This window comes from Diadema antillarum, unplaced genomic scaffold, assembly GCF_040938485.1.
Source record: "Diadema antillarum isolate AM-2024a unplaced genomic scaffold, OU_Dant_1.0 seq00000672_RagTag, whole genome shotgun sequence".
In the NCBI taxonomy this organism is placed as follows: Eukaryota; Metazoa; Echinodermata; class Echinoidea; order Diadematoida; family Diadematidae; genus Diadema; species Diadema antillarum.
In genome coordinates, this window is record NW_027271579.1 from 473,074 (window position 1) to 617,252 (window position 144,179).

At 38.9% G+C, this 144,179-nt stretch overlaps 6 protein-coding genes and 1 long non-coding RNA gene across 8 annotated transcripts; 4 read left to right on the plus strand and 3 right to left on the minus strand.

The window, feature by feature from the left end:
• Positions 1-217: 217 nt before the first annotated feature.
• Positions 218-68,230, minus strand: LOC139736869 (Y+L amino acid transporter 2-like). 2 transcript variants are annotated; one of them, XM_071647531.1, is made up of 10 exons: positions 67,401-68,230; positions 21,596-21,721; positions 16,367-16,463; positions 15,333-15,377; positions 14,348-14,471; positions 13,878-13,981; positions 13,230-13,326; positions 4,150-4,299; positions 2,560-2,737; positions 218-1,605 (listed from the first exon to the last, which is right to left on the minus strand). In XM_071647531.1, exons 1-10 carry the CDS (start codon positions 67,975-67,977, stop codon positions 1,544-1,546), a joined length of 1,560 nt encoding a protein of 519 aa, XP_071503632.1. In that variant the 5' UTR covers positions 67,978-68,230; the 3' UTR covers positions 218-1,543. The 2 variants fall into 2 exon arrangements, with proteins under 2 accessions (XP_071503632.1, XP_071503633.1); XM_071647532.1 differs by lacking the exon at positions 67,401-68,230 and adding an exon at positions 34,005-34,633.
• A 6,842-nt stretch (positions 68,231-75,072) lies between these two features.
• Positions 75,073-87,570, plus strand: LOC139736888 (nuclear envelope phosphatase-regulatory subunit 1-like). The gene is given in 7 exon segments (XM_071647547.1): positions 75,073-75,199; positions 76,572-76,612; positions 76,614-76,651; positions 78,348-78,423; positions 84,919-85,028; positions 86,271-86,325; positions 86,819-87,570. Coding segments are annotated over 7 exon segments (486 nt in total). The 5' UTR covers positions 75,073-75,159; the 3' UTR covers positions 86,945-87,570.
• A 6,480-nt stretch (positions 87,571-94,050) lies between these two features.
• Positions 94,051-97,128, minus strand: LOC139736889 (uncharacterized). Its single transcript, XM_071647548.1, has 3 exons — positions 97,042-97,128; positions 94,950-95,390; positions 94,051-94,256 (listed from the first exon to the last, which is right to left on the minus strand). The coding sequence occupies exons 1-3, from the start codon at positions 97,057-97,059 to the stop codon at positions 94,134-94,136; spliced, it is 582 nt and encodes a 193-aa protein (XP_071503649.1). The 5' UTR covers positions 97,060-97,128; the 3' UTR covers positions 94,051-94,133.
• Positions 97,129-102,030: 4,902 nt separating this feature from the next.
• LOC139736891 (uncharacterized) lies at positions 102,031-106,349 on the plus strand. Its single transcript, XR_011711353.1, has 4 exons — positions 102,031-102,107; positions 103,415-103,502; positions 104,522-104,579; positions 106,300-106,349. It is a non-coding gene; the product is annotated as an uncharacterized lncRNA (long non-coding RNA).
• Positions 106,350-108,585: 2,236 nt separating this feature from the next.
• LOC139736877 (meckelin-like) lies at positions 108,586-110,893 on the plus strand. Its single transcript, XM_071647537.1, has 4 exons — positions 108,586-108,723; positions 109,406-109,508; positions 110,209-110,295; positions 110,885-110,893. Exons 1-4 carry the CDS (start codon positions 108,614-108,616, stop codon positions 110,891-110,893), a joined length of 309 nt encoding a protein of 102 aa, XP_071503638.1. The 5' UTR covers positions 108,586-108,613.
• A 354-nt stretch (positions 110,894-111,247) lies between these two features.
• LOC139736878 (meckelin-like) lies at positions 111,248-133,435 on the plus strand. The gene is made up of 19 exons (XM_071647538.1): positions 111,248-111,277; positions 112,235-112,292; positions 113,003-113,083; positions 113,581-113,701; positions 114,163-114,268; positions 115,396-115,551; positions 116,381-116,479; positions 117,312-117,398; positions 117,977-118,156; positions 118,569-118,625; positions 119,475-119,615; positions 120,881-120,961; positions 121,952-122,068; positions 123,105-123,215; positions 123,649-123,670; positions 124,490-124,572; positions 125,258-125,360; positions 132,431-132,573; positions 133,321-133,435. The coding sequence occupies exons 1-19, from the start codon at positions 111,248-111,250 to the stop codon at positions 133,399-133,401; spliced, it is 1,857 nt and encodes a 618-aa protein (XP_071503639.1). The 3' UTR covers positions 133,402-133,435.
• On the minus strand, positions 129,635-130,705 carry LOC139736890 (uncharacterized). Its single transcript, XM_071647549.1, has 2 exons — positions 130,497-130,705; positions 129,635-130,189 (listed from the first exon to the last, which is right to left on the minus strand). The coding sequence occupies exons 1-2, from the start codon at positions 130,631-130,633 to the stop codon at positions 129,949-129,951; spliced, it is 378 nt and encodes a 125-aa protein (XP_071503650.1). The 5' UTR covers positions 130,634-130,705; the 3' UTR covers positions 129,635-129,948.
• Positions 133,436-144,179: the final 10,744 nt, after the last annotated feature.

The window sequence follows — 144,179 nt, forward strand, 5'->3', positions numbered from 1 at the left end:
CATCCATTATCATAGACATACTGTTTGGAAGACCTGTGACTGAAAAATGCAGTGTAGCTTTCATCTTTAAATTGCTGTCAGTCAATACCCACTCTTCCCTTTAAAAAATGGTGAGTTCAATCCATACGAACAATGAGGCACATTTGAGTTCAAAATATCACTACAATATTTCAGACCAATATATCCATAATAATCATGTTTCCCAATAGACAAAAAAAAAAAGACAAAAAGAGAGAGCAACTTTGAAATTTTAATTTCCAGATTATTTACCTATCTACATACTCTTATTAACCAGTGCATCGAGTCAATGTACTGGATAAACCAAACAGCTGAACTTTAATGTTTACCAGTTTTTAAAAAGCTGTGACATTTCACACGAAACTCAGTTGAGAGAGGTTTAATGTCTCTAAGTGGAGATCTTAAACACTGTGACACAAGCTGCTGTCTTTGTAACAACAGTCAAAGGGCATACAGGCCACACTGCCCACTTGCCATTATGTGCACCAGAGTTAACCAAACTTCAGCCAAGATACCAACATATACACATTTGAAACTGGCAACTCCATCAGCTGTTTCTAATAACCCTAGACCAGTCCTTGGTTTCATCTAAGACCATCTCTCAACTCTGGGTTTCTTTGAGTGGTTTCCTAGCAGAGTGTATCTTTCTCAACATGAAAGATTGTCACAAAATACTTGTCACACATCACAAATACATTCCACGACCTCGCCCTCACACACATCTAAGTTGCCAGACACCTTTTATTGGATCTGCATTGTACGTTAAAGTTGTATCTGTTGAGTGGCGAGTACTATGCATTAAAAAAAACTCACTAGTGGATATCCTGGTACTAACCAAGAGAATCACTCGAATCGAAGCTCCATTCTCAAAGTCAATCCTTTTGTACCACATCTTCTTCTATTTTTGGTTTTTTTTTGACAGAATTCAAGTTCCAATTATTGCCAAAATTGTCATATTTCAAAGTTCAATTGCTCTTACCCATCTCCATACATTTCCTACACTGGAAAACCAACAAGTAAGTTGCTCTGTCACAGCTTAAATTGATCAGACCTAGATTTTCAATCATGGCAAAAAGTTTTTACAATTGAAATTGTAATTTAAAATTTGAACAGAAATAGGACAAGAACTGCTGAACCATTGTCTTTCATAGTACAATGCAGAATTTCAGGGAATATTTTGAATAATGACTAGAATAATGACCAGTTCCTGGTGACTTTGTTCTAATAGATCTCAGTTTACCTTTGTATTGTTCTTTGCTCTGAGACCAAGTTTGGCTATGACAGCTCATGCTGGTCTAAGGTTTTCATGGTAATGAGAAGTTATTACCAAAAAAAAGATAGATGGACAGAAGATTGGGCAAAAAGTGCCTCTAGAACCCCTTTGTGGCACAGATGAAGGAGCTGGTTGAAAAAATCCACACTTGAAAAATCCACACTCGATGAACATGTGTCCTTGTGTAATGACTAGAACAGAAGAGTCGAAGAGACAGAGATGTTTGAGCCGCGTCCATCAAAAGAAGATGACTTACTCTTCCTTCTCTTCTCCGACTACGATCAGCAGCTTCTGAACAATGCGGGTGATTGCTCCTACAGATAGAAAAACAAGATTGGAATAGCTTGATGAAGTAGTGGGTTGGGGAGGGGGGGGGGGGGGTAAGAGGTGTCAATATCTGGTTGTTCATGGTCCTCAACTCTCTACACAATACCTTCATAGTCCTTGACCCTTTAGGAACGACAAACCCCTACATGAGGTAAGTAACTTGTACTTTCAACAACAATGGGCTGAGTTTTCTGCCTGCTTTTCTAACTTGTATCATATTGATTTAGATCTACCTAATGAAAAATTAAGAAAAAACAGCGACTACAATACCTAACATCTGTATCAAAATAATCTCGTGAAGCCTTAAACTTGTGTTAGTATGGCTTTTAGACGAATAAGACACTTATCTCATATCATTCAGTCAATTATGAAGTGTCTCTGTCTTCTGTATCATAATATCGGACTTCTTCACAAGTTTAAATGTCCTTAGACAGATGAAGGGCTTGACGGCTGACACATATACTTATCATTAGTTCAATATAACCTTGTGGGTGTGTGTAGTCATTTAGTGGCCAAAACAGCAAAAGCACTTGTAAATTTGTATTAAAGTTTACTTTAGTAAGCCTGAATGACAGATCTACATTTTTCCTCAGTCACTGACTAAGCTGAGCTTTTAAGAAGTGAAGGAGTTCGATTTGCGGGGGAGACAGTTCATTACCACTATCATCACCAAGGCTGTAATGATCAATTTTACTCTTTTGTCAATACCCTCAGTGCTAATATATTTACTCAAATGTTTTGATATCAAACCACTTTTAGACTCTCTTAAATCCTGTTAAATGGGTTAACATGACAACTTGTGCGGGCAAGTCTGATTATCAGGTGTAACCATAATGAATCATACAAAATGGTATAGCACAGTCATAAACTGTTCTATTGATTTCAAATTCAATATGAAGATGAGCTATTATCGTCATCATTCATGATGTATTTGCACTTACGATTAAATTTCAGGACAACAGCTGGTTTGTTCTCCCACCAGATACAGAGGAAGTAGACTGGAAAGCCTGTCAGTGTGATGGCCAGACCAATAAGAGTGTCTTGGGGTGCAGCCACTGTACCCATGATGACCAGAAACACACAGGCCAGGACAAAGGTGATTGGAAGCAGGATGTGGTACTGTAGGTAGAAAACACACAGGCAAGCAACCAAGACTTAAATATGAACTTTTCATCATCTAATCAGCATCAGAACTCATCAAGTCACACAAAACACAGTACTTGCATTAGGTGCTGTTTCTTGGCATCATAACATCTTGTGTTCTTTGTCAGTGTTTTATGTGTTGACAAAAAGAATGTAGTATCATTTGATTGTTTTTTCACAGAATATTGTTTGATCATAATTAACATTTGAGCTTTTTCCTCTTTTCCTCCATAAAGTGAGCTTCAAAACACAAACATGTTTCGTATTATTTCCTCTACCCCCCTGAAAGAACACATACAAAAAAACCTGTGTAAGTTTATCTATCTGTAAATGACATAAAATATTTTGTTTCTGACTTTCTCTACAGTCTATATCACATCAAATTAGTTCCTGCTCTCTATTACTTCACAAATACTGTAGTTAAACGAGATGGGTGAAATCAATACTCATGGCAAAGCAAACAAAACTGTTCAGCTGAAGGTCAATCTAATTACCGAGAGAGCACAGCATTAATTCCAACCAAAAAGTATGTTTTAAAATGAAAATGATAAAATGAAATCATCTTAACAATAAAAGGGCGGGGGTTGAATCTCCCCCCTTTTTCTGCGACCATTTTCAACATTTTCTGTGACCATTCTACTGGCGAATTTTTTCGACCGTGTCGCTCGCTGACTTTTTACTTTCAAGTCTTGCACATCTGATGACATCATTTTCGCAAAAATCGGACATACCGTTACGACGCTGCACGACCTTTTATACATGCTTGTCAGACCAAAAATGGCTCCAAAACGTGATTTTGTGCACAAAGTATATGCAAATAGAGTTTTCTCACCTTCAAAAAAAGATATGATGATTTTCACTTTCAATGGCTGAAATCAATTAATTTTAGCATAATTATGCTTAAAATAGGTTCTGTAATAAATTTTGAGGAAAAAAACGAAAAAACCCCAAAAGGTCGAAAAACAAAGAAATACATAAGAAATTCAAAAAACAATAGAATACATAAGAAATTAACTTTGATACCAGATTTTTTATCAAGACCATTGTTAGGAATGCTACAAGGAATAATGCACCAAAAATGAGGATGCCATTAGCTCTATTTTCTGAATTAAGCAAAATTTATGATTTCAAGCATATTAATTAATATAAAATATAAAGAATGAAAAATCAAATTTTTTCTTTTATAGTTTGGTAGATTACGCAACAAGTAATGTATGTGCCAATTTTCAAGGTGATTGAACTATCAATGACTGAGATCTCAGGGGGGAGTCGAATCAACCCTTTCCCGGTCACAGAACAGGCCAAAAAGCCCGGCCTGGTTAGGGTTAACAGAACATTTGAACTATAGAGGTAATAATGACATTAATAAAGGAGATGGAATAGATTACTTTTATCGGTCTCTCCATGTCGGGGCGGGTGAATCTGAGGTAAATTTGTCCGCAGACAGCAGCACCGATGGACAGCCAAGTCATGAAGCTGAAGTAGTTTAACAGGGAGTCGATGGTAGGCACGAACACATACATCACCGACAGCAAACACTATAATTTGAGACGAAGAAGAGAGAGAGAATTATCAAGGAATATTCATCTTGCAAATGGGACTCAGTTCATTGACATCTGAAGCACACCTTACACACTGGAAGTGAATCTTACGATGACGATGATGAATGGAAAACTGTAGTGCTTGACAAGACGGTAGCCAGTTACTGTTCTACACACACCCTCTTATACCGTATTTCCCCCAAAAAATTACAACGGTACCTCCGCTACGATACCTTTAAAAATAGTGAATCAATCCAAATACAATTTCAGGGTATGAAACTATAACTCATTGCAAAACCCCATTCAATTTGCTTCAGTGGTCAAAGAGAAATGAGGAATTTTGTAGAGCATGTCATAAATCTCTTCCCTCCAAGTTCTGTCAATTTATTGTGTTCACACATTAATTTGCATTTCCAAGAGCATGGCTATCCAAGTGCTAAACTTGGAAGAATCAGACTCATGACATGCTTTACATCAATCCACATTTCTCTGTGACCACTTAACCAATTTGTGAACAGGGTTTTCTGCAAATAAAGCTAAGATGTTATATTCTAAGACCCTGAAGTAACATTCAGACGATTTAATCATACATATTGGGTGTTATCAATACGAAAAGTGGATAGCATTTTTTTTTTGACATACTGTATACACGATGGACGGAACCTTCCCTTACAGCGACATCAAAGTGGATTGCAAAGAATGACAACCAGATGCTAACAAGATATGAGATCTAGGCCTTGGCTGTATGGGCGTCATTCAAAGGAAATCAATGCAAGAAGAGAGGTGCAAGCCAACAGAAACACAATAACAAAGACAGAAATAATAATTTTCCTGTCTTTAGATAAAAGCATTTCAGCTTCTCACTGCCAGTACATCAAATGTAATGACATGAAAGGGCTGGGTTAAAAGACAACAATGATCTGGCAAATTCTACGCTAAAAGGAAGCATTTACTCTTTGGCAATAAAGAGGAAAATGTTCATGGGTTTGAAGGGAAAAAAGACTGGGTAACAAGACTAACTATCCTTCTGAGGTCACAGGGTCAGAGAAAAGGGCGTTGAGTTCAAGTTTGAAGGGGGCATAAAATATTCAAACACAGGGGATATGATTTAACAAGACTAAAACATAACTGCAACTTAGCAGTCATAAAGACAGAGGTTAATATACAAGGAATATACCGCGAGCTTTTAGTCGCAGCTATATATATATATATGACAAAGTGTTTCTCACCATTATCATTTCTACAGGAAACATCTACTAAATTAAGGCACAGTCACGATTCAAAAGGTTAGGCAAATAATTATGTCTCAAATCTAAATTTGGAACTCAAAACAGAAAATCATATCCCATTTCTCCTTGCCAGGTTGTCGGAGATTTAATCAATATTGTCAATGACGAACATCAATACGAAGGCGTGAAAGGGCATTCGGGCAAAAGACCAAAGTTTGGAATGCGTGTTTGGGAAAGACAATTGATCTCCGACATTCGAAAGCAATCGAGACTACATTAACCCGCTTTTCAACCCGATGAGCCGCCAGATATAATCGATGTCCCACCATTTCAAATAAAATCCCGACAAAAGGACGCTATTTAACACGGACTTCGGCTACTTATGGCAGAAGTACTTTCTCTGGAAAACTTTGCACTCCTAGACTGCGAAACGGAAAATACTGGGGAAAAGTTAGCGTGCCTGTCATCTAAACAACAAGAATTTTATCTCTTAATGAGCAACGGTACGCCGGACACTATCTTGTCGTGTCTAATCTATCCTACGAATTCACAAAAGGATGCCCACTGTGTGAAAATAAGAAAGACAAAACATACAGCTAATGGAGTCTGGGAGTAAAATCATTAGCCAGACGACAGCTCTATTGCTTCTGACACGTTATGAAAAACATTGCAGCTCGTGTCAGTTTCAAAGCGCAGCCTCTGAGGCGATTTTTTTTTTCTTCCTGCGGTTAATGAATATTCATACATGGTGCTAAGCAGGCAAGTGGCTTTGAAACACTGTAAAATTGTACGTCATAACCCTTTTCCAAGCTAAATGAGGGAAATTACTGTTATAAGTATTTTCCACGCACAGTTCACTCGTCTCAGTTCTCGAAGGGAGAAAAACCAAAGCCAGCCACCTATCGTATATCTTACGGCTAGACGATCCGATTTCTGTGAAATGCTTTGCTAGAAACTTAACACAATGATTGAAGGTTGAGGGTTGGTATAGTTTCAGCTTTGCTCAGGAATCACGTGATAGTCGCGTGTTTTGTTGTTTATTTTTGCTATTGATTTATTTTGTAATCCCCCATCCCCACCCGTGAAAGTGCATCAACAAGGTTTTCCCTTTTAGAAGAAGAACTTGTCGGCATTTAGAGTTTGAAATACACATATACATGCCAGAAATACTGTACCACCTATTTCTCAGGATTACAGTATATATAATCATATAAATATAATATATAAATACATGTGTGTGTGGGCGTGTGTATGTTCTATGAGCTTAGAAAAAGAATTGATTTGGTGTAATATTGGCATCAAAATCAACCTTCCACAGCCGTCCATGCAGTAGCCCGGTCACGCACTGTTCGTCCGCCTGCTCCAGGATGTGTTATGAGAGCAAATTTAGAAGCGGGCGTGTATTACCATGCATGTCATTAACGTGACTTTCACAACACGTGCCGCCGGCATCCAGCTCTCAGCTATAAAAACCATCGATACCATAAACATCAGATAGGTCAGTGCTCCATCAGCAATCGAAGATGGTGTTTGTGTTTGTGTGTGTGTGTGTGTGTGTGTGTGTGTGTGTGTTTTGATTTGCTTTTTTTCCCCTTTTGTCGCATCTCCACGAAATATTTCAAAAAGTCCTTCGTGCTGGTTTCTGGCTTCTAAATGTAAAATGCTCATTCTTACAATGTTACCACTTTTGTTTTTAATGTGCAAGTTTGGACTCATTATAAAAAACAGACGTGAGGAAAACGCTTAGTGGTTAAATGGTGTTTTTCAATGTTTTTCCCCAAACCTGCATTCTGATCGAGTCTACATGAGGCCAACATATGTGTGAAACAGTGAAAATGGTGAAGCTTTTTTCTCTCTTTTTTTTTTTTTGTGGGGGTGGGAGGAGTAGCGGAAGGGGAACAAAAAAGCCGCAGACATACGGGTACACTCGCCCAAGGATCACACGCGACCCCTCACTTACAGGGAGGTCTTCTCACGTGCGTCTTTAGACAACATATTGAAAGATATTTTAATATGTCAGGACGGGACAGCGCGTCAAAAAAAAAAAACGAGAAATAGAACAAAACAAAAACTAAGACGCACACCGAAAGATAAAACGACCACAAAAGGGACTACAAATACAAACTTCTCGAAAAGGGGGGAAAAGGCCATAAACCAACTTAACAGACACATAGCTATACGAGCGATGTGCGTATATTATTTACCTTTACAGAATTGCACGGAAAACACACGTTATCGCGGGAAGAACAGACCAGTGATTAGCAAGTGAATGGGGTACATCGCCCGTTTTAGGATCCCCACTTTAACTCAGGTAACTACCACTTTCGCCATCTGCCACTTCCCCTTTTTCATGTCCTTGTCCTGGACAATGGTCAGCTAATTGTTACTGTGCTCCCAACTTTTTTTTCTTTTTTAGAAGGATTAACCCTTCGACAAACTCGTTATCAACTAGACTGTCACAAAACCTCCACAGGAGAATGTCGATAAAAACGTTACAGTATAATCTGTACTGGCACACACAAATATAAATTTCTCTTCCACAGCAAATGGCTATCTGCTTCGTTTGATACCTGCAAAATTTGTGATAGAATGAAATATATATATTCAATCACACTGGTAAAGCCAAAACAATCAGTCAGACGGCTCGAAATGTTTTTGCCTGTCATATCCTGTACAACACACACATACACGCACCCGCAATCCTCTACCGCATCTCTCTCCTTTGCCGCAGTACAAGATGCCCAGGAAAATCGAACGTGTATGTTGAACCCTACCACACTATTTCAACGACATTACTAGCGAGCTTTAGATCTGCGACGAGAACGCTAAGACAACGCTAATATGCAAAAACAAAATGGTAATCTGCACATGCGCGAGACAGCTGTTTCCATTATTTAAAAGCTGGGAGACTGCGTCGTCTTAGCGTTCGCGTCGCAGGTCTAAAGCTCGCTGTTATTAACGAGCTGTCATCAAGGCGCGGTCAGCCTGGCAAAAGATCGAGAAGTTTAAGATCGCGATCTTTAAGATCTCGAAGTTTTGCCAGTGTGACCGCAAACTTCCCGCGAAACTTCTCGCGAAACTTCTCGATCTGTTGCGGGCGGTGCCTCCGGAGCGCGAGGCCATTGTCATGTACAGATATATGTGCATTGTTACGTCACAATCACTAGCCATCGGACGGCGCACTCTTGCTTGCGCGCGGCCCAAACTTCTCGATCTTTTGCCGGTCTGACCGCGCCTATGACGCGCCTCCTTCCGATCCCGGGTTGGACAATGGGCGCGGTCAGACTGGCAAAAGATCGCGAAGATTAAGATCGGGAAGTCTTCCCAATCTTTTGTCGTGCGATCACACCGGCATTGGTGCGCGCGCGCAAGAAAGAAGAAAGAGCGCGCAGACCGATGGCTCGTGATTGTGACGAAACAATGTACACCTGTACATGACAATGGTCTCGCGCTTCGGAGACACTACCCGCAAGCAGGTGGTGGACTGGTCACGTGACAAAGATCGCAAAGTTTCAGTTTCTCGCGTTCACACTGGCAAAAGATCGAGAAGTTTGGAGGGGGAGGGGGAAAAATCCCGAGTTGATGTGGGAAGTTTCGCGAGAAGTTTTGGGGAAAGTTTCACGGGAAGTTTGCGGTCACACTGGCAAAACTTCGAGATCTTGCAGATCGCGATCTTAAATTTCTCGATCTTTTGCCAGTCTGACCGCGCCTATTGTGAACCGTCTCGCGCATGCGCAGAGCATCCCCCCATTGCCGCGTCGTCGAATTACTGTAAGTGAACGATTTCTCCTCAAAATTTTGAGCTTAAAACTTCTTCGGTAAAATTAAGGTGGATTGACATATACAATAGGCCGAATTTGCATCATTTCTCTTGCATCACCTCCACCAATCTCACAAAAACTTTGCCAAAAAAACTTTTGAGCATCGTATGATACAGTTGACCCTCCGAGTACAGGAGGAACGGAAACGGCGCTTTAGATGACAAGAAAAAAGATTGGAAGATGCATCAAATCAAACGACAGACGAAAATAGCACATGAACTGACCGTGTTGCACTTACTTAGTAGTTGGCAATTTAAAGAAATTGAAATAAATCGACTACAAAATTACACGAAAATGCTACCAAAAAACAAAAACAAAAAACAGATCGTTTCCAGATTTTCACGATGGAACAGTAAAATCGGTCAAAATGACACTGACCAGTTAGATAAGGTCATGGGGTCATCGCCCAAGAAGTCCTCCAAATGCCCGTATACGAATATTTCCAAAATAAACAGAATTAAACCATTTAGTTTTCACAGTATGTCGAACTTTCAGATTACATAATTATCTAAACTTAAGTCCGACTTTGATGAATTTCATACTACCGTCTCATTTCGCTTCCACTTTTGATAAAGTCAATTTACACAAGGAGTGAACATGTTGTTTAAGATTGATCTATCCACTCCGTGTTTGAAGGTCATGTTGAACAAGGTAACCATAGCTTGGCGCGCTGTTCCCAATATTCTACGTGCAGAAAGCCACCAAACAATCGATTTCTCGCACGTTGGTATTTTGTGATAAGGACCAGCTGTGACAAAACAAAGTATCGTTTCCTATCGCCTCACCTCTCTGATCAAGCTGCTAACACGTGCAACGACTTCCGGGGCGATCGTTTGCCATTTCCACCCAATAATGTAGCTGGTGTTATCACGAAGCATAAAATGGTTCCGCTGAACTGTGAATGGTTCAGCAAAGACTAAGGTTCCGTCGGCATGGAACCGCAGAATCGGTTTCTAAAGTTACATCAATTATTTGACAATCAAGGTGCGTTACCACGTTACTTGAAGACGCGCACACTTCATTGGGCAGAATCACATATTATGTGGAGGGCTATAGTGTGCCAAAACATGCAATCAACACAATACTAAGTATCTTTGTCATTCTCAAAGACTGACAGAAATCTTCCCTAAATTGAGGAGACGTTATTCTACACAGTGCATACATGAGTGTGTCGGTCTACCGTTATTTGACAATTGCAGATTTTGTGTTTGATCGATAAAATCTCGTTCTCCTGTAACACGTACCAGCCCTCTTTTACGAGGCTGTCTACACTCCTGCATGCAGACAATAATGAATGTAACTTTTATGACAATGAGACACGATTAGTGTTTCACGAATGTCCTTTTTATTCTTCAAAGGTAATTGACCTGTTTTCCAGACGGCATAACACTGAAGGTTACTTTTCCTGCCCTTCCCGGACTGAACGTTGCGATGTGAAAACTTGTCTGGTCACTATATGAAATTCGAGTGGACCTATCATGTGTCCAAAACACCACGTGTCTTCTAAAGTAATTCCTCCTTTTTCCGAATGAGAGCTTTCATCACTCAGCCAGACAGAACAGTGCGTCCATTAAGAACTAAGGTCGGCTACCGGCATATGGCATAATGCCTGTTCCGCTGGACGAAAAGCAGTCACCTACTGTCACGTGGGGACAGGTGACTACCTGCCCGCTTCATGCTGGGGCGACTCACCTCGAACTGACAAATGCGAGACTAATCCGAAGAAGTATGCGTGTGGTTTGCACACACATACAAACATACATACACACAAACGCACACACACACGCACACACACACACATACAAGAAGGTTAAGAACCCTAAGCGTGGAGCTGATTGTCCCCCTATATGCCGTTCCAGGCATCGCCAAACGTTTGTCCTACCTTACACCACTGAATTTGATTGAGGGATTATACCGTGGTGTGGGTGTGGGCACCCAGACAAGAGCAAAATTGACAATAATCAAAGGCAGTTTTAGAGAAATCTCAAGTCTGCTATGCTTCATCACAAGATCCAAAATATACGTGCACACTTACACAATCTAAAATTAAAAACGGAAAAAAAAAAAAACCCAGATATATCGCTACGGCGACTGATATGCCTCCGCAATAACGCATGGTTCTCCTAATAGGTCTATAGTACAATGTCTTGACAATGTGTGATGACAGTTTCACACAATTGGCAAAATATTAAAATGACAGGTTTGACACAAATGTGCTGAATGTTCACTTTCCTAGAACTAGGTTCAATTGGATGAATGAATAAAATGTCAGAGTGCAGGTATTTGGGGAACTGATGATTTTTACTTGACTTTTGACCCTTTTATAAGTTTATGCATTGAGTAATTTTCAAGGTATTGAGAAAAAGTATAATTTCAGTATCAAATGGGAAAATAGCATTATCTAAACCCTGCCTTTGACCTTTGACCTCACAGTTCCAAAGAGAATCACTGTTAGGTTGAACATGCATAAATATGTAAGTTTCATGATGATACCTTGAGTTACTTTTGAGATATGGAGGAAAAAGTGCAATTCAGCACTTTCACTTCACCTTTGACCTTTTGGCAAGAAACTTCCCACAGAATATATATTGGGTAATACATGTATACATCAAGTTAAAAAAAAAAACCTTCAGGCATAGCATAAATATAAGGAAAGTAGTGACATTTTGAGGAGTTGACCTTGACCTTTGACCCCCTGACCTTTGAACCATGACCCCCAACTTCCCTAGATAATCACTGTCCATTGGAACAAGCATATATACTAAGTTCCATGAAGATACCTTGAACCATTTGCAAGATATGGAGAAAAACATGAATTTTCAACCTTTTTTTTCCACAAAATAACCCGTGACCGTTGACCCCGTGACCCTAAAATCCAAACAAAGTATTATCCCCCAGGATATACCCTCATACCAAGTTTGATGTAAAACCACTTCACGGTTCTTGAGATATCGACAAAAACAAAACGGGACGGACGTACGTACGGACGGACGACCCGAAAACATAATGCCTCCGGCCACTTCGTTGGGCAAGGCATAAAAATGGGCAACAAATATCATGAAAATACGTAAACAAGCTCACGCACCACAGCCACAATAACATTGCTTTCCTAAGACGAGTGAAATACAATTCCACGTAAGAAAATCGTAACAGTTCTATAGGTTTATTTCGCTTATGGCGGTTGCACAAATGCATATCCTTGTAACCGAGTTACAAAAATTTCAGATGGGTACAAATCAGGATGAATGATGTTGCTCCTCATCTGTCCATGGTCCATCTTCTCCTACGACAGAAACTAATCCTTTCTGTCACGACTCACTTATTGTGGCCGCTGTGGTATACTGGCAAAGGCTCTGCACATACTGATACGAGATACAAGGTTTGAATCGTTTTCCATGCGTGTATCCCTGCAACGAAATGTTTAGGCCACTATGCCCCTCCAGACACAGAGTTATAAATTGATACAGAGCAAGGCTGGGGCGATATCATGGACATGCAGGGTCTTCTGAATGAATGGTACTAACACATTGAATATGATATCTGGGTAAATAACATATTCTCCTACTACATCTACAGTACTACTACTACTGCTACTACATCTTCTACTACTACAACTTCTACCACAACTACTACTACTACTACCACCACTACTACACGCAAAACTATTAATACTGCAACTATTACAATCACAGTAATACCATAACAGTAATAGATGATATAACAAAGAAAACCGATAATGAGAATAAGAAAAGCAATATAACCATCATCATAATCTATTCTGTTCTTCTTGCAATGAATGACTGGAGTCTACCTTCACCGATTAATGTAGATAAGTTATCCCCGTTCGGCAAAAATGAACTGTGAACAGAATTATTACCGTGAAGACTAGTGAAGGCATGGGCGTCTTGCGGCTGACTTGAATCATTGCCAGCCATTCCGGTAGCTGGCCCTCTCGAGCTCCCACAAAGAACAACCTGCGGTTTGAGAATGGGAAAGGAGAGAGAGAGAGAGAGATGGGGGAGGGGGGGGGGGGGGGAGGAGCAGAGAGCGTGAGCTTGGCACCGAAGAGTGGTAGATAGTTTAATGAGTCATAATACATTACCTAGCTGGCTTATCTCTCTTCACAAGGGTTTCTTAATCACAGAACAAGCTCAGACCAGGTTCATTATACACCATCTGGCTCGCTTATCTCTCTATAATTAATCATAGAACAAGCTCTGGTCAGGTTGTTTAAACAATCTTAATGATGGTCACGTATTCTATTCACTTACACACGTCGAACTTGGTAGAGTTCTCATGGTAATAATATACATGTAGTCGGGAAAGAAATGGGCAAGTTTTCAAACGAGAAATACCTTTTGGTATTGTCGTATAAGAAACGTTCATGTGCACAACTAAGTTGAAAGAAGATATTCTTTATCAGGACACTGCATAAAAGCCGACAATGATGAGCATTTTTCACAACGGCCGTGTAAAAAGAGGTATCAGAGATGGCAGAATGTTTGAAAAGGCGGATGATACTCACCTGGAGAGAGACAGGAATCCACCATTTACACCACCAAACGTTGACATGGCAACGGACACTGGCATTATCCACGCCATTGGGCCGAACACTTTCCGGCCAAACGACTGCCAAAATGAACAACGCAGAAGAAACGAAACGATTAGCAAACTACACCTCACATACCTTTCTTATTACTCTTCAAAGTGCGTCAATGCATGCACAGCATACATATCTTTTCTTCCAAGAAGACTGAAAAGATGATAAACTAAGAAATCCTGCATCCTCCTTTTTAATAATTAATGAGATACATTTAAGCCTTGCAAGATCTTTGTGTTAAGGGGTGAAATTTTTTTCATTGAATACGCGCTGGAGGTACAGGATATCGCTTTTCTAGATAGGTGAGGTAAGGACAAACTGTAACATACAACAGGCAAAAGAGGGTCAAAAGACGACGGGCTAAAAAGCGCGAGAATGGCGAGGGAGAAACTCACCACAGCGACGGCGTTGGAAGCCGCCAGCTCATCGGGCGAGAGTACCGCGAAATAGGCCACGTTTGCCAGGACGTAGATAATCGTTACCATGGGCAACGAAATCATGATACCTCGTGGCAGATTTCTAAGCAAGACAGCAAAAGGGGGAAAATGAGAGTATTAATTCTAACAATCACTGTGAACATCTCAATTTCAACACTTCGATGAGAACACAGGATATTTTTTTTTCCAGTGCTTCAAACGGCAGGTGTGCTATAGTGGGTGCCTATTTCTGAAGACCTTGTTCATGGGAGGTAATAAAGAGGGGCTGACTTTCAGACATACAAATGTTCACAACTTTGGCTGAAATTTGTTCTTCATGTTCTGAGTTCGTTCAAGTTTTCCTCTTCAAGATGATTCACTTGAATCTTGACTGACAAGTTTCAAGAATACTAAATTGGAAGTAGTAGTAGTAGTATAGTTTATTCTTTATTAAAAATCACACCCGTCACACGGACGGCCGGCCTAAAAAGGCCTATGAGTGATACATATATATCAAACATCATAAGTAATACAAAATATATCAATGTATCATGTAAGACATACAGACAATAATGTACATCCCAAAACTGGCGAAACAAAAAACCAAACACGATACTTCAATGCCTTTCATTAACACGTGAACCTCGTTTATCTCTATGAAAAAGATTTCGTTCTAAACGAGGTTAAATAAACTTAAATACGAGAAGAATATTCCTTCAGTATGACACGCTATGAAATCAACATCCACACATTAATCATAACATAACTGCAGTATACATAAGGTAAGAAACGTGTGAACCAAATGAAAATTTGTAAAATGCACATCTGATTAGCGTGACCGATATCACGAAGTTGAATGTGTGTCATATTTCCTTTACCCCCCCCCCCCCCTCCCCCCTCCCACTCCCTAGTAAACTTGCAGGAAGAAATATGAAACAAAAAAAGGAGTACAATAAAGTCTTACTTCGTGGGCTCCTTGATTTCTTCAGTCAGGTAGTTCAGGTAATTCCTGTGAGGTCATTGAAGAAAAAAAAAAAACACGTCCACTTCACTACTTTCAAAAAACTTCACTACCTTCATATGAACTTCAATACAGTCAAATTGTACAAACCTCAATACCTTCAAATCTGGACTGAAGACTTATCTTTTCCAGCAACTTTGTAAGTGATGCGTAACACATTATGGGAGCCGGGCGACTTCGAATGTTTCGACAGATAAACGGCGCTATATAAATGCTATTTCATCACCATCATCATCATCATCATCATCATCATCATCATAACAGACAGCGGGAAATCAGAACTTAGACCAGTTGGTCATGGTATGATTCACAGGAATCATTGCTTTCTATATGATATATGTATGAAGATCACCAATATGAGGAAATGTGATCACCTTTAACCAGGATTCCGCTCAGCAAATCACTATTATGACGGTACACTTTTTTATTTCACTGCGGGTTCAAAAATATTCTTGGTCTTGGAATTGAACATTTTAACTTCATGCTGCAGTTATATCGCTCGTACGACGTTAGCGTACTTGAGGTATATAACAACGCAACACGAGGTCGAACCTGCGGTTCAGCCTGCATAAAAACGCCGGACAGAAAGACCTCCACAAAATACCCTGGGAAATTCTTCGATAAGACCTTATCACGCTCGTTTCTTTATCAACTATAGCTGACCGCTACGGGAAAAAAAAAAAATGGACCTATAGGGTAATGCTCTCTCTCTCTGTCAATCAATATCGTTCCATATTCTTGATTACTTACAATGAATGATAATGCTAACAAAAGAGATCACGTGCGGATTGGGTAGAGAAAACACGAAGGCGATGTGCATTCGTTTTTTGGTCCGATTTCACAGCAGCCAGTTCTTATAATGAACGACATTTCCAAATATGACCTTACAATATGATCAAACAAACAACAAGCAAACAAACAAACAAAAAGAGCGACAGTTATTGAAAAGCTACCAAGCTTACATCCCTCCGGCTTACCAAGCTGCATAGGCGAACAGGCCTCCGTAAAACGCCAGGGCTATACTCTGTCCGTTGGCACTGCCCTTAAAAGGTTCTTGGAAATTTTCGGTATGACCTGTGAAAAGATGAGTATGGAAAAATATAAAGCAGAGACTGAAGAATACATGTACAGTGTAGAGTATCAGAATAGTACCGGTACACCACTGCAAGATTCGAACAAGCCACAAGCATTAGCAAATACGGCTATGTGACACATTACCACTGGCGAATAAAATTGCGATAAATTTTTGCAGTGCAATTCCGTTCCACGTTTGAATTGTCCTGAAAACCGGGGCAAATTCAATCAGACTGGTCCATAGGACGAATTAGAAAATTATATAGCTATCATGATCATGTAAGAGCGATTTTCGTCACAGCCATCTGCTATGAGATGAGGTGATCATAATAATTATCATCATGGATCATTACTCCTGTGTATGCGGTGGTTTATAATCAAATGTATCAGAAAACAGCGTCTGTGGTCCGATAATTTCTATTATCATATTACTACTACTACTACTACTACTGCTACTACTACTACTACTTCTACTACTACTACTTCTGGTTCTAGAGAAGAAGATTTTTTTAAGATTCCTTAATTTTTTTTTTTTTTTTGGGGGGGGGGGGGGGGGGGGTTGGGCCCCTCTGCCCCCCCCCCCACCCCCAGGTGGGGTATGGTGCCCACTTGAACAAATTGAGATCCTATCCCCCTAGGGATGCTACCTGCCAAGTTTGTGAAAATCGGTCAAGGGGTTCTCAAGAAGAAAATGAACATGTAAAAGTTTACGCACGACGGACGACGGACGCCGGACGAAGAGCGATCGCAATAGCTCACTTGAGCCTTCGGCACAGGTGAGCTAAAAATCCTAAAGGTCTTTCATATTCGGGAGAGTTTATTTTTCATTTTCGTTGTTCTCTGCAAGATTTCAAGCCATCATTTGAAATGTATAACATGTGGGACTGGAGACAATTAAATTCATTTCAATGCAAATTACAATGGGTGCCTCTGATATTGCTGAAGTGAAAAAGATTAAAACATTTTACATTCCAGAGGTCATGTGATATTTTATCACGTACAATACGGCGAAATGCCCTGCGGAGTTACTCTGGAAAAATTACCAATGACCGTAACGTTACTAACCACGCTTTTGGGAGTCTAGCTAAAATAGAAATTTTATCTGTCGAAATGCTAAACATATTTGCTGGAACATTATTTTGTTATGATTCTCAAATTGAAATTAGTGCGAAACTTTGTTGTTACTTTCAATTTTGCAAACTTTTTTCATAAGATATTATTTTCTTTTTCCCATGTCCTTTTTTGTAACGTTAATAACCAGATGACCGTTAAAGTTACCATGGCAACTCTATTGTTTAATTGTACTCATTCGTTTCTATATCATAATCCCCCGAAAGATGAACATGATGTTAACAAGATTTTGACTTAGACTTTCAGTTGTAACAGCAAATAAGTAAATTTGCTTAAATGTAACGTTAGTAACCGCGAAATTGCCGAATTCGATCACCCTAGCAATGATAATTGCCCCCCCCCCCCCAATCGTGGTGGCCCTTTGATCAAACCGAGATCCTTTCACTACAGGGATATCACCTGCCAAGTTTGGTAAAAAAAGTCATTTCACGGGATTTTTAAGGAGTTGAAAATGTTAAAAAGGTTATACATACGACGCAACGCACGACGGACAATGAATGATCGCAATACCTTCATTGCGCCTTTGGCTCAGGTGAGCTAAAAATCTGTGATTTTCAGCATTTTAGGTGACCGTTTTGTGAACCCTGCTGTTGGGGTGATCTAAATTCATGGGTTAATCTCTTTATTGCTCTGTAATGTCACAGCGATAAACTAGTCATTGCTTCTTGAATGGGACAAAAACCCATTGAGCATAAACGGAAGGACGTATAGCACAGTCTTGCCAACTTAAATGGGCACACGCTGCGTACAGATAGGACACTCTTTCCGGTTTGGAGTCGATACTAAAAACAAGATCGATTCACAAGGCAAAGCGCGCATGTGGTACACAGAGTGAAAAAAAGGGGGAGGTGAAACTGAAAAAAGGGAAAGATGCAAATAAAGTCCTGTCAAGGAGAAACAGATTGGAGACTGCCTTAATCATAGAAATCTCTGCTTAACATAAATTACAAATTGCAAGTTCGGTTAACAACAGATTTTACTCAATCACGCAGTGTGCCCAGTGATATATTCTACCACAATTTTGAAAAGTGCAGCGCAGCATAATGCCCTACCAAATTTACTTATAAACATCAACTGGTTCCTCACTATGTTCTACTGTATCACGGCGATATTTTTTTTATCACACACACACACACACACACACACACACACACACACACACACACAATAAAAATACTCACATCGCAATAATAATGATGACAAAACGCAACATCTGCAATGCCAATCATTCAGAATTAAAAAGAACAGATTATCTTTGTGATATACATCTTACTTCTGATCATAATCATGGCAGGACTCTCTAGAAGAGCAGCGCCAACACTGAAGAGATTACCCTAGATAAATACGACCATCGTCAACTGGAATTTCGATAGAGCTCTTCCAAACGATTACAAGTTGCGATAATTAGTTTTTACGTCAGCAGCCATGCGACCTATCAGATGCGTGTATTTGAGTCATTTACTGTATAGTACAATGTATATAACTACACTGAGCCGATTGATACCGTTAATCATTTCCAAATGTAAAAGCAATAATCTGTTATTCATTTTAGCATCGTACGGAGCAGAATACTACCGTTATTCATTTTAAAACTAAAAAAGCAAACATCCAACATTTGTTTTATTATCGTACGGAGCCGAATGTTACTGCTGTCCACTTCCGAAAGTGAAATGAATTATCGGACAATTTAGCATTGTACGGAGCCGAATTTTACTGTTTTTCATTTTTGAACGTCAAGGCAGACATCAGACATAAGATATTTTACCATCAAACGCAGCTGAAAGTTACTGTTATTCATTTCGAAATGTAATAGCAAATATCCGACATTCATTTTAGCACCGTATGGAGCAGAATATTATACTGCTATTCACTTCCGAACGTAAAAGCAATCATCTGACATTTATTTTAGCATCTTCCTTAGCCGAATGTTATTGCTATTTACTTTCGAAAGTAAAAGCAAACATCCGACATTTATTTAATCATCATTCGGGGTTGAATATCATTGTTATTCATTTCCGAACGTCAAAGGGCAAGGGATCATTCGACATTTATTTTAGCATCTTCCGCAGCTGATCTGTTATTGCTATTTACTTCAAACCTGAACGTGAACATTCGGTATTTATTTTACCATATGGAGTTGAATATTATTGTTGTTCATTTCAGAACGTCAGAGCAAAATTAATATCCGACATCTATTTTAGCATCTTCCGCAGCTGATCTGTTATTGCTATTTACTTCAAACCTGAACGTGAACATCCGGTATTTATTTTACCATATGGAGTTGAATATTACTGTTGTTCATTTCCGAACGTCAGAGCAAAATTAATATCCGACATCTATTTTAGCATTTTCCGGAGCTGAATGTTGTTGCTATATACATTCGAACATAAAAGCAAACATGAGACATTATTCTTATCATTCACCTGAACGTGAACATCCAGTATTTATTTTACTATCTATATTGAGTTGAATATCATGTTTATTCATTTCCGAACGTCAAAGGGATCATTCGACACTTACTTTGGCATCTTCTGGAGCTGAATGTTGTTGTTATTTACTTTCCAACTTAAAAGCAAACATCCGGCATTTATTTTCTCATCGTACGGAGTTGAATATTATTAGTATTCATTTCCGAACGTCAAAGCTAACATTCCACATTTATTTCAGCATCTTCTTGAGCCGAATGTTATCTTTATTCATTTCCGAACGCATAACCAAACATCCGACACTTCTTTTAGTATCATACGGAGCCGAATATTACCGCTATTCATTTCCAAAATAAAAAGCAAACATCCGGCATTTATTTTCTCATCGTATACGGAGTTGAATGTTATTAGTATTCATTTCCGAACGTCAAAGCTAACATTCCACATTTATTTTATCATCTTCTGGAGCTGAATGTTATCCTTATTCATTTCTGAACGTAGTATAAAATCAAACATCCGACATTTATTTTAGTATTATACGGAGTCGAATATTACCGTTATTCATTTCCAAAATAAAAAGCAAACATCCGGCATTTATTTTCTCATCGTACGGAGTTGAATGTTATTAGTATTCATTTCCGAACGTCAAAGCTAACATTCCACATTTATTTCATCATCTTCTGGAGTCAAATATTACCGTTATTCATTTCCAAAATAAAAAGCAAACATCTGACATTTATTTTAGCATCTTACGGAGCCGATTGTTACCGCTGTCCATCTACAAAAGTAAAGGCAATTATCCGACTTTTTGGTGGCCCGATTGGGCCACCAAAATCTTCATTTCTGAAATTTGGGTGGCCCGACGCGCGTTTTTGGTGGCCCCGGGCCACCGTTAGTGTCGAGCCCTGTTATAGCAACTTTCACAATTATCTAACATAGAGTGAGAGCGAGTCCTAGAATGTTGAGAGTCCTCGCCGGTTGCCATGGTATCGCTTCCTCCAATGTGATCCCTCATCCGCTGCGACCCTTCTCCGCTGCATCTCTCGTCTGTTGTTATCCCGTCTCAATGCTTTTTATCTCCTACCACTAAACCACTTACCGACCCCTTCCCTCCCCCCCCCCCCCCTGCGCTGCTGCGACCCTCCCTCCGCAATCCTCACATTAATAGCTGCACTCATCAAAATATCATTTTCTATTACGACAAATAGGTGACATCGGTTTTCATGGCAACAATGATCCCTGCCAATGAATTCCCTATTTCATTATCTAAACTTGTCTAAACTTCTTGGGTGATGCATGACGTATGTCAAACATGAAACGAAGATACCAGCAGCAACACTGAAGGAGATGATGATGAAGAAAAAGAGGAAGAAGAAGATAGAGGAGGAGGAGGAGGAAAAGAAGAAGACATGACGAAGACGAGGAAGACGATGAAGAAGACACCAAAAATGAAGACAAAGTCAGAAGAAGTGCAGGAAGAACATAAATCTCAAAGACAGTGATCTCTAACTACACAGATAGTGATAACATTTTTCCCAGCATCGGTGGTCCCGATCCACTGCGACCTATGCCTACCCATTGCGATCCTGACCAGGCCGGTGCCGATAATGACCAGGAGAGCGATAATCTTGGCCACCGTGAATACATCCTGGACCCGCGTCGCCCACGGCACACTCCACGAGTTCACGAAAGTTAGGAGTGCTGGAGAAAAGAAAAACAAAATCAGACAATTATACTCACAGTACAGTTGATGTTACTCAGTACTACACAGTATACTATCAAGAAGACTGGCAATACCTGTCATTGTCGTCCATTCCGCCCCTTTCCTCAAATTTTCTTCCCTTACGCAATTTAACGACAGCAGTATTATTAATTATTCAACCATTTTTTTTTTTTTTCGATCTTCGGCAGGATGTGAAGGTACAAGGTATCGTAAGCATCCTAATGATGTACACTTGTGAAGATCATGACAAGTTTAACAGCACGTGGATATACATTGTACATTCGCTTTGCTGTTTTAAGCTATTCGTAATTTGTTTTGACACTACAGTATCACTTCCCAAATCACTTATGCCAACACAGACAATTCAATATCAAACACTCGACTCACAAACACAACCCAGACCATCAAATCTATGGATCAATCAATCTTTAGTTGTGAAATCCTGGGCAAAAATCTTATTCATGGCATGCATTTCTACACTTTCGGCACCCTTGTTATTCATTAAGAGCGCCTCTTCGAATGGGCAGAAAGAATCACAGATTAACATCTCGCTTGTAAGCTGCTAACACCGAAAAAGGGAAAGACAATTAGTATGAGGGAAGAAGATAACACGCTGACAAAGTATTGTCGCCTACGGCATAGCGGGAGTCTTCGTGTACATCGGACATTGACATCACCAGCCAAATTACCCTGAGGGAAGAGATACATTCATGACGTCCTAGAGATAATGACACATTATTACTGTCATCATGTCAACACTACCAATGATACTACAAGCAAGTGGATCCGTGAAGAGCGAAACATTGATGCAAATGGTAGATATCAAGCCTTACGCTATCTCGCAGAACAAACGGATGATGGCTGTAAAATATAGACCTACTTTTGTATGTTACTACCAGTACATGTACTCCTTTCAACAGCAGTAGAACTCTTACGTCACGATAATAAAGTGAATTGAACGGCATGAAATACATGACGTATGATGGCTATGCTAGTCTGAGACCATGACGAGCGCGTGATATTATTAATAGGTTGGTGCAATGTGTCTGCGGACGCACCGTGTCGGTCAAGTGATCACGACAGCGTAGGCCTGAGAACATCCACAAAATTAATTAAAAAGTCAGTGACGTAATAAAAAACACTAAAAACATTGACCTCCATTACAAAGCTCTTCATTCTACGCCCCCATATGTGTAATATTATGACATTGAGTTGTTGTTTGGGTTTTTTTTTATCTGAAATGAACGCAAATCTTTGTGGTCCTATAGTAATTTCGAAAATAACCCTAAAATTCATAATTCTTGGCTCTTTTTTTCTTCTTTTTTCTTCTTTTTTCTTTAATATAATGGAGAAAAGAACGGCGGGTAAAAAAGTGCGGCCCCTTTTGGGAACAAAATCGTTCGCTGTGATTCAACGAGAAATGACGGTCTCGCACAATCAATCAGAAAGAACGTTCAATCAACGAAAATTGGATTTTAAAAAGAAATTCATGCACATCCGAAAAACGACTAAAAGCTGAATAAACGAGGTTATAATAACGTGATAGAACAGCAGCTAAATAGTCTCTTCAGCCTTCCATCAAACGCACAAGAATTTAATGTTGGAAAGATGAACTAATAAAAAATGCCACGGGCATACATCGCAGGTATACATAAAGGAAAGCTTTTGCTTCTGCGTTCCACCTTTCCATCGTTTATGGTATAAAAAAAAATATACTGATGCCTCTTAATTTCATCTACCACCTGCAGACTATACCCTAAAGGGCCCCTGAAATTAAAATGCATGTTGATTTGTGTTGATTTATGATACCCTCAACATCAATTTTGCGGTGAAACGAATATCTGGAAACATTCCATACATCTTCAACGATTTTTTCTTCTATTTTTCTTCAGATCACTTGGGAACGCCCACAAAAAAAAAAAAAAAATCCTTGCAAACCAATATTCCTCATAGATGACCTCATCTGTCAATCATTGCTAACGTACTGAAATGTTTAACAAAAGACATTGGAATGCACCTTCCCCTCGACTCAGCATAACTTGCATGTTCCCTATCTGGTTAGCCATGTCTTTTGTTAGTCACATTAACATCACAGAAACATGCAAATTATGCTGAGAAAGAAAGATCAAATAATTTAAACATGTTTCGACCTCCTTCCAGTACACAGCTTGTAAAATCATACACAAGGTATAACCCCTCCAAACAATCGAGAGAGAGAGAGAGAGAGAGAGAGAGCATAAACTCAGTTTACGACATCTGTTGACTGCGTCAATCAATCGCAAATACAATGTAATTATTGCAGATGGTCGACTCGACAGACACGTGAATTTCCCGCTTTTCTTACCGAAACCATGGACCTAATAGGTCCATGCCGAAACAAAAACCCCTCTTTATCATCAAAAGAAGTTTTTAAACTGCTTGTGATCACAACATGACATGAAATGAGAGATACACGCAACTTTGTCCATTTTTTCTCTGTTGTGTTTTCATGACGAATTGGCACCGAACATGCCGAAGAGCAGGGTAATCACCGGTCTATACTATGAAAATGATACGCAATTACCTCCTGGACACACAAGGCTACATGCTCGGTGCGTGGGAATGCAAACTTGTCTGATGCAATATTCCCTGTGCCCAAAGGGCCCAAAGGCGGATATATCGCATACGATTGGTTTAATGCCAAGTGCATGCAATTAACAGCCAGCACGCGGAGAGATACAGCGTCTGGTCGCATACCACGTGCCATACTACTATTGTACCGGTTATCGCAAATGCTTTGTTGCAATGCATGCATGAAAATCTCGAAACCACAAGCCTTCACTGACCAACAGCATTGAATGGATGAATTGTATTTATTATAGGCATACGACCCCTTATGGAGGCATGGCTACATATCGCTGTAATATAGGCTATGTGAGTGTGATTCTACGACGAATAGCCTGGCTGGATGAGGAGTCACATTGCGATAAATCAAGATTCAGTGTGTCTTTTCTTTCTTTTTCAGAATTGTTTCCTTTGTTTTTCTCACATTGATCAGATTCATCTTTGAAATACTGAACGTTTCAACGTAACTTCCCTCAATTACATACAATGCATAGCGGAAAATCAGTCAGTTTCATACTGGTGGTTTATGGATTTCCTCAATGCCTTCTAGCAACCGGCGTGAAGTACATTCAGCATTACGTCATACGGCATGATTATGACCCTTCCTGTGTTCGTGAGAATCATAACTACTTGATCCTGATTCTTAGAATAACTAACGAAGTAAAAATTCCTTTCTTTAAAAAACAAAACAAAACACACAAACAAACAAACAAACCTTTGAATAGGGGCATAATAAACTGAGAGACTTAATATGTCTGTTTTTCATCAAGACAGTAATTCGAGGCATCGCAAGAAAAATCCACACACCACGGAATTTACCAACCTTCCCACAAGCGCGTCTACTACGCCTGTGTGTACTTTGCAGCAGCTGTAGAGATGTTCCCGGATGAAATGATTATTTAGATTTCTGTATCATACGTATTCAACTTCACCAATACATATCAATTTACCCTCCCCCCCCCCCTCCCCCCTCCCCCCCCCCCTCCCCTATATTATTGTTGGGAGACGTTTCACGTGTTGAATGTCTCCTGTAGGCCTAATCATAGGACAAGCTATGCGAGTCACTGTCAAGGGTATGGCCGTTATCCTAGCTCGCCACCCGCACCAATGATGGGTCATGATCTCTGTGTCTGGTCTGTACTCCGACGATGTCGTCATGACTAGATTCGCCATGGTGACAATTAACAGCGCAAGGAGACAGGTGCGTAGACAGTGTATTGGAAACGGAAACCAATGCTAATATACAATCAGTGTACACAATGAACTACCAACTCTAGTGATGCACTTACAGCGGGAAAAGCCTATGCGTACACAAGCGCTGTTGATCAACATGACCACTCCCTTCGCAGAAATGAGGGTGGCGTGAAATGATGGTGGAAATTGCTTTTATACATGGGTTCGGTCTTTCCGATATGCCGATATTACTACACAAGAACAAACCTTTACACACTGCACAGTGTGGCAACACGTGCTACATGACAAACGAAACTCGGTGTCCCTCGATTATATAATCTTTCCTTAGATTTGTGATCTTCATTTTGTTTTGTTATTCCCTTCCAAATCATTAATCCGTGTGGCTACTCAAGCATTGCACGAATCCTGCAATACAACATACGACGGACGGGAAAAGATAGCCACGCATGTGAAAAATACACTGTATACAGTACCTCGGTACTCAGTACCCCATAAAGGAGGAAATACATTTCACACACGACCGAGGCATTCATTCAAACCATGTGGATTCAAAAAGCCATACACACTAACAGTAACGGATGATTTAATACGGAGTATAGTAGGATAAGGAATGTTTCATGTGTAAACATTTCCTAACTCCACTCAAGAGTAACACTTCTACTTCATTAAAATCCTGGACCCAGTAAAGATAATGTTTATTGTTATAGCAGTCATTTTTTTTTTTTTTTTTGAGTGTGTTCCCTTATGGAATTCTGAGCGACAAAGTATATAGCTAATGCATCCCCTGATGCATCTACACAAGACCATTTCACTGCACTGCTGGAATTTGTCAATGCTATTTTCTCTGTGTGGCAATAATCAAAAACACAAACATCCAAACCTGGGCTACCTTTTGCACACCCATCACAACTGTAGAATAATAGGTCCATGTAAAAAACTTATCTACGACTTCAATGACCTGTCTACCACCTCTCTCCCTAAACACACACACACACAAACATAGGTACATGTACTTACACATATGTATATATTTCTATATAATATCAGAAACATTTCCCTGTACTCCTTGTGATCATAAGCAATTGTTCATGTTTCATGGGCTCTGCTTATGGGTCTGCTTATCAACAAACACATTCCACTTGCTCACATAGGCAAGCAACATCAATTTCACTCAACTTAGACTGTCATATGTACATCACTCAAAGAAGACATACATGTACCTCAGTGGTATCTTACTTTTTCTGACTACCTTAGTATTTTCACAGACTAAAAGGGTTTTGCTTCACATCTTTGATTCAAGCTAACTTTGTCTTCAACAGGGCATCATGGTATCATTACTCTGACATGCACTCTCTTAGCTCCAGGGACAATGCTTGAAACTCTGACAGTAGTATGCAAGTTCTCCTATGGGTTTTTGTGACTGGCTGCAGTATACAGAACTCTCTGTGGGTCACAGGAGCGAGGAGAACGGATGCAATTATCATGCACAAAGTTTGGTAGAGTTAGCAAAATAATAAGAGGAGGGCTTGAACTATTTGCTTTCAACACCCCTCCAAAAAAAAAATTAATTTAGTCTCCATCACTGCATGACTTCCCAAGGAACAAAGCGATGACACCCTGATGCACACATCCAAAGTCTATTAGCCTAGTTTCCAGACTGTATATGAACTTGGTGGATTTTTCGACCACTTTCTTTCCCCAGTATATTACCTCTTCAAAACACTTTCCGACTACAGTCTAAAGTCTAAATGGAAGTTGATGAAATGCAATATTTATAATTAATTTGGTGCATTAATCATCATCTCTCAAATATGTCTTAGAGTCTACATGTAGGGGAGACTGGGGTAATTGTGGCCCCCTTTTTTCATTTTCTATTACTACTATTATATGGAAAGATCAATGATATTCTAATCCTGTGAATATACAGTCAATGTATATACCTATGATATACAATTGAAAGTATAAATCTGTAACTTCTCGTTTGCATATTAATTGCCATTATGTTAACGACTTTGTGGGGCCATAATTTCCCCGTGCGTTGGGGTATTTGTGGCCCCCTTTTATATTAAGATATAATAAATAAAATAAATCATAAAGTACTAGTGATACATGATGAACTGTACAAGAGCACGTTAAGGAATGACTTCCTAATCATAACAATCCTCATTTATCCATTCCAATTAATGTACAGAGTCAAGTTCATCCCAGTTTAGCTAATTGTCATTTTGTCCTGACACCTAAACATATGAAATCAATCACCGAAACATGACACATAAAAAACAATAATATAAGAGTCAATTCTACAATATATCTTACGATTTGCAAAACCAATGGATCTAAGGGTTTACAGGTTGCTTTCAGCCCCATGTCCTCTCTTTTGAAGCCTTAATTACATCTGTCATATTTCAGTTTTGTGACATACAAAAACTGTAAGTCAGAGTCTATCATATGCCTTTGATTTTGTGACATGATGACCTTGAAAGATGGAGTCCTTCACCTGGAAATATCCAAAACAAAGTTGCAATGATGTTATAATTACACTGTATGTTGATTTGATAAATCCCAGTAATGAAACAGGTGTATTGTAATTTTAACTAAATCGTGATCCTTCTTGCACATAACCATAGATGTTCACAGCAAAATAATGCTTTTCTATAGGGGGCCATAATTACCCCAAAGTACATGTCTCAAACCATGACCTTCTGTCTTAAGAAGAGATAAAAATTTGTACAATTTGTTTCATAATCACTTCAGACAAGGTGTATCATTACCAAGTAACATTATGAAAAAGGATTTGGGAGTGAATTGGAGATGTGACATTGACCTTTCTAAAGTGAAGAGTGCGCTTTTTACTCATCGATTTTGACATGCACTGATAAAACAGGTCATCCTTTCAAAATGCTAATTGCTAAATGAATGGATGTTGGAACATAGTAGTGGTAAGAATTGACCTTCTACATGCTCTATAAGCTATTTCAACAGATAGAAGATGGTTTAATTACACATTTTATGTTGAGGGGCCACAATTACCCCAGTCTCCCCTATGTACTAAGTACATGTGAGCACTGTGGTTAAGGTCTTGGAATCTTCACAAAGTTGAATTCAAATTTTGCTCTGTGCTCGTATCGAGGGTTTCCCACTACATCACTCTCCTTCGATGTGTACACGCTGAATGCTGCAAGACTTATAAACTGTCTGGGAGAGCAGTGCTAACTCTAACACATGTTGCTGTTGTGGGAACTGGAAACCACATTACTTTTCTTCAATTTTAAAACACTTGATCGTCTTTCCTTGGGTCGTTATTATAACATTTCATCAGAATTTTTACGTAAGACTGACAACGTACATATTTGTAAATGCCCTCATCCAATTTAGCATCAAATATATCGCATTATTTTCTAAATGCCGACTGGGGTACGGTATTTCAATTTGTCAACATTCATATATAATCAAAGAGTCACTGCACTTTCATACATACAAGAGTCTGAGCTTGCACTACATGCAGAAGTCCCATTTCTTCCCAGATTTTTCATCCAGTCAAACAGATTTTGAGAAAGTCATTTACTTGTCTATTTTGGCTGAAAGGGAATACACTGTACTCCCAAGAAAGGTCTCAGTAATTACACCCATGGAAAACACTTGGCAATGCATTTCTGAAACACATACAGACCCTATAGCTATACTAAACGTCACATTTTGATACAAAGGATGTGTTTCTGCAGTGTGCAGTGTGCAGTGTGCAGTGTGCAGTGTGCAGTGTGCAGTGTGTTCTGTCTGTCTGCCATAAAATATCACAAAATTTTAAAATGGAGATCTTATTATGATTTTCTGATTTATCAACACTTCCATGAATGCCAACTCTCTGTCTTCAGCACACTTGTGAGTAATTTTGTGGTGATATTTAGCACCAAATGCAGCATTCAACTCTACGCCACCCTTCATCTTGTCAGCACTGTCAAGTCTACAGTCCCATCCACGCCAATTTGTGTACACACCTTCATGTTCAACCATGTACATGATGAGGAGGCTACATATAGTGCATTACTGGTATACGGTTCTACGGATTGCATGATGATGGGAACACCAAGCTAACTAGCGGTATACTGCTGTTCATTTCAAACTCGCAAGTACATCATTTATAGTTTTATTGTGACTTCATTTGACTAGTTCAAAGTAGTACTGAGTAGGGCCTACTTATCTTACTTGCATGGTACAATAGGCCTACTCATGTTTGGTGAATAGGTCCTATTGTATTCAACTCTATTCAACTTCATTGCCACCCTTCATCTTGTTTAATACCACCGGTTACTGCACTGCAAAGCTATACAACCCCACGCTGCTGGGTCCTGCAGGTTGTGGACACACACACACACATGTGAAGGTTTACAGGTATGTGACAGCCATTTTGAACCCTTCTCACATACAAGATACCGGTACATGTAAATTTATCACAAGTTGTTGGAACACACCAAAGGCATAGCAACCAAGCTATATTGGACTCACAACATCGTTACCTCGATTTTATAGGAAGTTTTATTTTGATATTGGATAGAGTCTGCTGTCTTCAAGCTACGTGATAGAAATGACAAACTTGAAGAATTTGTGTTTATACTACTCCCTCCTTGTTTCAACGATATTAAATATCACTTGCAGCAATGAAGTATTTTTTCAACCTTCTTCTGAAGCACGCCCTTGTCTTGTCCTACATCATGTGTACTCAAGTAGATCACGCTCATGCCAACAGACTCCAGAAAGAAACCACATCCTACCTCACTGCAATGAACTTAGTGTTAGTACATATGCATTTCGCATTATTTCTCAAAATGCCAGCACCCAAGCTCGAGTATGCCCTTCTGACCACAGATGTAAAGGAAAGTGTTTGATTTATTTGAGCATACTTCTTATCACAAATTCTGCCGATGTTGAACTTAATCCTGGCCCCCGAGTGAAAGACCCCTGCCAGATTTGCTATCGCCAAGTCACGTGGAAGCAGAGGGGAGTCGCTTGTGACAATTGTCAAGAATGGTACCACGCTGACTGCATGCTAATGTCTACTCCTGTTTATGAAGCTTTAGGTAACTCTAATGTGTCATGGTATTGCATCTCCTGTGGCATGCCTCAATTTTCTAGCAGTTTGTTCACCTCCTTCCAGGCTAATACAAGTAACCAGTTTGATTGTTTAGCTGATGACAATAATTCAGATGGAGTTACCGACCAAACGTCCTCGCTTCACTATAGTCCTGGTCATCCTATTGCTTCTTCATCCCCTATTACTACCAAGCGGAAGACTGGGAGAGTTAACAAAGTAAAGCAAAACCTCAGAGTTCTGAACATAAATTTTCAAAGTGTCAGAAATAAGAAGGCGGAAATAGGGGACGTCTTGGATTCTACCAAACCAGATATCGTCTTGGGAACTGAAACATGGCTTAAAGAAAACATCACCAGCTCTGAGCTCTTTCCTGATGGTTATACTATCGTCCGGAGAGATAGGTCTGATGGCTATGGTGGAGTCCTAATAGCCCTTAAGGAAAACATAATTTTTGAGCAGCTGTCTGTTGAAGAAGCAGTAGAGGCAATACTTGTTAAGATACCCGTTACCGGAAATAAGTACCTTCTTGTAGGTGTCATCTACCGCCCTCCTTCATCCGGTACCGAATACATGGACATGGTCTGCAACGTGATAGAAAAGATACACTCCCAACACCCCAATGCTGTGCTCTGGTTAGGAGGTGATCTCAATCTGCCAGACATCAACTGGGCGACTCAGACCACTGAGAGAAACCAGTACCCCTCCGCAATCAGCCACCGCTTTCTTGAAATGCTCCAGAACTGCTGCTTGCACCAAACAGTTGATTTTCCAACTAGATTTAACACCTGTTTAGACCTTTTCCTCACAAACCGACCATCATTAGTGAGCAAGTGTGCAGCCTTACCTGGAATTGGAGACCACGACATAGTCTCTGTGGAATCGTCAATCTCCATCAACAGACGTAAACCTGTTAGAAGAAAGATTTATCTCTGGAAACAGATGAATATTCAAACTATGAAAGATGCATGTGTATCCTACCAGACAACCTTCACATCCCAATTTGATGCCCAGAGTTCTGTTGAAGACATGTGGTCAGATATAAAGATCAATCTGACAAACATACTTCACGGAAACGTCCCCTCCAAGATGACGTCAACACGGTTTAATCAGCCATGGATTAATACAGATGTCAAGCGTCTGTCCCGACGTAAGAAGCGTAGCTTTGTCAGGGCTCGAAACAGTGGCAATATTAAAGACAGGGAAAGATACCATGTGCTGAAGAAACAATCAAGAGTAGCTTGCAAGAGGGCCTTGAATGAGTACTTGACTGACATAATCAGTCCACAATCAACCAGCAACCCAAAACGTTTCTGGCAGTACATCAATAGCAAACGCTGTGATGCAAGTGGAGTTGCTGCCCTAAAATCATTAAGTGGATCCTTGCAGCTTGATAGCATGCAAAAGGCCAATGTCTTGAATCAACAGTTTTCCTCTGTCTTTAACTCGAATGAAGATATATCTACAATCCCGTACAAGGGTAGAAGTCCATATCCAAGCATGGGAAACATTTCAGTCTCCCCCGCTGGTGTTTTTAAGCTCTTGTCCGAACTTGATCCCCATAAGGCCACTGGTCCTGATGAAATTCCTACCAGACTTCTGAAGGAATTAGCCAAAGAATTGACACCAATCCTTACCATATTTTTTCAAGCATCTCTTGATCAAGGCAAGATTCCTCTTGACTGGAAAGCAGCAAATATATCTCCGGTCTTTAAATCAGGTGACCGACATGATCCCTCCAACTACAGGCCCATCTCACTGACATCAGTAACCTGTAAGATGCTTGAACACATCATTCACAGTAACATCATGGACCATCTCGACATACACACCATCTTGTCAGATGTCCAGCATGGATTTCGAAAGAAGAGGTCTTGCACATCCCAGCTCACCCTAGCAATCCATGACCTTGCAAAGGGTATTGATAATAGAGAGCAGATTGATGTCATACTGCTTGACTTTTCAAAAGCATTTGACAAGGTGCCTCACTCCAGACTTCTCTACAAGCTTGATTACTACGGCATAAGGGGAACACTCCACAACTGGCTTTCTGACTTCCTCCACAACAGAACACAAAGGGTGATCCTCGAAGGTTCCATCTCGAGCTCTGTCAACGTTGCTTCAGGGGTACCCCAAGGAAGTGTCATAGGGCCATTGCTGTTCCTGCTGTTTATTAACGATTTGCCTGAGTGTCTATCCACCGACTGCACTGTGAGGTTATTTGCGGATGATTGCATGATTTATAAAACAATCAAGTCAGAAGCAGATGCCCACATATTACAGCAAAACCTTGATGCCCTACAGTGTTGGGAGACCGACTGGTTAATGCAGTTCAACCCAAACAAGTGCAAAGTGCTTCACCTCACCAACAAGAGGAAACCACTTCTTAATTCATACAACATCCATGGCCAGCCACTGGCAAACACCAACACAGCCAAATACCTTGGTATTCACATTCAGAACAACCTTAGCTGGAACCACCATATCAATCAAGTTGCCAAGAAGGCCAACTCCACCAGTGCCTTTCTTCAAAGAAACATCCATGCATGTCCAAGAAAGATCAAAGTGCTGTGCTACCTGACCCTCCTGAGACCAATCATGGAGTATGCCAGCATAATATGGGACCCTTTTACACAGGTCAATATCAACAGGTTGGAGATGGTACAACGCCGTTATGCCCGCTTTGTGTTTCAGGATTACCAACGAACAAGCAGTGTCACCGATATGCTTCATAAATTGGGCTGGCCCTCACTCCAGGAACGTAGAGCTCAAGCGAAAGTCTACATGATGTATTGTGTTATGAACTCTCATGTAGACATCCCATCCAATACAATTCTATCCACGAATCCCAGGACCCGCAGGGGCCACTCCCAGATGCTGAACATTCCTCATGCACGTACCCTCATCTACCAGAGAAGTTTTATTCCGGACACAACACGACTGTGGAACAGCCTACCAGACCAAGCCATCAATTGCACCTCTCCTTTAATGTTCAAGGAAGAGGTGAAACATCTCCAGCTCCGCTAGATGGCAGGAGCAGTTTTTAGCAGCACATTTTAATTAGCACTGTACATATGTGTCTTCATGAGCAAACGTTTTGAAATGCACTGTACATGCATGGCTGCACCTAGCACCACACCAGTACGCTGATACACCACAAGGTGGCCTGTACTTTATTGAAAGAAGAAGAAGAAGATTAAATAATCCCCAAATCCCCCCCCCCCCCCGGAAGATTACATAATATTGTACAACGTCATTAAAAAATTGTAAAAAAAAATAACTTCTCAATTTGTAGTCTCAACTGTTGCAGTTTGGCCAGGATTCCTAGCAGGATTCCTTGACCTTGGCAATGACAAAAACAATGAGTGAAGCCTTACCAAGACACAGAATGGCCGCTATCCGGACAAAGCTATCGGGTGCTGGACAGTCGACTTCCGTGAAGAAGGGCTGAATGACGTAATCGGCAAATGTGAGGGCTACTATCGCCTGACCAGTAGGATTTATGATGATGAGTGTTACCCAGAGCAGCAGGAATGCCGGTAAACCACCGAAGCTGGCCATAATGTACGCATACTCTCCCCCACTCTTCGGGATGGTGGTCCCGAGTTCGGCAAAGCACAGAGCTCCGATCAGAGAAAACAAACCAGAAACGATCCACACGACGAGGGACATACCCACGGAGCCAGAATTTTTCAAAACGCTGGTCGGGGAGAGGAAGATTCCAGAGCCGACAATGCAGCCGATAATGACAGTGCTGCTACTAAAGAGACCGATCTGGGGTTTGAGTTGAACTCGGCTGTCGTCATGGGTGTCGACCCTCCCTTCACCTTGGTCCCCCGTCGCCTCGGCCTCCTTTCCACCGCGACTTGGGTTGAGCACGCCAGTCTCTGGAGTTTCGGCTGCATGGCCATTTTCTCCTTGGTTCAAAACCATATTTCGTTTGATATCTCCTCTCCTTCAGAAAATCTGCTGGCGATGAGATGACAAAACTATCAGCTGAATGAATAAAGTCTGTAGTAATAAAACAACTACGGAATCTTCTTACACAGCACGACAATGTCAAGTTGGTCAAGAGATAACAACGTCGATATCGTCGAGAATGATGACACTGATAATTTGATAACGGACCGCCGAGCGAAGAATTACAAAACTGCTATACTAGCGCTAGCTAGCCACGTGGATCGCGCGCGAAATAATGAATGTCAACATCATTGCATTGTGCTGAATGAGTACTTGTAGTAGGTCGGCTTGCGCTACGGCATCAACGCAGGAGTACGGGTTCGGGCATTCAGCACGCCCAACAAAAAAATGAAAACACGACACACACACACACACACACACCCCACACACACATGCACATACACACACAGACACACACAAAGACAATACACAAAGCGTACCGTTATCCGGAGTCTAACAGCATGAATGGCGGGCATATCTCGCGTAGTTTCGGAGGTGTAGCCTTTGAAACCAGTCGTCGCAGATTCAAGGAAATTCGTCACAATGGATTGAAGGTTTACAAAAAGTAGAACGAAAAGAAGTAAAGTTTTAAAACTTCTTTTCGAAGAGACTGTAAATGTTGAAATCATAACAAACTAGAGTTATTACTAGAACGTGCCTGGCTGGAAGAAAGCTATCCACCCGTACTTGCAAAGAGAATATTTTCAGAGACTCCAACTCTCCCGTTTTCGACGGGAGATCTCCCGCCGAAAGCCCATTTTTGCACAATCTCCCGTTCTCCCGTTTGAGATTTGATTTCTCCCGCCCTGGCTCTGTGTCTCCCGGTGGAAAGGATTTCTTACTTATTTCTATCGTATGTTGAAAAAATAAACCTTAGATAGCACCAGAGAACATCTAGAATCCTAGGAACTTCGCGCTTTGCACACATCAACTTGGAGTCTCCCGTTTGCTAGGGGTTTCGGGCGGGAGAATCTCCAGATCAGAAGGTGCTTGGGGTTGGAGTCTCTGTATTTTTCTCCTCCTCACGGGTTGTCACTGGGGAAAAGCTCTTGAGTACTTGTCATGTACTGTGTATGTACTCTACAATGATAAACATATTTTATACACGTCTTATACCTATGTAAAATCACATTCACAATCATTGTTGTCTATCTAACATTCACATCACCTGCATGCATCACTTTCTAAAAGTGAAATAAGTGTGAAAGAATGACAAATATATTTCACAGCGTAATCACAAGTGAATGATATTAGTATAGCCTGTGTGAGAACAAAAATCCAATAGACCCACCATGCACTATGTCGTCTAGTTCAAATAGCAACGAGGGTTGAATGAGCAGTTTTCATTTGAATAAAATAAAATGAAAATGTCATTACACAACATGGAGTGAGAACATCAATGTCACGTGTAATCACCTATAGGAATATATAGCTGATATACGGTTATTTTTTCTCCATTTATATCTATCTCAAACAAAGTTTTGTGCAATATACGACCATGATGTTGACTGCCGTTTCATCCCTAAAAATATTGGTGAGGATGCACCAGTCCCTCTATCAATCTTTTATAGGAAAAGTGGGTCCACCGTCAGGATGGTGTGCATTTGGTACAGAAACATTGTTTCATCCTCATCAACCAGTAACAACAAGTTCTTGTCAAGCCGGGCGGGGTCCTTGTTCATGAATATCTAAATGTATATAGGTCTGTCACAACCTTGTGTCTATATTGGGGCTGGATATTATTATAACACGTGGGCTGCACTTCACAAAACAAACGAAAGACCCCAGAAAAACGCTTTGCTGAAAGCGATGGCTTTTTATTCAAATGATACGTCTATACTGGATAGTACTGTGAACCCAAAACTGGGGGGGGGGGGGGGGGGGGGGGAGGGAGTGGGCGCCTCCACACTAAAACTTCCAAAACCACTTTTTTTTTTTTTAATAGGAGGATATTCATTTTTTAATACTGTGATGAAACTGAAACACAGCCTGTTATAATGAAGTATCATGTTACGCATTAATTCCTCATAATAAAACTCATGGGTCTATATTGCAATGTATAGTCTTGACTCCATCAGTTGAGCAAAATTTCAGTTACTTTCAAGGATCATTCTCCACATATACAATGTAAGTTCAAGGTATATACTTCCTCATCAATGACAGCGCTATCTGATTTATAAGTACATGTACAATACCATGTACATGTACTGCACATAAAAAAAAAATCTGAAACCCTGGGACCACTTCAATCATAATGATAAGATTGTTGTCAAATAAGTATATATGCCCTAGTAATACACTTGTAATAGTCAGGTTGTTGGCCAGGTGCTGCCATGACAACTTCCCAGAAATTCTGTTGCGATCATTGAAAGATTTATAGTGCTCGAATCGACTCCTGCAGCGGAGTGTCCTATAGCCAGTGACTATAATGCTCAGTACTTTACTCAGTTATGAACTAAAATAAAGAGGTCTGTACTATCTAGAAAAAGAAGAAACCAGAACATCTCATTTAAAACCATGATCCGTGCCTCGAAGATCGTATGCACTCTATCGCAGGTGTTTATCAATAACATGACATTGTTTTCACAATATAGAGAGCTTTCCTGGTTTAATCATGCATTATCAATATCATACCAAAATCACAACAGCGAGCCCAGAACAGCGAGCGGCAGTTCGCTGTATTATCCTTTCAATATTTTGGTGCGAAACATTATTATCTCATGTGCATGTTAGATTTCTCAGAGCACTGTCTTGCTTTTATCGAGACTGGCTGGCGGTGGACAAGACCGGATCGCTGCAGAACAGCATGTTCAAAATGTTGTGACGCTTTTGACCATAGAGATATAAAAAACTAGAGGGCGGACTCCGTAAAATCCCTGTGACCGATAGAAGGAAGCATTCGCCATTTTGGTCCGGGCAAATTTCGACTAGCAACCGTACCGATAATGTACAGCGCTAGCGGAGCATGCAGGGAGATCGACGACGGAATGCAACGGCAGTATAGTTTGCAGGCACAAACCCTTGTTGGTCGTATAGGAGTCTGCATGCGCCAAGACTAATACACGCACCACTACACTGCAGCCTCTCCCAACTTGTTGGGAGAAGCTTCAACACAGGGCCTATGGGACAGTGCCAAAGTGGTGCATGTAGTAGTCTTGGCGCAGACTCCTTTACGACCAACAAGGGTTTGTGCCTGCAAACTAACGGCAGTAGGCTATAGCATCTATGCCAAAGTCTCCATCGGAGTTTGGAAATTGAAAGTGTTCTCAAATTCGTAAATTCCACTTAAAGTATAGCATAGATCTATGTTGCAAAATGCCTGAATCATGTGCTGCTTTTGGATGTAGAAACAGGAGAAAAGAAGGGGAGCGGAGTTTCCTTTCACAAGTAATTAAAAGGACATTACAGTGCGTGTTAAACAGATTGATTCACTGCACACAAAAAAAGAAAAAGAAAAGAAAAGGTCTTGCAAAATTCGTCAGGGGGCACTCCGCCCTCCCTCAGCCATTCTCGATCTAGTGCTACTATATCACAGTACATAACTATATATGCAAGGTTGGCGGAACGGGGGGGGGGGGGGGGCATTTGCCCCCTTTCCAAAAAAAAAAAAACTTCCCTTTTTAAGTTTAAAAAGTGCTCTTTTCTAAGTGCATTATTTGGCCCTTGAGCCCCCCCCCCCCCCCCCCCCACAAAAAAAAAAAAAAAAAATCGTTCCTCCACTCTTTGCTATACCAGCAGTTAATTTTACTACGGTGATACGGTGTGAGAAAAGCTAGAATACGTAATATATGCCTGGTGACAGAACATATTATTATGCTCCGGCATTGATATCTTTCTGAAAAACAGTTAGCACCATGGGTCTGATTAGGCTTTTGGTTCAAGGCAGGGTGAGGATTAGAGGTTACACTGTAAAAATATCGGTGTTAGATTTAACACCACGGGTGTTAAATCTAACACCGATCAAACTTCAATAAAGGACCACACCCACAGGTGATGGTGTTGAAAAGTCTTCACCTGACACTTCGTGGTGTTAATTTGACACTGTACCTGGTGTTATTTTGACACTGTACTGGTGTTAATTCAAAAATGACACCACATGGTGTTGATTTGATATTTGTTGGTGTTAATATCAATGGTTTAACACCCGTCCAGCTTCAATAAGAGACCACACCAGTTGGTGTTACTTTGGTGTAAATTTATTTTCACATTTTTTCAAAAATCTAGTATTTTATCATTATTATTTTAATGTAAAATTCTTGATCGTCTTGTTTAAATTAAAAATCAACAAGAAGTGCAGTTACTAAGAAACTCTTCAAAAAACAGTTTAAAATTTGGAAATGACACCCGGAGGTGTTAATTTAACACCATAAATGAGCACCGAAAATTTAACACCAGCTCGGTGTTCACTATTTAACACCGGACTTTTTGCAGTGTAGGTGTTATGATTAGGGTTTAGGTAAGCTTCAACATTAGCATTTCGAGCTTGAACATAATACATGTCATGGAACCAATATGCCTACACGTACTTATAAAAATGATTTATTTCATTTCCACCAAAAAAAAGAAGAAAATATATAATGAAACACTCGTATACACAGATGTCAGGACTATAGAATGTAGTCCCCTCATACAGAAAAAAATATAATTGCCAAAAAAAAAATACAAAGATTGACGCAGCTTAAGAAAGTTTAATGTAATTGCGGTAATTATTATATCACAAGGGGCACCCTGCTGTCTGGAGACCAAGAGAATCCTTTGTATTGCATGGACCATGGTCGTGTTGGTCGGCTTGAAAATATTACATCGTGGAGAATAAGGTAAAATTTTGTTTCATTTTCATTTTCTTTACCACTCATAATAAGAGATTGCTAGCAACTTAAATTTTTGAGTTGTTTCCTTCTCTCATCTTCTTGCTGAAAGACAAGTAGGGCCTATAGTATGCTAATACGTGTTTGAGCGCTTGTGTATACGTGTTTACGTGTCCACCACATACTCCACTTTGCCCGGACAAAGATGGCGCGCGGCCTCTTCAACTCGGCACACGAGCACTGCGTACGCGCCACACGCAGTCCGCGCTCTAGTACACAATTCATCTCTATGCTTTTGACAGAACAGGTGTATTGAATTAATTAACAAGCGATGAATGTCCATGCGTGTGGATTTATGATTTAATGTTAATTTTTTTTTATGAGATGCTAATATTATTATCATTTTTTTTTGGCAGTTCTGGGACATCAATAACAAAGAAATGATGAAGAAAAAACAACTGGAAGGATTTGTTCTGTACAATATTATTAACACCACGTTTCATACAGGACTTTAACATTTTTTCTAAGAATCATTGATGTATACGGCTTAAAATGGATAATGAGTCCCTTGGTCGCCATATAATATTCAAACTCTATAATATAGGAAGAGCGGCTTGAAGCATGGAACATCAAGGCCAAACTCTAGAATGCTAAGCACATCATGTTATGTGGTGAGAACTATCCTATATCCATAATTTTTTTTTTTTCAAATTGCGAGGAGATTCCAAGCACTTCTTCTGTATATAAAGTAGGGTGGCGTCAGTGTCCCGAATGATACAAGGTGGCCATAACGATTATACAATTTTAAATTTTGTGCCCCATATTTGGCCCCATATTTGGTCAAAAAGTCAATCAACAGCCGAAGTACGCACGATGCCTGCAAACATTTTAACCCGAAGAACACTCGAAAGAAACCATGCAACATATTGCTACACGGAGATTTTGCCACCGCTCACAAAGTGGCCGCTGGAGCCTAAACGAAAAACTCCAAAGACGGTAAAACCAGGGAGGTCTCACATCTCTCCATGGTCAAACGATGGCTTAAAAATATCTGTAATCTGGGAGACGTGCCCACCAACAAGACGTGCATAAATAATGACCCGATGTTTACAGAGCCGAATTTGAACATTTATTTTTCTTCGCTCAATTTTAGGACGGTGTGACGGCTGTGATAACACGTGCCTGCATGAACCAAGCAGAATATGAAGTGCGTGTTACGCGTATTCATTTCATAACACGAAAAATTGAATATACAGTACCTCTGTGATCTGGTTTAAGAATCACGAATTTGAATTGTTGAAGCCGTTATACCGTCTAGTAAACCTTATATTAACGTCGGCCTCATGCCAAAAGGGCATTAATAGTGTACAAAGTCTATGGTGTTAAGGCCCTTTTGGCATTAAGGCCGACGACCCACTAGTATCAGTGTGCATAAGTTCAATGAAAACACAAAACAAAACACAAGTTGTTAACGGGGTATAGACTTTTTTAATCACCTCGAAAACGCGTGTTTTGCTGGTACCACGATAAACATCAAGGTGACGTCACAATCTAAATAATCCTGATGACTACCATGATAAGAAAAAAAAAAATGATTGCACGCCTTTTACTGTAGGCCTAATTACAGTAATAAACAAATATCATCATCACAAGATGAAAATGAATCGGAGTTTAGTACAGTATCAGCATTAGCATCTATACTACGTGCATGCACAACTACAGTGTAACACTGCTGCTACTATAATCACGCTAGTTTCATTATCATTTTCACTGCTATGAATAGAGCATTATGTTCGATCACGGATTAAAATCAAAAGAAAAGAATCCCTGCCCCTAGACTGACTGCAAACGGCTCGAGTAACGTCAGAATTACTTTGAAAAATTGCGACGTCTCGATTTAACTGGGAGCTCTTCCATTCATCCGACGATAGTAAATTAATTTCTTTCTTTTTTTTTTGGGGGGGGGGGGGTCAACACTTGGAATGTAATTTGGAAGCACAGTTTTTACTCTGTTTTGTCATTTTCTTATATAACGACCTTACCATAATTATGTTTGGTATATAACACAAACACAATGATTCCGGGTGCTGACCAGGAAAACTTTGTGACGTTGCTAGAATGAGGATGCACGGTTTACGTCTTAAAACAAAGTTATACAAATTATAACTACGACTAGAAAGCTCCGTCATGTATCATGGAAACAACGTCATTCATTCCCTGACAGTATGCTTTCTTCTTTTTTTTTTTGAACAAACATTACAAAATTGTTTGCCGTTGGCTCGTAATCTTGCCATTTCGCGGATGAATGCACTTGACCCCCCCCAAAAAAAGTATATTACAGCAGAAAGTGCAAGTAAACACAGGCACCGCATGCACAACTTGCTAACAATACAACGTTTGCGTATAAAGTACAGAAGTTAATATATATATATATATATATATATATATATATATATATATATATATATATACATATATTGTAGTTGCTCCGCGTATTGGCAGTACTAGAAATAGCAATGATAATGTCAAAACAGTGGAATGCATTAAATGCCGATCTTGATTTTAATGAGTAATCCGAATTTTCGAGGATCCTTCCTCTTCATCAGGGATGACAGTGCGAATTGAATATCACTGTGAAAATTCGCACTGTCATCCCTGAAGAGGAAGGATCCTCGAAATTCGGATTATTCATTAAAATCAAGATTGCATTCCACTGTTGTGACATTATCATTGCTATATACATATACCAAAAAAATAAATAAACCCTGAAATACCGTGTATTCAAGGCCACACTTCATAAAAGAAACACCAATAAGAACTTAGGTTCTGAAATTCACTCTCGCAAAACAACTGGCTAAACTTTGTAATGAATAATTCATTAACTTTTAAAAAGGTCGCATAGTCATACAAGTTGAAAAAATTAGCCCGAATAAAAAATCAGGGCATAGAACGACTAAGCATGATTTTATCTGTTGTAGTTATTTGCAATAAAGAAAAACAAGTAAATGTTGTCAACGTCATTCATCATGTCATGGCCATTGTCAGTGTGGGCTGTAATAAGTTTGTTCTAGATCCCTATACATAATAGTAAAAACTGTGTGTGTGTGTTTGTGTGTGAGCACGTGTTGCCAGTTTCTTTTTTCGTACACTTGTCATGTTTAGGCATTTCTGTACGTGACAATTATGATATCCACAATAACGTTAATTATTGTCCAATTTGTGCTGCCTCCCAATTGCAATGATGAAAGAAATTGTGAAGAAATCACAACTTTCAGGAGCTACAGGACTGGGTACTGTAAGAATATTGACAAGCGTATTCAGTCAGACCGCAACGCGGCTGTTAATGAGCTCAAAATAAAAATTTATCGTACGCGCAGGTTTTTGCGCATGTCCTTCTCAGCACCCGAGATTTTGTCCTTCCGCGAAAGTTCGTTCAACTCTCCACTCAGAGGGAACTAATCAGGGGGGCGTTTCATCAACGAGTTCGTCGGAGTTTTCACCGACAAATTTGCTATCAGCCAATCAGACGCAAGGATTTACACTGACAACTGTTAAAAGCTAATGAAATCCTTGGTCTGATAAGCTGATAGCAAATTTGTCGGTGAAAACTCCGACGAACTCGTTGATGAAACGCCCCCCAGGTACGCGTATTCTCGGCAAACTGAAATCTGGTCAAAAATTAATAGTACAACGCAATGATTTATTCGATCACCTGACCCGTTCCAAGAATCAGTCCACATGAAGTCATTATATTTTCATAGTATGATATTTCCTCTTTCATTTTATACTTCTTCCATTTTGGTCCACGTTTATTTCATTGATCTAGTGTACCCCCAAAGAAAAATGAAAAATATGCAAATTTTATGTTTTTTATTTGATTGTTAAGTATATTTCATACGTCACAACCTTTCAAGTGGTCGGATTTCATCAAAGTACAACTCTTCAGCTTTTTATCGATGTATAAATTATGTATAGATTGGTAATGTCGTTTAGATTTACAGGGACTCTAAAAATGTGGTCTTCCAGCTCATTGTGATATCCGCGAGGTCTATAAGCATATGCGTACGATAACTGCGAAGGCTTTTCAGGGTGTTGCGGTCTGACTGTTTTCATCACAAGGGGGCGCGCGTTCATTCTTGACAGAGCTCGCTCTGATTCTTCACATCGCTCTGCTTCACATCAGAGCTTCTGCTTCACATCATTGTATATGAAGTATACGGCACTGCTTCATATCAACGACGACCAATGTTCGGTCCGTATTACTGAGGCGCATATAGAGCATTCGCCTTCAACCATAGCGCACTCTGATTTCGGAAGCGTCACAATAATACATAATCATAATAATAAAAATCCTTGTTTCACCCTTAAAACTAAGGGAAATAAATAAAGAAAAAAAAAGAACTGATTCCGACAATGTGAGTACAGATGGTAGCTTACAAAATTTGAATATCCTATAATAATATAGCTTTGTATTCATTGTCCAATCTGGGCCCCGTTTTTTCAAAAGGTATGATCGATTTTAGATTTCCTTAAACACACAGGCTGCCATAGACTTATGATTGAAATCAACTATATAATCAATTATAACTCTTGATAAGACAGGGTCCTGGAATAATAGGAAGCTGCAATCCTTCAGTTTGTTTCAGCAATAAGGTAAAAGTTCGCAAAAATGTTTTGTTGATTTTTGACACACACATATAGTTATGTAGGCCTAGCGTATGCCAAACCCCACGGTGCATTTGTTATTGTTTTGTTTATTGATTCTCACTCAATATGCAAGAACAAAACAAGTTAAAATAAAGCAATGACATTTCGGATCTAACTTGAATGAGTGAGCAACCATGATTGGAATATAGCTGTTATTCGGTTCGAACCTAAAAGCTCACGGGCAGACTGATGGTTTGTTTAAGCTTGCCATTAATAGTTAGGTGACTGTGCTGGGTATATTCCATAGGCCTATACTTCACGGCAATTTACAGACACTATAATCCATGTGACGTCCATGATAGGCACCGGGTGACCGCACGTTGTGATCAAGGGACGATGTTATGACATGGCTAATGTCTTTTTGCCACTTATAACTGTGTCTGATGACGTCGTGCATGCAATGCTGGTATATAATACTGCCGTCTTGTGAACATGATTCTAGCTGGTACCATGTAAGACAACCATTGGTGTTGATTTACAACAGCTGCTGCTGGGCATGATGACATGGCAGATAAAGAATCGTCAAGATGTTGGAGCCACGGCCAGGAAAGGGGTGGCAATGAAAACTATTCTTTATCAAGATATTCTATTCCAATGTTGAGAAGCAAAAATCTTCAGTGATCCCCTCAACAACAGTGCGATACAATCTACGCAACAAAGAAAGAATTTCCCTCTGAAACATAGCCTATGTGTACAAGGCACGTTAAAAATAGTAAGTGCCGTATACGTTGTTGTGTTATGTACGTCACATGAATTTGATGATTATTTATGGTGTATTCATCAGCCGTTTCAAAGAAACATTGGCAAAAAAAGAAAAACAAAAACAGAACAAAACACGAAAAAAAAAATTGAAACAGTACCCCGCCCACACCTTATATCCTGTTTCAGGATTAGATACATTATACCTTCTTTTTTTTTCTTAGGGAAAAAGAAAAAAAAAACTTTGGAAGTAAATTTTGATTAATCGAGTGTTAATGACGATTTGGATTAATACCTCAATTATCTTATTGTCCGATACTCTCTAATCTGGGAACGCAGAACCGAAGCGAAGTAGAAATAACTGTTTGGTTTGAAGAGTTGGAAATGAACACACTGCAACTGTTTGCGTCGCTCATTTCGAAGTACGCCCTCTCCAAATCTGTTTACGCTGTACTAATAGTCTCAGATCAAAACTGTGAGACACCACGACCCTGTTGAATAAAATTAAGACCACAAATAATTTAGAAAATTAAACATAAGTCTCTAAATACTCAATACTGATTGGCTGACATTTGAATTTTGTTTGATTTCTGACTTATTATGTTTGATTGCATCGTTTTGTGACAGTCTACGGACAGGTGAGAGTCACCAGAGGATAGGTGACTGAGGCTCTTGAATGGATTCATTGTGCAAATTACATAGGTATCATTGTTCCATGTGCTCACTGGAAACGCCGAACGTCTATATAAATATTTAATCTCTGTAACAAAAATCAAACCCTTTAAATATCTGCTGTAAAACGTTCACAGCATTTCACAGGGCCGAATCCGCCGTAGGCCTACACGTTTAAGACAGTGAAAATAGTTGTAATTTCCGTAGTAATCATAATCTTTTTATAACAATAACTATGATGATAAGAGATGGGTATAGGGCTTGCCCTATGCAGTGATATGGTCTGACTGTACACTTAACACGTAATCTATCACTGTTTTATACTCATAGTAATCTTGGAGTCCGTAGACAAAAGACTAGTCCTTAAATGGCTCCTTCAATGGACGATGACGTCAACGATACTACGTCACGACAAATATTTCTCGGAGTCTGTGATTGTGTGTACCGTGATGAGTAAGTCCGCCATATACCCCTTCCCGCCATTCCATAGTAAACAAATGCGAAACGCATGCTTTATCGAAATCATTCGGCCCACGTACCGTACTTGATTAGAGGCCGAGTTAGAAGGCAAGATAGAATAGGTAGTTCAATGTGACTCTAATATAAAATGACATTGTGAAAATGTCAAGAAGCAAACATACATCTTATTCTCATGATACAAAATGCGACCGTAAATCAATGTATACTACTCGTTAATAATGTATTAAATCAGGGAGGTGGGAAGTGATTCAACAGAACGCAGATACCAAAACCTCGGTCGTCAAAAAGTATCAAATTTATTTGGTTGTTAGGTTCAGTATAGGTTTCGATCGCCTACCTGTCGGCACTTGGCAGTTGATCCGCTGGATATCAAGCATATCATTGTTCTTGCAGTATTGATAGAGAGCAAATCATAATCATGTAATGCGTTTATCACGGGTATCACTGTTACCAGCGTCTTGGGGGGGAAGAATTGTTACGTAACTTCCTCTCTTGACTACATTTAACATCTTGAATGGTATCACTGTTGCTCTGATTGTGGACAACTATACTGATCAGTGACTTGGTGAAATTACGTCTGGCACTCGGTCCTGCCGCAGAATATTACATTGAGGCGGAGAGTTCTAATAGGCCTATAAAGAAAAAAGAAATATGGCGTTGCTAGCAATCCATGATTATCATATTGTAATCATCATATCGCAGGTAAGCTGTCACGTGGAACAGCTGTCACGTGATGCCCTGATCACGTTCACACTGTGGGATTTTGACAAGTTGTAACAACTATCCGAGGATCAAAGTGGTCATGTTGTCGAAACAGGAGCATGTACACCGTTCACTAATCGTTTGAAGTAAAGCATAGCTGAATTGTCATTCTGATTGAGATTTTATTCTGATAACTTATTATTGTCACAAAACAACAACGAGCCAGTTCGAAGTTCCACTCTGCGCATGAGCAGAAAAGGTCATTTGTACCAACAGGCATGATGATAAGCATCTGTGATGCCAATGGTGATGTATGCAATCTTTAGACTAATGTTGCTTGCCAGGACATCCACCTGATATCAGACCTGCACCTTGGTTAGATTAACAGGAAAAAAAAGCAAAGCAAAGCAAAGCAAAGCAAAGCAAAGCAATTGATGCTTCCCCAAGTCTACGGATCATTCTGGTCACCTGGTCTACGCAAGTTCATTCTTTGTTTAATTGTTTAAACATGGACCCTACCACAAAAAGGGTCCATAGTTTGAATATGAATCCTACACGTCAGGCAAGCTTATACTTTATGTCATTTTCAAAACGAGTTAACCTGTTCCTAAAAGATGTAAATATATTTTAGTGTTTGCATGTCAGTTGTCTTGCAAGTCTCTGGCAAAGCTTTTGATTTGTCTAAATTGTTTCCGAAAAAGAAAACCCATCCCAAACACAGATATACTATGATTACCTATCTGTGTTGGCAATGCAGTCAAAGCCATCAAACCATCCAGTCACAGTGATCTTACAACACTTCAAACTGACGACTTGACACAAGAATGTGAAAACGAAATTAATGAAAAACACTCTTTGGCCAAGACTAATTATACTCTCGTTTTAAAACTTTCTATACATAAGCAGTAAAAAATTGGTTCTTTTGCTCTGGTCATTCTCTGTTCACGCACAATCAAGCACATTGTCGCAGTCGGTGTACGCCAGAAATCATATCGTTTGTATTCATACAAAAACTGAATATATATGCATAATTATCCATTGGAATATAATACTATTATTTCTAAATAAAAACGTGCATTTACTGCATTTTCTAGAAGCTATAATGTATATGCACTGGCAGTTGGTTTCTGATAAATTCGCCGATTTGGTTCAGGCTTTCCTCTTTTAAGCGTTGCATTTGTATATTTCGCTGCATTTTTGAAAAAATGGCAAAACATCCATAATTCGACCTTCATGAATGGAGCTGAATGAGGAGGTTGTGGCCCTGCTAGCGGCCCTCTACCTTTCAATATTCAAGGAATGAAGACAAGGTACTGTCTATGACGAGAAAGAGCTGTCTCGCTGGATTCAATCGTCATTATAATAGGCCTAATATCTTCATCGGCTGAAAATAGACCGTTATGAAATTAAGGTCCCATGAACCAGGAGATGCAACAGAAATCTGAGGTTCTGTGCTTATCTTTTTTTTATAATAATAATCTTAACAACACACTGTCGGTGTTTCATTATTATTGCGAAGTTTAACTTTCTTATTTGTTTTTTGTTCATGATACTTGTAAACTCATTTCGGTTGCAGAAATCCGTTTGTTTGTTTTTTTTTCTCTCAAATAGGCATATTTGCGTAAATTTCCTTCTGAATTTGTGCAAAATTTGGTTAACTTAAATTTTGCACAATCGTTTGCAGGACATTATGTAGTAAAATCTTATGATGAAAAGATGACATTCACTGCTGGGGAATTTCCCTATAGCACTTGATGGAATATTTGCTGTATACATTGAATAGTTCACATATGTCTTGTGATGAGCCTATCATTTATTCTGCCCCATGTCTCCAAATTTTGCACATACACTATACTCAAGGACTTGTAGTTATTTAACTCAGATTATGGCTGCTGCTATAGATTGAAGGTGTCTCGTTCAAATAGCAGGAATGGTAGATATGAGTTGCCTTGAATACTTCATTTTGAAGGAAGCGTGCATAACACGCTATTCAAATATCATAGAACCTGTGTCTCTGCATACAATGCAGTGACACCGGTCTGGTTTACTCAGGGTGAGTTCACACACCCGGGCCCCGAGGTGTCTAAGTTTTATATCAATTCTCTTCCCCACCCTCCCCTCCCTCCCCCTAAACATAACTTCGCTTTCCCAACCCTCCCCGTACCCCATAAGTGCCAAAAACAGAAAAACCACCTGAAATAAATGCGTGCCATTTTCGTTTAATACAACCAAACACATACTGCACTACATGTTTATTTGGTATATACTCCATGTGTACGTCGGTCTCTCATGATTCCCTATTCAGTACAGTTCAGGCCATAGTGTTGCAGGCTGGCCGGTCGCAACGGAGGAGGGGGGGGGGGGGGTGAAGCAGAATCCTCCATCCCCCCCCCCCCCCGGTCCCCCGCCCCCTGCTAGAAATAGAGCGAAATCAATCTGTATCAAACAAAGCTGACGGGAAATACAGTTGGAGAGCACATGGTTTCAAGTATGTTTGCCTTGTGGTAAATTTTGAGTTTTGTCTACGTGCGTGCAGTGGCTGACGAAATGGAGGAGGTATACTGAAACCTGCAGGCAGCTCGCGGCGCACTGGCTAAAGTCTACTGGTCATTATGGTCGCTTTCATCATCATGGCAACGACATTGTTTGGAGACGCCCACATCTTATCCTCAGATATTGGTTTTCATTCATGCTGGTTTAATGTGATGCAGACCAAAGTAAAAGAAAATGCCAGAGTAATCATGTTTTCCTTACAAAGGCGGTGACAACTGTCTCGATGCCACTGTGTAATTACAACAATCGTATTCAGTTCACTTAAAATACTGTATTCAATAGAAACTGAAAGGCACATGCACTGTCAGTGCGAGCTTCATACGGAGTCAATACGGCCTATATAGAAATACATTATGACATGGTGGTGTCCTACTCCTATGACTGCAGTAGCCTATTGGAGGTCCAGCAGCCTACGTTTTTTGCATGATTGGCGTGCAGGCCAGACTGCTGTGCTTTTCGCTGTTTCAATTTTGAATGATGTTTATTTAAAAGATGGTGAATGATGCCTTCACGACGGACTATACAGGCAATTATTGTTTTGGCATGATATACTCGTGTGGCTCATAACTCAATGATTGTCTATGTAATACTGGTGTAACACTCAATAATTTAGAGGTAGCGTGGTAGAGTGTTAACAACAGCAGTTCAATGATGAAGCGTAACACATTTATTTGAAGTCCACCAGCAGGTTTATTGAACACAAGATGCTTCGAACATGGAAGCAAGTTCACAATATCCAGTCAAGTATAAGTGCGATATAACCCATTCTATAGTATAAAAGCCGTAACCCAACGGAGGGGGTGGCTTGGGTTTTAGCTTATCTGAGGTCCTCACCTGAAGAAGGTGGGAATCAAGACTGACCCTGTTCTCTTAGTCACACTGTATATACACTGTATCTATGTTTACGCTTATTAGTCTGGTTACTATAACTACAGACATGTTAATTAATAGCTGTACCAGTATAGATATGTTAAATGTGAACAATATACTGCTTTAATATAAAAGAGTGACTCATGTATTTTGGGGAGTAGAGATAGGGCTATACATGCTGTGCCCTGTATTATATTCTTAATCCTAGTGCTATATTGTTAATCTAAAGCCTATTCAGTTGGGTTCTATTCATTCTGTTGTGACACATAGTTTCTTACTGCTGGGCACACTGTTTGTACATACAGTGTTACCACGTAATATCAAACTTACATACAAACCCCTTACTGGTGTTATAAACCTTATCAACCATACATAAAAACTACCTTACACTGGCATAAAAGTCAAGGTATTTCTAGGGCGCTTAATGACAGAAATTCATTTTTCGAGTAGTAAATTCTCGACTCAGTATTTGGAGACTCACACCACCGAGGTCATTTCCACCTCCCTGCTCAGATTTTCCCCTGACATAATACTTTGACTCCAAACTCGCTCTGTTGTACCTCCATGCTCAGACCCAGTCTGCTTGTTCGTTAATAAGTAAACGTACACATAACATCGCGGGCATTAGTAATTCGTAACCCGAGGTTCATTAATCACAAAACCCGTGGGCTTGTGATCCTCACCCCTCCCCTCAAGACACACACGGTCACCCCACACAAACACATACACACATACATGTAGCTGCCCATGCACTGAACCGAAGACCTTGGCTAATGAACCGCTGTGTAATACAGGTAATAGATGCAGGACAATAGCAGCGTTCACTCTTTAGAAATATAGAAACATTGAAAAGTGGACGATGTTCAAACATGGCAAGAACTTTCGAAATCGGGTAGCATTTTTTTTTTATTGGTATAATATTTTGGATCAAATATTTATCGTCTGGTGATATGTTGAAAGCGATTCACGTGATCGTATTTATATTCAACTACATGTATTTCAGAATGTTGGCATGTTTGACCCTTCATGGCGTACTATTTGGAAAATGACGTCACTTATGAGGACGTTTTCCAATTAACACACTAAAGCTTCGTGCTATAATATATAGGATCACTCCACATCATCCCATCATGGATCTACAATGTACTTTTGACGTCACTTATGAGGACGTTTTCCAATTAACACACTAAAGCTTCGTGCTATAATATATAGGATCACTCCACATCATCCCATCATGGATCTACAATGTACTTTTGTAGCTATCCATGATCGTATATATCCACCACACAATCTTCTCGTCTCATTTTTCCCATTTAATTCTCTTATTTCTTTTGATTATAATCTGGGTTTGATCCAAAATGACAATGCCCTGCCTAATGCCGAGTTTCTCGTTAAAACTATACAGTTCGGTGATGTCTCCAACAGTAGGATAGTCAGGATACATCCTTGGTACGATTTACTTCGGGGCTGCGCCCCTATTTCTTCGTCACCTCTGCAAATAGTTATAACCACATTATTTGCACATAACAACCATTGCGTGCAATATACGTGACGCGCAAACTAGATGAAAGACACACATGATTTTGGCGGTAATCTGGACAAAATTCTGTCGTTCATGAAAAACACATCGCATCACTGGACCATGAATGCCGCATTGCGCGATTTAACAAAAGGTGACAAAAGTGCGGGAATGTAGCAGCCTACTTGTACCCTCCCACGACGGCCTGGATTAGGCCTAATGAACTTGAACAACGTAAATATTGGCAGGGGAAAAGGCGGGAATAAATTGCAAGATAACAAATTGTTTGCATGTAACAGACATACACATCGACTATTAACTTATAACATCATTAAACAGCTGAATCACGTCCATCATAAAGAAAAATATGAGCTCAATAATTCAGTAACTGAAGTGTTCGGCGAGACTAGTGTCGTTTTCATTTATGATAGCTGACTATAAAGGTTTATTGCCGTCAGGGTATACTTACTGATATGAAATAAGACACCAATGCATAGCACATTGATTCTTATTGTAAACTTGACATCTAAATACATGTACTGGCAGACTAATTGCATGCATGGAGGTGAGACGTCTCCCCTCCCGGCGAGCATAGTCACGACTTGGCACGGAGCCATTAGAAATGTCAATCGACGAAGCGACTCGTCGTTACTACGAGGTACATCCGCTGTGTGCGACCTTTCGCCAACCCCTGTGTGTGGTTGTAGCAAAGAGGTATCGTACCTTCTTAGTTGTAGCATGAAGCTACAAACCAAGCTTCATGGTTGTAGCAAGGTTGTAGCTCGGTGGCCTGATGCGGTCATGGAGCTACACTGCTTCTCCATGGTGCAGTATAGAAGATAACGAGTGCATGTCCTATGATGACCAACGCTCGTATCATATGACGTTTTTTTTTTCTCCCCAGATCTCTCTCTATTGACCTAAAAATGGAAATGACATCTTTTTCCCTTTCCCCATGATACTAGTACCCTTCTGCAGCCTTGCCATTCATATCATAATAGGAAGTTCAGTTATACCCTGTGCTGTCATTTCGTTATCCCGGTTATGTCTCACCGCGGTATGATTAAGAAAGAAAACTAATTTGATAAAGGAATTTTTCTCTCCATTAATGTTATGGCAATTAAGTTAAGAGGCAAAAAAAAAAATAATAATGACAACAGCGTGGCATTAAAAAGAGAGAGAGAGAGAGAGAGAGAGAGGAAAAGTTAAACGCTATCCAAGAAAATGACTTCAGATGAAGGTCGGCGGAAAGCTGTCCGTCCACCGTCTACCTCACGAATTATCCTCTCGTGAAAGCGAAGAGAGCATAATGAAATACACAGCACAACAGAATGTGGCGTTTTGTTTCGTTTTGCGAGTAGATGTGAAATGAACAAGTTATAGACTTACAGTTTCATTCATATTTTCTAACGGGAAGGGTTGCAGTAGCCATGATTATTATGGATCACAGATTCCCACATATAGCTTTTCTGTGCACAAATCGATGGGAAACTTGGTGAAGCGATGGGAATCATTTCTTCTTCGAATAATACATAAAAGGCTGCGACTGGTTAATATTCAACTATTCGCATGAAAGCATCGTAAAACTTCGATGAGTTTCGGTACTTTCATTTTGTGAATCCGAGTTCTTTCATACTTCATTTGTTTGATTTTATTTTACCTATCAAATGTATTTGCACCTGGAGTGTTCTTCCTTTCACTGATTCTATTGCCGAAACCGCTAACCGATCCATGGCGGGATGAGCCGAGCCCCTCGGTGACTCAATATCCCAGACCTTGACATACTTCGGACCACAACACGCCTGCTGATTTCTCCCCGTCAACGAGAGGTGTAGTCAAACACAATCACGAGCAACTGATCACAAACAAAACAAAAAATACACTCAACAAAAACTATGTCAATAGAACAAAAGCTATGCACACGTACACAGCTATATCATAATGACACATAGTAACACGTGTCAATCATAAAAGCTCACACTTCCTGTCCTCTCATCATGCTCACACACCACCTAATATACAGAGTGATAACTGCAGGTCCTTCCTACAGCCAGTCGCCTTTTTGAAGCCCACATGAAGCAGCATGCTTGGAGCCAGAGTAAGGGACAGACGGACAGACAGACAGACAGACATAATATAAAAAGACAGAAAGACGGATGGAGGCATCGATATACCACTCTTGTGCAGATGCAAAGAATGGATAGATAGATGTATAGATAAATAATTTAATATAGAATATAGGATAAAGTGCTTTGCCAACGGGTGCACTATTGCTGGGCTGGGACTCAAACCTCATTGTACGTGTATGGAAGCCCGTGGTCTTTAACCTATTAACCACGCGAGCTCCCCTATCCCATCAAGTGCTGTACTGCGAAACTACGCATGTAAAATAATGTCTATTAGAGTGTTACGAATATAGATGTGAATGAGTGAGGTGTTTTGAAACGGCGTTCAATTTATACACAACCAAACGAATGTTGTGGTTAGGCACGCGACATCGTTTGTTTTATACTCCTCGTTCATCTTTAGGCCCACATAATTTGTGAAATGTTATTTCTTACATTTTCTTCTTTGTTTCAAGGAAAGCCCAAGGAGATGGCATATACTTCCCTGGAAAGATAATTTCTATTACAATTTCCAAGCAATGACATAAATCATATCATATCGGTCCTCCAGGGTGATTCCTTCACACAACTACGTACGTATCATCAGGTGATGGAGGTCACCATAATGGATCCAAGCCAGACAACAGCAGAATTATAAAGTATAGGAATGTAACGCAGTATCTATGAATATACTGCGCGCAAGCTTTCGCTCGAAACTCTGCTGAATCGCATCTCAGCGAATTCATTCAAAAGAACTTATTTGGGAGAAAATTCTCCCCTCCCCAATGTAAGCATAATAGAAAACTGTCTTTAGTGACTGCCTTGGTTGAAAGGACATAAGTCCCCTACAATACAAGTTTCAGGGAAAAAAAAAGAGTTCCTATATACTTTCATCAATGAAATCTACAATGGGGGTGTACCCACACTACGCAATTGTCCTTGAATAGCACAACAACACTAGTAGCAGAACCTCACTGGGTCTGTTCTTTAAAATCAATAGGTGATCGAACTAAACGCCATTCGCCATTCTTTTCAATGGGCCAACGCAGTTCAAAGAATGAGGTCACGTGTCCTACAAAATATGTATGGCGTTGATTGGGGGAGGGGGCGGGGGTCAATACTAACAACAAAACCAACCTTACTAGTACACTGTAGTATACCTGCATTTGAGGATAGCACAGCTCCAATACAGGCTTCTGGGATACAGGGGTACTTCACCTGGAACCTGACCAAATCAATGACGCCATCAACAACACCAAGATGACGAGTTACTGAAGGATGAACTCGATCTTCTCTTGACCCATGGATCTAGATCAATGCTTGACCACTGCGGAGGTGACAGACCAGGGGGGCATTTCATGAAGGAACTTGTCGGATAAAATATCTGACAAGTCAGTTATATCCGACAAGTTTTGAGAAATTCTTCAGTCTGATTGGCTAATTTCTCTGAACTTGTCGGATATAACTGACTTGTCAGATATTTTATCCGACAAGTTCCTTCATGAAATGCCCCCCAGTTCTTATGTTCCAGTAATGGTCTTGCGGTGTGAGTAGGGCGGTGGGAAGAATGCTTTTCCCATATCCCTGGTGTGAGCTCGTTCGTTTCGGTTCCCTGTAGAATGTCCCTACACAACTTTCTTCTACACAACTTTCTTCTCTGTACTCAGGAGGTTTGTCTTATATAACATTATAAGGTGATCCGTGATTTTTATCTCTACTTTTCCTCTTTCTCTCTCTTTCTACTCATCTTCCAAGATATCAAGCAACAAACAACTAGACGACATAAATTACTGCATACACACTAATACAGCACATAGTCACACCTCTCTTCTATACTGTTGAGTGTATAGTGCTCTACTCATGGCGGTCGCAAATGAAAAACTGTCATTTGACAGCAAGTCAAAGGATCTTTCCCCACCATAAAAGGGCACCGTTTCATGAAAGCGTCAGCCCTGACAAGTTGTCATGTTGTCTCTTGACAATTTCTATAAAATCCTTGGTTTTGATTGACTGATATGTTTTGGTCACTGACTGTCACTATGCATGGTGATTGTTGGAGACTGACAACTCTCTATTCCCTACTACACTGCGCGACACTATCAGTTACATGATGCAATAGTCCAGTTAACCAGTACGTTCAAATTGTCAATCTCATCCTCTACAATGAATATTTTACAGAGGAGATCGGTGGAGTTTGCTTGAGGTATCACCACGTCGTGCAGGTGAACTAACTGGTTACAAAGTCCTAAGAAGTGAAAATAATACCCACACAATTAATACTTTACTTGATTAATAAAGTGGCATATTAACTTGATATCGGCATATGTTGACAGCATCCTTAGTAATTCAAGGTGACATTTTGAAGAGAAATTCCACACAACACCATGTCAACTATGGTAAGTTTAAGAGAACGGTATTGGTTTCAGTACTTATCACTTGGAGATTATGTAAGGTTTGAAAAGACAAAACTATTTTTTTTTTTTTACTTCTGTACCGTTCTGTTCGTCTGATTTCTGTGTCAAAGTTAAGTCGAGTATGGTGTGATATACTGCACTTAAAACATGGCAGCAAAACAAAAGCACTACATACTGTCAAATGGTACCACCATGCATGGAGCTATGTGTACAGCTTCATTGTAACAACGTCCTCTCACGATGCCATATATTTCCCTGAAAAAAAAATGGCAGCCTACTCCCTCCAACTGTCTCATTCCAGACGTGCCTTCGACGGCACACATCAAGGTAGCATGCTGGTCGTGATGCATCCGGGACTGCACTGCATGGTAAGCTCAGATCGCAGATAATCATTCCCTCATACAAGCCATCTCTTCATCAGGGCGACTAAAAAGGATGGGGTTTACTAATTGAGATAATCTCTATTATGTTATAGCTCCCTACCGTGATATAAAAACTATATAATATGACACTCAATCATTCGACTGGTATATCAATGCATGCACAGTGACAGTATTGACATTCACCGTGAACAATTTCATGCAGAATGCACGTTGTCAATAGCGAGGGTACTATACTGCTAATGCTAACGAATTCCAATTTATGAATTTGTCACTAATTGCATAACAATAGTCAACAGACCGGTTTTGTAATACATTCAGATTTTATGCATGCTTTGTTCACGAAAGTTACCTGTATATAGTAAGCACAAATCTTGCAGGAGGCAAGCTTGCCCTACCTAGCAACAACTGAACGAATTTCTACCTGTTGAAGGAGCGGGTAACTGAAATACTTCGTTATTATAGGCTGTATGAAAAGAAACATCCATAAATAGTAATAAATTACGGAAACGGACTATTCACCTGTTCTCACGTATAAACATCCCAAAAATCGGAATCTATTTTGCATGGTTGTTGTCATGTCAAGAAAGTTGCAAATAAGCTTCTTAATTCAAAAAAAAAAAATCATGAGAATGCGTAACATTTACTAGTAAAAGGTCTACACTGTATATAAGTCCTCACGGTACTGGAGAGCTGTATACAAAGTCAACGACAACTATAAATATGTAAATGCTATTAACAACAGTTGCACCTTTTGAACACAGCAAACTACGTGGATATCCATGAGTTAGAGAACTTTAATAGACTCGGGCATATCACTCGTCGGGAGATCCAATGAGATTCAAAAGTTCAATGTCAGGTCAGGACTAGATACAGACAAGCATCCAGTCAGACATAAAATAGGTAGATAAATAATGGATATCATTTTTTTTAATTACATCATCCTAGAACAGCGAATCAGACGAACCTCCTATAAAGGTAGATAAGTTAACTTTGGATCACTTGTTGTAATTATTTTGCCATTTAAGAAGCCGTGTCAGATGTGGGTATTGGGAGGCGGTGAGAAGGAGCTGGTTAGACGTCTAGGAATACTTTGCGCCTGCATGAGTGAAGACTAGTAACTAGCATAGTACACGTGTAACCTTAAAAAAGATCAGTCGTTAAAGCGGAAAACCATGTGGACAAAATGCACAGTCTTCTACGTCGAGATTTCGAAATCGAGGTTCGTCGAGATTCTGGATGAAAATGCAGCCGTCTCCCGCTAGCATGCATGCAAGCATGGAACTACAACATGGCTGAATTGTATAGCTCCATGCATCGTGTGAGAAATCTCATGCTGCGTGAACCCATCAACATCAGCAGTTTCTGATTAAGCCATCTGTGCCATCAAGTAATCTGATAACGTAGGTCCAAAGACATATAACACACCGACGGATCAAATGAAACAAACACCTGTAACACACTGATCGCAGTTTTTACACACACAGTCGATGAAGTAAATGAATGAAAGGAATGAAACGAGGGGTATCATCGAGGGGTACCCCGTGCATCATCCGCGTAGTCCCGGTCCGGTCATTACGACGGATATCCGAAAAACATCACAGTAATGTGGTTAGAGATAAACGCTACATCAGTCGTGACAATATTCTCACCCTTTGAAAAGCGTAAGAGGCAGAATATAGTCTTCCCACTTTTACCTTTATATCGCGCTATAAATGATCTATCTATTACAGCAAAAATAAAAGCGATTTTTCAGCTATCGTATCGATGATACAATTGGAAATAAAATGATCAAATACATTTTTAAGTGATGATCCAAAAGAGAGAGTATGTGACGTTCATTAAACAGAATGATACCCACAAAGGAACGTAAAAAAGAGTTTTTCTTAATTAAAAAGACCTGCGATGCAAACGCAGGCTGGCTTATTATGCTGATTATATACAGTACCCTGATTTATACTATGTGGCCAAATGAATTTCAATATTACGTGCCATGACCATCACACTTGTTCTATTTTTCTTCAGATTACTTGATTGGAACCGACCACAAAAGGCCTTCAAAACCAAGATACTATCGATGACATCACTGAATCATTCTGTTAATAACTGTTAAATTGCTAATCACTTTGATTTGAAAAAGACATTGGAATACATGCACCATAATGATATACCCTATAGACTGAGGATCATGTTCTATGGTGAGACTATGAACAAGACATCGCATGGAGACATGCACGAGCAATCCGAAGAAAAATAACAGAATTTTAAATAAAATACTATATGGCGCACAAGTTTAAACATTCTTTTGGCCACATAAGTGGTGATCAGAGTATAAATCAATACCAGTCATTACTCCATTTCCTTTATTTTTCGGAGAATTATGAAGACTTAGGTGCATGCAACACATCAATCTATAGGTTTTGTACTGTTAGACACAAGGGCCCGTGCAATCTTTCATTTATATACCTTGCTTTCTCTGTGCCAACGAAAGATTTCCCATTTTTATGTTTATTCAGTTGTTGATCTATCAACTACCCTGGGACCGCAAAGCTTTGTTCGTGACCTCATGATTCCCATTGAATCTGGGGATGTTGTTTTTCTACTGTTTTGGGGGAATGCGAGAGGGGAGTGGATTGACGGCGGATTAATCATTTTGGGCGAATTTTGGAAAAAAACAAACAAACCACCAAACCTATGCGCATGATTTATGCGTTGAACAATATTGTGTTTATCTATACCGAGCCATAACAAAGTCGTCACACACTTACTAGATCAAAAGCAAAGTGCAAATGCATTTTCTTTTTCATTGGCTGAGTATTCAACGAATATGCTTGGAATTTGGAGTTTTCTGAGTATCAAATGAATATGCTTGGAATTTGGCGTTTGTGATACATCCAAAATAATGTTGGTTTACTCTTTCACATTTCTCTAACACTAATTAGGTATACACGGAGTTACCGTATACGGCAAACCAGAGGGCAGTCGAGATCATCTCCCTGGGCAAACCTGCATACATCAAGCAAACATTTCGCTATACGTTTCTCAGAATAGTAAGAAATCACTTCTTTACGTTTACATTGGAGGTGTTTGACAATCGCAGATTTTTGTTTTCAAGATAATTATGAATGATCCCCTCTACACACGTACAATTTTGTACATTATATACAGACACGCAGCAAACACACACAATGCATGCTTTGCGTGATGTTATGAGTATATCCAGTGAGGTTTTCTCTCACCTCCGAGCTCCCTGGTATATCTGGGTGCATGAAGAGGCATACATTGTACATTCACCCGCTCGTCAGAAGCGTGGGGTTATGACCGCCAAGGTACAGATTCACGTACAACTTATATTTACAGCACGTCGAGTCTTACCTCGCCATAACGTGGAACCTCCCAGTGGCGCCGCCAAGAAAGGCAAGAACGCCATTTTGGCCTGGCGCAACACACACACATTCACATTCGAGAAACCCCCTCATAGTCCCTTGGAAACTCTGCCAGTTTTCTAGAGAGGCCTACTCTAGTCTAAAGCATTAACGGAATTACTGACACACAAGAACACTTACAATAGTGATGTCGCCTACAGACATCACATTAACACATTGTCATGCAAAATATACACCCAGTGCCCATCAGTGGACCTTTTTATACAAACATTATAGGCTATGTATGAACAACGAATGTTAAATAGGTGGGAAAGCACTCGGAGTTTTTTCCCCTTACTATAGTTCTATAAGGATTTGATGTGAAGTAATGATGTACAAAGGGCAGCATGCATAAAGTATACCTGGTTAAGGCCAATGTTCTGTCACCAAGGAACAAGAACATTAGCTTCGCTTCAGACATTCTTTAAAAAAAAAGGAAATTCATAAACACGAAAAACAACCTTTACTTTTCTACATTTGATTTTTGATTGCTTATACAAGTATAATGTGTAACATTTCCCCAAACATATTATAGCAGATGATCGCACTAAAAAGCGGGGGGGGGGGGGGGGGGGGTAATTAGCTCGCTCGATAACAGTGCGGACTTCACAAACATCACAGAATATGTCCCTTCTTCAGCGTTATAGGTTGAATGGAAGCAACATTTTGCGTTGCGTTAGAAAGTGGGATGGCGTGATTGCAAATAAATGCCAGTTTACATCCCAGTAACACTTCTGTGGGCAATTACTCCTTAATTGTGACGTAATGCTGCAACACATCATCTACTTGCATGGTACACTTTCTCTTTGCTACATTTTCCTTCTCTATTTTTTTTTTTAGGAAACTTACCAAAGTGAAATTGTCAATTTGGCGACAAAATCAACGACTTTGCATCACAGGATATGAGCTTTGAGGAACATACTTAAGGTTACACCCTTTCAAGTGTTACTGTTTTTGAAGTTTTACTTAACAAAATAAATATTGAGCACTCGTGTCACTTGGTTATGTGTGTTTTGTAACGAATGATGTGGTATTGCCATTTTGTACTTTCAGCTTGAGTATCATAATGAGGTAATTAACAGACTGCAACTGCAGACTACGACTGCAACCTCGACTTCAGAAGCAGGACGCGTGTAGTGTGCTTGTCTCTCTAGATATGGGGAGGAGAGTTCCATGTCAATGTTAGTTCGTGGTTATTATCGAGATCTTTGCCCAGACTTTGCTCTAGTTCCCACGGAGGGAAGTGAAACTCTGCTTACCAGTCATTGTTTACCGTGTTCTGGAAATACGAAGACAAACAACGAATATAATTAGTACAGCCACATGCATGGAGAGCAATTTCTCTATTCACTGTGCATATAAGCGCATCACAAACAGACTGACGATTCTCTTGCCATACGCGTGACAGGAAGTTGAGATCGAGACATGAATTACTCAAACTTGTTAAATGCTTCTTTGTTAAAACCTTTCAAATTTGAAGCTTTGGAGAAGGACATTGGTTATATTTTTGTAACGCACTGAAAAGTGAGAAGCCGCAATTTGTATAGCGTTGTAGGGGTCCTGAATAGAAAAACATCTGCCCGGGTTCGCAATGACATCTCCTAAATGTGACCATGAAAACACACTATAGGTTCCTATATACTATCTCCCCACCCCAGCATATCGCAGTTTGTGATTATAGTGTTTTTCAATGCAAGTTCATTGACATTTGACCATGTCCAATTTCACTAATATTATCCGAACTTGACCGGCATCTTTATGTACCTGTAGTCACAGTGTGTGTTTTGTGATCATAGCTCAAAGCTGTGGAAAATTATTGAGAGCACACAATACGGTACTTATCATCAGAGAAAATTCATTGATATTTTGACCTCTGACCATCACAAATTAATATTCGTATTATACTGTCTTGACCGACAAACATAGGTGATGTACCTGTGGTGTGAATTTCATGGTCATAAATCAAAGTTATGGAAAGTTCTCGAGTACTATAAGATACTGCAAGTATGAGCTGAAGAGGTCAAGTTCATAGACCTTTTAAACTTTGTCAGAATTCACCAATATTCGAACTTGACCGACATCTTTTAGGTTATGTACTTGCGGTATGAATGTGGTGGTCATAGCTCAAAGCTGTTGGAAGTTATTGAAAATACACCAACAATAATATGCGTAGGCCTATTCAGTGCTTATCAGTACAAGTTCATTGATCTTTTGACCTTTGACCTTGTTTACCCATATTCGAACTTGACCACCATTTTCAGATTATGCAGCAGTGGTGTGAGTTTTGTGGTCAAATAACATCAAAGCTATGGGAAGTTACAGAGAGTACACCAAATTGTTGACGACACCGCCGACGACGACGACGATGACGACGGAAAAGTGACGCCTATGTTTTGCTTCCGCTGCGCGGGCGAGACAACATTACCCCAAACATCATCTGAATTAACAGGGCTCGACATTAGCGGTGGCCCGGTGGTCCGGAGCCACTAAAATTTATGTCGGGCCACTAACCTTTAATAAAAGGCTATCTTTTGGCAGATTGATCGGGCAACTTAGATTCAAAATGGATTACATGTATCATATTTCCTTCTATTTCGGGAGGCTCTTTTTCGCGCCACCATAATTTCAGATTTCAAAATTTTAGTGCCGCTTTCGTGCCATCAGAAAAAAAGTTAGTGTCTTGCCCTGATGTACCCATCTGTTCTCCCAAGTGAAGAGGGACATGTGTAAGACCTCTTGTCCACGAAATATCGAAGCACCGAACAAGATTCGAACTCAGAACCTTCCGTTTAAGTCATCAAGTTCAAGGTAGCTTCGGTGCAGGAATTAACTTGTTGTGACCCGTGCAGCGCTGGTGGTCACTGTATATGACGATTATCTTATATTGGAGAAAACATGAGTTGGCTCTTGCTAATCCTCTGACGTGAAGGAGGCAAGAACTGTGATCTGGTAAACATGTTACCATATTTACAATTCAGTTACTAATTCAAAAACTCGGAGGATTTTGTAAATTCTGCTATCTAAGTATTCTAATAAATGGTACACATAAACAAGGGGCACAAGAGAAGGGGGATCTTTATTCTGCCTTACGAAATGCGGACGATGAATTGTATAAATATCATAATGCATGTATAGAGGAAAATACAAAAGCACAGGAATGTGCCTCTCACAGAGCCTTTCATCATAATGACAAAACTCTGCTTCGGCCATATAGGTGTTTCACATGTTCATCATCCTGTGCAACGTGATACTGTGCAACAGTATCCCTTGTATTTTGAATATTGGTATTTGTGTGTGTGTGTGTGTGTGTGTGTGTGTGTGTGTGTGTGTGTGTGTGTGTGTGTGTGTGTGTGTGTGTGTGTGTGCGTGTGTGTGTGTGATGCCGCAGGCCAACTTTAAATGAAGGTGTTTCGTTATGACCTCTCAGGCCACGACACCTCACCTAAAATCCCTATGAAATAATGGTGACCAATATCATTGTTGTGTGGCAAGATGTCACACTTCAAAATTTGATAATTATCTCATGTTTATTTCCCTACCTTATGTCAATGAAATTCCATGCTCTTTATACTGTTTGGCTAAAGCAGTATCATTTTAGTCACCCGACTCCTGTTCTGCATAATTGATTTTCAATCAACGTGAGATTGATCAACTGTAACATGTGGAAGATTTGAAATGATTTTTATCTATCTCTCTCTCTCTCTCTCAAAAAAAAATAATAAATACAAAAATGACTGAATACAAATCACTCCCTGACCTTTCAATTTTATTTCAGTAACGTTGTCAAAGGAGAAACACCTTGTCCCTTCTTCTGGTGTCTTGCACTGTTGAGAAGAATAATCCCATCTATTACAGGCAAGTTTGAAAGGTATGAACCATATAACATGTAGAGTTGTAGTACATATATACAATGTATTGTTGCATGCTATACAGTGTACGGTGTACCAAAGTGTCTGATGTTGTGTATAGATATGAAGATATACGCATTAGTATAGGGTTGACATTATATATTATTAATATATACATATTATAGCGCTTCAAACAGGGCAAAAGCATGTGAGTGACGGGTTTGCTTTTCTCAATACACTTTTACACAGTATACCAGTAGTGTTAGATTATTATGGAGTAAATGGATGATGCTAAACTTATGCTCTTGGTTCGTAAATCACTTGATTGTGACAGCATAATCCTCAAAATATGTGTTTGCTACATAGGGTGTTTTCGTGCATCTGAATATTATTCATGCATGCAGTTCAATTAACTAAGTTAGACAATATCGGAAATTGGGGCGATTAACTGCCTTCAACTGCGTTCTTTTCCAAAAGCTATGAGTGTATAGAGATAAAAAATTCCTTAGTTCTTCCTCATACGGGCCCGGTCTCGGTACATGGGGATTGGTGAGTGCCGACAATCGTTTCGTTTCGATGCACTGCATGCCTATTCTGTCAGTGCACAAAATCTTGTTCATTAATGCGATTCATTGGGATATAGAAGATAACGGTCCACGAGTGTTGTCTTTTCTTCTTCTTTTTTTTTTCTTCAAAGTTTCAACCCCCAAATCCTTTGTGTCTTCTTTCATTTTGTTTTCTGCATCTGTACGATTGATCATGTATGGTAATATATTGTACTGCCTTCAGGATAGTTGTTCGGGCGAAACAACGCCCCCGAGGAAGAGTTCAGTATACATGTGTATACGTCAACATAAATTTGTTATCTAATATCAATCTACAACGGTGTTGAAACTCTCTATACAGAATGAACAATTCACAGCTTCTTTGTTGTTGTCATGTACACATGTGTATACTGCTGGTATTTGCTATGGCAGTAGGACTTCATCTTTTCGATTGTCGTGTGTACAGCATGATGTGACCAGGGAGGTGGAAGAAAGAGCACCTCCCTGATGTGACGGTGTATATCGTTAAATAATGGTAAACGTCACGACGAGTGTCACAGTATTACAATTTGAAATTAGTAACCTAAGGAAGAGAACATTTTTCGCAGTTCATACTATAAGTTGGCAAAAACACAAAATTCCACGAAATGACAGTCGGAGTATGACTGGATGTCCTAATATACGAATGTAGACATGAGGGGCATCTTTGAGTTTTTGTTTGGCATTCAGTACATACAAAAACAAAACACAGTTTACTTGTATATTAGCATTCAACCCTGTTGGTAATATTTGATATTAGATGGCACAGAGTGGGAAAAAACTGGGTCGTTAAACACTCTTGGAGGAATGAGTTCGGGAAAAGATGACTAATGATGTGAGTTATACCGCACGTAAGCTGCAGTAGGAAGTTGGGTTATTTCTTTATGTACCCCCCCCCCGATCTTTGAGAGATTTTCGAGGGACGTGATGAAAATCAAATAACATTTTCTTTCTCATGTATCTCCTTCTCCTGTATTATGGCTGAAGATAATGTACCGCCCTATTCAGACGACATTAGAAAAGGCTTTCGATTGAGTTTTTACACATGTGCACTGTACATCATATCTTGTCTTACACAACGAAGCCCGGAAGGGTAACTGTGCCTATCATAGCTACAGTGTACATTGTATTTGTACCTTATACTAGTTATAGAAGAATGTAATTGCCCATAAAGATTATACTTCATATCGTCGTAAAAACATGTGATTTGTGACTACTGCGAGATACGCAGCGCGATACTAACATGCGATGAGTGCACACTATAAAATAATATTGTATGCCAAGAGTTATGAGCATATCTTTATTATATACATATAGGCCTAACTAAATAAATTGTGTGCGTGAAATTCATAATCAAAGGTTATGGGTCTTCAAACAGCGTCAAAAGTATGTTACAATATCTATCGAGTTACAAACTAGTAATACTTCACATACACCGCATGTCCATGTGGCAAAAAGATGGAGTAAATTATAAATATCATACTTCAAGTTCTTTCTGTGATGGGGCATTCGGCATCCAGTTACTCCCATCACACATCGATCGCAAAGAGAGATAATTTGACGGGACACTCGATGCAATGGTACAAAGCCATCGAGTAGAATCTATTCCAAAAAAGAAAAATCTGCATCACCAGCACCATGAGAGACCCGAGACAACATAGTGACGTCATACAGTATCATCATTTATCAGATAAAACCAGGGAGGTCACCTCCCTGGATAAAACCAACTGAAAAATGATGGTCAGTTTCCCTCTTTTATCGAGACCTGTAAATTGTATTATACAGCGCCATGAGTATCTTTTTATGTAGAATGGGCGCTTTATAAGAGTCTCTCTATAGTTTCCAATATAATAGCACATAAATCGGCTCTCAAATAAAGTTCTATATGCCAATATGTTGATTATCTGCAACTTCTTATTGCTATGGGACAGGGGAGTGGTGTGAGGGGACACCTATATTTAATGTAAGCATTCTGTCAGCGAACGAACTGTTTTGCTCTTTGTACACACTGCCTTTGACAAAGATGTATTGAGTGAAAGTCGAGGACGTGCCAAATCATCAGCGAGTATCCGTTGTGACATTTGAACTCAGGTTTCCAGTGTCCAAAGACAGACACCATTCATGTCCACTGGAGCAGTCATCGTGCTACTCTGGCCCTGGGCAGCTACACCTAGCCACCTCGTGTTTGAATGGCAACACAGCATGTCTTGGCGTACATATCCCGAGCTGAATTTAAAAAAAAGCCATTTTGGTTGTCCTACACTAAAATAGGCAATCATGCACTTTACGCCATAAAATAAATGACTACATACAACAAAACATTCTAAACATCATATTACACAGGGGTATGTCAGACATTTTATCGGATAATTTGTATGCGGGGGTCCACGACGACTCCTACACTGTACGTACCACGTGTGATAGTCTTTACAAACCATGGCGCTACTTTACTTTTTGACTCCTGCACGATCACCCAAACAAGAGGGAGTAAACACAAATGTGCAATGTTGAAAACTATCATAACTTGTTTAAATTGAAGTGACAACAGGTCTTCAGCTCTAAGCACAAACTAAACTCAAGGAAACAAACGATTTGAAATGAGGATAATACAGCTCCCTTCGTACTCCAAGAAAATAAGATAAAACTAGAATTTGGAGTCATATATAATATATATATATATATATATATATATATATATATATATATATATATATATATTTGTAAATGTTTATAAACAATATATTCATGGATGGGTATCCGAACTTTTCCGAAATGAATATATCGATATACCCGAAACAAAATCCTTTTGGAATTTTCATAACTTTCAACAATAACTGAATATACTCCACTTCATTCAAGAATTTTTGCAACAAGAATTTGCATGGTATACAAGATCAATGGCAATGGATTCGAAGGCATCAAATTTACATATCGAAACCCAAACTTCACGTCCAAATCAGAAACGCACCAAAACATTGGTTTAAAAAAACACCACAAACAAACTAAGAAATACTTAAAGGAAACGTGAATCCGATGTAAATACTCACTTATACACATCACTGCCAATAGTCGTACAAATATATCGGGAGGGCCGCAATCCGAGTCGGCGTAAAACGGTTGCACGACATAATTCGCGAATGTCAAGGCTATGATGCTTTGCCCAGTTGGATTGATGATAAGAAGTGTCACCCAGAGAAGAATGAAAGCTGGTAAAGGTCCAAATGCAGTCAATATATAGGAGTATTCCCCACCTGATTTGACGATGGTGGTTCCCAACTCGGCAAAGCACAGTGCACCGATCAGGGAAAAAATGCCGGACACAGTCCACACGACGAGGGACATGCCCACAGAGCCAGCATTTTCCAGCACGCTTTTTGGCGAGAGGAAAATACCGGAGCCGACGATGCAGCCCGTGATGATGGTGACGCCATTGACCCAGCTGATTTCTTTCCTCAGACGAACTGGTTCATCATGGCTTCCGCCGTTCATTTGTTTGATTTTGACGTCGCTCTTTCCACCGAAATACGAGCTACCATTCATAATATCACCACTCACGTTGGGTATACACGGCTCTCGCGAAGTGTTCAGCACGGCCGCTATCTCCTCCTCCTTCGACGGCGGCATAGCTTGACGGACTATAGTTGTGCGGAAGCAATCTTATATATTCCTTATAAGGAACACACGATGTCGATCCGTATGTCACACTCAACTTCAACCACGGAATGCCAACTGCATGCAGAAAAATAGAAGTAATTTGCCTGTATGTATGTGTAGATACGACACGGACAATGGTGGAACGTTATAGAGTAGTTGCTCAGGTATTTGTAAAAGCATGGACAAGTGAATAAGTTCATTCGCCACTTCCCGCGCTATTCTTTCGTTCCAGCGCGCATTCTGAGTGAGTGCAGTGATGCAAGCATCAGTGCACAGCACACACACACTCGAGAGTGAGAAATTGCTTTCGGGCGTGTGTGTTGACAGTCTTGAATACAGTAGTATGCCGGGTGTCAGCACTTCACTCCATCCAGTGTATACTCGTAGTGGTATGCTCGTTTTCTTCAGATCCATTCCCTCTTCGTGCTGCCGTTGCTAGGCACAAAGACGCTGTGAAAGGGAACACCAGTTCCCCCTCGCGGTGTCTGTTCTCTATAAACTGGCCGCGCGGACTGAAAAGCAGAGAAAATATGGAACAACGAATATAATGGTGTAATACTTCAGTATGTTAGCTTCATACAAAGTATATTAGCTGTTCAGGGGTAGGAGTATACTAAGTAGGATCCCGATAACATTGCAATTTCCACGCGTCCTTGCTCTGTAATGATCGCCCTTTTGGGAATGTCTCCCAAACAATTTGATAGACTTTTGTGTATGGGTTGTCTAAAAGATTCCCGTGGCATTCCAGTTCTAGTAACAGTTGTCAGCTCTTCTGATAACTCCTTCTTACACCTAGTAAGCAACATGTTTTGCCAGCATACAAGAAGAAATTGAAGCACAATACTGTAATAGAAATAGGAAATAACTCTCAGTGTGTTTTAAACATGCATGGGATAAGGGTAACTTCACATACTAATATATTTGGACGAGGAAGTGTTGCAAATGACATGTATAGCATGAGTATGCGATCAATGATAATAATAATAACAACAACGACACAAAAATCGTATGATGTATAGATACTTTACTTCCTGAAATCACCATGATAATCTGTCAAATACACAGATACGCTTTTGGGCCTGACCTGTCAATATCTTCATTGTACTACGTAGGCATTACTCTAGTGATACTGAACCATGTGTCAAACGTGTGTGATGAACATTATTATATAAAGTAGCCGTATAACATTAATGTGATCGATTGGTTGAAACCGCAGTAAAGAGGGTATGCACTGTTCACCTCTTGCGGGAAATTACATTTCACTTATAGTTTGAGTGTGTATTCGATATCATGCAAGGTATATGTGTTGTTTTCATTCAGTAATTTCATTGATTCATCATTTTTTGTCTAAAGAAAGGTTCATACCACTTTTATACTTGTTGGCCCGAATTCACGAAGGTGGTACAAAATGAAACCATGGTTTAAACCATGGAAAAAAACCATGGAGAGCCAAGTGTCGCATGGAATATTTCGTTACGAATTCAGTCATTTCGTCGATGAATGATTATTTTGTAATGAAATGACAACATTATGTAACTAAATGAACATTTAAACAACATGTAAACAACAGCTGATTTATGCAATGACATAGCAATGCACCTAACACATTCCACAACCTATTGAATTATATTTTTCTGATATAATTTTATTTGAAACCCCCATGCAGTTATGGCCGACATTATACCAAGACTGTTTTATATTATGTATTTCCTAGGAATTGTCACCGCACCGTTAAGACAAGATTTACATGATGGGTATACAAGTTTTAGAAGCAATTAGGGTTGCTTGCAAAAGATGCGGTTTATTTTGTGATTGACTGTGTGCACAATAGACAAATTTACAACCTAATTTATTCAAACTGTATGCATACCTTTAACGCAAAGAATTTTCCTGACAACCAGAAGCCCTAATGCATAGGCAGTGCGTTCTAAACATTCAAATATATTTGAGTATAATCACATTATTTGGAATATGCCTATAGCCTTTACGAAGGGAAAATACCTTTAACTTCAAATTTATGAAATTCTTCCGTCGAGATGCTTTCATTGTAACTGATTGACAAATTGCCCTGCCTCGACCTTAATTACGTCGATGCAGAGCAATTTGTCAACCTTTGAACTTATCTTGTATTTTATTTATTTATAATATGTATATATATATATATATATATATATATATATATATATATATATACATATTATGTTCGCATTATGCCCCATACCTAGGCCTGTATCATCTTGATACACTCTGTCGATTTTAAGGGGTGCATCGGAATAAAGACATGAACAAAAGGAGACTTTTTATTGTCTTCGTTTTCGTAAACTGCCACAATGAGGGACTATGTATAATGGGGATGAAACGGGATAATCTTTGATGGTGGTCATGACCGCACGTTAATCTGTTGGAAGCACCATCTCTGCCACGTAGCAAACAAATTACTGCCTTCTCTGGTCAAAGGCTTAGCTCTTCTTGAAGGAGAACTATTTCGAAGTACAAGTTAATGACAATACGTGTATTGCACACTGTAGTTCCAACTACAATGGGTAGTCGAAACGGGCATTTGTATATACAGTCATTATGTAGATTTAATTTACGAACCAACGGGAAGTGCGGCAATTTAGGTCCTACTATGGGTTAATAACCTTCAACATCGTGATTAACAATAAGATTTCTGGACTTATCAAGCAGAGGGTGGAATTGGGTTGAGAGGTCTCCCCTGTGGATACTTCAACTCGTTTTGGCTGGGACAATGACAGGTGTCAAAGATAACAAAATTATGCCGGCTGCAGATAACGTCAAGAAAGGGTGATTACCGAAGGAGAAAGCTTCGCGCGTGGCTCAACGTGAATTAACCTTATACACAAAGTGTCACGAGTTTAAAGTCTGAACAAACTTATACCGTGTAATTAATTACCAGAGCTATTAACTCCAACCAAATTGTACGTTGATTAGATTAATTTTCCGACAAGCTTCCATTATTGACCGGAGCTCTTGGCTCTTCAAGACGTCGATTTTCATCTGCGTGTTCTCAATATGCTATATGGTATAAATGGTCGTTAATTTACATGCTGAAACCATCAAATATTGAAGTAGGTTTACCATCTTGTATGAAACTTGACAATTACAAAGTAGGCTTATTTCTTTCGACATATCGGTAGTCTATTAATGGCAGTGCACAGTTTGCATTATTCTGTTTACACCTCGATGACACCACATGGATGTACAATGTACTAAAGTATAAGAAATTTGTATACCTTTGAAGCCGGAGGATCACGAGTTTCTAGTACAGTTCGACCCTGATTATCCGGCCTCCTTTTATCCGGAAATCTCTATCCGGACGCGTTCACGCAGTGAAGGACTTTTTTTTTCGTCCAAAAATTGAGAAAAAAACAGTGACTTTAAACTCAATTAAAATTTCTACAAAACTCACACGATTTACCTACAATATTCCCGACAGAACTAACATAAATTCACACCACATTATCATCGTAAAAATAAGCAGTCATCACCACCGTTGCGGGGTACGCTACCTGCAGCTTGGACGGCAACACATTAACATTGTGTCTCCCATATCCGGCCAATTCGCTTATCCGGATGAATGGCTGGATAATCGAGGTCGAACTGTATATACTGTAGACGTAGGTCGAGTCTTTATGGTATGCATAAACCAAACCTAAGAAATCCAAGGGGTACAGTTTATACACTCTCCCTCTAGCTATGGTTTATCAACAGTCAAGAATATACAGACAATTTGACCAATATTAGATTGCCGTAATTAAATAGATAAGTTGTACAGAATGTCAGCATAAGATACTGATTCATTTCACATATTGATCATGGATGGCCAATTGAGCAATTGCTGTACGGAAACGTATATCACGCGTGCGGCAACCACAGAAATAGTACTTCCGTGGCGACGACGACGGGGGCTTGTAACGTATACGGGGCAAAAGATGGCGCTAATTCGTTTGGTGACATGGTGGCAACCAGAAAAATAAAGGAGTTTCCAAACCGTGTGAATGCCTGTGGAAGTTATTTTACGATGAAGACTGTAATTACAAGTAGGTACTCTAGGAAAAGCCTTTAGGGCACTAATGACGTCATTATATTGTAAATAAGACGTATGTCGTGACTACTAGTATCTGTCGGGTAATCAAATCAAATCTGCTTTTGCTTTTTTTTTTTCTCTGGAAATTCTGTACTTATTTTGTACTCGCGTTAAAAACCCCACATTTTCTTACACGGGGAAAAACCCTTCTTGATCATGACAAGTTAGTTTCACATCCTTCGAACCACAATGCATGTGAGTCAATTTTCTATCGTATCTGACATAGGAGTAGGTCCTACTACTTAAGATATTTAGATACATGCTTGTGCAACAACTTTCACTGATGTGTTCTACTAATGTTACTGCTTTCACTCAATCCTAATTTCTCTTGGGAATTTTCGTTTCCTTTAACTAGAAACTCTCAAGGAAAAGTATATTATTGTACTAAATAAATTCAGAAGTTGGCATGTTTTATACTCTATGTAAAACTAATAGTATGTCACAAAGCAATTGTGACATCACAAAGCACTAATGACAGCGCGCCCTCCTTCGCACCGTCACTTTTGTTTGACACTTCATGATGATTATTATTTGTGAATGATGTCACATAGCAATTATGACATCACAAAGCACTTGTGACTTGCGGTCACTACTGCAAAATGTTATACAGTTATTGTGACATCATAAAGCCGATATCGCCCGCTGCTTCGTATATACGTGACATCGCGCCCTGCTTCGTACTGTCACTACATGGTCCCTCCACAAACATCGCATCCACCACACGACTTTTCGAATAAAACATGCATGTGGGTGCTTTTTCACTTATAGGAACAAAACTTTCATTAACAGAAACATTCAGCTTCTGTATCTGAAGGAGACAAACTTAATCAGAGAAGAAGAAGAAGAAGGAGAAACATTCAAATTCAAAACTAAATCGTATGTTCCTCCCGCATTATTGAATAAATAGCTTCATTCTACTAATATAGTATGTCCAGGAGAATAGTGCTCCTTTTTACTTGCTTTTTATTTGGTTGTTATTTTCTTCTCCACTCTCTTATGTTTGCACACGCATTTTTTTTTTTTGAAGCGCCATGGGGACCGACAGGAGGACCTGTGTGCCACTATAATATCATAATCATCATAGGCCTGTGTAGCCAGTATTATAATAATATATGGGCCTTTATACTTGTACGCTGTACTTATCTCGTTACTTATTAGCCTATTATTACCTCCGCCAAGGGAGGAGGTTATGTTTTCGTTACACGTTGGTTTGTTTGTTTGTTTGTTCGTTCGTTTGTTCGTTTGTCCGTGTGCAAAATAACTCAAAAAGTAGTGATGGGATTGGGATGAAACTTGCAGGAAAGGTTGAGAATGACACAAGTAACAAACGATTAACTTTTGGTAATGATCCGAGAATTTTAGGGGAATTTATGAAGGAGTTTTTATATTTTGGCAGGTAGGGTCAATGAACTTGGGAGTTCAGGCTGCGGGTATTTGAGGTTTGCATGCGCACACTAAAATGCGTGCTCTAGTTTCTGCTAGGGCGAGGCGCGCCATGCAGCTGAGGGTTTATGACGTAACAAAGGCTTCAATATTGGGAAATCGGGCGACTTTCAGCACACACTGCTATAAATACGTATGAGTGGAAATCACTGATATCTCTATGGAAGGACAAGATCAGTGGTGGAATTAATGAGCTGCATGCTTGGCGGAGGTCTGCACTCTCAGAGTGCTTTTCTAGTTGTCATTGTCATATTATTGTTATTATTGTCAGTGTCATTATTAATATTATTAATATCATCATTATTATCATCATCATCAATGTCTCTGCAGGGGCTATGGAATGCTTTTCAGTTTGTGTGTGTGTGTGTGTGTGTGTGTGTGTGTGTGTGTGTGGATGAAGTGGGTGAGTGTAGGTCACTAATTAGCGGCCCTGCATAATTATTATGCAATTTCAGTAGATTTATACTTGGTTGGTGCTTTTCCTATGTACCCTAATTTATGGAATCCAATCTTACTTTTGTTTGAGCAGACCTATAATCGGCAAACAACAAAGAGGCCTCATTGTGTGTCCTTGTTGCTTTCAAAAACTAAAATGAAGAAAACACATAGGAAAACATGATTAAAATATGAGGGTTTCAAGGGGCAAACATGCAAACAAAACATACATGAACGTTCACCTGTCTCACAAGCTGTTTTAATGATCAATAGCGCATGAACAATAAAATATAATTTCTCTCCTGACCCCTTGTGTATACTTCAAGTTGATTGTCATTGCCAGTCAGTGTGCAAAGGGTGCTCAAACACCGCCATGCAATCTCCTCGCATAGTATAGCATTCCCATTTTTGGAATGATGCAGATTTCAATTTCATATCATTGAAATGTCGTTACCAGGCAATCAATTAATTATCATAGCAATCCCACCAATACCACCTGCGCCCAACCCATTTTTGCATCCCTCCGCGATCAGAGAGGGAGGGAGAGAGAGAGAGAGAGAGAGAGAGAGAGAGGGCGAGAGAGAGCAAAAAGAGACCCAACAACAATAAGGAGAAAAATGAAGGGAAAATCTCACTTAGTAGTATGTGAATATTGATATGATATGATATTGATATGAGTAAAAAGATAACACTGCTAGGTGTACTACACAGAACAAGCACAGCACTTTGACTTTGAACAACTACTGAAGCAGAGATCCAAGACATGCTCTAGAGAGCGAGCTTGGTCACAGCATGGATCATTTTAGCTAACTTTAGAGAGTATAGGTGAAAAGACTAATCACCCAAATGCCAAGCTCTGGCTACGTTTATATGGCAGCAGGAATGCTCGCGGTAGTCGTGGAGTGAGAACTTCTTGACTTTGAATGGAACAAACCGTACCCCCCCCCCCCCCCCCCCCCCCCCGCCCCCGGCCCTAACTTGTACTCTAGACCGGACCACGCGGAGTATGAGTTCTGTGCTCTAGACACTGCATCTTATGCACGTGACTGCAAACCTGTTCAGCTACGTATACCCCTGTACTGTACACGGCCCGGAAAACGTGAATACCCTCATTACATCCTGTGGAACAGCAAGAAAAAGTTATCTTTTCGGGTTAAGCTTATCCGATGAATTCCAACATGTCCGTCGAGCAGGTGCAGACAGAAGGTTAGTTGGATCACAAGGGAAATTTGCTACTAGTAATTCACGCTATACTTCTCTAAGCCATCCGTAGTTATTCTGTCACTAACATTGAAATGGGTATGCAGAGAGATACCAGTGTAGTGTATTACGTCGTGCGAGAGAGTGCGAGAGCTTTAAATGAATAGTCCCACGTGTTGGATAATGTGCTGGTGAATGTATTTTGACAGCGTTTGTATTCATACTCCTCTGCTACATAACTAAACTGGGCTACGATTGAGCAGGCCTAACAAAATGAATGGGGAAATTGCGATGCGTTATTAAAGTCGTCTAATGATTAACGGTTACAGAAGGGCAACCACAGCTACACAGTAATTGTTCGGGCGAGAAGATAGAGCCCACCGGGCACCACGTACGTACTACCTAGCCCGATCAGACGCTGAGCTTCGCACACACAGCAGGCACAGCCACTTTTTACAGCGACTGGGCTGTGTGTAATAGAGCCCACCTAGCTAGCCTTGGTACTAGGTCTAGGAAGATGCAATGATCAGTTGGGTAAAATCCCTCACCCCAGTGCACTCCTTGAAGTTGAAGTTGTACACAGTTATGTATACTGTGAAAGCTTCGGGCTGGTCGCAGTTAGGTAATCCCCTGTTTTACTGGCCGTCCATAGCCATAATCCTTCTTTAAAACCCTAGCGGCTAGCCCTAGGGTACCAACTGGTTAGATTGAACTATGTTAAGTAATGTACATTAAAACAGGGATGGGCCTATTGGTGCATGTAAAATATACATAAAATTGCATCAATAATATGAATAATGATGCCCTTGTCCTTGATTTTACTTGCACATTTTTTCTTTTGTTTGTGCATGCAATTACTAGTTGCATATACTGATGATGATGATGATGAAGATGATTTTTTTTTTTTTTTTTCACAAGAACTAGATCACTTTTCTGTTCCCAACACGATTGCATACAATCACATCACACAACATACCAGCCATCCTAGTTTAGCAGCTGTTGGCAAAGGCTTCCCAGAAGTAGAATCCTACCTACATCCTCCCCTGAAAGCCCTGGTCTTATTTTTACTTCTTTTGATTTTGTCAGCTCTGGGCACAATAAAGTTAATACACAAATTTTGTTGTAAGAATAGAACCAATCTACATGTACTTTTACTTTGTAACATACTTGAAGGTTAAGTTTATCTTAGAGATGTTTGGCATGACATAATGTGCATAAAACCAGGGGGAAGTCCACAAACTCCACCAAACATCAAAAAAAGAATAAAAATGAAGGGGGGGAAAACATGTATATGTCAACAGAAGTACAAAGCGTGAAATGTAACTTTTGCATTTTACTGTATTAACTGACATTTTGTGTCCATTGCTTGGCTTGCTAGATTTTGCAGACCTGAAAGCTTTCGAGCAGAGACTGATGGAAAGTGGTGGCATATGTGCGCCCATATGCATGGAAATGGACAGAGTAAGCACAAACTCTGCAAAATTGACATAGACATTAAAAAACAAACAAACAAAGGAACAAAACAAAACAAAAAATAAACAAAAAAACCTTACACCATGAAACAAATCATGTCACTGAATAGTGAAAATCCTTAGCTACTTTTTCCCTTTACCCATTAGGAGGAGTCTGCACTTTTGTTCTTTATGTGAAACAGAAATATGGTGCCATACAAGTGCTCATTGTTGTCATTTAAACACATCAGCTAGCATTTCTTCATTAGCATGAATGTCTTGAAACTGACTTGCAGTACTTATGAAATGGCATACAAAGAATATGTCAATCATCTAAATACCTTTTACTGAGTGTTCCTTTCAGAGTTTGTGAAATCAAATCTAATTATGGATGTTTCTGGTGTTTGTTTATTATCTGTGTTACAATGTGACAGTTAATAGTTTGGCAAATTGCAATGTACGTGAAATAATTGTAAAGGGCATGTGCACATAAACAGTTAGTATAATCATGGACCTACCACACATATGGACATTCATCGCACACACACACACACACACACACACACACACACACACACAATGTACATTGTCCCTTTGTAAATTCAGGGACGTTACATGCGTGGCCACAAGTGTCCGCTTCTATTTACCAATTTTGTGATGCAAAGCTTGTCCTTGTTTGAGGTTTGCTGCTCCCCATCATTGGTGTTTTATTCAAAGGCAGTTGAGTTTGAAAAGGCACCTCGGCCAAATAGGACCGACATGAGGGAAACAGTTCTTTTATCAGTGACGATGCACTATTACACAATCGTCATTGTCCACACGTCTGAATGTACTCATTAAGATGCACATTATCAGGTGGGCGGTAGTGATGATGGGATCAAAGAAAGATCTCCGTTCATAGTCCCAGAGACTCCAACCCAAAGCACCTTCTGATCTGAGATTCTCCCGCCTGAAACCCCTAGCAAACGGAGACTCCAAGTTGACGTGAGTGCGAAAGCGCGAAGTTTCCTAGGGTTCTAGATGCTCTCTGGTGCTATTTAAGGCTTATTTTTTTCAACATACAATAGCAATAAGTAAGAAATCCTTTCCAACGGGAGACACAGAGCCAGGGCGGGAAAAATTAGATCTCAAGCGGAGAGAACGGGAGATTTTGCAAAATTGGGTTTTCGGCGGGAGATGGAGTTGGAGTCTCTGTAGTCCATGCATGTGGTACGTCCATGGTATAATAATCAAGTCTTAGGATTAAAGACCTTGTACATGTGTACTGGAACTAACCAGGCCCCTGAATCTTAACTGCCATGTTACTGGGAAGGTCACGCTATTTCATTATTCGGAAGGTACATTTTTAAAGGTTTTTTTTTTCTCGAGTGATGTGAATTTACAAAGGGACAATGTATATTGTGTGTGTGTGTGTGTGTGTGTGTGTTTGTGTGTGTAATGATAACTTTGCCACTGAGAGAATGAGTTCTGCTTAATTTCTCCACATTCTTGACATTAAGTCTAGGTTGCCATGAAACTTGCAATCATGATGAATGGCAGCTTAGTTTACTAAATGAGAATAAATGTGATGTACAAAGGAGATGTCTCCCATATAAGTATTTGTTTGATTTTGAATAGACTAAATTGTACATGATAATGAACTTGCCAAATGATACAGATTTACTGTCATGTATTCTTTAAAAAAAAAATGTTTTTGTCTCCCTAGTTGTTCTTTTTCTGGTGGCAATCTGTACTATCTATGGCGCATGCTACTGGCTCCTGGATGAAGAGACCTCAAAGGTGAGGGGAGTGTCCTTGAACATTTCTAGGAATGTTCCTCAGTGTTACTGGAATATTGTCCCTATTCTGCTGTAAGACATACTGTAGTGTATATATATATGGTTTTTGTTTTGTTTTGTTTTGTTTTTTTTTGTAAGAAGTGGCAAATAACAGTATTTGTAATTCAGTGGTTATCAGATTAAAGACACTCAGTCGTGGCGAGTGGTTTGTGCGGCACGGAGACGAACGCAACACGCTGCCTCCCCCATTCTGTATCAAATGTAGTGACCCCCGAATGAGAATAGCGCTGGCTCAATGGGTCAGCGAAAATCGTATCCGGGCACTTACCCCCTGGGCAACTACCCTCTGGATAACTTCCACCCGGATAATTACCCCCCAGGTCTATTCCCCCTTAGGGCAACTACCCCCCGGACAATTACCCTCCTAGGGTATTCACCCTCCAGGGCCATTACCCCCTAGGACAACTACCACCCGGTCACCTACCCTCCTAGGGCAACTACCCCAAGGGCAATTACCCCTAGGACATCTACCCCCTGGATAACTACCCCCTGGGTAACTACCCCCTGGATGACTACCCTCCGGATAACTACCCCCCAGATAACTACCACCCGGATAACTACCCCCTGGATAACTACCCCCCGGAGAACTACCCCCTGGGTAACTACCCCCCGGATAACTACCCCAGGATAACTACCACCCGGATAACTACCCCCCGGATAACTACCCCCCGGATAACTACCCCCAGGATAACTACCCCCAGGATAACTACCCCCCGGAGACTACCCCCTGGGTACTACCCCCCGGATAACTACTCCCAGGATAACTACCACCCGGATTACTACCCCCCCCCCCCCCATAACCATACCTCGAACCGCCCCTCCTGATACTTACCTACTGGACAACCCTCCCTCCCCGCCCCCCGAAAGTTACCACCCGTTGTAATTTTTCCATAAGTTCATAACACCATATCAGAAGATGCACCTTTCTCTTACACTGTCATCATTTGTGACCCTGCACCTCAAAACAAACAAAAAGTCGCCAGATATGAATTTTTATAGTTAAGACCATATTCTAAAAGAGCAGACCTTAAGCTTTAAAATGATGTATAACTCAAATCAAATGGACTCTCCTAACCTATCTAAATATTGAAAAGAAAGCACAAACTCAGGAAAAGTGGGAACTGAGAAAAGAGGCTCTGAAGTACAGTGTCTATTCAAGCGCTTAATCTTTACCAAACCGTGCTGGCTGTGCGATGAATGGGACAAAAAACAGGAAGTAAACCACCAGATTTACAACAATGAAGGGATTATCAGATTAAACTGAAATTAAGCATGCCTCATTAACACATTCTGTCCATAATTAATGCCAATTTTCAAAGCAGTAGCACTATCCTTTCAAAAGTTATTAGAGTTGAAAGTGAAGAGTGTGGACAAGGTTTTTCAGAAATGAAAAAGGGATTCTAAAGACACGCCTAATCACATTATTCTACCAAAAATGTTTGAGATAAACTGCTAAGAAAACACACTTTCCTGCCCATTTTATAATACCAAATTTTAGCATAATGTAAAAGAAGACCCGCTCTTTCAGAAAATATGAAAAAGTCAAGTTCGGCTAGGTTGACCCATTTCACTTATTTTCAGTCCTCACGCAAAATCAGTGTGTGCGACTTTCTGTTCGTTTTGAGGTGCACGGTCACATTTACTCTTTTGGCTTGTCATTTTCTACCGTTATAACACATTAGACGACAAACATAAGAAAAGGAGAGTTGATTTCACTGCAATTCATATTCCCTTAACATTAGAGAGGGACCCTTCGATATAAAGCCATAATTTCTGATAGGATCCGGGCACGGTTTTATGAAAGTTATCAGTCCTGACAAGCTGTCAGTTCCACACAATTACCAATCGTTGGAGGTCGATCAAAGCAGGTCCATGGTAACAAGTCAGTGACTCGAGCAGAACCCATGGTTTTATTGAAATTATTAGAGACTAACAAGATGTCATAACTGGCAACTTTTATCAAATGGTGCCCTAATCTGTCATAAGAGTAAAATTACAGCTTGTTTTACATACAAGTAGAATTGTGCTAGTTTTCAAATTAAATGTTCTCGACACTTTTAGAGGAAATCCAGTTCAAATATAAGTTAGTCTCATTAGAAAGAGTAAAATATTACGAGTTTAACGGTATTTCTTTTTTTTTTTACAAAACACCCCTAGTTGTTAACAAAGTCTTTTGTCCTGCAACCTCTTTTTGAATAGATCTATAGAGAGTTGTAGTTGACAGAATCCTTTTTACATTATAGGGCTGCTCTGTTTTATCCCGGCCATTTCAAGAGTATTTTTTTTTTCACGAAAACTTGAATCCTTCTTGGAATAACATGCTCTTTAATATTTCGTAAGGGGTTTCTAATTATTTCACCCAAAAGATGTTTAAAACCTGAAGTTAGGTCTCGACCAAAACCAGATGATATTTTTTTTTTTTTCAATTCAAATAGCAAACGTTGTTCGAAAATAACAATGAGAGACATACTTTTCTGGGGGAGAGTTATTGTAAGAGGGGTGATTGTTTGGAGCCTAATTTTAATATGGAGTAATTGTCAAGGGAGGTAATGCTCTGCGGTGATCATACCAAGGAGGTGACAATCTCTTTCCACATCCTTGATATACTAGTTGATAATGCCCAATAATGCAGTAGGGCAATTCTGAAATGAGCGTTAACGGTATAACAGTAAAATAGTTACAAAATTGATGAAACAATACAAAGAAAGCACATTAAGACAGAGACGAAGTACACAAATAAAGATACAGTGCACTCCCGTTACAACGAACACGGTTATAACGAAATTTCGTCATAACGAAGCAAAACTTCTGGTCCCAAAATTATCGCCATTAAAGTCTATGGTACAAAATGCGCTTATAACGAAGACGGTTATAACAAAATTTTTGTTATCACGAAGTCTTTTCTGAGCGCCACTGACAAAGAAAAACAAAAGAAATGTGCTCCGTTATAACGAAATGCGGATCGCATTCGAAAATGCATAGCGGAACAAGCATTTTTAAAGCATCTCAGTCTGCATGAGCGAACACATCATTGAATGTTCACTCCCGTGTATCACGCACAGTTTCCGAGGGGAACTTGCGTTATTGTAATACAATAATCTGAATTCAGATAAGGTTTGTTTCATTGTTCCGAAGTCCTTTAATACAAAACACACAGATTCTGATACAACTGAATGTCCGTCAGTTCGGAAATGAAAGAGGGTTTGTTATTAAGCATATTTTGGCGTTATTCCAAAGGTTCGTTAATCCGATAATAAAATATAGTCCTTATTCTTATTCTTATACGGTTCGTTAGTCCGAAAATGACAGGAATTCAAAACGTTCGTTCATCGGAACATTACAAAAAGTATCGTTAATCCATGGTGGAAAAAGGAGAGTATACAGAACAAAACTTAAGAATGGCAATTCTTATAATCGTCTTAAGATAAATAAATCTTCGAAATAACAAGCCTTTCTCATTTTTTTTTTCATTAACAAAATTTCTTCGGAATAACGAACCTTATTTCATTTTCGGATGAAAAAGCCTTCGGAACAACCTTTCTCTCTTTTTTTTTTTATTATAAACCTTCAGAATGACGAACCTCATTTCATTTTCAGATCAACTAACCTTCGGAAAATGAACGATATATTATTTTGATCTAAATTATGAACTCTCGGAATAATGATTCTGCGGAAATGCGAACCTTCACATAAACAAACCATCGGAATCCCGGGGATGGCGAAACTTCGGAATAAGGAGCCTTCGGAGTAACGTACTTTAGTAAGAAAAGAACCTTTGGAATAGCGAACTGTAACCGAATCGTACACCGTCATTTTCTACACATGTGTGACAACACAAACACACAAACAACTTTATGCTCTTTTAAAATGTAATATTTAAATGAAATTAAAAGGTAATCTCCCATTTCACATAGCTTTCCAGCGTATGATGAGGATTCAACAAACATAAATTTTTATGCGTGGTTTCCTTCTTTTCGTTATACATTGCATATTACATTTGTTCGGTTATAACGAAATTTCGCTAAAACGAAAAAAAAAAAAAACTGCCGGTCCTGAGCATTTCGTTTTAATGGGAGTGCACTGCACATGAACACATACGAGATAAATCCCTTGTAATGAGAGAAAGAGGAAAGGTGAGTTATGAATGACAGGAATAGACTTCCTTCACGGTGGACAGAGAAAAGCGAGAGGGAAGAGAAGATGATGGGTCAAAACCAGGGCACGTGAGGCATGAGATATAAGCTCCTCAAAATAAAGAAGTGTAACATGGAGTTGTGGTAAACGATAGACGATTGTGGTTAAGAAAATATTGCAAAAAGTTTAACTCATTCTGAAGTGTAACATTTCTTCAAAATGTCTTTAGTTCAATGGTAAAGGCATTCAAACTTAAAACTTTTTTTTATACTATACTATCAAGAGAAATCCAAAATTTCGGAACAGTAAAAGAAAATACAGATTTAGCGAAAATAGTTTTGGTTAAAGGCATTGACATTTACTGGATTACCGGGTAGGATATGAAGGGACAGCTTCGTTTTTTATAAACATAGAGTCAAAATACAGAGGGAGAAATTAAGCTTGTACATAAATCGTCCTAAATGCAAACGATACGAATCATAAATCCTTAAGATGTTGTTTTCATAAGATGATGTATCAGTATGGCATCTCCGTGATTCCTGGCAAATAATACAAGAACTTCGTTTCCTGTAGTATGATATTCTTTTTATTAAAAGTAAGATTGGTGGTGGGGGTGGGGGCAATCATGACCCGGGAGTAGTTACCCAGGGGGTAATTGGCGTGGTGCACTGTCCTGGGGGTAATTTCCTCTTGTTAGTTATAGGGAAGGGGGAGTTGTAGGCCTATTTATCCGGGGTAATCATCCATGGGAAGTCATCAGAGAGGGTAGTTATCGGGTGGCAGTTATCTGGGGTCTAGTTTTCGGAGGAGGGGGTAATTAACCTGGGGATAATTATCCTGGTGGTAATTATCTGGAGGGGGGGGGGGTAGTTATCGGGGGGGGGGGGGGTGATTATCCTGGGGGTAATTATCCGGGGGGTAATTATCCGAGGGGTAATTATCCGGGGGGTAGTTATCCTGGGGGTAGTTACCCAGGGGGTAGTTCTCCGGGGGGTAGTTATCCAGGGGGTAGTTCTCCGGGGGGTAGTTACCCTGGGGGTAGTTTTCCGGGGGGTAGTTATCCAGGGGGTAGTTATCCGAGGGGGTAGTTATCCAGGGGTAGTTATCCGAGGGGTAGTTATCCAGGGGGTTGTTTTCCTAAGGGGGAATTGCCCAAGGGGGTGATTGCCCTAGGAGGGTAGTTGTCCGGGGGGTAGTTGTCCTAGGGGGTAATTACCCTGGAGGGTAATTGCCCTTGGAGGGTAGTTGTCCGGGGGGTAGTTGCCCTAGGGGGGAATTGTCCTGGGGGGTAATTATCCGGGTGGTAGTTATCCGGAGGGTGGTTTTCCAGGGGGTAGTGTTCCTAGAACCAAGAAAATACGGTAGGCTACAAGAGAGCTCCCTGTGCTTATCTCCTAACCCAAAATGGCTGTCCCAGCGAGCCACGAGAGCTTCCGAATGGACGCACACTCTCAGTGCGCATGCACATGAAGAGAGGCCGAAAGAGCCACGCGTCTTCTGGCCTCTCTCCTCCAATCACTGCAGCTCGCGGTGACAATATTTGTGTATGATGCGTACGTGTACACACACGCACACACACACACACACACACACACACACACACACGCCGCAGCGTCTTCTGGCCTCTCTCTTCCAATCACCGCAGCTCGCGGTGACAATGTTTGTGTATGATGCGTACACACACACGCACACACACACACTTGTCTCAGTGGTAGCATTGCGCAATTGCATGGACAAACTTCGGTCGTTCGGAGTTTACGTACCATTAGGGATGGCGATCGGCTGCCTTTAATATTTTGTGAATTTAACCAGTGGTAATGGCCGGAAGTACGACTGTGGTAGTGTCATTGAACAGTGTTCAATAGGATAAACAGACTTGCAACCAAATGAACTTTCTCCAGAATATGTGAATGAATGTCCCTTTTTAGCCTTGTATGTACCTTTTCGTATCACCAATATGATCATTATTTTTAAATTCCCTGAACAATTTGCCCTATGCAATCACAGGCATCGTTTCTCTTACAGCTAGGATAGAGAGGGAGAGAGAGTGAAAGAAAAAGGGTAGAACTAAAGCCACCCACATTTGAAATGTGCTCTGCCAGGGAGGTATGTACCTCCTTGGTTCTACTGATGTCCAAAAACATAAGATTTGAAATGACAATTGTTATTGTGCAGTTATTGCAAATTCAGTTTTTGCTTAAAAATATGCCTTTAGAGGTCTATTCACAAGAAATATATATTTTTTGTTTCATACAGCTCATACACATATTGATGAATATCTATGTTTTGCCCTATTTCACAGGTCTCGTTTCTTCAGTCACTATGGAACCATCCTTTTTTTGCCACCAGTTGTTCAGCTCTGATTCTCCTCTGTATGGGTGGTATTCACAAAAGAGTTTTTTCACCAGCAGTGTATCCTTTTACCTGTGCGTTTTAAAATCTAATTTGTTACATTTCACTTTCTGTCCTCTTTTTTTTTGTCTCAACAACTGCTGGTACCATTTCAGTCAAAGGATATTCAATGAATGTATGTCTTGTAAACCATTCAAGGCAACATACTGCATGTAATTCTTTATTCAATTTGTCAATAAAAGCATTGGTACACGTTAAAAAAGAAGACAGCTACCCCCCGCCCCCCCCCCCCCCCAAATCAAAAATCCAAACAAGAAACGGAACAAAAAGTCTCCAACTCATGTAGCTCAAGAAATACAGTACATGTATTGTATAATTGCCATTATGCAAGCCAATACATAGCAAATATAGTCATAATATACACAGGGTATCAAGGTGAGGAATGATTGTTGTCTTCCGAAACAAGATGTCTTGAAGAAAGAATGTCACCCTGGAATATGCAGTCCCGGGACTGTCTGATTGATAGCTTTAAAAGAGCATTACTACCATTCCAGTGATAGTTAAAAGAATCTTGCATGTGAGACACATAACTATGCAAAGACCACCCTCGTCTCTGCCTTGCTTTGTTCCTATGTAATAGATACGAAAGTGTAATTCCACTTCATATTCAAATCAAATCAGTCTGGGATGACAGCGACAAATCAAGCAGGAATGTTAAGGTGTTTTTCCAAACTCAAATATAGAATACTGTAAGCAAGCTAAATGGAAATTCTGCTTCATATTAAATTATATTTGAATGACAGAGACAGAACAAACAGAAGATGGTAAAGAGTTTCTCCAAACTCAAGCATATAACAGGCAAGTTGAGGTGACTCTATCAATGCCTAATAAGTCTGCCGTTGACCTGTACTCAGACCTTCAGAAAATTTCCTTTTTTTGAAGTGCAGTCAAAGTATCATTTATACATGCGCTTGTATCCTTCATATCCTCGACATACTGTCTTAATCTAATTTGCATGTTTCATTGTAACTGATGTCAGTATTTGACAAGAACTATACTTTAAACCTCCATAACTTTCTTTCATTGTATGTCCAAGTAGATGAAATCTCTACCATTTGGTTTTACTTCAGTTACTACGGGCAACTGTGAACACAGAATGGCATACTGGTAATTTTGCCCTTGAACCTGTGGTTTCACTAGGGGTACTAACCCATTGTGACAATGGTATCACCTCCACACACAGTGCATTGCATTTCCTTGACAGTCAATACTTTTTCTTTTCTTTTCTTTTTTTCATCTCAGAATAACAGCAAGGTGCAGGAATGTTCTAGACAATTTTAATATGTCCTGTGATGATGTAAGTACACTCCATCATTGTATTGTCGGTCTGTCCTAGACTGACCCTGTGCAAGGTGAACTTAACCTCTACTGAGACAAGTTAGCAATCCACATAATGAATTGTAAAGGTGTGTTGGTAGAATATTTCATACTGTGTGCTCAATAAAATACTGATAATCAGATAAGTAATGAAAATAAAATGTCATCATTACACTCTTTTAAGTATATATAAGGTTTCTAAACAAAGTTAGAAGGGTCACTGACTTATTTGTGTACTGATTATTGCTAGTTATTTTCAATAGATCATTTAAACATTGGATTTTTGTTGATGAGATGAAGAAATGCCCATTCAGACTTCATGCACTGGTATTAGATTTCGAACCATTTGATGAACCATTTAACTGTACTATCCACTCACCTGTGCAGTATACTGTTAATTGTTCAGCAATTTTTCAAATGCTTGAACATGGCAAATCACCCCGTAAAATCACTTGTTTCATCTTGCCTTCCAGACGGGCAAGCTTATACTGAAGCCACCTCGGAGTGGACCGACGCAGAACAGGGTGCCTCTGCTACGATGGCCCAACGACTTGGACTCGAGGGTGGCCGATCATACAGCTCACCAGCACAATCAGTGACCCCTGCACCTTGCCCTAGTGACCTCCCCATCCCCATCTCAATGTCAGGCCCCCCTGCGGTGATGCCATAGGGGCTGGCAGAATATGTTTGCGACTGAGTGCAGAATTCTGTGCTGTTTGGTAGATGCTGCTCTGCTCAAAGCTTGCATCCTGAGAGAAAGTTGTCTGGAAGTGGCCTCTTTCCACAGGACTGTAGAGTCATGGAAGAGTCAGCAGTATCAAGTACATGAGGGACATTCCTGATGTCTTAAAAACTGTGGTTCACTGGTAATGATAAATACAATCATGCAATTCTATTTGTGCTGTCTTTGAGACATCTTGCTGATTCCAAATGTGTTGTAAAAGTTGCTGACAGGACCTGGAATATTGGTTAATGGCTCACACAGTATACATTATAAAAAAATAATGCATGCTGATGACAAATATATTCCATCAATCTAATGATCACATTCAAACTATCTATAGGTGGTGTGGATATGATATTGGATGGCTCAGTGTAAGGTTTATAGTGAATGAGAGGAAAGGTGGGTTTATGTAGATATTGTCATCTTTGTGTTTTGAAACCATTTAGCTGCACCATGTGATGACATTATGAGTACAGGGTAGAAAGTGAAAGTGAAATGTTGATACAGCTCTGATGGAAGTTAGAAGGAATGACCCTAATGCAAATGACTCCAGTTCCTTTACCTTTTTTATCCTCCTGAAAAACCCACCTAACAATTTGCATACCATTACCAGATTACTTTTGACATCAGAGACAATGCGCAGTGTATGATCTGTGAATAAAGATGTAAAGTGTATATGTGAATACGTAGCAGCAAAAACTTTATCTTGCAAATGAGTATACCTGCTACTGTATCCATTCCAGATAAATACTCATCTTTTTAACAGGAGAGATGAATTTTATTATTTCGATTTTATCAGATGTTCTCCTATTTTCATGAACAATCGTGCATAGGCAAGTGTGGGAAATCGACAATAAAATTATTTGTCAACTGTTACCCCCCAAAGTGTTCTTATTTGATGAGCTTCGGAGTTGGCAGGTATAAATGAGTCATGAAGATCTAGTGTGTGCAGGCATATTACAGGAACCAACCTTAATGCAAGGATTTAGGGGCACCCACTGTAAGAATATGTGGCAAAGTATGTAGAACAAAGAAGCATCTATGGTTCTGTACAGTGGACTCCCGTTATAATGAAGCCCTCGGGACTGGCAGTTTTCTTTCGTTATATCGAAATTTCGTTAGAATCGAACAAATAAAGAATGAAAACAAAAATAGAGCAAATGATATTGTGGTCTGAATTTTTACTTCGTTATAACCGCAATTTCTTTATAACCATGTTTGTTATAACGGGAGTACACTGTATTTGCAATGAGGCAGTTTTCACACAAATCTCTAGTTTATTCCAGTGCCTCCAATGACGATGCTGCAAGTCAAAATTTTGGTTGTCGTTCCAGCTGTTATCAAAAACAAACATATACAATAATTCCCCTTTCCCTGCCACACATCTGTGCCTCATGGTTACCCAAGTCTCACATTTGCAAAAGATGTAGTATATTGATTTTTTTTTATTGCCACTGGTCACTAGGCAACAAGTTACTTTGAGTCCTGCCATTAACCAGATTTACCAGCATCAGACCGGAGTGACCAGCAATGACATGGCAAGCATTAGAAGACTTTCATATGCCCAGGTACTTAACTTGCCAAGCTTGGCCATCAGCATTCAGAAATCCATCCAAAATTGACCTAGCTGTAAAGTTAGCCAGCCCATGCTGGTGCAGCACTGTGCCTCAGTCTTACAGGAATGCCATGGTGACACAGTAAGGATGGGGGAAGTGGGGAAGGGGAGATAAGTTGATCTCTAACTCCGTTCATGGACAATCACTTTCTAGACACCTGTGCCAGTAGGTGGAAAAAGTACTCCAGCATGTACATCAGTTGGCAAACAAAGCAGCGAAAGGGTTAAAGGAAATACACAGTAGCAATGTGAACTGTGTGTACAGAAGTTTCAGAAACAGAGGTGCTATATCATATTTAATTTGTAGTTCTTCTTCTTTTCTTCACTCCCCCATGTGCACAATAGACCATTTTTCTTTCAGTTCTGTTTTTGGGCTATTAAGTACACATATACAATGTACAAACACTGTAAATATGAATAGATTGAGTTGAAGTAAAAAAAAAAAGAAGAAATATCAGGGGCCCGTTTCTTAAAGAAAGATTGTAAGATTGATAAAAAAAAGTTACACTTAATCTGCCTGCTATGAAATCTGTGCATTAAATCAAGCATAGGTATCTTTGTTACACAGACTTATGATCAGGATTGATTTGCCAAGTTACGCTCAATAAATCGAGCGTAAGATCAGTCGTGACTCTTTATGAAATAGGCCCTTATGTGCTTGTCTTTGAAGGTTTAAGGAAGAACCATAGAGAGATTGTGACAGTCCTAAGTGGTAGATACAGCTTGTGATAATAGGTAATAATTGAAGTCACCTCTGTAACAGACACCAAGTTAATACATGTGCCTGGAAACTTTTTACTCGATCCAAAGCCCCTGTCCAGTTGATGGCATGTAGCAATCAAGGTACAATGGAATCTTTTTTTAACAAGGTCAGATACAATGTATAACAAAACCTTCCAAAACAAGTTGATTTTGCAGGTCCCAATTCTTTGTATTTCTTTGTTTTTGTAGCCTGATATAGTGAGAGACCCGATATGTACATGTACCAAGGTAATTGTCATGAATTTTGGTCCTTGTTATAACAAGGTATCCCTGTTGAGTGCTCAAAATATTGATGCTCATGTTTGTGTAGTCTTAATTGCTGACTGAAATGTTCACACACTATTGGTTGTGTGAAGTAACATGTTGTATAAATTGAAGCAAAAATGTTGCAGCTGCAGGTTGTTTGTGGTGAAAGCCAATGCAATACTTGTAGCATGGGTGAATATATGGCCAGAAATTACCAATGCAGTGCACACCATACTTAGTCGACAGTACTGGTATTGATGACAGAAAAGCATTATTGCTGTTTTGTTTTTGAAGGTTTTTTTTAAAATCATTCTAGATTTCAACTTATCAATCTTTTCCCCTGCATCTGGTGATTTCCCAAACTGTATACAGGCCTTAAAGTTCTTGGTCATCTCTGAAGAGTATACATATACAGTACAATGTACAGTGATTCACTCAGTGTTAAATGCATGCAGGCTGTGAGACTATTCCTTTAACAGCAGTCCTTTCTTGCCATCTGATGTTCTGCAGTCTATTAAGGCTGTGTGCCCCTCGTTCAGGAAAATGAAAATCCATCAGCATGTCAGAATGTGTTCTGTGGAAATGTAATCACTGCGTGATTAGTCATAAGAAGGTATCCACTGGATTGTGAAGTATATACTTAAAAAAAAAAAATCATGTATTCTCATATTATGGTCTCATTCTTGCAATGAACATGGGAATATCATGTGATAATTTAGTATCTTTATAGGTTTTCTTCCAATCTTAACACTTAAAATGAGCTTTCAAGGAATTTTCCAATAGTCTTTGTATGTGTATTTCACGTAGCAAGTGTATATGATCATAGGTTGTAAAGTGTACTCATATATGGATGGATATAAAGTATGCGTTGCCTGAGTTGTAGGTGCATGAGCCAAAAATCTCCTAACTCGAACCACCCCCCCCCCAAAAAAAAAAAAAAAAAAACTAAAAAAAATCTTGATTTTCCTCCATACATTCACATACAAGATTTCAGCGGAGTTGAAAATGTAGAGTCCTTTTCACATGAAATATAGGCGAATTTAATTGATAGAGTCAGTGTGGCTGTGGTCTTCTCGTAATTCACAACACGAACTTACACCACACTATCATGGGGTTCATACAACTCCAATATGCTCTCCTTGTTTTCTGCACATGTACACATCTTTTTTCCCCCACCCAGTGTAACAAGTCAATAATTAGATAGGATTGGAAGTCAAAGTGAGTTTTTGTGAGGGTGTTTCATCCTGAGCCATGATGTAAATGAGTGATGTTCATAGATAAAAGTCAGTGTCACAACTGGAGCAAAGTCAATATCTGCATGATTCCTGCATGTGTGATCCTGTGATTACAATAGTGAAAACAACAAAGTTAAGATGACTGTGGTGATTGCTGGTGGGTAACTGGCTAGTTGTGCATGTCATAACTGGACATCAGCTAGTGAAACGGCAATGATCTGCAATTGAAATGTGCTGACAGCACCGCCTGTGATTCAGCAATACAGGAGTTTTGTAATGCACAATTAAAACAAGAAAGTCTGCCTGGTCCTTCCCAGCAACTACCAATGGTTGTGCAAATTAGTTGAGTTGAGGAATATCACAGAAGATCAACAGCTACATGTATAGAAAACAGGTTGGGAAATCACAAATTACTCAGATCACGCAAAAGAACGACGACAGAGCTCCTATACAATAGCCACCTGGAATAAAGTTTACAAGTGTATTATCAATATACAGTATTACAGGTATCATGCTTTGAAGGGTTTGAAAATACTAGTAAATAAAAATGCTAGCGCTTCACTCGTATTACATATAAAATGAAGTTTTTGGAATTTGAAGGTTTACATATTTTAATGAATTAGAAATATTGGTTACAACCTCATATGCAAATTGGGGATGGTGATGTCATCTCATTAGTGTTCCATTGACCTTTATGCAAATCTTCATGAATTCACTTTCACTGTCAAAATTTATACCAATTGGATTATGTTCCACTCTTCACATGATAGTGATATGCTAACACAGCAAAATGACTTCTGAGGGGGAAAGTTGTTAGATTACATTGTATTTGAATAAAAAGTTGCAATATTTTTTTGGTGAAAACAGATGGTGGAGCTGTGAGGTAATGAAATCATTGTATCTCTCTCTCTCTCTCTCTCTCTCTCTCTATATATATATATATATATATATATATATATATATATATATATATATATATATATATATATATATATATATATTGAATGTATCATACATATGTATATTAAGTCATAATCCATCATGCCATCAACAGTTATTAATACTGTACAAAAGAACACAAGAAGCAAAATATATTTCATTTCTCTTCCTCTGATTGTACAAATTCCTGAAGACAGTGTGCTGAATAAGGCACATGTTAACATTTGTTATATATCATTCTGAATACAAAATAAAATTCAGAACGTCTATGTTCATGAATTTACACTTTACATGTAAAAAGGAAGTACTCATGGATATATATTGCCATTTTTATAAATATTTACAGATATAAAACATGAAGGCAGTTATGGTTTGCCCACACAGAAAAACTGAAGACAGACAGCAGAGCAAGGAAGTATAATTCTGCACCATGTACAAGTTAGCTGTATACAGTAAAATCACATGAATGTACGTGTATTTAAACAGGGTAAAGATTTCATCAAAGTAGAAACTAGTGTGAGAAAAAGTATCTAAGAGTTTCACAAGATTTCACAAACAGTGACATAAGCTGCAACCCACTGCAAAACAGAGTATCTGTATCCTACAAACCTGGTCACAAATCATTGTAAAATTTAATTTTGACATGATATAGACTTACTTGTAGTTATAAGTGAGGTACTTCAAAACTGTCCCATTTGATGTCTCTGCATGACAAAATGTCTACCATTCTGTTAATTTGATTTTATGGCTTGGGTACAGAAATTATTTTGAACATGGTTTAACACTTTTGATAAAATGAGTATAATCTTGGTCGGTAGGTAAAATGAGGAGTGTTTGAGAATACAGTGTACTCTTAATCTCTTGTGGCGATACCTGCACTACAACTTTTACTATCCTCTGAACAAAAGTCCATTTCACACTTAATCACTTTCATTTCATCCATTTTGATTTCTTCTACCTTTTCCAGGATACTACTATGCTTGACAACATGAATGTATACATTTTGTTTTAGCTTAGAAGATAATCATGTGAAGTACTCTTTATACACACATGGATTTCATGAATAGTCAACTCTGTAGAAATCAAGTCCCAAGTGGAGAAAGGAAGATACATATTTAACTAGCTAAACTATAGCTAGGTTATTTGCTTGATGAAGAGAGAGAGACAGAGAGAGGAAAAAAGACTGAACTTGCTTGACTTATTCAAGTTATTGTGTACACCACAAATCATTATTTTAGAATACACTGTAGCAGAAGCTTTCATATAAATAATCACACATGCAAAGGCCTTGTCCGTTTGTAAATGAATACATAAACACAGCTGCATAGATCTGGCAATGTTTACTCTACCTCTCAGAGGTAAGAACAAGAAAAGCACCCAATCCATTATGGGAAAAAATATCACATTTGCTTTTTTCCATATGTTGAGGACTAATTCTACATAATTGATCCAAACTACCCAAACAAACCAAAGAAATTAAATGAAAACTACGCAATAACAAGAGGTAGATAAAATCAAATAAATCTGAAGATGGCTTCAAACATAAGATAGTTATACAGATTATAATTGATAAGATTTGATTGCAAAGGTTGCAAAGGGAGTCCTCAATGACCTCCTGACAACTTGATAACTTGTCTCTGTTCAGCGATGATACAGCTCTTTGATTAGACAGTAAAACAGCACTATCTGTTGAAGGTTATCTCATTGCCTGAGGAGACTGTCCCTGGGATGTAATGAGTATGGATTACAATTACTACCGCAGCCATTCTTGAGCACTGGTTACATCTCATGTGTTCTCTACTTAAAGTTCCTCTAGTCTGTATTTTACAACATTCTGTGATGATCTGATGATAATGAACATGTGAATCCTGATCATTATTCAGTCTGTCTCCTGGACTGTGATAAAGACTCATGGTAGGTGATTAGGCCTACATCATTAACTTGAACAACTCTTCAAAAATGCTAGTTGCACATCAGAAATCTGCCCTGGCAACATATACCTCCAGTTGTAGATTTCCCCTCCTAAAAAAGGGAAATAAGGGTCACTGAAATGCCTTTTTATGACACCTCTTGATTTACCACGATGGAACTATGCCATCAAGATGAAATGTATTCATAATGCTACGGTTGAAACTTAAGCAGTGTAGACATTAGCCAACAAAGCATTGGCATCTTCACCACTGGATGATCTGAAATGGTTGACTTTGGGTGCATGATTACCGAAGTTTGGTAAATGGAAGCACGTGCATCAAAGCTGGCTACATTCCTCAGTCTATGAAGTTCTTGGACACCAGGAGAACCACTCCTACCAGAATACACACCAGGCCGGCGATCGCTGCCCACTTGTTGCACTGGACAGGACGACACTGGGACAGCAGGGCATCGTCAGCCTGTACATTGGCAGATTCATGATGATAGGAAGTAATGTTGCCTGATTTTTGGACCAGTTTTGTTTTAGTTGTCCCTACATGTATTTTCTTTTAGTTACAGAGTATCAAGAACATGAATTGGAGGTTCAGTCTTGCTTATGTCTACTGGGAATTCTCCTGCATGTCACTTTGTTTGACATTCTAATGTGTTGTTTTTTGTGTAAAAATAGTAGTGCATCACTACTGAAGTGTGACTATGGGCCATGTATGCTATTGTTGTATCTGTTTTATATACAGTGTAATAGAAATAATAAATCAAAGAATGCTAATGTTACAGCATACTGTGAAGTACTGAGTATACATACTATACAGTGTTTAGATCAGGAGAAAGTGTTCTAGTTACAATAATTTAATAAAAAAAGGATGCTGAACTTCATTCAATTAAGAATATACAAAAAAAAAAATGTATGACAAAATACATCTGCCCCTGCACTACTGTTTTAAAGACAAGAAGAACAACTTATTCAGAAAGTTGAATTGTTTTCAGTCAAAAAAGAATGACATTAAAAAAATCTTACTTTGCAATTCATGGGTGTGGTTAGTAAACACACCCCAAAGTCATGTCTTTATCTAAAACATTATTGTTAAAGTATATATTAAATATATATATATATATATATATATGAAAAAAAAAATATATATATGATTACTCACTGAATCCAATCTCTTTTCTGCCTTGTCATTGATATCATCGACATCAACAGTATCACGATTGCTGACAGTTGGCATGTGTTTAAGCCCAAGCACTCTCTGAACTTTGGGTGTACTTCTCTGTCGTACACGTAGGCTCCTTCTCAGCAGCCCAGGAGTCTCAATGGAAACTTGACTTCTTGTTAGCACTGTGGAATTTCTGGTGGTTGATGCTTCAGAATCACTGTCTTGACTGGTCAGTCGGTCACTGCGGCTTCCTTCAACAGTCTTGCTGTCTGAATGCTGGTGCGATTGTCTCTTCTTAAAGTCCTCAAGGATGTCTGCACAGGAGACCAAGTTCTCCTCTGGCTCCCACGTATCCTCTTGTGGGCCAAATCCTTTCCAACGGATTCGATACTCGGTCTGCCCATTCCTCTTCTGCCTTGATCTAAGAATTTCTTGAACCTGTATGCAACAAATTATGATGTACTGAATTCAAAAGACATCATGACATATGATTGGTGAATTATGTATGACCTAGTTAGGAAGCATTTGATTTTGCTACCATAATTTTTAGTAATCAGGGCAATTATCCCCAAGGACAATATTACATCCAGGTTAAATACTGGTTAGTGTAAGGTTAGAGTAAAGATTAGGGCAAGATTTAGGGTTAGAGTTAGGATTAGGTTCAGGATTAGGATTAGGGTTAGAACCGTTAGGGTCAGGGGAAGGGACTGGGGTAACTGTCCAGGGGGTAATTGCCCTAGACTGTAATTTTCATCTTCACACACCAATGCATTTTATTTTTCCATACTTTTGTATGATAAATCTTTCTAATTCTGAAGAGTTAAAAGGGAGTAGGATGCTACAAGAAAACAGGTGGAAATTTCTTTAAATACTGGTCTAGTTTATTGGGCAAGTATTTTGCTTTTCATTATTTGGCTATATACATGTACATTGTAGGCTGCCTTTACGTATATTTGCCAACATTTTGAAAGAGAATGAAAAAAAAATGAAGATGACCAAGAATGATATAGATCTATTAAATTAGGGTAAACGACAGAGAAACTCACTATGATTATAATACTTCAGTCTTATAATGGTTAGGATTAGAGTAACCGCAGCAGCGACCCCAATACGTACCGTAATTATGTTACAGCGCCCAGCGCCGGGGTTAAGATTAGAGTTGCCTTGGATGTTCACTACACACAGAATAAATTGGTCTGTGACACAACATTGATTATTGGTGTGTTGCGACATTGATCGGCCAGTTAGTCCTAAACAGAGTGATGCATGGTGATGTACAAGAATATAGCTGTTGCCAGAAATCTATCTCACTCCTTAGGTGGAAATATTGTTTGAAAAGTATGAAATGTCGACTGATGGGTAGGTACGACAGTATATACTACGTAAGTGTTCTTTTTGTCACATTGTTTGTGCTTGATCTTTTTCATCCTCTATAGTTCAACCCTTTTCAGTTTGGGGTATACATATCCTTTTTTGTGAGGCATTCCCATCATTTTTCTTTACACCACAAACAAGATAACATATCGCAATTGAGAGATTGGTTGCCCTGTGATTACATCAGCTAAAGAAGTAATTAGTCTTACTCTTACCATGCCTTTTTGTGTACAATCACTCTCGCTCTCTCTCCTAGCCCATGGAGACTTCCATCATGTACACTGCACTGCCACCTGCTCACTGCACAAAAATTTGATCGCCTGATTCTTTAAGTTTTACAACAAAAACCCGAGCCCATATTCTTCAAAATCTACACACATCACCCACGACGACAGAACATACATTTGTGGTACAGTATATACTGGGTGCTAAAGCAAGCAAAGATAACTGGTAGTTAAAATAGTATCTGAGGCGAGGGCACGAGCGCGGCGAGGGCGGGGCGGGGAGACACCTGTTCGCTCTTCATCTACCAACAGGTGCAGGTGCGCCGGTGCGGGTATACACAACATAATGCTATACAATTGAACAGTATATATCCGACATAACCGTAGTGCCAATGTCACAAAACATCGCCAGTTTATTTTACTCTAAGAACAGCTTGCCGATTCTGGTCATAAGACCCAAATGTCAGAGAAGTGGTTGTAAATTATCTCACCTCAAAGATGTCACCCATAATCTTTCACTCAAGCTTGCACCAGTTAATGGCAGTTATCGAGAGGAAATAACGATGCTTCCACAGCGCAGCGCAACCTTTTGGATCAACGCGCTTCCCGCTTCTAAGTAACAACCTCGGTTCCAGGTTTTCATGCGTGCAATCATAACAGATTTTCGCCCTGACTTTCTATCAGCCACGTACACATTATGACTGTTTGGTCTGTAGGGATCAAAATTTTCTACTGTTTAGAAGGAAATCTTTCATCCTAGAGATCCTTCCATGTTTCTTGTGGATGCATTGAAAATAAATTGCTCCAAGCAATGGCAATAAAGCATATCATTTTTATATATTTAATACCCAACAACTTAAAAAAAAATTAACTCTGTTTGATATGACTGGAGGTACTATACAGAAATTTCTGTCTTGATGAGAAATACGATTATCCTTGCAACACACCTTCAGTATATTAAGATGATTGGACTATACGAACGTTACATGATCAGACACGAAGGAATCATAGAGTCCACTTTTCATGTAACCTCCTCCCCCCAAAAAAGTACCTTAATGTTTTGTTTTGTTTTGTTTTTTCATTTTCCAGTTAGCTGTATTCAGGCAGCACAATAGAAATGCCTTAACAGCCTTGGTCTCGTCCTTTGTCGTGAAGGCTGGGTAACGTGACCTCGTGATGACCCAACCCGTAACAACCCAAACCCTGATGGACATCTAAAAATTTTTCATTTCACTTTGTATATATACAGACTCCAATACACAATTTATCGCTTATGATAAAGTGAACATCTCTTTTATACTGTGACTGGTATAATAAGCAAATAGATGGGTTTACCAGCTATACCTAAGAGATCACAAACAATATGTTTCTTTATTCGGTCAGACCTCTAGCAAACAATCTGTGTAGGTTGAAAGATTGTGGCGTTCCCCAAGGCAGTCTACTGTGGTCTCTGTTGTTCATTACGTACATAATGACATAAATATGCCCCCAATGTTTTAGCTTTTCAGACAACTAAATCATTGTTTTTGTTTTGTTTTGTGTGTTTTTTTTTTGCATCCGAGATCCTCACACCTTTGTGGATGCCCTAGATTTATAACTTAAAGAACATCTCCACTGAATGAGGTCAACGTCATAAGTTCGACACCCACCAGTCGTACAGCCCATCCACGAGTCATACAGCCTATGACACTAGACAAATAATAACAAAAAACAAATTCCAATGAATATTCTGCATAGGCTACTCTATTCTATTCCCTTTTGTATATTTGCATGTTTGTATATTTGGAGACTGTTAAGATGATATTTATGCCTGAGAGCATAACAATTTAATTACCGTATTTGAATCTTGAATCTACTCGTATTTTATCTTATTCATTCATTTATTTGTTTATTACACGTGTGTCCCCTGTATACTCGTGTTTTAGCTTATCTATTTATTCGTTAATTTATTTATTACACGTGTGTCTCCCTGTATACTCGTGTTTTAGCTAATCTATTTATTCGTTAATTTATTCATTACACGTGTGTCTCACTGATCTCTTCTCTCCAGATAGAGAGGATGGGTTTGTCTGTGGAAGTGAGTGACTAGCAAAGCAGTGGGAGGTGGGACAGAGCTTCCCACCTTACACCTGTACCATACTAGTACCTCCTGCTGGTGCTCTGGCAGTACCAAGGAGGTACTAGGCAAGCTTGCCTAGTACTTTTAGTACCTCCTTGGCAGTACTTAGTGGAGAGAACATATCGCAGTTGATTTTACACACAAACAGATCCAAACAATTTAGAGCGACAATGGCTCCTTCGCTGGCATTTCTGGTGAAATATTTTCTTGCAATTGCGGTTTTAACAACGACTGTGTCATCTTATTCGTTTCCTTATATAACGAAAGATCAGTGTAATGATAATGGAGAATATTACGACTTTGTGGAGCTAAACTGTGATGCATGTGGCGAGAATCAAGTGCCAGCCACTGATGGTAAAGTATTACTCAGACCTTCACTTGTCAGTCCCATTGCTTTATTTTCCTGTATGTTGCGATCATGCGACCTGTGCTGTGGATGGATTTTTAGCGCACAACTAACTGACATCGTTCTCGTTTCATTCATGACGATAGCTACGAAATTCGGTATTTGTGACTGAATATTTGATTCCTGTAGAATCTTGAGCATTTTTGCTTGCCCTTGGTGTTAGCAGAATTTCATGGAATTTCAGTGATGTAGTTCGTAGATGTAGCCACTAGACATAGATGTCTAGTGACGAGTGTGTACATAATAATTTACAGTAAATTTAAGTTTAAATTAATTTAAATTTAATGAGGAAATATGCATAACAACACACGGCAAACCTTTGCTTAACCCCGGCGCGGGGTGCTGTAACCAGTAACAGCGCCCCGACAACTTGTATGCAATTTAGTGAAGTAATCAAGTGCGCTGCGATGCTTGCAATTCAGTAAACAACACTTGGATTCACAACGAAAAATCACATGTTGTAATACCATATTGTTGTTATATGTTATCTTATGTATGGTTGGGGCACCACCTATCGGCAGGGCACCTTCCCATCGGCACCCTGCGTATCATGGCTGTTTGCGTATAGAACGAAAAAGTACGCGCGGGATTAAGTGTCATTAGCTATAAAAACAAAAACGAAGAAACGAAAATCAAACTCAAACAAACCAAGCTAAAAATTACACATCCGCTCAGTAACGACGCATGTCTGTGAAATTCACGTGTATTACCTATGGCCTGTGAAATTCACGTGTATTACGTATGCTGTGAAATTCACGTGTATACCTATGGAGGGGAGGGGGTGCCGATCGCAAGGTTCCCTTTTTAGCTGCGCGAAGAAAACGGAACGCACGCACTAAAATTGCGCTATTTTAAAATGGAGATTCATAATCAATGAGACGGTCACGACATTCAAAACTGCAGTATTTATGGCATATTTGAGGTAAGAATTAGGCAGATTTGTATTATATTTTTAGAATAAACAAGCTACAGATCCTTAGGGTGACGATACGTGATACCCCCAACCCTACTGTAAAAGTGGTTTCTTTCGCGTACAGAAACTTTCGCGGTTTCCATTGGTGCCGACTTTTTCGCTTGTGTTTAAATTCGTGGTCGGTAATGATAGCATTGTAACAACCAACGAGTTCAAATAATTTTCGCGTGATGCTAAATTCGCGGTTTAACCTCAAAGCGCGAAAAGCGCGAAAATCAAACCACCGCGAAAGAAACCACTTTTACAGTATCCCTCACCATTGCCTCCGAAAACAAGATAAATTGTCATCATCTTTGAGACTGTCTCCTTGAGGTGCGAATCGCCATTTTGAACACATCACGTAAATAAAATGATCTGCGCATGCGCGAATGAATATTCATTTCAGTTCTCAGCTAGCCGTCCGCGTCCTGTGTGTTTTTTTCCATACGCATACATTGTGTATTATAATATGTGCTACATTTTATCCATACCTGATCGACAGCAAGGCTGTTAGCGCATGCGCTAATCTGGGCTCTTAAAACAGATCATTTCTTAAATCGATATCCGCGCCTCTGATTGTACGTATCTTATCTATTTAACAGTATGGCTACGAATTTCAGTGTAAAACCCTGTATTTTGGTCTCTGGTCACCAAAATGCTAAGCTATATCACGCGGTTCTTCAATAGCCATAGGGCTGCCATGCGACCCCGACTCGGTACAGGTTAGGGTTGCTGGTGCGGTCAGGTAAACCTTTAAATTAAAGTGCGTAAAAATTGTAGCACTACGGCCCACTACACTAGTAGATCTAACGTTAGAGCTCTGTATATCCACATATGTTGAGATGTAAAATTTACTACTACACTTGTAGTGAGCACTGTTAAACTACCGACGTTGGTGGGACTAGTGAGATCTTGAAAGCTGAAATCCTTACCATTGGAAATCATCAATCTTAGGCAGAATTTGCATTAAATTACTTCAACTTGTTCTTCATGCAATACAAAAGGCAATGCCAGCCATGTCCAGCCTACTGTTTTCAGGACAGCTGACACACAGTTTTGCTACATAAGTTTACAATGTTCTCATTTGTATATTCCAGGGTTTTCATGTCAGTGTACGCCCTACTTCAAGATGACTTCAAATAATGGAGGACCAGAGGTGGTGTGCACACCCTGTCCAGCTGGGGAGGTAGGATGTTTTACTTTCATTTTTTCATTCATGATCCTTGTGTTGTTCGGGTAAACTGACCAAGCTAATATCATTTTGCAAATATTGCTAACCCATGATGTACAGGAACATACATTGTGAATCCAATGAAAAAGTGAGGCGATTTGAGTATCTCATACAGAAAAGGTTAACATCGATGATCATATGGATAAACTTTTCACAACAGAATTGGACAGCTGTTCATAATTGTAGAGCAAAGACATAAAGGAATCATTGCCCATCATGAAAAGGCAAAAAGGAGCAAGGTTTAAACCTTGGGTACTGGAATTTATCGTCTTATTTTGGGCAAACTGAATTTACTCAGGGGGTCAAATCTTTAAAGCTGCTTTTAGAATTTGTGTAACATCACAATTATTATCTCACATGGTTGCAACTAATGTAGGTAGAGGATTACTCTTCCAATCCTAAATTTACCTAGTTTGGATTGCAATATTCCTAATCAAATCTTGAAAGAGTACAGTTATTGGTTTTCAGTCTTAATTTACCGAAGGTCATGTAAGTAAACATAATAGTCAACTCTGACCTGTGATGAGCAGTAATTACAAACAGCCTGTCTGCCTTGCCTTGCCTTTCTTTTGAACCGGACAAGTAACCACCCACCATTAAGTGGGGATGATAGAGATGAGACAGAAGAGGATAGACTTGGAAGCCCAACTGCTGCTATGCAGCAATCTTTCAGTATCTTCGGAAAAGGTAAAGGTGAAGACTTAAGAGTGCTCTTTTCTTTATAATTAAATGTGTACTAATGACAAATATCTCTTCAGAGGGCTACATCTGATGGGTGGGAGTGCATTGGATGCACCATCAACCCGGTCACCACACAGTGTGCCTCTTGTGGAGCCAGTGAGATTGGTGGTGAGTATTCAACATTCTTGCTCAAAAAGGTGTAACTGCACGTGTAGATTTTCTCACTTGCAAGATCATGCTCTGAGTGATGGAGGGGGGTGGGATTCACATGCTGTAAATACACTGACATTTTTTCTCTGGTGGCCCACTCGGACTACTAAAAACTTGGAATCTGAAATTTTGGTGGCCCAAAATAAATGGAAACATAGTAATCCATTTTGCAATTTAAGTGTTTCTTGGAAATTTCGTAATCAGACATCAATTTTTAGTGACCCTGGGCCACTGGGCCACCCCTAATATTGAGCCCTGTTTGTACTGCCTTTTTCTCATATTCATTTATTACCAGTGTTTGTCATATAGCAAGGAGGAGACCGCTTCTTTTGACACAGAATTTAAAGTTTAAATATGATGTGTAATAACTGATGTACTCTTCACAGGCAAAGCATAGATTGGTTTCTAGTATGATAGTGGCAAGTTTCAGAATGTGACTACAAATGGATGCAAAGAAGTCTTCTAATGAATATTGAACTTTATGAATACCTATTCATAATCTTCACAATTTGTGAAATTTAAGAGTGCATAGAAAAGTGTTGTCTTGATGCAGTAGTTGTCCCTGCCAAACGAGTTCGAGCAGGGGACTATGAAACGGGCTCCGTACGTGTGTGTGTCTGTGTGTGTGTGTGTGTATGTGTGTGTGTATGTGTGTGCGTTCGTGTGTGATCAAAATGTTCAATTTGCTACTTCTCTGTCATTTATGAGCCAATTTTGATTCTGTTTGCTTTATATGATAGCACTACATGGGAGCTTTGAAACTTGTACACAGAATTTCAGTTGTGACCTTTGACCTTGACCTTTGACCTATATTGTACATTTTGCTACAAAATGCTACTCCTTCGCCATTTCTAACCCGATTTCGATTCTGTTTGCTTTATGTGATGGCACTAGGTGAGGGCTTTAAAACTTCTACACAGAATTTTGACCTTTGACTTCTTTGACCTTTGACCTTGATTTTTGACCTATATTGTACATTGGCTACAAAATGCTACTCCTTCGCCATTTCTAACCCGATTTCGATTCCGTTTGCTTTGTGTGATGGCACTAGGTGAGGGCTTCAAAACTTGTACACAGAATTTTGACCTTTGACTTCTTTGACCTTTGACCTTGATTTTTGACCTATATTGTACATTTTGCTACAAAATGCTACTTCCAGCGGGGACATATTATATTACGCACCGCGTAATTTCTACTTTTCCTTGTTTGGAATAGTATTGGTCAATGGCAGCAGATTTCACTTTTCTTCCCTGTCTTCTTTGCAGTGGAGTACAGCATCACTGGTGAGCTTCAAGCCAACAAGACATGTGTGCTATGTGCAGCCAAGACCCAGCCAGATAGTGAGGACCTGCAGTGAGTCCAGTTTTTCTCTTCATCTGACCAAACTTTTTGACACTCCAGAAGACACCACATACTGCAAAACCAGAAACATTGGTAGCATAGAACTTTTGTGAATTGGAGCTGATGGCCTTTTCTGCGGCATTAAACTTTCGCGAATTGCTTCTGACATTCAACACATTGTTTAGACAAACCCTTTTGCGTGCATCTTACCTTTGCACATCCCGCCTCCTCGCGAAATTCATGACAGTTTTTTTTTTTTTTTGCACATGAAAATTTGGGGTTTTACAGGTCACTATAAAGTTGTCATACATGTAGATCTGCTGCTTACCTTTTAATATTCAAAACAACTAAAGTCTAATCTGCTCTAGTGGCCACCTGTGTATAATGACAACCTGCCTATAGTGACCGCATGGGAATTCCCTGCAGAGAAAACTGTGATTAAGAACCTGTGTATAGCGGCCACCTGCTTAAAGAGACCAGCGACCTCTGATTTCAATTCCACTGTACAACTGTGCAGAATCACCGCTGGGCATCATGTTTCAGTAGTGTAACTATCTTACTATAGCGTTGTTGACAGTTGCATTTAACAAATGCCCCTGAACCTTTTCAATGCTAAAGTTATCGGTGCTTATGTAAAGGGAGAGGATGAATTCCTTTAGCTAACACAGATGATTTTATGTAGTATGTATGTGTGTATAAATACATATATACACACACATATGTGCAAATGATTATATAGTAATATTTATTTGTGGGCTATATGTAGAAGATATCATGGTATAAATGTAATCATATGAAACATTGAAAATCTTTACCATGATGAATTCTCCAGCATCAAAAAAGGATATACGCTAGCCTGAGGGAAGAATCAATGTGAAAATATAAAAATGATTGAACCAATCAATCTCACCACAATATATATCAAATCTGACTCAAGCTTTTAAATTCCTTTTTCACTTTCATCCACCCTTTCAAAAGAGAACAGGTAGAAATGCATGTTACTCAAACTGAAACTCTCTGTTTGATTCCAGGTGTGAACGTTGCCACCAGAGTTTCATTGCTGTGACAGGAACCTGCACTTGCCCACAGGTAGGCTGCTTGCTGTCGGTCCTGGCTTGAGCAGATATATAAGTGATTGCGCATGATGCATTTTAAAACAAAATTCTGTAGACTTTCTGTGAGTGTTAAATATCAATACTGACCACTGAAAATGGTCTCTGAAAAAAATGTTTCCATTTTCTTTTTTTTTCTTCAAATTTTTGAAATACCAACTCATCGCGAACTACTTCCTCAGTTTTCAACCGATTCCCATAAAACTTGGCACAGATGTGTGCCTTGGGTTGTAGATGTGCAAGACGTATTTTTTGACAGTACCCAAAAGTACGTTGCCATGGTAACGGCATATTATGGGCAAAAATGGGTACAAATCTTGCGTCGCGAACTCCTCCCACAGTTTTTGATCAATTTTTATGAAATTAGGTACAGATGTTCATCTGAATATGTTAATGTGCAAGACACATATTTCCGCAGTGGCAAAAAGTGCGTTGCCATGGTAACGGCATGTTATTGGTAAAATATAGGGCAAAATGCTTCATGGCAAAACTGCTTCATCAGTGTTCTTCCAATTCTCATGGAATTCATATTGAATGTTTGTCTTAGGATATAGGTCAGCATGACACATTTCTTGACAGTGACAAAAAGTATGTTGCCATGGTAACAGCTCACATATTATGAGCCAAAATGATGGAAAATTTTGTGTTGCAAACTACTTCCTCAGTTTTTGCCCAATTTCCATGAAACTTGGTACAGATGTGTGCCTTTGGTTGTAGATGTGCAAGACGCATTTTTTGACAGTACCCGAAAGTACGTTGCCATGGTAACGGCATATTAATGGCAGAAGATCAAGGAAAGATCTTGCGGATTTAACTACTTCCTCAGTTTTTTGACCAAAGCTTATGAAATGTGGCACACACCTTGATCTTGGTGGGAAGATGTGGATACATATTTTTCGGACATGTCAGAAGCTGCGTTGCCATGGTAACGGCATATAAATGGCAGAAGATCAAGGAAAGATCTTGCGGATTGAACTACTTCCTCTGTATTCGACTGAAGCTCATGAAATGTGGCACACACATTGGTCTTGGTGGGAAGATGTGCAAGACATATTTTTTGGACATGTCGGAAGCTGCGTTGCCATGGTAACGGCATATTAATGGTGGAAGATCAAGGAAAGATCTTGTGGATTGAACTACTTCCTCAGTTTTTGACAAAAGCTTTCATTCAGTATTATCTTTGTCACAAGGATGTTTGGAGGTAGGGTAATGGACTGTGTGCTGGTACATTTTATGTTTGATCTAAAAAGTTACTTGAAGTGAATCGTACCTTCAATAGACTGGCAAGACTTTTCTGATGGAAGAATTGAATAAATGCCTCATCTATTTTTTAATCATTTAGATATGAATGCAATATGCTGAATGAGAAACATTTCCCTAGCACTAAGCAGTGGCGGATCCAGAGGGGGGCGCAACCGGCACACCCCCCCTTTATTTTTGTTAAAAACAAAAGAAATAAAAAGAAAAAATTGAATTAAACCCGAAAGTGGCACCAGAAATATTAGTTGCGCCCCCCCCCCCTTACCGAATTCCTGGATCCGCCCCTGCTAAGACAGTATTCATTTGAAGTTGCATCAACAGTTTCTATTGAATTGTCTTGGGAATTACATCCTCTATCCTCAAACAACTTTTCTTGGTCAACACAAAGATATTTTATAATTCATGTTTTTGTTTTTTGTTTTTTTTTTCCACTTCAGGAAGGCAATGTATGTTTCCCAGATCCTCTGCCTGTTTTGCCTCAAGGAGCTTTCAATGTGGAGTTTGATGTAAGTACACTTACTCACCTTCAGTGTTAAAGAGATGGTATAGTTTTTGGTTGAGGTAGGGATTCAGGTTTTAACTTTTTGCAAAATAATTATGAACTGTTTATATGAAATATGAAAGAGCATACAATTCTAGGAGGAACTGTAAGTTTACTTGATGAAAATCAGCTTTGAATGGCTGAGATATCCAAAAATAAAGTATAAAAAGTGGTCCTAATAAAAGAGGGTCCCACCTTTTATTTGGACCTCTTTGTTTTTGGATATCTCAGCCATTTCAAAACCGATTTGCATCAAATATTTTTGATTCCTCTTAAAATTGTATGCTCTTCAATATTTTATATAAATGGTTTCTGGTTATTTGCACAAAGTTAAAACCTAAATCACCTTCTCCACCAAAACTATACCATCCCTTTAACATTGTACTGTAGATTACTGACAAGGGAGGGATCATACAAAATGTTACATCATCACCATGTTTATCATATTATTTCTACAAATACATTCTCATGTTTACCAGTTTCTGTCTGTTGACTGACCAGTATAATGTTTGACATTGTATTCCATGAGAATTGTAGGACAAAAACAGCCTGCAGAGGTTTGTCCAAGGAATGTCCAGAAATGGCAATCCTGGGGGGCATTTCATGAAGCATTTTTATGCGACAACTTGTCGGACAAATTTGCTCTCAGCCAATCAGATGCAAGGATTTCAGTAGCTTTTAACATTTTGTCAGACGAAATATCTGACAAAACGCTTCATGAAACGCCCCCCTGGTGTAGCGGAATTGTATCTTAAAGGGGAGCTCAACTCCATGTTCAAATTTGAATAAATTAGGGTACAGCAAACAGTGCAAATTTCACCAAAATAAAAAAAAAGAAGAAAATAAATAAAGTCATTTAATTTTTCAATATTTCTCATGTGTTCATGGAACGTTGATTAAAAGTAAAGCACATATGCATATAAGACGATGAGATAACATTTACAAATTTCCCACTGTAATGCAGAAAGGCATTTTCGAAATGGTGCTTTCACCGTAATTAAGCAGCTAAAGCCGTTATTCCCAACATTACCATTGCCAAGTTATTACAATTCCAGAATAATATGATGCAAAGATATGTAAGTTCTTTTTTTATGCATGAAACTGTGTGATGGTGTTTGTGCAGTTTTGTAACAGATAGTGACATCATCTGTGTAATAGATTGACTTTTCTTTGACTGTGCTAAAACTTTGTAAGATTCTACTTGCAGACAATCTGGCACAAGACAATCTTTAACACTTGAGAAACATTAGAAGTCATAGGTTTATGTATGCAACTTATTCATTGATTTAACTTGCAGATCATTGGCTACTTCAGTTTGAAGTACCTCCCAGCACCAGTAATGTGACTTTGTGATATTACATTTTTCAAAATCCCATTGCAGATTCTTACTTCTCCTGTGCGTCAGTCTTGGTTCTTAGCAGAATTCCTTGGTGAAGTGCAGGAATCATGCGAGGTAAGCGGGAGAGGTTAACCATAAGATGTTAGAATGCTCTGTCTGAGCAGCTGGCCTCTGTGGAAATAACAATATATAACACATTAATTTTTTTCCTTCTTTATTTCACATACATTGCCAGGTAACTGAATTCAGTTGTGTCTCTCATTCAGCTGCAATTTCCTGCAACATGCATTATGTACTATTCATATTTAGGCCTACACCAACAAGAACAAAAATCCATCAAAAAGCCTGTAATGTGTGTGATGAATAAACCATGATATATTAATATCTGCACAAATGCCTGTCACTTCTACCCTGGGCTATCTCAATATCAAAAAGAAAAACAAAAGTGAAGCAAAATGAGAATTTATAGTAGCTATTAGGATGAACTGCTTTGCACATTGGCTTTGCGAGTGCTGTCTAAATATCCTGTGACAATATCAAGAAATGAGAGTACACAGCCAGTGCATGTCCATCTTTGTGATTTCAAGGCCTGTATTTGTTGCACAATACCTAATATCACCTACACCATCATCCTAGCTGTAGCAGTTGTGTTTTATATTTACTTGATAGGTACGGGGTAGTGTCACAGTTGTTTATAAAGATAAACAAATTATCGAATGAAATGAATGCTGAAAACTGTCCACATGTTTCAGTCTAGTCCAATGTATATGTATAATGAAGGTTTAAAATGCCTCGATGATGAATTTTGTATGTGTGTTTTTTACCCCTTCAGGATTACTACAACTTCACTGCATGTCAAGCGTGGGGCAACATGTGTGTGATGCAGCTGTACAATGTTGACTCCACGGCGTGTCAGAACTACAGGAGTGCTGCTGGTGTAGGGGCTGCTCAGATCTTTGGGGCCAACAACATAGATGATTGGTATGCCCATTGAGTCATGATCTCAATACATGCTGACTTATGTTTCACCTTTAATCTGAGTAGGATAAGGTATAGGGGACAGAGGAGTAGATTAGTAAGAATTTGTATCATTTTCTTATTGTGGAATTTCTGTGCAGCTCTTCATCCTAACCAGGCCGGGCTTTTTTGGGTGTTCTGTGGCCGGGGAGGGGTTGATTCAACCCCCCCCCCCCCCCCCCCCCCCCCCCCGAGATCTCTGCCGTCGCTCGCGCAATCACCATGAAAATTGGCACATACATTACCTGTCGCGTAATCTACCAAACTATTTAAAAAAAAAAAAATTGAAATTTTCATCATAATAATTAATTATGTTAATATATGCGTAAAATAATACTTTTTGCTGTAAATCAGAAATTAAAGCTCCTAGAATCCTAATTTTTAGTGATAACATTCTTTGTAGCATTCCAAACAATGTACATGAAAAAAAAATCTGGTATCAAAATCAATTTCTTATGTATTTTATTGTTTTATGAATTTCTTATGTATTTCTTTGTTTTTTCGACCTTTTGTTTTATCATTTTTTAGCATGAATGGACATGCTCATGCAGTCTTTTATGTGTTTTTTTTTTTCAATGGTATATTGCTTTTAAATGTCATATGCTTCCATACTCTAACCATTTAAAAAATTTTCTTGGTTGTCTAGGCCACTTAATATGCCATGGTTGTACTATGGAGATGGGACAACAGAGGAGGTTCTTGATCAGACAGACCTGAACAAAGTCTTCTCTTTTAACAGCTCTTCAACAGTAAGTAGGCTTTTTGGAAGTGAAGCAACGCAAAACTTGTAATCAATGACTTCCTCACATTCTATACTGCTCTCCTGGATCTTGTACACACACACACACACACACACACACACACACACACACACACACACACACACACACACACACACACACACACATAATATATAATGTATGTATATGCCTGTGTTTTTGAATATTTGAGCTCCAGTAGAAGTTATTGTATTTGTAGGTGGGACCTCCTATGAAATTCGGACAGGGTCATCCACTTTGGGGTATGAAAGTGAGGACTTGATAAACAAGATAAATGTTGCAACTGGCTACTTAACTACTGAGAATACTGACTTACTGGTGCTTATTTACGTTGATGAAGGGTAGATGGTCAATCAGTTGCAATAAAAACAACTCAACGCAAAAATTCTTACTTTAATGGGATAAATGTTACTGTTATGCAATCTTAAGTACATTTCCAGGTGCTGTGGAAAAAGACAATATGATCAAGATCTGTGAGGGGCTTTTGAAACAACATTCATCATATTGTTGCTTCTGTCCTATTTGATGTCTGCTGATGGCGTGATTTTGATTTTGTCGTTTGCATCAATGGCAAATGGATGTGTTTGTTTATATTTTTTTGTCTTCTAGCCAATGGTTGTTTTGCCCATCAGCACAATGATTAATTTTTTCGTACTCTTGTTTGCTATAGGACAGTGAACTCACACTGGTAGTAGCCCAGTACACGGCCAATGGCACTTTCCTTGGTGTGGACTCAGTGACAGGAGGCAGACTACAGGTAGGAAGCCAAGCAGTCTGTTTAATGGATGAGATCCATCTGCTGAGCTTGCTAGGCATCTTACTGCTCTCAGTGTGTTTGGTGCTACACAAATTTGACATATTGACCTTCTCTCCTTGCAGAATGATAAACTTTTCACTTCAAATGAAATAACGGGACTAATGACAGTTGTAACACGTTTAACTCAATTTTTGTTTTGTTTTTTATCTTTTTAAACTGCAGTCAAAGTCAGATTTTTTTTTTTTTTTTTTGGGGGGGGGGTGGTTGGTTTAGGATGTGTTACTCACATGCATCTGAATTTATACATATCAATTTTATAGGTAACCTTTTAACCATATTTTGATAATGGTCTCGTCAGAGCTAGTCGAGTGGTAAGTCCCCTTTTTTTATGTAGAATTTACATAGGATAGCAACATTTCACCAAAATCTTTATTTTGAAGATTGCAGAAGGTCAAAAAACATTGATTATCTAAGTGAGTACAGGGTTTCCTATTTTTGTTGTGAATGTTCAGGTTTATATGACACACAGTGGTATTTTTTTCTGTGCTTTCTTTCTTTCTTTCTTTCATTTTGATTTTTTTTTTGTCAGGTTACATAGGAAATGCTTGATGATCATGTCCATTTGGTTGTTTGTTTGAGTTTGGTGCTAGCACAGGTGCTGGTATTACCTCCTAAACATTTGCTCTAATTCGAGTTCCAAACCCGATGATCAGATTAATGCAAGTAATACTGATCATAATTACCAATCTTCAACACTAGTGTTATGCTTACACCACAACAAAAAGGTGATTGTGCTTGGTTCAAGTTGTATGTGAAAAGATGCAGCCATGAATACTTTGTATAAGGCTAATGATGTTGATGAAGGATTAAAATGCCACAGATTTCTTAACATCTTCAAACTGCAATTATCCTAAGACATTGTGTAATTTTCAAAGGTGACCGATAGATTAACATGAGCTCTGCAGGGACCAACATACTTCATGTGAGTAGGGACAACATGCAGCCTTGGAGGTAATTGTGGGTATCATACACATAGAAACGCTAACACCAACATCGAGGTTGAAAAGACCTATTTGATAATCCCTAGCAGCATCAGTCCCACTTAACAGCTCTAGCATTTCCTCCATCAAAAGAATTTCAAATAAAGGTGTTAAATTCCGCAGTGGCGTTTATGCAAGAAGATAAAAAGATGAAATCTTGCTTGGCCACCATCACAATGTTAAAGTGTCTCTATATGTCATATGATCATTTGCATGGTTTCTTGCATTACCATGATTGACCTTTGCAGTGTAGTTTGGAATAGAACAGTACCACGATTGACCTTTGCAGTGTAGTTTGGAATAGAAAGTCAAACTGCTCTTCTTGGTACTAGCATCATCAGTCCCTCTTAAAAAAAGCTCTTGCATTTCTTAGTCAAAAGAATTTCAGATGTAGACATTTCAATTCAGAGTCAGCCATTTTCAAGAGTACATAAAATTATGAAATCTCACTTGGTCACCACCATGATGAGAAAGTGCTAATGACCAGTTATACGTCACTTTATATGACTGTCATAAGCAAAATTATGTGTTAGACAAAATAAATGCATGGTCATGTATATGCTCTCAACCAGTTATTTTAGTAGGATCTGCTCCATTATTTTGTAAGAACCAATTATGTCTTATAGTACTGTGTAAGTCATGTCACATGATGGTATATCATCATATATTTAGGCTTCATGTCTACATTTGTGATTAATTTGGTTTAAAGTGGTCTGTTGCCCACTGATTTTGTAGCAACTTAAAACTTACTTGATATTGAAACTTGCTGGAGCTGCTTTTAACATTCTCTCATGTGGCAAATATACAATTTACTTATATCTTGCCAACCCTCATTATGCAATTAGTTGTGAAATGTGTGTTCAGTGCTATTGGATTTTTTTCTTGTCTGTGTTATCTAGTGTTCCCTCTCAGCGAGAAAATTTTGGGACTCCTATGAAACAGTCTTCTTTGACATGTGTATCCTTTTGATCAGCAAGTTGATTATTATTGAATGAATGAGCATGTAAGAGCAGTAACTTGGAAGCTTTCTCAAAGATTCGTGTCGAGGCAAGTTTCAAAATTGTAAATCTAGGTGAGAGGATGGTTCTGATTATGGCCAAGTTGTCAAAAATGTTTTATGCATTTCTAATGAGAATCAGCACTTTGCAAGGATGCAAAGATCTGAAGTTCAACTTTATTTCCTATCATTGCATGCACTAGGAATTGTAACTGCAGAGTATCAATACTTTTGTAGACCTGCCAATGATATTCTTGTATCATAGTTCACATGTTTTTCTGTCATTCAAAAGGAGAATCATATGATGATTTATGCCTTTGAAAAGAAAATCATGATATTTCTGAATAGCATACTTTGCAGCCCTGCACAGTTCCTAGTACCAATATGAGCAAAACTGGTGAAATCATGGCAACTTATGATAGGGTTCTTAGAATGATGAATTGGTTTCACCACACTGACATTGTAAACTCTGTAATCTGCTTCAGAGGGTTGATGATGTCACTCTTCTAAAACTTGGTGTATTCTAATCTACCGATTGTGGTGAAGGGACTAGGAAATTTAGTCCTTGTATGAACATGTGTGTGGATGCACCTTTGCAGGCCAGTGTGCCAGTGTACCTACACTGTAATGCCAGATACTGCATTCCTTGACTCCTAGCTCTAATAAACAGACATGCAGTTCGATGACAATGGGATTAATAAGCTCTTTGACATTCCTGTTCTCATCACCAACTTTGACCCTGCAAATGAAGGTTAAGACCCTCATGCTCAAAGGTCACATGACAGATGGTACTTATTCAGCAATAACCCTTATTATCATTTTGCTTTGATATCATTTCATTTTGCATATTTGGTTTAATTCAATTTAGTTTTCTTTTTCATTTCATTTCCTTTTGTTTAATTAAGATTTTTGTTTTAGTCTTTCATTGCATGTAATTTTTGTGATGATATATATTAATTCATTATTACACCACCCCCTTTTTTTTGAGGGGGGGGGGGGGGGCAAAGGGACATTATTGAGGGAACCATATCAGGATTTCATGCAGAGTCATTTTAGTCCAGGATTTGGGAAAGAGATGAAAAGACATCAAGACTAAAAAGTAATGTGAAACCAGGTCCAGGGAAAGGAATGCTTTCTTTCCATGTGGAAGACAAAGTGTATGGTAGCTTGATGGGGAAATGTAAACTCCTGCAGAAAGTATGATGATTCTCTTAAAAACATTGAGTACAAATTGGTTTCTCCTTGTAGGAAGTGATAGGTCTCAATGGAGACTGACTCGTCGTTTCTTCCTGGTGGACAACCTGAGTGGACAAGACGTTGTGGACACACCAGCCAGTGCCATTCGCTATGCATCTAGTATCAAACTGGAGTGAGTCACCATCGTATAATAGCTGAGATGTGGTTACCCATCCCAAAATAACAGATTTTTGCAAAGTTTACTGCCTTCTTCAGTCACTAAAACATTCAAGGCATTACATTTTTTGCTCACTGGAGCCATCAGCCTTTTTTCTTTTTTCTTTTTTTTCACCACATGAAACAACATGAAACAAGCAAATTATGGAGACAGAGAGAGAGATAGATAGATAGATAGATAGATAGATAGATAGATAGATAGATAGATAGATAGATAGAAATAAAGAGAGAGAGAGAGAGAGAGATGGAGGGGAAAGAAAGATGGGTAGACGGGGGGGGGGGGGGGGGGGCAGACTGAAGAATGTCTGTATACAATACCTATTAGTAAGCTGTTTGATGTATGATAGCTACAGAAGATAGAATAATGTGCAATGTTGCGCCATTGATTCCTCATCTTGTATGTGCATTATTTGGCAGGGTTTCACTTCGAGATGGAACAGATGGCATGATCTACCCACCGCTTCTACGAATCACTTACTCTCAGCTGGCCTATGAAGACTACGAGGCTGAAAACTCTGCTACTGTACGTGCCTCGTCCAACTGAATGAACCTGATACTGTAGCTATGAACATTTTGCATATCTAATTTTCTTTCTTTTTGTTTTTCACTTGGTTCAGTATGATAGATAATGTTCAATATTTTCCCCTGCGTACTCTTACACTGTACTGTATTACAAGTGTCCATGCTCATGTTAAAAGGCACTTTATACTTGCGGCTCTTCCAGGAATGCTGGTCTGAGGATGCATCATGTGTTACAGTGTCAGTGTATCGGTTTTGTGTAGATCATCATTGGTTTGTGTCTGTCACTGAAAAAAATCCATGGATGTGCCATGAAATTTGTCTATTTTATATGATTCCTGCTCTCATATCCGAGTGAAAATGTGGTTTTCTCGGATTATGACGTTGTCATTAGGATATGGATGAGATAGCTGAAAATATTGAAATATAAAATACATTCTTCTTTCAGCCATATCTGTGATGATTGATATGAAACAGCTTTCAATCTAATTTGGTAAACTACAAGATTGTATTGAAAACACTGAAGATGGCTATGAAGATGACCTTTGCCCATTCCACATTTCATGTGTTATTTAATTGTCTCTTCTCTCTGTTTATCTTTTAAGATAACATTACTCGTCTAAGATCTTTAGATCAGTGTTGTCTCTTCCTCTTTAGTGTGTTTTGAATAAATAATATTTGGAATATATATGTTGCTCTGATCTCTCTCCTTCTATTCTCCCCCCTCTATTTTACTCTGTGTCTTTAACCAGTCTAAGTCAGTGTCTGTCTGTCTGTATGTGCTTTCTGTCTCTTTCAACCTCGGTCTCTGTCATAGAGCTCCTTTGTAGACATGGAAATTGATATTGCCTCTGTCTATTGGTAAATGGCTACTACAGGAGATGACAACCCCTACTCCCCCCCCCCCCCCCCCCCCCCCAAAAAAAAAAAACAACCAAACCAAACCAAAACAAAACAAAACAAAACAAAACAAAACACAACAATGGTAAAAAGCTGGAAAAAAGTTGAATTTCATGTTGTACCAGTGTGCATGGTTTATACATGGAGAAATTAGATATGAACATTGTAAACTACAAAATGTGAAGTGGTAGTAGCTATGGTGTTGTTGTTTTGATTGAAACCTGTGTCCAGGTGACGTTTGAAGTGTCATATGCCATGAACCAGGCGGGGACCTTCCGCTCAATCTCCATAGCTCTGGGGGTCTTTTGTGCCCTCTTCCTCCTCTACGCCATGTTCAAGACCAATGCCTGGAGGAGGCGTGCTGGTATCATCATCATTGATGTAGTGGTGAGTGCCCAGCCCAGTTCACATTGACACCATTTTGAAAATATGTGGAACTTGGTGCTGTGTGTGATTAGGAAGTGGACCGTTTGGCACTCCCTGTGCCATTGTCCTACAATGTAGTCCACAACTGATATAGACAGATTTATATAACGCCTGAAGAGATCCTTGTCAATTGATTGGTTGCTTGACATTGATCATTCGGCCCATTTCACTATGAGGTCATCATCCGTGCAATTGTGGCTCCATTTACCATGCAATTTTGGATCCATACGATTTGCTCCATTGCACGCTCGCTGGGAGCCCGCACACTACGCGTGTAAAATGCTTGCATTTGCAGTGTTAGTACAGTATGCGACAGCACGCTAGCGTAATACGCTCAATGAGCACTCTCGCGATCTCAGATTCTCTCTTGTTTCTAAATTTGTGAAATATCAGATGACCAGGAACTATTTTAGGCGTTACATAAAACAAATAATAAATGTTTTTCATTCGTGCAATGGACAGAATATTTCATTCGATGAAAGATGAAATGTTCGATCCATTGCACTCAGAAACATTCATTATTTGTATAATATAGGTAATGATATGACTATTGTTAGCTACATTGTCATGAACTTTCCTTAAAATGTAGAAATGATAGCAATATTGAAAGAAATACGTAAATTAAACAGAAAGAAAGAAGAATAGAAAATGTAGAAGTAATTCTGCTGCCATTGAAAATGATGACAACTGAATATGATGATTTCCGGTATTGTACAATTGTTATGATATTTATTTATATTTTTTTTATAATTGTTATCATAATTTTGGACATTCATCCTTTTTTTTGCAGTCCATGTTCAAGTTCCTATTCTTTGCCTGTGGCCTGATTGCTGATGCATTTGTGATTGTCACCATTGGAGTATCCCTCTACTGGCTGCTATTCTTCAAGGTACAGCTTGCTCCTTTGTCCTTATCCACTGTCATGTGGCATTAGTCAAGTTGACTGATTACTGTGATCTAATACCATTTTCCAGGAGTGTTTGAAAACTGTCATGTTTGTCATTTTGTTGTTGTTGGGCTGCATACAGGCTGTACAAAGTATCATTACTTCTGCTGAAGGTTTGTGTGTCAGAGTAAACAGATACACATATTCTTGTTGTAAAACAGTTTATATGAAATGGCCTATGTAAATATTGGATAATGATTGGTCATAATGCAGTCATGTGACAGCGAGGATCGATTCTGTTATATTGCCTACAGTGAAATCACATCAGGTAATATAATTCCAGACTTTGACTGGCCGATGGGGCTGGAATGAAATGATGCATATTCATGTAGACCATGATAATATAATAAATGTTGCCTTGTCTATTGTTGTAACATAAAACTTTACAATCCCTTGGGAATTGTATTTTCTCTTTGTGACAATATTCTCTCTCAGTGCTAAGCACTCCAGGAAAATATATATCATTATCTCTTGGGAGAAAACAATTCCTGTGGGGATGTCAAGTGTTATGTTGCACCTCTTAAAAGGAAATATTTGTATGATGTTTTACTCTTTCTGGTAACAGTGTAAGAATGTAACATTTGGTCAGAGTAAATTTCAGTATAGTACACCCTACCCCTTGAAAGTAATGTAACACATTAACCTGTTGAGGATGGGCTGATTTTGCTACAACACACATTTCCCATAGAGACCTGCCCGAGTATACTCAGAAGTAGTCTTCAATGCGTTCAGAGGTATATAATTATCGCTGCCTCTCTCTTTGCTAACATTACAGCGCCAGGACAAAGTCTATCTCCTTCTGCCAACTCCTGCACAGTCCGGCTCATTTGAAGCATATGTCATTGTTGCTTTTGTCATGAAAGTGAGTAACATTTAAACAAAAATCACAGTTTATTTCCTGATATTTTTTTTAAAAGTAAAGTCCTTATATCTGATGTTCTCACATTGTGCAACATTTATTTGTATTCAACAAAGTTGTATTTGTATCGACCTAATGTTGTTCCAGCGCAACATAAGTGTGTTGTTCAATGTTACATTCCATTTCTAAAATAATGAAAATTTTTTGATCAAAATTTTTCTATATTCACCATCAAACCAGCTGTGGCAAGCAGTGACCTTTCTTAATCCCATTTGTTATCACTCATTCAGTCACAACATATTTTTAGCATGTATTTGATCCTAACTAAATCTTATTGGTGTGCTGAGCATAAGGTGATATTATTTGGAATTAGATTTCATCTTCTAGTTGTTAAATCTTGTGTTTACATTTTCACAGAATGTTTAAAATACTATACATAGTTGTTTTGCTTTTGTGTGTGTGTGTGTGCATCGTAGTCATGCCATTAAAGCAGTATTATTCTTGCAACAGTTGAATCATTGATAGATTGATATACACTTTTGCCTTGTCTAATGTGTGTATATTACATCCCCCCCCCCAAGTTCATCGATGTGATCCACCTGCTAGCTGTACAGTGTCGGACAGACATCTTCCTCATAGACTGGGAGAGATCAAGAGGTCGTTTGGTGCAAGGCAGCGCTGCCCCAGGCTCCAAGGCGTCTGTAGCTCCCATCAGTGCCTGGAGGTCCTTTTTTGTTGCTAACGAATGGAATGAACTCCAGGTAAGAGCGAATTAATAATATGCTTTGCCAAGTTGTTTTTATCTATCTTCATTTTTTTTCTTTTCCAATTTTCTTAAACCAATGCAAAGATTTTTCTATGTATTTTTCCTTATTTTATTGTTTAATAGTCATACAAGTTTATGGTTATTTTTGTTTGTGTGTGTTTGTCATGTCATCCTTCCTTCTTGAGGATACAACCCTGAAGAAAGAAGATAGGGAGCTGTAGCATATGTTTCTTCTGTTTGCATTTTTAAACCATCACTTTCTGTATGTGTGTTCTCAGCATTCCCACTCTTACCAAACCAGTTTGTAGAAGACCCTCCTTTTTCCTAAATACTATGGTTTTGCTGATATCAAAATGATAATTGTGGTTCATTTGCATGTGTTGCTATTGTTTCCTTTGTTTGTTTAGGAAATCAGGAGATCCAACCCGGTGTTCCAAATCATGGCGGTTCTCTTTTTCTTGGAGGTATGCAACTTTTGTGGTGATGCTTCTACCAGTACTTATTCTCATTTGTTGTTCACCATCATTGTCATCATCTGCAGTGCCATTATCACCATCCTTCATTATCATTACCACCAACACTTTCATGATCAATACCAGTATCTTTTAAAATCACAGTCGCCTTCCTCATCAGCATTCAAATAGCGGGCTTTAGATCTTTGATATGAATGCTCAGACAACACAGCCTCCCAGGTTGGAAAATGGAAACAGAAAGTGGAAACTTGCACATGTACAAAACACCATGTTTGACCTAATTAGCATTGTGTTAGTGCTGGCAATTCCTGCCAGCACTCTCATTGTTCAAACTTTTATAGGATAACATGTCATATTCCTTGTATGTGCTATATACCAGCCTCATTTCTCGTCGGATTTTATTGTATCCTGCGACAGTTGTTGTGTCGCCTACAAAGTAATCCAGATGGGGTATGGATGACGGGTTTGAGGGATATATGTGCTCGAATGGGTCTCCTGTGCGAGTGCTCTAGATATCCTTGAAATTCACCAGTACTGTTACTGTATTTCTCATTGATCTAAATTATGGACTAGTGTTTTCAAAGGTGACACAAATGATGACGCTTCCTAAAAGGTATTGTGAAGCAGAGTAATGTAACACAAGAGGGAACAATTATGAACTATTTGTAGAATGAAGTGAGTGATGCCCCTGGGATGCATTAACTTTACATTCAAGCATAAAAGGTTGATAACATCTATATGTGACGTATGATGCCTGCAGTATATTCCTATTCCCACATAGAGGTCAATAACATCCCTCTGAACTGACATTGATTGTATGTCTTGGTCATCATCCTGTAGGTTGTTGGACTGAAGAACCTGACCACCACTGACCCACACAGTACAGTGAACCCGTCCTCTGATGGGTACATTGGAGACTATGCCTTTGTTCTACGGTTCGGTATGGCGGCTGGACTGTATCTCCTTGTGGGTATTGCACAGGTGAGAGAACAGGATGACATCCTCAGTCAGCATGAATTGTAACCTTGGTCAATTTCACACCCAGAGCAGTCATTTGAGCAAGAGTGGAACAGTTGTGAAAGGGGATATAAGAACTAACAGGGAGTAACTGATATACATTTATTGGTTTGTTTGTTTGTGTGTTTGTTTTTGGTGTGTGTGTGCATGTACAAATCATTAACTTTTTCCCTTTTGTTGATATGTAAATTGAGAGATTGAGGATGGAAATTGTATGAGCCTCAAGGCCCATCAAGGAAGCTAGCAAATTATACCTTTATCTTATAGAGTTGGAACACTCACCATTGTGCAATAATGGTAGTTTATGAATTTTTCACAGAAATTATTTCGCAAACAAATGCCTACTTTGTTAATAATTCATTGGATTGATTGATAAATGTGATACAGTGAGACCATTTTCCTCACATTGGTAAGTGATGAAAACACATTCAGCTTCCTGGTGAGTGTTAGCCATTCAGTCATAGTATGTAGGAACAGCAAGAGAATTCATCTTTCTGTAGTTCAGAGGCAAGCTAGTATGTACATTCACATTCTTGGGACAAGGAAATTCACACGTGTAACTGAGTAAGGAGAAGGAAATCTAAGCTTTCATTTCTTGCAAAGATGTTATTGACCAAACTGAAACAACAGCAATAACAACAACAAAGAAAGGTGGCAAGTTACAGCCCTATCCCCTTCCCAGATATTCTGTTCTAGTACATTGTGTCGCTTTTGGCATATGTATTGTGTTCATTATATCGATGTAGATTTTGATTCATCCAGGTAGTACAATAACAACAACGCAATTGAATCTGTCCAGCTGGACCTCTGTGTGAAACTCAGAGAGAGTACATTGTCAAGACTTATCTGAGTCACTTCTCCACCTCCGAATGGCTGGCAAGCTGAAGAAATGACTCACACTAGTCACAGATCTGTACTTTCCTTGAACTTCAGAAGTAAGTCCAGCCAGAGAGATTTAATTTCATGTTGTTATTGTGGTCATTTGTATATGGCAGCATTTAGAACTGCAGTTATTGATGATTCCTTGGTTTCTGTTGTAATAAGCTGTGACAATAGTATGTTGATATGATACTAGTAGCTGTTCTAATACATGTCATTGCTCTTTAATGCAAGAGACATCATCCAACACTTTCTTTAAATGTCTCTGCATGTTATTCACGTTGAATGATTGTTCTTAAGTGTGATCCACCTTCTCACATAGTTTTTGCACTTCCCTCCTATCCTGGCAGTATCTCTTCTACACTCTGTTCTACGAGCGGTTTGTGGAGGATGCACTGAGAAACTTTGTGGATCTCTGCTCCATGGCAAATGTAAGTTTTAGGATGACTCGTTGGGAATGTGAATCACATAGGGCCTGTATATCAATAGCAAATTAGAAATGTCATCTTGGTTGTACCATGCTAAGTAATGGCATGCCAAAGTGTGGATTGTTATACAAGAATGTCATCTGTGCCTGTGTAAATGTGCCACATTTCACACCCAATATGGGATAGTTTGAATCACTTCTGACATATGCCTCATCCATGAAATTATAGACTATTATCAGTTTTATTACACAGGTTTAAAAATGCTAGGAATTGCTTTAGGTGAGATGAAACAAAAATTAACATCTAATCCAGTGGCGAAGTACTAAGATCTCTAAAGCTTCTTGATCTACCCACATAAATAGCCATGGTACAATAAAGTTCTCAATGTTATACAATATATATAATATATAATATAATAAATATCATTTATAAAGCGCTTATTACAATGTTTGTAAGTGCTGAAGAAAAATTAGGAAAAATAGATTCAATTATGGAATATATACAAATTGAGATACGATGAAACGCAATACAAGATACAAAATACATAAAATAAACATTGTAAGTTATAACTTATAGAACGAACTTAACATATATACAGACTGCATATAATAAATCAATACAAATTACATGGCATGAGAGAACAGATGAGTTTTCAGTGATGATTTGAAGGAGTCTACTGTTGGAGCTTCACAGACGTGGATGGGCAAGTTGTTCCATAGTGTAGGTGCAATAACACTGAAGGCACGGTTGCCGTAACGGGTACGGGTGCGTGGTGCCGATGTGAGTTGAAGGTGTGCAGTGGATACAATATTCAAACTAATGACTATATTGACTATTAAGCTCAACAAATACAAAATGACACAGTTTGTTGCATATTTTCAATTGTGAGGCAATTTTGGAGCAGGGCAGTTTACTATATGGCAGCCCCATAAATCATCCAAGGGTATGAAGGTCAGGATAAAATTTTCCACATTTCCTTTTTCCCCTCCATAGATCAGTGTATTTCTTCTGATGCAGAGCAACTATGGCTACTACATTCATGGTCGTTCAGTGCACGGCTTTGCAGACACAAGTATGAAGGAAATCAAGCAGCAGTTGAAGAGGGAGGAGGTGTGTATGTGCATGCATTGTTGGCTGAAGTTAGCTCTCATATTCTCTTATTCTGGTTTGTTTTTCATGCCATGTCAGCAAAGCCTTCATTCAATACTAAGAGTTTTTACATGGGTCAGTGATTTATGTTTATTTCATGTTAATGACTCTGAATGTGTGAATATTGATATGGAAGTGCCAGTCAGAGCATCAACTTGTATAATTAGCATACATTCATTCAAAGTGTATTCATGTTTGAAGGATCTCATGTTGGTTCTGTGTAGCTGCTACTTTAAAACTGGATTGTATGTGTCAATGTACTCATTTGGAATTGTTATGAACGCTGTGAGCAAAACTTTGCCATCATTCACACTGTCTGACAGTGAGACATTGTATGTGTTAATGAAAATGATATGACTGTCACAGAGCAGACTGTGTGGACTGAATATGTCCACAATGATACTTTGTGTACCTCTAGGTGCTGTGATGTACGTGTAAGAAGATGTCTGTTACGTCTTTACCAGCCAACAGTTTTAAAATACTTCACTCAGACCACAGATTAACACCTCATTTGCAAGTGAGGCACATCTAGACGAAGGCAACCAAGAAAGTATTTCAAGATATTTCGACAAATTAATTGTACAGAGCTCTAACTTTGGACTAATTATTTGATCAGGGCCATTTGATTAAGGCCATTTGATCAGGGCCATTTTTGGATTTTTTTTTTCTAACGCCAGTTGGTAAAGATGCACTTTCTGAATGGGCTCCCAGGTATATAAAAAAAAGAAAATAATAATCAATGACATGTCAAAGTTTTTGATTGGTGAAAAGTTTTGTGAAAATGGTTGAATTTTGTTGAAGTTTAAATATAGTAAGCAAATATGATATTTTGAGACAAGCTGGTGTGATTGACTGTAATCATGTAGTTGAACAATTTGCATACTGTGTTTGTTTTCTATATATTTCCACCTTTGCCCTCATTTCCCCTAATGATCATCGTTTGTTGATATGTCCTCATGTCTCACCTCCCATCACATCCCCCTGTTCTTCCTTGCAGGATAATCTGGTTGGTCAAAGAGGTCTGGAACCAAACAGTGACCAGCAAACTTTTGAAATTCTCCTCTCATCATCCTTCAGGGAGAGATATAATTCCATTGTTCTCCCCCTTGTGAGTAGCGTTTTCATCATTCTGATTATGCTAATGATTATGATTTTGGGTGTGATGATGGTAATGATGATTAGTAATTGCTGGAGGTAATGTAAGTAAAATTACAATTGTAGTCATTTAACAGTTTGATAATGGCACAAAGGGATATGACAGACAGTAGTTTTTAAGGAGCACAGTAACGGTGGCAGTGTGTTTGGATTTTTTTTTTAACTCTTTGTCTGCCTTGCTACCATAGTCAATATTAATGGAGTCTATCCTGAGGTTTAAGGTGTCGTGATCTAAGTCTGCACACTACATTTTTTTTTTTGCTTGCTCTGTAAATAACTAAAAAAAACAACAACAAACAAACAGGATGAAGCCCCCTAATTTTCTTTGACAGTATATGCATATGAAATGCTAATATCAACCAACTTTCTGTTTTTCCTCAATACAGAGGACTCCTGGAGCAGCAAGAGGTATGTATAGGAATTATTTGGGCCTTTTTCATATTCATATTTCCTGTAATTACTGTGCAGCAGACATTAGTTCAAATGTTATCAATGTTGCACTACATCTTGCTCAATTAATGTTTTTCTGTGGAGGGAAAATGGAACTGAAAATACAATACATTACAATACAATTCAATTTCCATTTTAAATAGTACACTCTTCTCATAGAGCCCATAGTGCTTAAAGAACTTGCAGTAATGATTTTTTTTTTTTTGAATAAATTCAGGATAATAACTGGAATGGTTTTTATGCCTGCTGTTATCTATCTTTTGGACATAATATAATAGTTTCATGTAGGCAAAAAGAAAGGAAGATAATATCTGATAATCTTAAATTTAAACCTTGGATTTCTTTTCTATTACGTTATCTTGTTAAGTTTTTTTTCAGGTGCTTTACACTAATAATTATGTACTCAATATTCCACACTTAGGATTTTTTTTTAAATGTCATGCAAGTAATTAATTATCTCAACGTGGTCCACCCTGCTGTGGCCGGCACCACACAAGGCTTAAACTTGGCAAAGTACGTTTTGCATTTTGCAAGATATCAGGGTGTCTGATATGATTATGTCTTGGACTTAAAGGGAGAGAGTTCAGAAGTTAAAGGTCTAGCCAGCATTCACATGCCATCACATGAATGAAAGGCTTTTTGGTATATAGCTTTGGAAATGAATGAGCTCATCTTTGTACACTGCCATTTCCAAAGCCATCTCCATATGGGAATATTAGTGACAGAAAGCAACTACCATGTATACCTTGTTTTCTCTATCATTGTCATCCTCATCAGGTGCAGGGGCTGGCAACAGTGATGAAAAGATTAGTGAGGCCTACGTCTCTCTGAATAAATTCCTTTCTACTTTCATCGACCATGTGAGAATTGTCTCAAGTTATATTTTTCATTTATTTCTGTGTCAAACATCAATCACAAAGGTATTATAAACATGATCCCATGAACAGATCTTCCAATGTTTAGGCAGCTGGCAGTTGATGCTGCTAGTGAACAACAATAATTGACTGATCTGTAAAGATGCAAAGTACATGTATCTCTCAGACGAGTTTCTCAACTGCAGGAATACATTTTATTTGGGGAACGTAACCAAATGATTGGGGGGTGGGGGGGGGCACTGGGAGATATGAGCATGAATAGACTTTTGGGTTTGTTCTTTTTCTCTCTTTCAAGATTGCAAATTGAAAGAGGTATTAATGCTTGGTAGCGATCATGTCATATGAAGTCACACACATGGCTGGAAATACTACATTACCTGTCATATCATTAGGATGCAAAGTCTAAATGAAATGTTTGCTGTTGTAGTTTTTATGTATTTAAAATTTACCTTTGAAGTTGCAAGAAAAGTGTTCTCACTCCCTTTCATGTGGCATTCAGATTCAGTATGTGATTGCTATCTAACATGACATACAGTTGCACTGCAGACTGTTTGGTGCCAGCAGAGACTTAAAATGAGTGATTGATACTTTTATGATACAGCAATTATTGTTTGATAGCTCTTGATCGCTATGTTCAATTCTCATGGACTTTACTTTATCATGATGTCAGGGGATGGCTGATATTGACTACATCGTTAAAGACAAACTCCTCCTGGAAAAGATCTTGGACATGGAGTTCTACGATCCTACTGATAAGGGCTTTTTCTTCAATGGTAAGTGTATTTCTTTCTACATTATTTCTATCAATTTATTCTGTTGATCAGACAAACACCTAGAAATGCATTTTCTTCTTTTGTATCAAGACATCCAATCCATCTATCCATACATCCATTATTCATTCATTCACCAATATAGTCAGTCACCTATTTCACTGTCCATTTAGCCGCCATGCTTTATTCATTAACTTTTCATGTGCCACTTGTGCACACCAGACTCAGTCTACAGCTTGCCAACTTCACATATTTTGCTCAAATGCACATTGGCACACAAACTGATCAATAAATCGCAATAGCTGTAGTACTGTACGTTGAAAATGTAGCCATAGCTGTGTTGTGAAACCTACATCATGGTGAAGCTTGCAATTTTTCTCATTAACTTTCATGTGCTGCACTTTCCGCATGAACGCTTGTAAAAGAAAAAAAAAGTTTCATGGCTTCAAAAATGTTTACCAAAAGTACTCATGCATCGCAGTTTCAGAATGATAAGGCACAAAAAGATTTAACCATTGAACCATCTATCTCTTGGTAGTTTCATTCACTTGTGTACAAGTGATGCATACAGCCTATTTTCCATGCGTCCATCCATTTTGCCATTGATGGATTTCTTTATCCTCATACCTTGTAACCAACACACCCAGCCATTCAGTCATCCATCCTCAGCCAGCCGGCAGCGTCGCGAAAATGTGTCTAAATCATTCTACAGCGCAGCGGTGTGACCTTGAAATGGTCTCTCGTGCCGTGTTCGAGGACTGGTTTTCAATCTGCGATATTTCACTTCATGTGCATAATATCAAACCAGGTTTTTTTGCAGATGATCAGCGAAATTCTGAATTTTTCAAAAATCATAATATCAAGTAGAAAAGACTGCGATAACATTTTATAATTTCACATCAAAAATCGTGTTGAAAAAAAAAATAATTCAATTCAAAATCATCCGGTAAATTTCACTTTTCTAGACAATGAGCCAATAAAAAAACATCACGAAATGGGGGGAAATGTATCAATCAATCGAAAAATGTAACTCTTTATGGGTCATTTCGTGTAGATGGGTCAGGATCCAGCAAAATCTAGAGCAACTACACTGTCAACTAGCCCTAATGAAGACAATCCGATTTTCTTGTGCTGTGATTGGTCGATTACCGTCTGCAGAGGCTGCCATGAATGACGTCATAGTGAATCTCCACTTACGGCTTCTGCTTTTGCCGGGCCCGACGTAAAACTAACTGTTTATAGACTAACATCAAACCATTTTGAAGTTGATTCGAACACTTATTATCACATTTCAGTATGTATCTCGTCTTTTGATGAGTCCAATCGATCAAAATAAATGAAGGAATCGACAGAAGAATGTGAATATATACAGAGTGCAAACACGAACCCGTCAGTGTAGTCCCAAGTATTCGTTTTGCAGTGTTGCGATTGCAGCAAAAACGGTAACTGCACCGAACACTCGCTGCGGTGAACCACAGAAGCAGGTATTTCCGTAAGAAGTATCACGTGTATATCTATACGTGCCTATGATTATTATGAACTATTAGTAGTACACTGTAGTAGCTATAGTAGTAGTAGTAGCACTAGTAGTAGTACTAGTACACTGTAGTAGCTATAGTAGTAGTGGACTACTAGTACATTAGTAGTACTAGTACACTTGTAATACCATACCAAGTAGTGCCAGCAGCAGCAGCAGCCAGTGGTAGTAGTCCAGCATAGGTGTACTTGTATTTCTCTGGACACTTGCGTGAATGGGTGCATTGGTCATTGTAGTGTCCAGATGACAAGACGGTACATAGGCTGTGGTAACTAATCACTGATGGGACTCAGAGAATGACGATAGTCAAAGCAAGCTGGCTTCCTTGCGGATCTGTTACGTTCTTAGATATTTAAATACAATGTATATATCTTTCATATTTTATTATTATTATTTTTTTTTTTTACATTTCATCTTTTGTCTCTGGTGGATGGAAGCAAGCTGCTAGCAAGACAAGAGAACAAAAGCTGAAAATCTACTATGGATTGTACAGATTGATGTATGTGTACTCGAGCCTTTTTATCAAAACAGAAAAAAGTAATCATCAGTGTAGCATTCATTAATTTACACCGATTTGAAATCCACATTCAAATTCCACAAGACACGACTTTCACACTCTTGCTTGTTTTCCCCTCCTTAAACTGGACATCTCTCTCTTTCTTTCTCTCTCCTCTACCCAGTTTCCACAACGCTCTTCAGTCATTCTGCATTATCTTTTCAACTACTTGGCAGTATAGGATGACAGGAAAAAACTTTTCATTATCATACGGATTACCCTAAAGTTCATAACAAACTAACAAAATATTGTAAACATTATTGCTCTTTGTTAAACAGGATGTGATGCAAAAAACAAAAACAAAACAAAAACATTTCTGTTGGCAAGGTTGGTTGTTTACATCTTTTAAGGCACATGTACCACTAGTACTACATGTATTTGGCAAGAACAGCATATATATATGCTATATTATATATATATATATATATTGTCGCTGGGGCGACAAGACCACGTATCTACAAAATGTCAAAGGTTCAGGAGAGCCAAAAAACATGGCGGCCAAAGCACTGTAGCGAATGGGATAGCCTTTCCTTTGACATGCCGTGGTGGCTTCATTTTTGGAGTAAGACAGTTGGGATTTGGACAGGACATCACTTAACCCATTATTTGACCATTAATCCAAAAAAGTCATTTTCACCAAAATTGCAGATACAAGGTCTTGTCACCCCAGCAACGGACTATTATACAGTATATGAAAGATGGCGAAGTAGAGTAGTAATGCATTTCAGTCCAACAGCGCTATTTATTCAGGCTGAATTTTTGAAGAATACATGAATGTCTTCCTCAGGGTTCACAATAACAATTATGAAAATAAACAAAATGAATATTTCCTTTAAAGTGGTAGTCATGGGGAATGCTTATGGCAATGCCCGAGTGTGGTATCTGAGTAGAGGCATTGTGCATTTCTTATGAGCATGCTGACTTGCAGTCAAGATCAATTTGTATTATTATGATGTAATAATGATAGCAACCACATGAATTTGTACATGCTTAACCAAGCAGATCATCAACACATGTAAGTGTATCATACATAAGTGGTAGTCATAGGAATGATTGTGACAACATGCGTATTTCTCAGTGTAATAACTCAGCTGTATATAACTCACATTTTCATAGACTGAGGTATCTGATGTCCAACATTTCGTCATTCCAGTTCTCTCCCAATCTTATACGTGTCTTTAAAAATGTTGGCTACATGCCTGGTATCTATTATACATACAATATAATACCATACCAAGGAGGCTTAGTACCTCCTTTGTCATACACAGCTACTTTCAGTGATACAGCTGTATTTGTACTTTCCTTTTCACATACATAAAAGCTTTGTAAGAGAATGATTACTGTAAAAGTGGAAATTTTCGCGTTGTTGAAATTTTCGTGCATATCGCGCAACCAAAAAACTAGCGCGAAAATAAAAGTATGTGGATATTTTTGCTTGCCATATATTCCTGTGTGGGATGTCTTGATTCCGTGGAATTAAAATCACGCGAAACTCTTCTTACCCGGCCAAGCGCGAAAATATCCACTTTTACAGTACACCCGTATGTGGAACTTCAAATTTGATGAGGGTAGGTATTTGGTCACATTCTGTCCATCAAAACTTTAGTTTGCCACACAAACCTAGGGCAAATAACATAATTCATAAATGTATAAACTACAATACAGGCTTTAAACGAGAAAGCTAAAACAAAGAATCAGTATACTAGTAGTATGCAGAGGTAGGATTGCTCTTAGATGAATACATGTTCATTATTCACACACATTCTTCACACACTGCATTAGACAAAATAACTTATCAAAACTGACTGACACATCTTCACAGTGGCGGATCCAGGGAGGACCGCAACCGGCGCACACCCCCCCCCCCTAATTTTTTTGTTGAAACGAAAGAAATAAAAAGAAGTTTCTGTAAACAGGTATAAATGCACATATGCTTGGTTTGTGCAACTTTGATCACAATGCAAGCAAGGCTATACCATTTTCAGACAAATCTGCAGTGTCTAGATTTTACATTGTCACTATCACTACCTTCACTTTCCATAATTACATGGTTATCTAAATTTGTAAAATTCCTGCATGTACAACCAGGACCACAATTTTGCCCCTGTTTTTTACATTTGCACTGCTTATTCACACACTTATTGTTCTTACATCAACATTGTCTTGTTAAATATGCAACATTATTTCTTCTTTGTTCAATGTCTCTTGTAAATCCCAAAAAAGTCAGCAAAAGTAGAATCTTTTTCCTGAATAACTGAAAAGCAGCCATATTGAGTGATGTCTGGATACATGAATAGTGGGACATGTCTGGGGCATTTGCCCAGACAGTTCTCACCCAGCATGATTACAACCTGTGAAACCTAAGAGCAGAATGAGGGGGCAGCAGTTGATCTTCATGAGCATTCTACTGACTTGGGGATACACCTTGAGTGTTATACTGACCAAACAAAATGGGTTTAACTAGAATAATAATTTACAGATGCAATCCTGTACAGCATTCAATTTACCAGTTCCTGCGGGAGGGTCATACAAACAAGCTGTAATGGAGCATTTCCGGCATGTTCCATCTCTTGAGCACTCTTGGCGTTGAGCAAGAGCTGACTGGGTTGGTATCCCTGCAGTGGCTGGCTTGGTGGGGCATTGTTGGCTTGGGGCAGGGGAGATGGTGTTTGGTTGGTGTCTTCATACACCTTTGGCAAGAAGCTGCTTTTGTGGCACATATCTGGTAAGGGGTTGGTGCTGAAAGGCAAATCAGAGTTTAAAAAATATTCTTCAAGAAGAATTACAATTACATGACAGCCAGAGAAGGATTACAGTCATTCAAGCTACTGCCCATAATTCATTTGACTACTCTTAAAATGTGTACAATTAAATTTCATGACTTAACGTTCAGTGGCATCTTAAATAAGAACATTACACTTTTTCTATTGCTCAATAATCATTAACAAAAATTTACAATACAACTGTACCAACTAAAATTTCAATTTATTAATTCCTGTTTGAGGAACTTGAGTGCAAGTTGAAAAGAGCAAGAATTCTAACTTACAGATGCAATCCTGTATCCAATTTACCAGTTCCTGCGGGAGGGTCACACGCTTGGATGTTCTGTCTCTTGAGCACTCTTGGCGTAGAGCAGGAGCTGACTGGGTTGGTGTCCCCGCAGTGGCTGGCTTGGTGGGGCATTGTTGGCTTGGGGCAGGAGATGGTGTTTGGTTGGTGTCTTCATACACCTTTGGCAAGAAGCTGCTTTTGTGGCACACATCTCGCAAGGGGTTGTGCTGAAAGGTTAATTCAGAGTTCAAAAAATATATATACTTTGAGAAGGACTACAGTACAATTCAATTACACAACAATTATAATTATTCTAAATATTTGTCAGGAATGAAACTAATTGCAAAAATGTATACAACTGGAATTTATACAGTTCAATTCCAATGGCATTTATAAAGGAGAGCATTGTCTTTCTATTGTTCAAAGATCATTATAGAAATTTTACAAAGAGGCAAAAGAAAAAAGTGAAATAGCAACAATTGAGATGAAAATAAAATGACATTTGGCATGAACGTAATCTATACGAAACATGCATTTGTCAAGTCTATTAAAACACAGTGGAACCAGAAGTAAATAATATTTCATTTGTCACAAAACATTGGTACATCACCCCATTGTATTCAAATTGTCAAAATGCTAATGCTACGACTGTGATAGTATGACTAGTATGAGGTGGTACTGTACATTATTATGATTGTAGTATTGTACATATTCCCATACCATCATAATGTATTTTGAATTCATCAAACTATAGAATGTAGAACTTAACTGTTGGTTCTATTAAAAATAATGATAATAATGATAATAAAATAGTGCAGGGTCTATGCCAAATACAACAAGGGAAATTGACTGATGTCATGTACATTTTACTAGTAGATCGTACTCTGTCATGATCTATATCGATCTCTGTACTTTTAGTTCTAACCAGTAGTAGCGCTAGCTGTGATACGATACCGTGGACGACTATTTTACAGAACAGGACATCTAGTTGTACATACGGGACTACGGCCAGTGCGTGCGCGATCAAAACTTGCCACTGCAGAGACAAAATCGAGTCCGGAATTCTCGTTAACGTGAAGGTCACGTGACCCTACATGCATACAGATGGCATCGCAAAACCAATATTTTCGGAAATTTGCTTCGACTTTGGGTGCAATTTTGATCACTTCGTTTATTTTTGAGCCAAAATGAGACTGGTATCAAAATTTCCGCTAGAATCTCATCTATTCAAATAACTGATTAAAATAACCATAGGAGTTGTAGATGGGTCAGGATCCAGCAATGTATCAGTGCATGTCAAAATCAGATTCTATCGCAAGCAGCTTCTTATATCCATTGTATCTCCCTCAAAAACTGTCAAATTCGGCTAAAAAAAGTATGGAATTAATCGTCTTTTATTGGACTGCAAGACTTACCCGGTCACGGCTCCGGAAACAGGTTCATGGCAACGTAACAACGAGCGATGTTGGGGATATACATTTTGCGTCGACGAAAAGCCTCGTCGCTAGACACATGCGCAGAATTCCTGCGCGTGGAATGAATTCGGTGGATTTGCTCATTAGCATACGACGCTGCGGACTGACTGTCCTCCCATCCACTATGGGACTTATATTTTTTGTTTGAATGTGAATTTTGTCTCACACAAGTAGACTATAGTAAGATATTGTCCTCAAAGAGCAACAGAGAGAGAGAGAGAGGGTGCTGTATACAAGAAGCAATATTTCTCTCATGATTAATCCTTTATATCATATATACAAATTAATAAATGTGAAGACCTAAAAGAGTATGTTACTCCTCTCTTTAGAGGATTGATGAATAGGAATAGTAACCCAGCCTCTCTGAAAGCTAGTAGTGTGAATGTTTGCTATTCTGAAATCCTTGATGAGGTATTAAATGAAAACGGTTGCCCATCCTTTCAAATCACTGCAGACGATGGCCACGCTTTCCAGAATGCCATCTTCTACGGCAACGAGTCCACCCTCATCATCTTTGAACTGCTCCTCTTCTGCATCGTCGACCTCATCTTCACCAATTATGTCTTGGCGGGAGTCATCACATATCTTGGCAGCACGGTAATCAGAGTTTGAGTCTTCTATGCGTACATTGAGCTTCATTTCTCTCTATATACAGGATGTTCTTGAGAAATTAGCATCATTTTCTTTTTCCATCTTCTTTATCTGAAGATCCATTCTAGATACTCTTAGTGGAGTTGCATTGTTTTGCAGTTAGCATAGTTGAAAGGTGGTAAAAATCTTTGTTTTAAGCAGTTCTGACAACTGATGTCAACGAGAAAAGAGGTCTAGTGATACAGAATGTCTATGAAGTAGCAACTAGATATTGGAGCTCAAGTGTGATGCCTATTTCAATGGAGAAAGGATGCTTGTTGCTTGGTTAATACAGGTATACTCTTTGAAATGGTCTTTTTCTAGAGCTTCTTTTTGTACCAATGTGTGTAAAACAACATTTGAAGATCATGTGAGCCAGGAAGGTCTAATAAATTACTGTAAATGTGCTGAAATGATCGTTTGTACATGAGCGTAGAATTTTGCACCCTGTGAACCAATCAATTCATATGTCAATGTGTGAGCATTGGTAATGAGTGAATGGTAAAAATGTGTAATACTTGGTACTGTAAACATTCAAATCTATCAGAACTTTTTTCTTTAGGAATAAAAAATGTCACTGGGGTGCATAAGCTCACCTTCTCATTCTGCTCACACAAGTCTCATTTTCTGGAAGTATTTCCAGATATTTTTATATTATCAAATCTGTTTTTGTCTCATTTTCTGTCCCTCTCTCTCTCTCTCTCTCTCTCATAGATGCTTATCAAGATCCGAGATGGCTTAGGAAGGTCCAATGTGGCGCGGAAGACTCTGGTTGACGAGAGGTTTTTGATCTGATTTCTGTTGGAATTTCAATCTTTTGTATTTTGAGACTACCTTACCCTGCATTGTGCTCTGTGAAATCAGGCTTCTTGCCACAGCAAAATGTGCAGCCCAGGCCACAGGGTGACTGCAAGCCAAGCAAGCAATCAATTTATTTTAATGATTGTATTCATGTACTTAAAGTGAAAATGTGCAGCCCAGGCCACAGGGTGTCTGCAAGTCAAGCAATCAACTTTCGTAATGATTGTATTCATGTACTTAAAAGTGAATTCACCTTGATTGTGTACAGACTTAAAAATTATGCCTTTGTTTGAATTGTACATATGTTATGTAATCTATTGGACAGAAGCTGGAGGAAGTTCTCTTTGTTGTTGGTGTGTTGTTGTTCTTGCTGTTTTGTTGTTCTTGTTGTTTCATGTTTGTCAGTTCATAATTGAATGATGCATTGTGTGTTATTTGTGTTGATTTCCACCAAGAATAGGATGTGTGCCAGCCATCATGGTCATCTATGATTATTAAAATCCTGCAATCAGCTACTGTAAATGTGGAAATTTTTGCGGTGTTGACGATTTTGCGCATTTTGCGCAACCCAAAGCTAGTGCAAAAATAGAAGTACACGAATATTTTTGCTCGCCATATGTTCCAGTAGTTGATGTCTTGATTCCGTGGAATTAAAAACATGCAAAACTCTTCTTACCCCGCCAATCGCGAAAAATTAGTCGCGCGAAAATATCCACTTTTACAGTAAATGAGAAAAATATTGTAATTCAAGTTGGGTGCTCTAACACTTTGTAAGAGCAAGTGTCCTTGTCACATTCTTCCATAAATCTTTGCCACTTACCTAAATGTGACAACAAATGCACGTAGATAATGCACATAGAAATGTACAGCTGATAATCCTGTGTGTTTATTGACATGAAAGATATGAGTTTGTCTAGAATGAGACATCTGCTGCCAATTCAAGCAGCATACATTGTAGACTGATGTAACTGTGATTATAATGACTCTCAAGATTCATGAAATTTTGTTAGTTTGTAGTCTAGCTTTTACTGGATATGGGCCAACATAATCATGATAATGCAAATTGTGCAGCATCAGAACCTAGCAGTTGTTGCTTGTGGCTACTTCAACTACTGTCATACCTGCCAACTTTTGATGAAGAAGATTAGGGATCCATTGCACAAATGTTACCTTTGATTACACAGTACCCTCGTACATGCGTGGGATGGGTTTGGGAGAGGAGTGTCGCCTCTCCCATGATAGGGACTTTTTTTTTTTTGTGGAGAGGTTAGGAGGGGCCATTCTCTGCATGTTTTCTTTTCATATTCTGTCACACACAAACAAGCAAAACCAGCTAAGCGATTGTATAGGTGAACATTTAAAACAAAAGCCTTCTGACCTCAGCAGCTAGCAGTTCTATAGCTGGCTGCTAGAGCTAGCCAAACCTCAGGCAGTAGCACGCTTAGCTTTCTTAAACAATCCACTCGAGTTATTCAGAGTGATGGAGTGTGTCTGAAGCAAGTAATTCCATGCATCTGATCATGAGGCTACCTAACATGCGAGTGGACAAGGAGGCATGAAATTTAGTTTTGTTTTTATTGACAAGGCTGGATATTCTCTCACAGTCAGCATTGCTGTGATATGTAATGATCAGAATTTTTTCAACTTTGCACAAGGATGGGTACATGGGCTTGCCATTTGGCAGGTGATGTCAGCTTTTGTTAGAATGCCACACCTGGTCAATTCTCAAATCAGTTTAAAGAATGAAGAATGTCCAAATATATTTGCAAAACAGTATGATACTTTATCACATCATTTAGAAAGGCAAGATGTTGCAGCTATATGTAAAATGTAATAACAGCAGAAAACATAGGAAGCCGTATGAATGGACTAATGGATGGGTAGATGTATGGTCAATCTGAGAAGTTAATGCATCTGGTGATATATCATGGGGAAGCATTAAAAAATGTACATGTATAAAACGAAATCAACATATAGCCCTACACACATGGTGTGAGAAGTGTTTCTGTTCTTCTAATCTACACCCCTGATGTCACTGTAAATCATAAGTGTTACTTCAACTGGAAGAACATGACAGTGCCATCTATTCCACATGTAAATGCCACTTCTACGGGTAGCTCCAGGTTGGGTAAAATGTCTACAGCCATATTGTGTGGCACTAACAAAGTGTTGCCATCCTCGAGAACAAATAAAGAGGTGAACTTTCCATCTTTATAGCCAATAGCAATCAGCCCACTTTTGATTTCTTTCCTCAGTGAACTCCACTTTTTTTGAAAGTTTTGCACAATCTTCCACGACCAGTGCGGAGATGGTGACATCACCTTATGCATTTATTGGTCTCTTTGCAGTCTCTTCCCATAGAACTTGTACGTCTTCCTTGGTTTCTTGGCTTCCCAAGGTCAACATCCTCCTCTTGTATGCTGGAGTTTCCAGTATTAAACTCCCAAACCTCCGAGGTTGTTCCATGTACTGACAGCCTCCTCTTTTTTGGACTCCTCCTAGCCTCCTCAACACTGAGTACGTCAGACCTCATATGTTTTTTTTTCCACAGCATCCATGTTGATATCAAAGTTTACTACTTTAGTCAACACCTTTGATTGGTCCGTCAATCGCATCGTTCCTTAATCTTCTCTCTTTACCACCCCAGTGATGATGGCAAGCTTGTTGACTGATAATGCCTTGAGATGGTTGGCTAGGGCTGGCATTTCTGTGGTGTTGTTCGCATAGCAGGTGGTCGCTTTGTCTGTCTTTTCTTTAATTATCATCGAGACTAGGAAATTCTTTCCTCAAAATTTTCAAGGACCATACATTTCACTGTTGAGTTTGTGGTTCCAGCTTTAGCCGTGGTTCAAGTGGTGTTTGAAAAATTGTAATTATAATGGAAGTAAAAGAGTTGTGTTGATGTCTGTAAAACAACAGGTAGCAAAAGCTTGGTCTTTGGAAGACTCTCAGTTACACTCATCTTTCAAATAGAAATTATAATGTTGGGTTAAACAGAAAAACTTTATGCCTCTCAGTTAGGTTAAAATTATAGACCTGTAAAGTTTGGTCTTATTTGGATTGGTCTCTTCTTTTATCAGATACCTCATGCAGGTTTATTAATAATAATAATAGTAACAATAATGATAATAATAATAATACTAATACTACAACTAATGATGATGATGATGATGATGATGATGATAATAATAATGATAATCATAATAATAATAATGACAATGATAATGATAATAATAATAATGTAATCTTAATCTTAATAACAATGATAATAATAATAATAATAATAATAATAATGATAATAATAATAATAATAATAATAATAATAATAATAATAATTGCGTTTATATGGTGTTTTATACTATATACATACAAAAAGACTAGAAAATAGAATAACACTAGGACAATGCAATACCAAAATTACAGGCACAAAAGAAGAAGAAAAAACAGTACATGTGATTCAGTGATACAATAATCAATAACTGACTGTGTGCTCCTCCAGAAAAAAAAAAAATTATAACTGATTAAACTGATGAATTTTGAGAAGGATTTTGAGAAGCATTAGGACTAACCTTATGAAATTTTGCCAATAAGCGAGAAGTACGGGCAATCTGAACGCAGTTTCAACTGTGAATAGTACAATATCAAACTTATCTTGTTAGGAACATGTCACAAAATATTCATAACAAATCTAAGTACAGCTCCTGATGCTTTGATTTAGACAGGGATAGTATGTTTGTCTAATTTGTAATATAGCAAATCCTACCAAATCAGACAGGAAGTTTGAAATATTGTGTATAAACCTGTCTTTGTATGGAATTTATGCTCGGGCATGCACTAGTTGTAACATTACCAGTCAACCAATGGAATGGTCAGGTCAGAACCAGTCAACTTTGCTGTAGTTTGCGGGGTCTTGAAAAGCCCCATCTAGCTCTCCCTGACCTCTTTATATGTTTTTACAGAGAATCCGATAGACCTGAAATTTTGTAAACCTGGAATTAAATACTGCGCTAACGCAGACCCTGCTTGTTTCCACAAAAAGCGTGTAATCGGTTAGTATCCGATTCTGCACCTGTATGTACTTGTGACCAGACGTCTGGAAAGTTGGCTTAGTGCATTGTGGGTAAATAGACATCCATCATGGCGGCTGGTTTGATTAGCTAGTTAATGCACTAGATTTGCTTTCATCTCTTCCCGACGATCGGCAGCAGCATCAACTAAGCATGGCGGTTGTGTGAGATGACGATCTCCCAGGAATTGATGAAGTTCAAAATACTGTGGGCATGCCCTAAGGAGAGTATCTTTTCCAGCCCCTGATCGGTTTCTCTTTTCTGCCTCGTAATATTTACTTTTCAGTGATTTCATTTTATTGATGACAGATCCTTTCACGATTTTGAATGCTTTATTGCCCAGTTCGGCTGGAAAGTTCTCAAGCATTCCGTTTGTGATTTTGTCGTGAGCAAATGCGTTCCTTTTCATCTGGCCATCTAAGATTTTTTTAATCACCATTTCCCCCCATACTTTGATTAGGTGTACCATGTCATTAGTCAAGTGAATCTAAACATCTGCCATTTTGAGAACCGCAGATGAAATTCAACGCACTTCTAACTGAGGGGGTTGGTGCAATATACTAGTATAGCTAACCCACACAATAGTCATTTTGAAATAAATGCTTTTGAAAGTTTAAAAAAATCCATTAAATCAGGTTAGTGACTCGAGAAGGCCAATTGTTTGTAACACGAACCTTTACATACTCAAGATTGAATAGTTTCTTGTAGAAATGTACTAATTAATATTTTGGTGGATTAAAGAGGATATTTAAAATCACATTTCAAATATGTGGCTGAGCACTTTATTGCAGCCAAATCCATTATATACAAATATTCTTTATTCTGTGAAAACTCACAAAATATCAATGCCTCTTTGCTTAAAATGGAAAAGTAATGTAAGATTTTGGTTTCCCTCCTTTGTGAAGTGAAATTAAAACAATATATACTTTTTTCTACCTGTCTCTAATGTGTAATCTGTGGGAACTTATGAAGACATACATTGTACTTTGCATATATTTCAAACAAGCACAGAATCAATCATACCCTTAAAGACATCTTGAAATACAGAGATTTTGATTCAACAATTCAAGTTTTAAAAAGACAAAGCATTCACTGTCATAATAGTCACATACAGAATCGTAATTTTGTCATGGGGGGGGGGGGGGGTGTTATGTCTCATCGGGGACTGTACATCTTCCGTGTACCTGAAAGCATGGAAAGGGTCCCTCCTTCAGCATCATGCATGTAATGCGCTTTAGCATTAATAGTATCTAAATCATTAAAAAAAATGAGTAAAAGGGTATCAGTATTATTCCAGAGGTTATGATGTCCTTTGACAAAGGGAGTAAAATACCATTAAGTACACATTAAAGCCTTGCTAATAGGGTAGATTGTTTTTTGTTTTTGTTTTTTTGTTTCGGGTATCAAAATCACCACTAGTACTCCACAATCCTTTTTTGTATGAGGATGCATTTAAAGAAAAAAGTGTTGTATGAGGATGATGTGCAGGCCTCAGTGAATACCCCGCCTCCATAATCATTGTTAAATGCAACAGTGTGAAACTATGCAGGAAAGTTCATATTACAAAATGAATGACTAACTCTTAATTACAAAAATTTCATAAAAAGAACAATTCCAAAATGTGGAATTACAAAAAAAAAAATTAATTTATAAATCTCTTTAGAAGTCTGAACACTTATAAATTGCCTATATTTGTATGAACCATACATGCTGGAATACAATGTGCTGAATAAGACCAAAATAGATGGCTGGAAACTGACAATGTACCTACCCAGTTGGTATGTATCGTACATTTTACCCATATGTATGTTTTCAGACCACACATGGATCATAAAGATCATTTAGAAACAATAAACTTGTAAATATATCAGAGCCATTACGGTGACAATATCATACATGAGAAACTGATCCGAAAAATCTATGCTTTCAATAGTTTAAACATGAAATCAACCAAGAATTGGCTAAGGAAGGAGCCGATAGATCAAGTAGGATAGAACTACTGTAAGAAGATTGAAAACCGGTTAAAAGGTATAAATTAACGATCTTATCTGTCATGTGGAGCTACTCCTGGTGGGCAAGTACTCGTCATGAGCAGCGGCAGAAGAAAGAGGATGAGATCGCCCGCGCACAGACCTATATAGGGGAGTGTGTGAGGGGTTTCCCTGTCGTTGCCGGGGCAATGGGAGGTTCAAAGAAAATTTTAGCTACCGGGGGCAATTCTAATCGGCATTAGAATGGCAATTATCATATCGATAGGTAAGTACAGCGAAATGAAGGAGATAGTTTCATCAATCACAAAACTCCAAATCAACAAGCATGTGAAAAATAACTCTGAAATTTGTAACAGCAAAGTCATTTTTCGCTCCAACATGGAAATTTCTTAGTGTATGATAAATGCTCGGGTTAAACTTAAGATTCATGAAGAGGAAAAAGCAAACTGTGTTCAAACATACTGCTATCTCTACATATTTACCAATGTGAATGTTTTTAGATCACACTTGGATCAGGAAAAATATTTAGGAGCATATGGTAGATACTATAAACCATCTTAATACATGACAAAATCAAACATGGAAAAAAGAATACACTGACTACTTTCTATACGTTTCGCCATTCATTTGACTCTCACATGATTTCATAGAAGCTTTCCTTTTGAAGCAATCTTTTGAAACCAAACATGAAAAATAACTCTGAAATTTGTAACAGAATACAGCAAAGTCATTTTTTCTTGTCTAACAATAACATGGAGAGTTGTTAATAAAAATGCATGAAAAATGCTAAGTTTAAAGGGTTTATTCAGTAGTAGAATAAAGGGTGCTATTGACTCAAAATCAAATTTCAATTTCAAACAAAAGCAACCACCATCAGAATTGATGCTTTAAATATGCTTTGATTGCTTTCAATATTTAATTGTTTAAATTGAGAAACTGCAGAGGTATCCACAATGTGGAACCAGGGAGGTGTTACAGAGATGGAGTGGCAACTCTTCGTAATTCATGCAAACACATGTTTGGGTTCAAGGTGTTACAATGGGATGTCTAGCATTCCTCTACGCTTTGAAGTCATGCTCGGCACCACTCGAGTTGCAAGACGAAGTTTAGAGATGAAGAATGCATTTTACCTTTCGTTGAATTACAAGCTTTATTTCACCGTAAAATTTTAAATGAAATACTGGAATTGATTTAGAATAGTTTAGGAAAGAATTCAATATTATAAACATGTATTTCTAGTTTCTTCGTAATGCGCAAATCGAAGTGAAATGAAAATTAGGCCCTCTAAAAAACCTAATATCTTTCTATAATGCGCACATTTCCGCATGTTAGTTTTCTATCTTTTAATCTGGGATATTTTGATCTTTCAAGTAAAGTACTCCGCTAAAGCGTGTTCCAGCGTGCTTTTAAACTATTTGCTGTTAAAATTGTCAATTTTACACTGCATTATGATTCGCTGCTCCAATTCAAGGTAAACAAATTCATTGTTGCCATCACATTGAAAGAGAGAGCGAATTGCAGTAGGTGCAAGTATTTCTAGATGTGAGAGCGCTAGTCGTGATTATTGATGCTCTCTTTTGTCAAAGCACATGGGTAATACCTGTAGTTGAACGCATAACTTCTCGGCGTTGCCGCGCATGACTTCAAAGGAGAGCAGTAGTTGTCTCTCCTTCTCTAGCAACTAGCAACTAGTGGAACTATGAATTTTGTACGACAGCATTATCATCATGTTTTTTTTCTCAGATTTGAAAAATAACCTTTGAAAGTTTGAATGTATTAATATAAAGGTAACATCCTTTCCAGGATGTCTAACATGTAAGTATATAGTGTCTCTGTCATATAAGAAACTACTTGGAAGCACTGCTGTATTGACAGAGGTGGGGATTGTCCTGGAAATTTGAAATAAATGAATCAATTTTAAAAATGTTTTTTCAAAATCCATTTTCTACTGTCAACAGCTAATCTGAAATATGGTCGTAAAAGCATAGCAGAATTGCATTTTATTCAAAATAGATACAGTTACGAATAGATTAATGGCAATTTCAAATCCCTTCCACTACTGATCTAACCTTGTGAAATTCACTATTAAAGAGACATGGCACATGTCCAAATATCCAGCATTTTTTTAAACCCATATGAACGTTTTGTTAACCCATGTGAACATTTTTAGATCACATGTAGATCAGGGGGAAAAAAAAAATCATTTAGAGACAATACAGTTATTACTGTAATAGTTAAGTCATTTCAATGATAAAATCACACATAACAAATGAAGATCTACATTTGCAATATGTTTGACAAATCATTTAACTACTAATTAATTTCAAGGAAGCTTTCCTTCTGAAGCAAAATGTCAGTATGAGTAAAGTGCCAACCCACTAATGAAACTTTAAGGTGTTGGTGCAGACTATGAATGTTGGTTAATTTTCTTATTGGTCATAAGGCACAATGCTAAAATGCTCCTAAAACCAATGACTGTTGTATTTCCTGTTGTAGTCTAATGTTCAACAAAAATAAAAAACTGGCAAAAATGTTGTGGTCAATAAACCTAGCATGAAAATAGTGTGTACCCCAACGTACAAACATTACTTATTAAATGCTTTACATTTCAATAATGCTCATCTCATCTCCACTTTCATAACTTTCAGAAGAGTACGGGCTATATGATGAATCAGAATCACTCATTTATTCATTCAATGTCCATAAAAATGAACTTTTAGAAAGTAAAATGCATGTACAATGTATTATTTCTCTTTCGATGTTCCAGTTCCAGTTTAAATCCAGTGTAAATCAAATAAACCATGCATGGATGCTAATATGGCTTCTTCATGTGGCAAGCCAAGTCGTTCTCCATGATGGTAGTTCTGAAGATTTGTATAGGTGATGCAAGATTTGCACAGCCAAACAACAAATCACTTCCCTCTTACTGATACTTTGAATACCGGTGGAGTGCCATGTGGTCTGTGGTCAGATCCCAAGCTGCCGATCGCACAGAACTACCGCTTTGCACCTCTTCAGCAGCTCTTTTAAGAACATCTTCTCCGGCATTCCTTCCGCTCTTTCTTTTTATGTATTTCCATGGCTTTTTGGTATCTTAGAAAGAAAAAAAAATTAAAATGGCACGACATGTACATCTAAGCATGTAATTCATGTATTATTATCTTTTATTCCTTGTTGACTTAAATGTTTAAAAAATTTGTACAATAATTCACATTGGGATAAGGGATGAGCCAGGCATAGGGTTAAGCTGAGCCATGGCTCAATATGCCCCAATCAAAAGGTTCATCCAACCCAATGCACACTATTTTGAAAACTTCACCCAGGATTCTATTTTACTGTTCAATGTGGCTCAAAGGTTTTTACACAAAAACCCATGATAATCAATATCATCAATTCATAAGAAGCAATTTTAATAGATCCAAGATGAGAAGGTATAACCATTCTATGTATATCTACAAAACTATGAAATAGCAGAAAACTGTGAAAACTAAGAAAATAATGATAATTTCATAGCCTTCTCCCCCCATGTCACAGAGGCAGTTCCAGCGATGTAGTGTGATGTACTTTCCATAGGGTGCAAAACAGCTTTCAATTGTTGTGGTTTCCTAGCAACAAGGGGTAGCTCAACTTACTCACCAGCTCATCCTACCTGACTTCCCCCTGCTGCTCTTACAAAATACTCAGTACCTGATACAATACAAAGGACATCTTTATAGCCAGTTTCCAACTGTGGCAATATTTAGTCATGGTTCGAACACTGTTTTTTTACAGCTAATTTTTACCTCTAGTAATATATTTTAATCATATACCACCATAATGCCATGGCAGTTTTGTGGGAATCAAAAGTTTGTTTTCCCCTCCTGGTATGCATTGGCTTAGATTGCCATTATAGGAAACAATCGGCAGGTGTGTGCATTTTATGCTTTGTCAACAAGACTCCAATAAGTGTTGTGATATTGAAAAATCAGTAAGGAGGCTGGTACTCTTCACTGGAACAAAGTTGTACCACCAAGTACTTACTTTGAGTAGACATGCCACAATCAAATGTCCTTTTTTGTGTGTACCAACATATAATATTTGGCAAGTGTTAAGTGTAACACTTTGGTGATATGTCACCCACCATGTAGATTTCCATTGAGGATGTGTTTTTCCCACATCAAAAGGGACTTACTTCTTGAATGTACTTATAATATGATGCGATAATTTTTGTTAGTCCAAACGATGATCAGAACAAATCCCATGACCATGTACATTCTTCTCCAGTGAAGTCTCCAAATGGGGAGAACCTTGATGTGTACTGACAATCGTGTGTTTGTTGCTATTGAGATTAGAGTCAGTGTTTTTTTGTTTAATTAAATCAAAGAGTGCATCTATATGTGACAACTTGATGAGTGCTGTATTTGTGTTACCTATGTAATCATTCAATGAGACTGGGATTTGAAAGTGCCTCATGACTCAAGGGAAGAGTACATTTCATTTGAATTTGTTGAATTTTCAGACGACTATGAAAACAAGCAAAACTACAAATGCATCATTCTGTTTCAGTATGATTTATTCATCAGAATACATGGTGGTAGAGCAGAATGACAAAAAAAAAAAAGAAATGGAAAAGTTTTACATGATATTTATAAAGTACATCATTTACAATGGCAAAACATATCAGAGTGTATGTACGCACATCACAAAATAATTGCAAGGTATATCTACTGCAATG

What these genes read in the sequence shown, in the direction of transcription:
- LOC139736869 (XM_071647531.1), bottom strand. Translation starts at nt 67,977, where the DNA reads ATGCCGCCGTCGAAGGAGGAGGAGATAGCGGCCGTGCTGAACACTTCG. An exon ending in CCTGGTCAGGATCGCAATGG is followed by an intron (nt 16,464 to 21,595) that starts GTAGGCATAGGT and finishes ATCTTTTCACAG; the next exon opens with GTCATACCGAAAATTTCCAA. An exon ending in TGTTGTCCTGAAATTTAATC is followed by an intron (nt 1,606 to 2,559) that starts GTAAGTGCAAAT and finishes TTCTATCTGTAG; the next exon opens with GAGCAATCACCCGCATTGTT.
- LOC139736878 (XM_071647538.1), top strand. Translation starts at nt 111,248, where the DNA reads ATGAGCTCTGCAGGGACCAACATACTTCAT. An exon ending in AGGCTGAAAACTCTGCTACT is followed by an intron (nt 114,269 to 115,395) that starts GTACGTGCCTCG and finishes ACCTGTGTCCAG; the next exon opens with GTGACGTTTGAAGTGTCATA. An exon ending in ATTCCATTGTTCTCCCCCTT is followed by an intron (nt 123,216 to 123,648) that starts GTGAGTAGCGTT and finishes TCCTCAATACAG; the next exon opens with AGGACTCCTGGAGCAGCAAG.
- LOC139736877 (XM_071647537.1), top strand. Translation starts at nt 108,614, where the DNA reads ATGTGTGTGATGCAGCTGTACAATGTTGACTCCACGGCGTGTCAGAAC. An exon ending in GCCAACAACATAGATGATTG is followed by an intron (nt 108,724 to 109,405) that starts GTATGCCCATTG and finishes TTGGTTGTCTAG; the next exon opens with GCCACTTAATATGCCATGGT. An exon ending in CTTTTAACAGCTCTTCAACA is followed by an intron (nt 109,509 to 110,208) that starts GTAAGTAGGCTT and finishes TGTTTGCTATAG; the next exon opens with GACAGTGAACTCACACTGGT.
- LOC139736890 (XM_071647549.1), bottom strand. Translation starts at nt 130,633, where the DNA reads ATGCCCCACCAAGCCAGCCACTGCGGGGACACCAACCCAGTCAGCTCC. An exon ending in TTGGATACAGGATTGCATCT is followed by an intron (nt 130,190 to 130,496) that starts GTAAGTTAGAAT and finishes TTTGCCTTTCAG; the next exon opens with CACCAACCCCTTACCAGATA.
- LOC139736889 (XM_071647548.1), bottom strand. An exon ending in CAGAAAAGAGATTGGATTCA is followed by an intron (nt 94,257 to 94,949) that starts GTGAGTAATCAT and finishes GCCAATGTACAG; the next exon opens with GCTGACGATGCCCTGCTGTC.